General features: G+C 47.8%; 5 protein-coding genes across 5 annotated transcripts in view; all 5 read right to left on the minus strand.

Annotated features, from left to right (window-relative positions):
• LOC118695650 (rho guanine nucleotide exchange factor 12) overlaps nucleotides 1-26,601 on the minus strand; it is an 82,760-nt gene extending 56,159 nt beyond the window's left edge. Inside the window, 1 exon segment of the mRNA XM_054517067.1 lies at nucleotides 25,814-26,601. Within this exon segment, the coding sequence (XP_054373042.1) occupies nucleotides 25,814-25,845 (32 nt within the window). The 5' untranslated portion in view covers nucleotides 25,846-26,601.
• A 5,489-nt stretch (nucleotides 26,602-32,090) lies between these two features.
• On the minus strand, nucleotides 32,091-38,997 carry LOC118695820 (TLC domain-containing protein 5-like). The gene is made up of 3 exons (XM_036397615.2): nucleotides 38,911-38,997; nucleotides 36,645-36,849; nucleotides 32,091-36,032 (listed from the first exon to the last, which is right to left on the minus strand). Exons 2-3 carry the CDS (start codon nucleotides 36,841-36,843, stop codon nucleotides 35,494-35,496), a joined length of 738 nt encoding a protein of 245 aa, XP_036253508.1. The 5' UTR covers nucleotides 36,844-36,849; nucleotides 38,911-38,997; the 3' UTR covers nucleotides 32,091-35,493.
• Nucleotides 38,998-42,472: 3,475 nt separating this feature from the next.
• LOC118695738 (TLC domain-containing protein 5-like) lies at nucleotides 42,473-45,088 on the minus strand. The gene is made up of 2 exons (XM_036397493.1): nucleotides 44,893-45,088; nucleotides 42,473-44,038 (listed from the first exon to the last, which is right to left on the minus strand). The coding sequence occupies exons 1-2, from the start codon at nucleotides 45,086-45,088 to the stop codon at nucleotides 43,536-43,538; spliced, it is 699 nt and encodes a 232-aa protein (XP_036253386.1). The 3' UTR covers nucleotides 42,473-43,535.
• Nucleotides 45,089-49,666: 4,578 nt separating this feature from the next.
• POU2F3 (POU class 2 homeobox 3) lies at nucleotides 49,667-97,702 on the minus strand. The gene is given in 15 exon segments (XM_036397525.2): nucleotides 49,667-49,706; nucleotides 50,800-50,932; nucleotides 52,063-52,129; nucleotides 53,072-53,233; nucleotides 54,817-54,953; nucleotides 56,187-56,328; nucleotides 57,396-57,578; nucleotides 57,727-57,809; nucleotides 61,118-61,220; nucleotides 62,410-62,514; nucleotides 77,183-77,217; nucleotides 92,103-92,171; nucleotides 92,776-92,829; nucleotides 97,419-97,630; nucleotides 97,632-97,702. Coding segments are annotated over 15 exon segments (1,596 nt in total).
• Nucleotides 97,703-102,051: 4,349 nt separating this feature from the next.
• Nucleotides 102,052-114,805, minus strand: OAF (out at first homolog). The gene is made up of 4 exons (XM_036397592.2): nucleotides 114,569-114,805; nucleotides 105,477-105,611; nucleotides 104,825-105,005; nucleotides 102,052-103,540 (listed from the first exon to the last, which is right to left on the minus strand). Exons 1-4 carry the CDS (start codon nucleotides 114,788-114,790, stop codon nucleotides 103,266-103,268), a joined length of 813 nt encoding a protein of 270 aa, XP_036253485.1. The 5' UTR covers nucleotides 114,791-114,805; the 3' UTR covers nucleotides 102,052-103,265.
• Between the last annotated feature and the right edge of the window lie 27,873 nt (nucleotides 114,806-142,678).

A 142,678-nucleotide genomic window follows, 5' to 3' on the forward strand; every position in this document is an offset into this window, starting at 1 on the left:
GCTGGCTTTGGGGTGACCTCGTTGTGGCCTTCCAGGAGTGAAGGAAAGATGGAGAGACTCTTTGCAAGGGCTGGGGTGACAGGGTGAGGGGCAATGGCTCCACACTGACAGAGAGCAGGGTGAGGTTGGATACTGGGCAGGAATTATTCCCTGGGAGGGCGCAAGGTGCCCAGAGCAGCTGTGGTGGATCCCTGGCAGTGTCCAAGGCCAGGCTGGAGCACCCTGGGACAGTGCAAGGTCTCCCTGCCCATAGGACTGGCTGACATTTAAGGTCCCTTCCAACCCAATCCACCCTGGGATTCTGTGATTTCCCCTGACAACATCAGCAGCACTTCCCCCATGGATTTACACATTCCAGAGGCATTATCAGCTTGTCTGCCCTACTGCACACCCCAAAAGTTTCATTAAGTTACTCCTTTGACAAACGAGGTCAGCAGGCACCTTGCCTTCATTTAAATTTCCCTTCAGCCCTCGTTAGGCTGTTTTAGAGGTTCACGTGCCTTTACTGCTCTGGAAATGTAAACCAAGACTCGCCTGCTCATCAGAAGCAGCAGTTTATGAGTTCAAAGCTAAGCAGACACTCAACCCAAAAGCATTTCCAGCCCTGCCTTCCCTTCTCCCACTCACTGATGAACCTTTGGCCAAATTACACCCATTCTGCATGGGATGTGCAGGCAACATCCACCCCTCTGACCTCTGCAGAGCTTCTAAATATTTCCCAGCTGCCATAAACTAATTTACAGTTAATATGTCTAAAACCACCCAAAGGCAAAGTGCTCCCAGTGGCTTAATTTACACCAAGGGAAAAATTGGATCCACAGCTTTACAAAGGAAAGCTGCAGCACGGAGAGAATCAAGAAATCATTACCACAGTGTTGCTTAACCTGTACAGTGTATTTTTAGCTCTTAGTCCTTCACAGCTAATTCTGCTCAAGTTTTACTCCTGTAGATACAAACACCAAGGGCAACCAAACTATTTGAGCCTAAATTCCAAGTATGCAACTAAATGAGCATTTCACCTTGCTGGCTTTCCACACCTCCCAGCAGGGTTTCTGTCCCAGCATTCCCTCAGATTTTAGAAGCATCCATGGAAAGTTTCTCCACCATACATTGCAGTTTTCCAAAAAAAGCAAATGTGATGTCAGCTCAGTTATAAAGAGATCAGCAGTGCTGTATAGTGGAGTTGAAGCTATCTCAGTTGTTTCAATGGCCCTAAGAAAAAGAAAGAGGCTTCTGGGATATGCAAACCTATTATTTCTGCCATAAATGCAGCTCTGGCCCATAAAACACGAGAGGAAAGATGCACATAGCACACATTGCATAAGGAGGGAAAAAATGTACACAGGCATTTGTGGCATGCTTTGCTCCTTCCCATTTCATCTCCCCACCATCTAAACTACAGCAAAAATCCAGAAATACTGACTGGGAAGGACTGGAGCAGAACACAGGATTAGGATTTCTCAGCAACACCAAGCCCTGTTTTTTCCACTGTAAAATGGAAGATAAAAATCCAGGAGTGAAGCTCTTTGTAAAATGGCTCAAGATCCTGAGCACAGCCTGTGAGTCAAACCCAGAGCTATTAATAGGTCTCTGGATGTGTTTGTATTAGTATTTGCCTCTTGGGACTTGTAAAATAAATTAAAATACAAGCAAAAAAAAAAGAAAAAAAAAATCCAAACAAATATTTAGTCAGGAAAGCTCCCAGCTGCTAAAAGGTGACTGCAGCAAAATTCTCCAAAATATGTGGAAGGGGTTTGGAGATAACCAAGGTAGCAGAAACAGCAATGCCAGATTGGAGCTGCTCCCCCACTGGGTTCAGTGACACCTTCAGCTCCCGGTGCCTCCCCCTCATCACGCAGCATGATGACAACTGCCAGCCCTACTGGCTGTATTTATATTTATATTTTAAAAAAACAACAAATCTCCTCACCATCTCAAAGCCTTTCTACATCACAATCTCATCTATTAGTACAAAACACTGCATTTTCTCTCAGTGCTGATGGCTGTCACTGGATCAACACTGCCTCAAATCTGTCCACACCATCACTGGGACTGATACAATTTGTTTAAATTTTAGAACACTTTACAATGAAATAATAAAAACCAAATAAAACAGTCAAAAATGTATTCAGAAAAATAAACCCCACCCAAAACACTCAAGAGATGGTTGCTTGAACACCAGCAGCTAATTTAACATCAACATGCATAAAATATCAACTTATCAAAAATCACATTCCCTGTGGCTGGTGAGGAGGCTCTGGTATGGAATTACTGGGAAATGGAAAGAAGGGAGAGCTGCCAGCATCTACATCCAAAGCATCTTTCCAGGCTGTCAAAACCTTTGTTCTTCAGCTCAGCCACCAAGACACAGATTTCCACAGCAAACACATTAAACTGGCCATTTTCACAGCAAAACCACAAAGGAGTAACTCAGGTTTGCATAGTAGCTATTAAAAGATGAAAGACAAAAAAATAAATAAAAAGGAGACAAACCTCCCCTCCCAGTAGATACTAAAGGGAAAATCCTTTTTCTCTGCTCTGCACCCAAGGCAGGTAGTCCTGGCTGCGGGAAGGGGAACAAAGGCTCAGTGTTACCTGTTCCACACGCCAGGGGCAGCTGAGCAGGGCCATCCCAAAGGGCCATGGCAGGCAGAGAGAGCTCGGATCCCAAATCCCCCCGTCCCTGGAGCCTCCGGGGCTCCCAGGCTCGGGGATCCTCGGGAGGAACCCGCGGATTGTTCAGTGACCACGGGGGGAGCGAGGAAACTCCACCTCTCCTGTCCCACCTCCTCCTCCTCCTCCTCCTCCTCCTCCTCCCAGGCAGCAGCAGCAGCAGCAGCCGGGGCTGGAAAATATTTATCTGTATTTCCTATAGTTGTGGATGTGTTTGGTTTTTGTGAGCATCTATGGGTGTGCATGTAATTATATGCATATATATATATATATATATATATATATATATACACACACACATATAATTATATATATATACATATATACATATACACACATAATATCTAAATATATATATAATATAGAAACATTATTATATATAATATAGATATTATATCATATATCATACATAATATATAATATATAAATATATTGTATAAATATATAATATATAAATATATATTACCTATTTAATATATTTTATATATTTATTGTATATACATTTATTTACATATATATATGTATTTATATATATATATGTATATATATGTATTTTTATATACATAAAGATCTGTTTTATATATTTTATATCATGTTATTTAATATTTCTATTTTATATTTAACCTAAACCTCTCCTGTCCCACCTCCTCCCAGGCAGCAGCAGCCCACAGGCAGCAGAGACAGAGCTGGGATAGCAAAATTCAGCTTTTCCAGCTGTCCTGGGGGCTGAAAAATATTTATCTATATTTCTATATTTATGGATATGCTTGGTTTGTGTGCATCTCTATGCGTGCATAGAAATGCATGCACATATATATGCATATATATATTAAATATATCTGTAAATATATACTATACAAAATACATATAAATACATATATAGAGAGTATATAGTAGTCTATTATATATAGACTATAAATAGATATTATATATATGTATATAAAATTTTATATATGAAATTATAAATATGAAATTGTAAATACAAATAATATATAATATTATAGATATTCATATCTATAACATGAATATATCTGTTATATATTATTGTATCCTATACATTTATGTTTATATTATATATTGTTATGTTTATATTATGTACTATTATATTTATGTTATGCAATATATATTATATAGTAGTTATAATATGAATGTGCTATATATTATTATATATTATGAATATGAATAATATAAAATTAGAAATCATATATTTATATAGAAGTATATAAATTTAGGTATTATGTATAAAATATTGATTATATATATATATATATATTAATTTGTGTGAATTCCCGCCAGGAATTTTTCATTTTACTGTTCAAGTAGATAGAAAAAGCAGCTAAAAATAAACGAATAATTGACTACTGTAACAATAAATCACCTGTCAAACTTTGTTCCTTTGTGTCATTTGCTTATCCTAAAAGCAAAATACACAAACCATCAAGAGAAAGGAGGCTGTGACAGAGATGGTTATAGAGTATATTAGAGTATTACTCTAATATAGAGTAATACAGAGTAATAACCACCTCTCTAATACAGAGTTGGTTATAGAGTATACAGAGTATTACTCTATATTAGTGATAGAGTAAATTGGTTTTACTTATTAGCAAAATGCACACACCATTAAGAGAAAGAGGCTGTGACAGAGATGGTTATACAGTGTATTAGAGTATATTACTCTATATTAGTTATAAATTGTTTTTATTTATTAGCAAAATACACATACCACTAAGAGAAAGGAGGCTGTGACAGAGATGGTTATAGAGTATTTTAGAGTATTCCTCTAATATAGAGTAATACAGAGTAATAACCATCTCTAATACAGAGATTATAGATTATAGAGTTTACAGATTACAGATATATCTATAGATTATAGAGTATATAGAGTATTACTCTATATTAGTTATAGAGTAAATTGTTTTGACTTATTAGCAAAATACACATACCATTAAGAGAAAGGAGGCTGTGACAGAGATGGTTATAGAGTATTTTAGAGTATTCCTCTAATACAGAGTAATAACCATCTCTCTAACACAGAGATTATAGATTATATTTAGAGATTAGAGATTGATCTATAGGTTACAGAGTATTACTCTATATTAGTTACAGAGTAAATTGTTTTTGCTTATTAGCAAAATACACATACCATTAAGAGAAAGGGGGCTGTGACAGAGATGGTCATGGAGTATATTAGAGTATATTACTCTATATTATATTAGAGTATATTACTCTATATTAGTTGGAAATTGTTTTGATTTATGAGCCTATCACAACCAAGCTGTGTCGAGGCTCTAGAAAGTCACAAGTTTTTCTTTCATATCTTTCAGCCTTCTGCCTGTATCCTCTCAGGATTCTTTGTATAGTCTAGTATAGTATTCCTTAATATATTATAGGTCATAAAATAATAAAATTAAAGAAAATTAGGTGTCTCTAAAACATCACACAAGTTCCAAAAATAATAAATTAGCCTTCTAAGAACATGGGGTCAGGTTCATCACTCTTCCCTGTGTGCAAATACCAGACTGCCCCTCTCTGCCAGGCACAGAGGCAAACTCGGAGCTCAGACCAGGGGGGCTCTGAGGTTTTTGGAGTGGTGAAGCCCCAGGGAAGGGCTGCAGGGTGAAGGGGCTGTTTGCTTTTTCTGCCCCAATAAGCTAATGAAGTTTGGGAGCAGTGCTGGACAGAAATTTCTTCACGCTACGCTGTCTGTTTGTGTTTGATTAATGTAAATCTTGCCAGGGCTGAGCACGCCCCGGGCTCCAGCTCTCCATTAACCAGCCAGAGTGCCACGTACAGACTGAGCAGGCAAAACCAAGATCTCTATTTTAGTCCTTGCCATAAAACCCAGAGAACTCCACCAAACTCATTTCTGGTGAGCTGATTTGAATTACACTCCTCCTCATTCAATTCTGCTTTTTTTTCCCCCCTTCCCCAAATTAAAAAACGAAACTGCAGCAAACCACTTTAATATATTAATGAGTTATTTTCTGTTTAGATTATTTTCTTTTCAGATTATTTTCTTTTCAGATTATTTTTTCTTTAGATTTCCTCAGTTCTCATGATCAAATTTTTCAGCCTGTCCAAGGGATGCTGGTACCAAACATCATCTCCAAGCCACAACTGCAGCAAGGCTGCAATTACCCAAAAGACAGGAAGCCAAAGAAATCAACTCCTACCCCTCCATCTCCCTGCTCCATGCAATCATTTCCCAGCCAGAACTTGTATTTTCCATGCTTCTCCCTTTCCCAGTGGCATGCATTATCATTTTTGAAATAGCAGAGGCCTCTGTCTCATTGGTTCCTATTTTGAAACGTTTGCCCAGCTCCTCAATTTTCTAGGAATTTCACAAATCAGAAAATGTCAGCTGTCCAGAAGAAAATGGTAACCAGAGGGAAGGAGAAAGCCAGGCCAGGATCAGCTCAGATCCTCAGAGGAACATTCCTGTCACAATCCTTGGGAAGGGAAAAAATCATCAATATTGGGATTTTAACCACTGTGGAATCACAGAGTTAATGAAACCAGGGAAAAGGGGCTGAAAATCCCAGTTCATTATTCATGCCTGAGTGAGAATCACATGCACCAAACAGCCTCTGCTGAGGGTGTCAAAACAGAGGTATTTTTAAACTTGGGTTACAGTCTAAAATCAAACATTTCCACATTTTTCTCCCTAATGCTTCTCATTATCAAGTGAAACACAGATGGGACAATCTGAAAGACCAACAAACCTTAACTTACTAAAGGATATTTTGGTTAAAACATTGATATTTCCTATTTCCTTCGCTGTACAGAGCAAATTCACATTTCCCAGCTGCCTGCCTCAGTTTACCCCTACCACCAATTTAAGGTTGCAGGTTGCTTTACAATCATAAAAATACATAAATTATCTTATGCATTATCTTATATATTTTATCTACTTATTTATGCCTTTTACATATTTATCTCTTTTATAGATGTTTTATATATATATACATATATATATATATATATATATATAAAAATACTTGCAAAAAGACCCTCAAATTCATCCATTTTAAATTTTCATGCAAAATATTTAACTTGAAGTCATTAAAGTCAGTGAGGAGGAACCAGGAATCCAAAAGGAATATGCTTCAAGGCTTTTAACTCAGAAGGGACATTTTCAATTCCCTCAAACATAACAATTCTGTTGCTGGCGTGAGCACTTGGGAAAATAAATGCATTTGTACCTTAAAACAAGCTTAAAAGGGTCAGAAATGGATATTGCAGTTCCTCTTTCTTACAAAGGAGTCAAACAGACTTTGAAGAACCCAAATGAAATTTCAGTCCATCAGGAAAAACATTTAATATTTTAAAAAAGGACTTTAGGGCACAGTCATGTAAGGCTTAACTGTCGTCTGCAATTTTTTTTTTTTTTTTTGCTTATGGAAATAATTAACTTTAAAAAATGAGAGGATTAATTTTTACTTCTATTTTATCGACAGTTTTAGGGAGAAAGCAACACAATACATCCCTTTCAAGTGCAAACCAACACAGCTGCCAGGAAACAGTGGAAAAACAAGAAAGATTCAGGAATGGAAGCTTCTGTCTTGCTTCCTACTCTGATTTCCCAGATTTCCTTCCCTCAGCACGCTCAGTCACAGGACATAATAAGAAAACAATTTGGAGGAGGGGGAAAAAAATGACCATAAAAAGCAAGAAAGTCTGATGCAATCAGGTTTTTAGGAGAAATTAAGAGATAGCCAAGAAATGGTGAGGACTGGAAAGGGAATATCACTGGTTTAAATCCACGGGGATTTCTACAGTCCTGGACAACAGCAGGGGAGGAAGATAAGGAAAAAGTATGGAAAAAATACATAATTATAGAAGAAATCTCTCCTAAGAACATGGGAAAGATGGAGTAGGAATAAGTAGTGATTTAGAGAGTTTTCCTGGCCTATTTAAAGAATAATAAAAGTAACGAAAATTAAGTGTTTCTAAAGCATCACACAAGTTCCAAGCCTGAATATCCCAACATTTTCCAATCTCTGTGCTCCATCCTTCATTACAATGAACGGCAATTTTGGTCTCCAATATTTTGTATTGCTTAAGGAATTCTCTCCTCCTTGCAAAGCTCCTCCACTCATTCAACCCCAGCTCTGTGCTGCTCAGGCTGGGCTATGGTCACAACCCTCTTTAGAGAGCTGTCTTTGCCTGTTTAGAGTAAAAAAATAATAAAATTAATGAAAATTAAGTGCTTCTAAAACATCACACAAGTTCCAGGCCTGAACATCCCAGAATTCTTCAATCTCCGTGCAAGGAACAGCAATTCTGGCCCCCGATATTTTGCATTGATTAAGGAATTCCCTCCTCCTTGCAAAGCTCCTCCCCTGGTTCAATCCCAGCTCTGTGCTGGCCAGGCTGGCCTTTGGTAAATATTTACACAGAATTTCCAGACCTTTCCCCCAGCAAGGAGCAGGCCTGGGAAAAGCAGAACTTCCCAGAACTTCCCAGAGCTGCCCAGGGCGGGAGGCGAGCGCTCCCCAAGGAATGGAGTCCCCACCCCTGTGGAAAGGATCCAGGAGGATCCAGCATCCCTGGATGTGTGGCACATCCCATCCTGCAGGGCTGGGGGAGCCCTGCCAGGAAATCCTCGGCCTTCAGCTCCCCAGATTCCCAGGATCCTGTTTGGGATGTGGGAACTGCCCCTGGAAGTGTCCAAGACCAGCCTGGCATAGTGCAAGGTGCCCCTGCCCATGGGATAAAATCACCTCTAAGGTCCCTCCAAACCCAGCCCAGGCTGGGATTCCATCACGTGGCATTGGCAGCTTAGAGAGGCCAAACCTCACTCAGAATTTCTGGGAAATTCAATCAGGTATGGATGAAAAAAATCTGTTATTGGTAAAGAATTCCATGCAGACCAGGATATGGATAGATGGACACAGGCATTTTCAAGCAGTGAATCCCTAATATTATAAAACATCACATCAATAAATAAAAAGCTTGCCAACACTTTTTATTAGCCCCAAAAATCACCAGTGAGAGAATGGCTGCCCAATTCCCCCATCAGAAGATCCAAATACTCCACAGAGCTTTGCATTAGCACTGACCCTCATTCTCTCCCTTTTCTTTAGGCTCAGAACGTTCATTCCTCCTATTTTATATCAAGGAACAAAGTCCATCCCACACATCCTAAATAAACAGGAACTAGCAGAGGACTGCTATGGGTTGGGGTTTTTTTGAGAGAATATGTAAATATTCAAGTACAGACAAGAAGAAATGTAAGAAATCTGACACATTTCAGCAAGGACTCAGAGTCCACCCAATGGCCTGCACCTTTCAGACACATCTGAGAAACACCTGAGTCTTTTCAAGCACGAAAATCCTGCCCTGCTCTCTCAGTACATCCCAAAAAAGCCATAAAGCTGTTAGAGGCACAGAACTGCACTTTAATCAAGCGTGGGGAATTTAAAATTTTCTTTTCTCCATCAAAAAAAAAAAGAATCTGTGTGTTGTCTCAAAACCTCTCATTGCTCTACAAGCAGCAAAGGACTAAGAAATTTTTTCTCTGGGTTATGTTTTCTGGAGAGCAGGAGACAACCTGATGAAGAAATGAGTTAATATTTGATGTGAGTATCCCAGCTATGCTGGGTTACATAAGAGGCAGTGGAAGATAAAGACCCAGCAGCTCCCTCTGAGGAATTTCTGCAAGTCAGAGGAGACAGCTGAAGGACAGCTTAGAGCAGATCAAATAATCATTTTCCAAAGCCACTGCTTCACACAGACCAACCCTTCGTTACCTCAGCTCCTTCAATTACTGGAACTTAGCTGGGAAAACAAAAAAACTGAGGTTCAGAAACAGGAAATTGTTTTTGCAGTAAAATGGAGATGGACAATTGAGGTGGGAATGCTGCTCAGATCAGCCATTCTGCCTTACATCAGCACCAGAATTCCTCTTTTAACGAAGAAGTGACACCTTGGGATGCACAGAAAATATCACAGATATTTGGCACATTCAACTTATTTAGGAAGGCAATGCACAAGCCAGAATTCCTGCAAACTTTCAGTGTTGTTCAACTATTTTGCTATATACTATTCAACTATGCTGCTGTATTTTTCAGCTATTTTGCTATATTTTTTCAACTATTTTGCTATATACTTTTATATTATATAATATATACTTTTATATAAAATATAAATTGTAAATATAAATCATGCATAATATTATAGATATGAATATATATAATGTGAATATAATATATTCTAGATTATATATTTTCTATGGTATATATTATTATACTTACATATTATTATACTACATATTATTATACTCATAGATTATTATACTCATAGATTATTATACTCATAGATTATTATACTCATAGATTATATATTATATAAGAGGTAAGCAAATGTTTTTAGGATGCAGATGAGAATGCCTTAAGAAAAGCCCTCCATTTTTCAAGTACAATCATGGGCTGTAACAGTCCCTGAATGAAACCTGAGGACAGCACCTGCACCATGCCAGGGAAAATTCAAATTCAAGCAGGCACAGAAGATAGAAAAGATTAAATGCCATGCAGAAGTACTACCCACAAGGGAAAAAGCAAAAAGTGATCAAGTGAGTGGGTGGGAAAATCAACTTTCTTGCTGGAGCTACAACTCAATTTATTATTTAGGATGATTCAGCACCTAAATCCTGTGCTCTGGACAAAAGCACCTCCTGGGCTGCAGGCAGCTGAGCAAAAAACCCAGCTCAGCAAAAGTTAGGCTTAGACTGGCAACCCAGCTTAGAGTCAATCATTACAAGGCTGAGCACAGCTGTCTGCTTTTAATGCACGGCTGCATTAACCCTCAGCAAAGTGCTTTAAAATCAGCCCTAAAAAAAAATTAAAAAAAAAAAAAAAAGAGAGAACACTGAATCATTAAAACTTTCAGCACAGAATTTTAACTCCGAGCATTTGCTGCTAATAGATATTACTGGAGTGATCTAAGCCAAGAAAAGAATTACAGAAAATTATCATTTTCGACTGTGTCACCCAACAAGCAGCCGAATGGTTTCTACAGACAGTAATTAAAATAAGAAAGTTCTGGTACAAATATGGAAACTGATTAAAAGACAGCTGTGAAGCCTGCTAAATCTGTGATAAAAAAAAATAAATCTGCACAAGCAAAACATGAAAGATCCTCTATGAAAGAAAACCCTCTTTCAGTTTCATTGTCTGGGCTGACTTCTGGCATAGGAAAATGAGTTCTATGGAGCTGCATTGAAAAGGTCACCGAGTTTCCTTCCTTGATCTTTTACCATGAACCATTTTAGAAGGCATTAAACATTTCAGAACAGCCTATCTAAACAAATTTTTGCTTATCCTGTCATTGAATTAAGTTCAACCAATTCCAGTAAGTTTGACCAAGAAAAAAAAAAGCCCCCCCTAAGTAGCTCTAAAATATAATATTTATGCCAGCCACTAAATGCAAACTTGAGTCCATGCCAAAACAGCATAAATTAGAAAAAAGTCATTATTCTATAGCTGACAATTTGAAAAGAGAGCAGTGAGAGCTGGGAAACTCCATTTGCTAAGGCAAAATCCATTTCATTCACAGCAAACTGACCCCAGTTGTTAAATCTGTGTCATAATTCAGAGAGGGAGAAAAAACACAGCACCAATTCCATGGATTTAGCACTCAATACCTTGTTGTGCTTCACTCCAGGGCAGGGAATTGTCAGCAGTAAATACTTCCAGGCCTGTAAAACTCCATGAACTGCTCACTATTTGTCAAGAAGCAGGGAGGGAGGGGCAGACCTTCATTTATTCTTTCCAAAGAATTTTTGCAGGTCCTTTTTAATTCACCGTAAATTTCATCCCAGCCCAGGTTTACAGTACAAAACATAAACAGACTCAAGGACAGGATCAAACATCAAAATGTTGACCCCAGAACGAGTCAGGACTGGTTTTATCATTATTCCATTCCCACACCTGCAGCCTTATAGACCCAAATTCAAAAAGCAGGGAAGAAAAACCCAAGTAAAAATGCAATTTAGCAATACCTGTACTCACAGCCCCAGCCTCTGAAAAGGCATAAATCTATTTTTTAATGCATTAAAACACAGTTTTATTTTACCACTGGCTTCAGTACAACAAAAACCACACAAATTTAGATTTGCCAGTGTTTCCAGGTACTGTTAATGAGCAAAACACCAGCTTATGTCCCCCAAAATTCACTTTATTTTTGACTCTGTTCTCCAGCCAACATTGGGATAACCCACAGCCTTTTCCAGGGCTCTGCATCTCCCCTTCCCCTAAAGGCCAGCACCAAAGGCACACACAGAGAGGAAAGGGAGGTTTCAAACCTTGCCAGGAAGTTTCATTGTTTAACTCCAATTTTATTGTTTAACTCCGATTTTATTGTTTAACTCCTGCATCTGCCCTGGTTTGAGACTCCACAGCAGGAGGGTTCACACAGCTCACTGCCCCTCCTCTGAGGGGCCTGGCAGCTGATTCACCTGAAATTTTTATTCTTTACTCACCATATATTTGTACTGTGCTGGACATGAGGTGCTTCCTGCTCCTCAGCAGGGCAGAAATCAGGGAAATGTTAACCCAGTGCCTGCTTTGCAGGGAACATTTGACCATCAAACTGACAAGAATTAGTGTTATAATTTGCTTTAGCAGAGCAGGCACACAGCTCACCCACAGAAAGCTGAATTATCCATCAAATAGATAACACAAAGTGTTATAATTTCTGTTTTAGCAGAGCATACACACAGATCAGCTACAAAAATTGAATTATCCATCGAATAGACAACATGAAGTGTTATAATTTCTGTTTTAGCACAACATACAGCTCACCTACAGAAAGTTGAATTATCCATCAAACAGAAATCAGGGAAATTTTAACCCAGTGCCTGCTGTGCAGGTAACATTTGACCATCAAATAGATAAAATGAAGTGTTATAATTTCTGTTTTAGCAGAGCAGGCACACAGCTCACCCACAGAAAGCTGAATTATCCATCAAATAGACAACATGAAGTGTTATAATTTCTGTTTTAGCAGAGCAGGCACACAGCTCACCTACAGAAAGTTGAATTATCCATCGAATAGACAACATGAAGTGTTATAATTTCTGTTTTAGCAGAGCATGCACACAGCTCACCTACAGAAAGCTGAATTATGCTGGCTGTTAGCAGCTGGATCAGAGTCACCCATGCCTAAAAAAAACCCACAACTCTCTCCCTGTTTGCTGTCCTGGCAAACTCTAAATGCCCAAACAACCTTTCATTTCCAATTTCCTCTGTATCAACCAGGCACATTCATCACCCATCAGCTGCCCACATCTCACAGGATGAACAAAATGTTGTGTTAGCACCAGAACCAGCAGCTGAGCTTGAGGAACTGAGATGGTCCAAAAACCTTTTTGTCCAGGATTTTCTCCTGGGAAGCTGAGAAGCTTCAGAGAAAAATGAAAATAACAATTATCTGATTTTCTTCTATGTTTGGCTGCTTTAGAATGTGGTTTGGGCATTGTTTACTAACAGGTGATTGTTTCATTGCTTTCTGCTGTGAATTGTTTTTATTTAATGGCCAGTTGGGGCCAAGCTGTGTCAGACTCTGGAAGGAGTCACAAGTTTTCATTATTATCTTTTTAGCCTTCTGTCCGTATCCTTTAGTACAGTTTAGTATAGTGTTCTTTAATATAATATAGCATCATAAAATAATAAATTAGCCTTCTGAGAACATGGAGTCAGATTCATCATTCTTCCTCCCTTCATTGGGGGTCTCTGAAAATCCCACAAAGCTGTAAATGTAAAAATTAAGTCCTGGTCAGCAGCAGAATGTCAGTGCTGAGTGCATTAAATTATTAAATATTTAAGGTCTTTAACACCCATGTGCTGTGCCATTCACAGCTGGACAAGATTATAAGAAGTCACTGCAACAAGTTTTTCCATTTTGTCGAGCACCTCCAGCCAATGCAACTTGGATTTAATTTTTTGAAGCGAGTTATGCTGCTCTTTTTGGATATAGCATAAAAAGGCATCCATGTGTTCACCAGAAGCATTAAGGAACTGAGACGGTCCAAGACAGCCCATTTACAGAAAAGAAACCTGTAAATGTAAAAACGAAGGCCTGGTCAGCAGCAGAATGTCAGTGCTATCAAAGCACAGGGAAATGCAGTTTTCTCCCAGCTCAGTAAGGTAACTCCTCCCAAGGTATTTGCAGCAGCAGGGAAACCTCCAGGATGCCAGAGCAGGGTTTTAATCTAAAGCAAACATCTCCACGTGATGGAACAGAGGGAGAGGGGCAGAGCCCAGGCAGCTCCCGGGCCTACAGACAAAATTCATTTCTGCTGGGCATTTCCTCCTGCACATCTTCATGGAACTGGGGAACAGACCCAGGGATGCTGCCACCAGTGTCAGCACAACTGAGAGAGAATTCCCTAAAATCCCAGGTATTTGAGAGGGCTCCTCACTGCCACACAGCTCCTCACAGCTGTATTTTACATTTATTCTAATTTACTGCCACAGCAAGGTGATCCAAATGCAACTCGGAGGAGAAGATGAAGAGATTTTCACATTGAAATTTACAATTTAAATAAACAAATCATAGTCCTTGTTTGAAGTGTCCAGAGTCCCTTTGTGCTCATCCCCAAAACCAATTACAAACTACCTTTTTTATTTAACAAAAAGAAAAAAAGAACAACAAACCCCACCTCATTATTTGCATGTTCTTTGTTATTTTTCTCCTTCTTTGAAATGCTCTTTTGGGGCAAGCTTTTTGATCTAAAAGGCATTTAATTAAACAAAAAGAATCAAAGAAAGGAAAACTCTAAATCCCTATATACACTCTACAGCAGCATTTATTTGGGGGGAATATATTCCACAAAATTAAATTTATAATATATATTCCCAGGGATTGTGCCTGGATTACCAGGGCCAGAACACAGCCAGATTCCCCCATAAAAAAAACAGGGAAACCAATTTATTTCAAGTGTAAACTTTAAGTTTCTTGAGACCTTTGCTGATCAAATCCCATCAGTATCCTAAGAATCAATCTGGAGATGTGAAGGAGCCATTTTCTGTGGATATGGAGAGCGACAGATGGAGCAAAAATTTTCAGCAGATTCTGGGTTGCTGTGATGTTCCTGTGAGGAAGCTCAGCTGAGCCACCTCCCAGGAGCTGGGATGATGATAAAAACAGATATAGATTTTAAAAATTAAATATAAAAATATTAAAAAAATAAAAAATAAACCATAAAAAGATTAAAAAATTTAAAAATACAAAATAAGACATAATAAATAACATTTAAAAATAAATAAAATATAAAAATTAAACATAATAAATAAGAATATAAAGATAAATAAAATATAAAAATATAAGAATATAAAAATAAGAATATAAAATATAAAGAATATAAAAATAAAAATATAAAAATATAAAATATATAAAAATATAAAGATAAAAATATAAAGATAGAAATATAAAGATAAAAATATAGAAATAAATAAAGAAATAAATGTAGAAAATAAAAATATAGAAAATAAAAATATAGAAAATAAAAATATAGAAAATAAAAATAAATATAAAAAATAAAAATATAAAAAATATAAAAAATAAAAATGTAAAAAATAAAAATATAAAAATAGGTTTAAAAATACAAAAATAAAAAAAATTTAAAAGGGAGTTGGAAGGGACAGGTTCTTTTCATCTGGCTGAATTCCAGGGAGAGGATTTAGAGTTTTCCAGGCAGCCCAAAACTGCTGCAAAGCTGTTTCCTCTCCCCCTCCCAGCCAAGCTGAATTCTCTGCTTCTGGGGGAGGAAGAGCAGCACCCGGGGCCTGTCCCCTCCTGCTGACCCCCAGGCAGGCAATGCCATCCACCCTGCCAGCAAAAAAGGGTTTTCCTGCCCTAAACCTGGGCTTGCGCCTGCATGGGCAGGGCCAGGAGCCCCAGGGACAGGAGGGAGGGAGGCCAAGGTGAGGGGTGAGCAGGTGCAGACACCAAAAAGCAACGGCTGGATGTCCCTGGGAGTGTGAGAGCTGATAATGAGCTGCTGCAAGGGAAGGGAGAGGAGGTCAGGCCGTGCTGTGCCATACATTCAGCTGAAGCTGCACTGCTTAACGTCCAAAGTAAACACCACTGCAGCATTTACAGCCAGCACCAACATTCCTGCAGCTTTCCAGACTGCAAGAAACATGTGCTTGCCTTTTTTCTCCCCCTTTTTTCCCCTCACTATTTAATTCTCACAGCAGTTTCCATAACGTGAGGGACCAACTTGGGGCTTTCAGTTGTACTCAAAGGGGCAAATAATATTTACCCATTCCCAATATTATCAAACTCTTACAATGAAGTACCTGAAGAGATCAGATATCTAGATGCCATATCTCAGAAAGATGCAGTGCTTGCCTTTTTTTCCCCTTTTTCCCTCACTATTTCATTCTCACAGCAGTTTCCATAATGTGAGGGACCATCTTGGGGCTTTTAGTTGTCCTCAAAGGAGCAAATCTTATTTACCAATTCCCAGTATTACCAAACTGTTACACCAAATCACCCAGCAATGAAGTATCCAAAGAGATCAGAAATCCAGATATCAGACAGATATACTGCAAGAAACATGTGCTTGCCTTTTTCTCCTTCATTATTTCATACCCACAGCAGTTTCCATAACCTGAGTGACCTGAGTGTAAAACTTGGGGATTCCAGTTGTACTCAAAGGGGCAAATAATATTTACCAATTCCCAGTATTATCAAACTCTTACACCAATGAAGTATCTAAAGCAGATGAGATATCTAGATATCAGATGTCAGAAAGATATACTGCAAGAAACACGTGCCTGCCTTTTTTTCCCCTCAGTATTTCATTCCCACAGCAGTTTCCATAACCTGAGTGACCTGAGTGTAAAACTTGGGGCTTTCAGTTGTCCTCAAAGGGGCTGCTGTGCTTGGCAAACAATATTTACCAATTCCCAGTATCAAATCAAATCACCCAGCACTGAAGTACCTAAACCTAGAGATCAGATATCTAAAGAGATAATCCAGATATTTCTAGGGAGTAATGACCTAGAGAGCTCTGCTCTCTTAGATCATTATTTCTGAATTATTGCAAGGTGTTTGCCTTTACATTATTTCTGAATTATTACAAGGTATTTTCCTTTCCTGCTGATGGTTCAGGGCAGAGCAGCACCTGCACAGGTGCTCCTCTGGGCACCCTCCAGCCTTCAACACATCCTCCCAGCAAAGCAAACCCCACAAGAAGTGCAGAGGGCTCTGTGCAGGATCCCTGAGCACCTTCCCCAGCACAGCCACCGAGGCTGCTGGTTTGTTCAGATCACATCTGTGCCCACAGGAACCACTTCCACTCCCCAGACCACAGGGCAAACCACAGCCTCCGAACAGGAACAAACTGCAAAGCTGCACCTCAGCACCAGGACATCTCTTTTAGCCTTGGCACACCAGGAGTGCCCCCATCCTCACATTTAGGAAGCCCACATGATATGAATGATATAAATTCACTTTCCTCTACTGCAGCTCCCCCTGGATATTTGCCAGAGCTGATGCTGCTGCCTCAGTCAGGACAGAGTCTGCAGCAGCAGGGAAAATCCCTCTTTTAAATCCCCAGAACAGCAGCTTGCTTTTGGCTGAGGTCACTGCCTCATTTAGGACACCATAATAATTATGATTAAACAACAACAACAACGAAAAAATCCTATTGACACAGAGCAGAAAACAACGCTGTGCTCGTGCTTGTGAGCAGCAGCTTTGAAAGAAGAACAGGAATTGTTGTTCCCAGAAGAACAGGAATTATCAGGACACTGCCACATGGGAGCTGTTGCCCCCCAGGGCAGCCAGAGGGGCACTCCCAGGCTCTGAAGGGGCTCCTGCAGCCCTGCCTTGTCAGGGCTCTCTGCCCTCCAGGAGCAGCTCCTGGCCCCGGGGCAGGCAGGAAACCTCTCTCCTATCTGGCAGCTGCCACCATTTCTCTCCCTCTCACTCACTTCCTATTGATTTCTCCTGTCTTGCACTGCAGCTTTTTCCTATTTCCTCTCTCTGCTGGCTCGTTATGGCTTCCCTCCTTGAATTCTCTCCCTTTCCACGTTTTCCATCCCTTTTCTGGCAGCAGAACCCTCTTTTTGCATCTGGGCACAGCAGAAAGGCAGCGGTGCCACACTCAGAGGAGACGCCTTGTCTGAAGTGCTGCCAAGGAGCTGCACCAACAGCCACTATCATAACAGGCTAAAAAAGACTTTCAAGCAGCCATCAGATGCTTCAGGTGAGCCTGCAGGTTGAAGCTTGTATGTTTATGGGAGTGGTGGACTCCCAGTCCTCTGCCTGTCTCACATCGGTCTGGTGCTTCATTAAACACATGGGGCTTTTCCTCCACGCTGGGAAATGCTTGCTCAGGTCAATCCAGGTCCCACCTAAGTCTTCCAGGCCCTCTCCAGCACTGCAGCTCACTGTAGAAAAGAGTGTTGAACTCTTCTTAGGTTACTGATTCCACCTGGGAACTCACCCAGGACTGCAGGTGATGGCACAAACCAGGACTCACTGCCTGCAAGTAAATTCAGGAGCAGCTTCTCACACAGACAAGAGTCCATTGTGCTGCTACTCACAGGTTCAATAAGGAACAGCACCTGAACAAAATTCAGATTCCCACCAATATCCCTGAAAATTTACAAAACACATTGCAAGAGCTCAGGAGTAAAACCAGTTTGAGTCCTGCCCTTGCAGCCACAGCCCTTGTGCCAACTGAGAGCAACCAAGAGCTGCCAGAACATGGAGATTCCCTCTTAGGTTTTGAACATTTCAGCCTCTTTGTAGCACCAAGAGAGGCCTTGCTGCTTAATTCACACAGTTCAACTTTTACCCAAGCCTGCTCCCTGCCCATTAAAGGTTTATTTTTTGGAAGAGCTGAGCCCCAGTGCCACTTGTGACCGTGTCCCTCCTGCCAGGACAGCTGACAGCATCGCAGGGATGGACAGGACAATGACCCACACCACACCAGAATTATTCCAAGTACAGAAACCTGTGCTGTGATCTTTGCCAGTGCCACAGCAATTCCATGAAACGCTTTTGCCACCGAACATCCCAGCCCAGACCTTTCAGCCTTGTCAAAACAGAGCTTAAAATAGCCCCAAAGGATCACATTGAAGTGTTTGCCAACAAATGTAAACAGCAATGTTTCTTATTTACCATCAGGCTGCAAGAAAGGGTTCCTGCCCATGGGCCTCAGAAGTCAAACAGACACAACACTGAAAATCCTCAAGGAAAGGATGCAGGGTGATAACAAAACATCCAGACGATTTGTGAGTGTCACAGGCTGAACACTGTTTGTTTGGCTTTTACTATTTATACTTTGCTTACATTTGAAACATAAGGACGCTGTTTTTTCCTGTCATTTTAATGTATTTATTTTTACATGTTTTCTTTTCAAAGAAAAAAGAGTAAACGTCGCTTCTTCCTGTCTTTTTCTAAGTGTGCTGTTACTATTTTGTATGTATCCTGTCTTGTATTTTATCCCTTTTGCATTCTTAATCAAACACTGCACGTTTTACATCCCTTTTCATTTTACTGATTCCCTTCCTGCTGCTTCTCCTGTCCTTATTTTAAGCCCTCTCTTCTGATGTTGAGATATTACCAACATCCAGGCTCCTGACCCTTCGTTTAATCAAGCTGAGACATGAACTAAGACTTTTATTCTTTAAACCTAATAATTATCCAGAGCAGGGCCACAGAACACAGCATCACCTACCTGAAAATATGCATTTAATCTTCTTAGTGCTATTGACATCTCTTACACAGGAAAATCTGCTTATCTCAAAGCAGATAAAATATCAGAGGGAGTGCTTAGGCAGAGGACTATCTGGAATGCTACAAGAAGCATTTTTAAGCAATATATCACTAGAAACACGAGGATAATACAAATGGGATTCGTTAATAAATCTCCAAGTGCTAATTTTCAGAGGGAAGGAAGAGGTTTTCAGGGAGAAACCTGGAGGATAAAGGCTCAAGGAAAGAGGCTGAGCTTATCTTCCAAGCAGCACAGCCAACATTTCTCCCTGGTGACCCCGAGGACCACCCCGAGGAGGAGTGGAGAATTCAGTCCCAAAGCAAACACTGAGACACTGCAGAACTACACACAGGGCTGCCCAGGTGGGGCTGAGGATTCTAACCATGAAGGTAAAGGGTACTGCTCAAAGTACTGCAGGAAAAATGGGAAAGCAACAGTTCATTTCAAGATTCCTGTTGGTTGTACTCCAAAGCTTCTTGGGAAAACAGGAGCTGTCACTGAAGCTACTCAAAATCTTTAGGCACAAATTCACTGCGAGACCCCACTGCAGGAAAGAACCAAATAATCCTGGTGTCTAGCCATGAAATATGGAAAATAACAGGAATCCTGGTGCCTAGCCATGAAATATGGAAAATAACAGGAATCCTGGTGTCTAGCCATGAAATATGGAAAATAACAGGTACAGGTGTGTGTGCCACCTTCCCCAGGCAAATTCACCAATGCGCTCAACAGCCTCAGGATGCACTGCAGAAATCTCCAGGCCCTAAATCACTACTTCTACAACAAAACACCACTTTGCACTAATCACTGCTTCTACAAAACCATCACTTGTACAGCAAGGTCCAGAGCAGTTGTGAGAGGGAACAGAGGGCTCTTTGATTTCCAGCAGGACGACTGCACTCGCTGCTGTCACCCTCCAGGACCAAGGAGCTCTCCTCCCACACAGGTCATGGAAGCCAAAGGACTCCAGTGAACACCCACAAATCCCACCAGTGAACCTCAGCAAGCTCCGAGGGCAAGCTGCACCTTCCTTCTCAAGCTAGGACAGCACCGAGTCTTTTTTTTTTTTTTTTTTTTTTTTTTTTTTTTTTTTTTTTTTTTTTTTTTTTTGCTGCTAAATTCCTGCAGATTTGGAATTTTGAAAATCTAAAATCGAAAGAGCCAATATCTCGGTCTCTTTCTCAAGCCATCCGTTTGAAATGTTAAAGTGCATTTTTTTTTTCTTGCTGCTAAATTCCTGCAGATGTGGAATTTTGAAAATCTGAAATGGAAGGAGCCAACATCCTGGTCCCTTTCCTAACTCATCCATTTGAAATGTTAAAGTGCCATTAACAGGAGTTCTGTGCACAGGGAGAATTATACAATTGGGCTCGCAGATGAAATATCATTCCTGCCTCCACCCAAATAATCACAACGCCCACAGCTCTACTCAAAACTAGAAAATCAAGCTCACCTCAGCTCCTGTCTCCAGTAAAAGCCCTAATAAACTATGCAACATCAAGTGGTAGCATTTGTGTCCCAGCCAGCAGTAAACACCCCAGACAGTCCTCTCTCCTCTGCCAGCCTCAAGGACAGCAGAATAAAACAGGAATTTATGCACAGACTCTGTCAACTGCTAATTTCCAAACATAGCCAAGGCACAATGATGAAAAGCCCCACTCAAAGACTATTATTCTTTTTAATCCTTAGATGCCATGCTGCAGCCCATTTTCCATAAATACTGGATTTTACTAACTCTACTAATTTAAAAAATGCATGACAATGACATCTAACTAAGATGTGACTTTCTGTGCAGTTCTTACCCTGCTGGAAGAAATAAAATCCTTTTTTCCCCACCATACAGTCCAAGAATTCCCATTTACTACAGGGACTTCCAAAGAGCCAGAGACAGGGAAAGTGCATCTAAGGCAGATAAGAAACAATTAGAGTCTATTTTAATACCAAGTCAGGAGCAAATCACCAATTAAAACTTCTCAAGGGTAATTATGTGTAAATTCTACCTCTGCTGTTTTCCAATCATAGCAACAGAAACTACAGCAGGGTTATAAATAAAACTCATTTGCAAGCAACTGCAGAGAAGAGTCACCAGTTCCTCAGCGAGGTCCTGCAAAAAGCAAGAGCCTCCTTTCTTTTATTGGCCTTTAATAAACAGAATGAAACATAAAGCAAGTCCTGCAGCCGTGCAATTGCTCAACCCTGAAGTGTGTTTGGAACGGCGACAGGAAGAAAAATACAGTTAACTCCGAGAGTGAAAAAAAATTAATGGCACACAAATGTTTCTTCAGTGTCATAACAGGATACAGCCGAGCTCGGGCCGGCCTTTGGTGGCCAAGCAGAGGCTGGAAATGGCTGAATTTCAGAATTCCAGCCTGGCCCCAGCGTGGCCTTGGGAAGAATAAAGGCCTTATCTCACTCGGCCATGCACAGCACACAGCAACGCCCAGAGCTGGCCAGGAGAGCTCCAGAGGCAGGGAACGTGGGCACACTGCAGCAGAAACGGGAAAACTCCTCCAACAAACCCTGCCCAGCTGCCTGCCACCCCTCAGCCGGTCACGGATGGACTCAAATCCGCAATCCCCCCACCAAAAACAGCACCCAGCAACAAAAATCCAACCCTGCGCCAGCGAGCGGCCAAAAATAGATTATATTTTTTTCGGGTTAAAAGATATGGGAAGTCTCACCTAAATGCAGAGCTGGATGAAGCTCAGTCACCTGACTGATGTCAGACACCTTTAGGATAATAAAAGGTGCCCTGGATGTGAAGATTTCCTTCCACTAACGATCAAGTCGAGCCAGATGAGCAGCTCAGGGGTGTCTGCCTCAGAGAGGTCCTAAGCTCAGCAAGATAAACGCCACCTTAGGAGGCCTCTGAACAAATACAGCACAGCTAAGGGAGGATTAACTGAAGAGGGTGTAAATGTTTACAAACATAAAGGAGCAGAGCAATAAGGCTGCAGATGAAGAGTTTGATATGCTCCAATGGGCACCAGGACTATGAAGGAAAAAAAAAAAAAAGAAAAAAAAGCAGCTGACAAAGTCAAAGAACATCCTGAGGGAAAGAAGGGGAAGTTAAATCAGTGTTTAACTCCCTCAAACCACCCAGCAGCCGTGCAAGGCACCATGGCTCTCCTGGAGAACGCTCTGCTGATGTGTTTTTAAGCCTCAAGTGCTCTTAGGAGATAATTTTCTGTCTGCCTGCACCCTTTAGGTGCTCCCCCAAAAGCTGACAGGGAGCAGTGTGTGTCAGGAGCTCCTCCACCGACTCAGAACAGCCGTTTCACCCCCAGGAGCCTTTAACATCTGCTCTGCCTTTTTTGTTTAATGCCTGATATCCCCCCACTCCCCCAGGCACTCCCTTCCCTCCAGACTGAAGGCACTTGAAGGAAAAGACACCAGAAATCGATGCTGCTTTGGGAGTTCTGATAACAGCATCTGAGCATAACCACTACCAAAACTAGCTGGGTTAAGATTTAGTCCACAGAGAGAATGAGCCCAGACACACTCAGATATGAACTGGCCTGAGTGTGTTTCAGCAGTGCCAGACACTAAAATCCATTCAACTTTCCTGGGAAAGAGAACAAAAATAAAATTAAAAAAAAAAAAAAAGGAGGGGACTTAATAAAATCATCATTTATCATCCTGGCTGCAAAACAGCATTAGAAATGGCCATCCATATACTCCTAATTTACATATCTATATATAAATTTTAATATATATAATTTATAAATTTATATATTATAAATAAATATAAATAAATATTATATATTTTATATAATATATATTATATTTATATATAAATTTTATGTAAAATTTATATAAAATTATATATAAATTTATATTTTTAACGGTAATCATGACATCATCAAGAGATAGAAAATATGTCAAGGATGAGAAGTGCAGCCTGCATGAGGGAAATGTGACAGCTGTCATATCACTGGCACCTTAAACTGCAGGGATACCAAAGGAAATATCTGCTGTCTGTAATGTGGATTTAAGCAGCTCTATATATGCAAAATGCAAATATGTAAAGCTAATATGGAGAAAAATCCAGGCCCAAGCTGCCCTATTATATTCCTAATACCATCTGGCATGGATGCAAGCTGGGTTTCCCTGGTTTAAGGCAATTCCCATCTCAATCTCACCAATGAAGATGACTGACAAACACAAAGAGAATTGAACATGTCAGATGATTTATACCATGGAGATCTAATGACAGTGGAAGCATCAATATTATTTCTATGGCACCTGCTTTGCATTCTGAGCTTTAGAGGCAGATTGAAAGAGGCAACACAGACTCTCCCCAGGCCTGAAGGGAAGGGGAATATTCTGCAGGGACAAGAGTGATGAAACCCATCCTCTCCAAACCCTGCACAGTGCTGGGGGTGAAGAGGAACGGCAGAGATGGGAACAAACACCAGCACCAGGTCTGGGCTTCTGCTGAAAGGTTCAGCCAGGGAATAAACCAGAGAATCACCAGAGAATGCCAGGATGGTTTGGGCTGGGAGGGACCTTAAATCCCATCTCATTCCCATCCCCCTGCCATGGGGAGGGACCCCTCCACTACCCCAGGGTGCTCCAGCCCTGGACACTTCCAGGGATCCAGGGGCAGCCACAGCTGCTCTGGGCTCCCTGTCACCATCCCCACAGGGAACAATGTTGCCCTCATGACCAACCTAACCCTGCTCTGAGCTGGAAACCATTCCCCCTTGTCCTGTCACTCTAGGTCTATTAAAATAGTCTCTCTCCATCTCCCTTGTAGGCTCCTTCAGGTCCTGGCAGGCCACAATGAGGTCACCCCAAAGCTTCTCCTCTCCTGGCAGAGCCACGACCATGACTTTGCACCCCAGGGCTTCAGGCCAGAGGTGAAAAACAGTGACAAGAAAAGATCCAGTTCCTCCACATTCCCCCAGAAATCCCAGGATTGTGGAGACAGCTCCTCACCTGACACTAAAAGCCTTTTGATCCAAAACCTTAATGGAACACCAAACAGAAACATCCTCCTGACATGACTGAGAGCAAAAGGAAATGAGACATTTTTTTATTTGGCTGCTCCAATTCAATAATGGAAAGTATTTTGTTTTACTAACAAGTAAATTAAATTCCCTGTTCTCGTGTTTTTCCTTTCCATGCATCACTCAGCTGCTCCCTGGGATGAAAATTCTGTCGTTCTTTTTGATATCATGCAACTGCCACAAGACATATGGCCTGAAGTACGTAACAAAATCCTCACAAATCCACTGAAATGCCTTTTTACTGTCATTGCCTCGCCTGCTACAGAGAAAAAACACCCTGCAACTCAAGAATCATTCACGCACTGCAAAAGAGAGAATCCTGCTAGGACAAACTACAAAATTAATTGCCAAGATTTAACACTGTGTGAAAAGTTGTAAGCACAGATTGTACACAAGTCTGAGCTGTCCCAGAGCACTTTGGACTGTGCTGTGAGGACCCGTGGAGTCACAAAAAGGCCTGGATTTAAGCGAGATCCACACTCAGTCTCTCTCCTGCCCTAAAATTGGTGAACTCAAGCACCCAAAGCATCATTGCCCCATCCCAGCCCCAGCTTCGCTGCTGTGCCACAACTGCTTGGTCGTGAAAGGCCTTGGCCACACACATTCACACCTTAACCACCACACAGACACCATAAAGATACAATAAAATACATACAATGGTTTTCACAGCATACAGTGTCAAAAAAAGGTATCTTTTCTTCTCATCAAAAAAAAAACCAAATCTGGAGACACTCATTCCACTCATTCGCATGTTAAAATGTTTCCTACTTGACTTTTTTTTTTTGTGTCACATTTTTTTTTTCCTTCCTCTGAACCACCCAAGCACAAACAAGAGAACTCCAGAGGTAATGAAAGGCACCTGCAGAGCAGCCCAGAGGCCTGAGCAGGTATCTAAAGGCAGGTTCCTGCTAAGGTAGACACCAGCAGACATTCCTGCTTGTCAACTATCCCTCCTGCCCTCACCTGGAGTGACCTCTCGGCAGTACTTGACCCAAGGAGACCCAAGTGCATCCTCAACGCTCTCTCTGAGCTCAGGTTTGAGCTGGATACTGAATTCTGGTGGCTTCTGCTGCTCCATCCCCTTGCAGGAACCCTTGCTTTCGGTGCTCCCCGCAGCACCAGCCCATCCTGGGAGCTGAATTACCACCCTGGCTCCTGCAAAGTCAGCCTGGCAGGCCTGAAAGCTGTTGGACTTGAAATACGTCAGTTTCAAAGTTAACCCAGTTGCTTTGACAGTCAGGACACCCTTGGTTCCCAGAACCTCTGATTTAATCCTGCTTTTCTGCTCCTGTCTGTCACTGAAGCCAGAACACAAAGTACGTGAGCTCTGCGAATATTCACACTTCAAAAAAAGGTTTAAAAAAAAAAAGAAATCTCATTTTATACTGACCTGTCCGTGATTGTGGACTGTGTGCCACTCATTGGAGCCTTTGGCAAGAAGTCGTATTATCCAATTTACATTTTACTCTTATTGCAGGAATATGAACGAGGCTTTGCCCCTTACATGCACCGAGGTTCAGGATCCAGCCTTGCTCCAGAAGAGGCATGCACAGAGGACAAACTCAGTTCAAGGGCAGGAGAAAGGAACAAAAAAACAAAAAACAAAAAAAAAAAAAACCAAAAAAAAACCGAAAAACCAAACCCAATCCAAAACAACTCCAAAACTCTTCTTTGCAGTCACCCAGAATATCCAAACCACGGAAGTGGGGCGTGGGGGATAAAGGAAAAACTCCAGCAAGAAAAAAACTCCAACAAAACAAAACAATCTCGGTGGACTCGGGGGGGTAAAAAAAAAAACCTTTGCAGAAGCGGCCGATGGTGCCCGTGCCCGTCCGGCCGGGGCTCAGGGGCTGCGCTCGGGGGGCGGGCGGCGCTCCCCGCCCGCGGCCGGGCCCATCCCCGCTGCCCGCCCGCCCCGACCCCCGCCCGTGCTGCGCCCGCAGGGGTCGGGCAGGGCGGCCGCCTCTAGGCCCGGGGCTCCATCCCCCGCCGCTCCGCCTCTCGCTCCGGCCCGGGACCCAGCGGGGCGCTGCGGGCTGGCTCCGCTCTCCGCTCCCTGCTCTCCGCTCCGGGCCGAGTCCCACCGCGCTGCGCTGCTCTCCCGGCCCGGTGCTGGCCCCGCTGCGCTGCTGGGAGAGGCGGGAGCGGCGCGTCCGGGGGAGCCTGAGCTGAGCTGAGCCGGGCTGGGCCGAGCTCGCTCCTCCCCGGCGCCTCCGGGGGGCTCTCGTACCTCCGGCCGCTCCGCCCCGCCGCCGGATCCCTCCGCCGGCCGCCCTCCTCTTCCTCCTCTTCCTCCTCCCTCTCTTTCCCTTCTCCTCCCTCTCTTTCCCTTCTCCTCTTTCCCCTCCTTCTCCTCCTCCCCCGTCTCTTCCCCCGCTCCTCCTCCTCCTCCCCCCGGTCCCTGCCGAGGCCTTTCTCCTTCGGGAAGCGTTTTCCAGACCCGCGGGGTGTTTCCTTCTCTTCCCGTCTCCGCTCGGTCGCAGCCGCTCCTCCCTCACCCTGTGTCCCTGCCGAGCAGCTTTCCATCCCCCTGCTTCCCTAACCCGAGGAGATTTCCCTTTTTCCCTCTACCCCTTTTTTCCCTTTTCCCCTTCTCCATTCCCCAGCCATCCGACACTTCGCCGTGTCACCAGCGCTCAGAGCGCCCGCGCCTCCATCTCCATGGAAAATATGACACAGGCGAAACTTGGAGCAGAAAGAAAATAAATAAGCAGCGAATGAAAAGAGTAGAAGTGCCAGGAGCTGTGCAGAGCGGCTGTGCTGTTTGCTCCCAGGCCTTTCGTGGCTCTGTTGTCCAGTCCCGCGTTTCCCACACACCGAAATTTCATCGGGAATTTTTCTCACAGGTTAAGGTCAGCATAAATCCAAGAAACTGATCCCTCCCTGCATGCACATTCAAGGAACGCTGCGGCCGAGGGCCTGTTCCTGCTCCCCTTCAAAAGTAGTAAAAGATGATCCACACGAGGTGTTTGGGCATTTAAATTTCGGCTGGTGAATTTCAGTGGATTTCCCTCTCCCCAGCCCAGCCTGAACACAAACACGGCCTTGCTGTAAATCCCTGCAGCCCGTACCGTGTACAACACAGTCTGAGAGAGAAATTCCTGCCTGGAATCTGCACAGAATCCCAGAATGGTTTGGGCTGGAAGGGACCTTAAAGATGATTTTGTTCCAACCTTCCACTGTCCCATCTTGCTCCGACCTGCCCTTGGACACTTCCAGGGACCCACCACAGCTTCTCTGGGCAACCTCATCAGCCTCACAAAGAATTATTTTTTTTTCCTAATATCCCACCTAAACTACCCTCTGTCAGTGTGAAGCCATTCCCCCTTGTCCTGGCACTACAAGCCACCTGGAAATAACATCTATACCTGAGAACTTCATGAAACTTCCATGCTGCTCCTCCAGAAATTACAGCAATCTCTGGGCAACCTCATCAGCCTCATAAAGAATTTTTTCTTTCCTAATATCCCATCCAAACCTACTCTCTATCAGTGTGAAGCCACTTGTCCTGGCACTACAAGCCACTTGGAAATAACATCTGTACCTGAGAACTTCAGGAAACTTCCATGCTGCTCCTCCAGAAATTACAGCTCGTGAGCAGCACAGATGTGCGATGGAAAGCAGGATGTCTCCACTGCCAGCAATTCCTGCCCCCTCTGCACAAAGGAACTTGTGGAACATCACTCTCCCCCAACAGCAAATGCCAGCAGACTAAAATAACCTTATTAGCTAATCCCAATCATCTGGGACACCACGCTTCTGCCCTTTAATTAATCTTGCCGGGTTATACTTCAAAGCCGGGACACTGGGCCTGGGGAGAGGCGGAGAACAGGCTCAGGGGAGTGGGAGCAGCTCCCTGGCTGGGCACGCAGGACCATACCTTGCCCGAGGCTACATCCAGGCTGCTCTGCACCACCGAGCTGTGTCCTGCTCACCAGGAAGCCAGCAGACTGTCTGAGCACCCGAAGAATTTCTTGTTTTGTTGGAGTTCAGAGCAAAGAGGGGAAGCGTGGGATGATATCATTTTTTTTTACATGATGCTTCGCATGTATGCACAGGACATTTATACTTCCTTTTTTGGTTTCCTTTTGGGGGAAAATAGAGGCTTGGGAAAAAAAAATAATAAATGAAGTGTGGGAGTGCAAGACAAGCAGCCACATCTGCCTGTCCTTCTGCAGCTGTGTGCAATACAGTCATCAGTGCTGATGAAGTGACCGAGTGCCTCCATATATCTATATTTATTTATTATATATCTCTTTATTGCATCTTCTCTGCAATAAATCCCTCCCTGCTTTTAACTTTGGGAACATCGAGTACTGTGCCTGGAGAGGGGAAAGCTCCTGGGAGATCTGATTCCTGGCAGGCCCAGCATTTGCATATTAGGCCTCGATGCTTTTTTATTACTTTAATTATATTTTATTGTGCATGACAACATAACGAGAACAATTAGCTGGAGGAAATCCTAAGACAGATTCTGAAACCGTAACTGCTTCTCTTTTCTGCAAATGCTGATTTTATTTTATTTTATTTTTTAGTGGGAGCTGGTTGCATACTTAGATTAAGATAGATGTCTATTCATGATAATTCTGTTTCACAACCTGAAATATGGGGTGGGGAAATCAATAAGCAATTACAGTGTGCCCATTTTTTTATTTTTTTCTTTGAGCTCTGAAGTTGTGACTTTACACACAGAACCATCCCATTGCAGGAGGGTTCGAGCAAGATGATCTTTGAGGTCTCTTCCAACACAAAACCATTTTGTGATTCTCTAATTTACCTCCTCAATCTGTTTTTTAGTCCGGAGCAGAGCTAAGCAGGAGCCTGAAGTGGAGGAGATTAATTCCTATAGATTAATTCTTATTTTGCCTTAAAATAACAGTCAGATCCTTGGAGCTGCTTTAGAGGGGCTCCTGTAAAATCCAATTTATAAAGTGTGGAGCGAGGATCCTTTGGCCAAATCCCCTTTTCCAGGCTCGGACCGAGGAGCTGTTGCCATCTGCTGGGAAAGCCTCGAATGGCTCCTCTAACCTGAGACCCGGCCAGGTAAAAGGTAAAACTTGGAAAAAAGGAGCATTCCCAAAAGCTCTGGGATCCTGGAGCTCTGGAATGCTCCCACGGGGTTTGCACCGCTGTCAGCTCAGCATAAACAGAGATAAAAATCAGCAAAAAGTGATGCTTTAAGGCTTTAAGTGTGGATAAACAGCGCCTTGGGAGCATTTCTCTTTCAGAAAAAAAAAAATCAGTTTGTGTTTCAGATGGGATGATCAGGTGAGTTTCACTGAGCTCCACCACAAAAATCAAGTGCATAAGGATGCTTTTGCTCCTTACAGGTAATCAATTTCAAGACAATGAGAGAATGCTCAGGTATTTTGAGCTGTTATTTACACTCAGTACAAATTGCTTTAAGGCTTTAAGTGTGGATAAACAGCGCCCCGGGAGCATTTCCCTTTCAGAAAAAAATTCAGTTTGTGTTTCAGATGGGATGATCAGGTGAGTTTCACTGAGCTCCACCACAAAAATCAAGTGCATAAGGATGCTTTTGCTCCTTACAATTTCAAGCCAATGAGAGAAATGTTCAGATATTTTGAACTGTTATTTACACTCAGTACAAATTGCTTTAAGGCTTTAAGTGTGGATAAACAGCGCCCCGGGAGCATTTCCCTTTCAGAAAAATTTCAGCTTGTGTTTTAGATGATCAGGTGAGTTTCACTGAGCTCCACCACAAAAATCAAGTGCATGAAGATGCTTTTGCTCCTTACAGGTAATCAATTTCAAGCCAGTGAGAGAATGCTCAGGTTATTTTGAGCTGTTATTTATGCTCACTACAAATTACTCAGCCAGCTCCTGTTTTTCTGCTGCTTTTGGGAGCCAACTGCCAAACCTTTACACCTTGGAGGGGAAAAACACAGGGGAAACAATTCCCAAACTCATTTCCCAAATGTGCCTAGAAATTTGTGACTCCTAAGGAACACAGGACCTGATCCCAGAAAACACAAATAAATTGGTGCTGTGCTCCACATTTCTGTGCAATTTCCAAGCCTTTTTTCATCTCCTACCTTAAAATGGGCACCAGATTTTTCTCCCTGCAATCCTGAACTCTGGAAATGCTGGAAATGCACCCAGGGTTGGTCGTGGGACACAAGGCTTTGCTGATTTTGAGACACAGAGAGCCTAATCTAGCAAAGCTTCTGGAGTGACAGCTTATTACAGTTCCTAAACCTGGATAATCCACGGGGCCGTCAGCATTTTTATAGCACTGAGCTTTCATTCCATATCAGCATAAGGAAAGCAGCAAGGACAGAGGAATCTGAGTCTCCTTCTCTTTATCCATCTCTGGCTGGAGGGGGGGGTGGAAAAGAAAGAGGTAAAATCTAAAGAAATAGAGAATATAATTTCTCTTCACCTTTGAGGACTGTGGCACAGGACAGATCTCATTCTAACACAAGACACAGTTCAAACAGCACAACACAAGCACTGCTGAAAATCTGTGTTCTGTAGCACTTGAGAAGCTGCAGAAGCTGAAACTTCCTTCTTCCCATGCAGAATTATCTACCTGCAAACCTTTATTACTTTACAGAAGCTTTTCCATGTACTTTGATCTGTTATATTCCTTCTTTTAGTAATTTTCTAAGGATCTTTTCCATTGTTGACTTACCAGCTGCCAAGCTGCCCCTGGAATTTGAGGCAAACAGGGCATTGACTTCTCTGGACATGGCAAACCCCGTGGCATTAATGTCATAACAGATTTCAAAGACTTAAAATGCTGCTTTTACATCAGTGCCTGGACTACTGCTGCAAGGGAATAAAGCTGTGAGTATCAAAAAAATTCAATTTTTTCAAGTCCAAATAGGGAGTTCAGCTACAAAGAGAGGGCAGAGGGCTGACAGGGGAGGTTAATTTTACAAAGCTCAACTGCAGGGCCAGCAGGAGAAGCAAAAGGCAGGCAGCAGAGTTGCCTGTAAAGAAATAATGGGATGATAAAAAATGAAATTAATTGGGTGTAGAGGGGCAGATTTCACTTTCCACAGACAAAGCACATCTGGCCACTGACAATGCCAGATCTTGTCACTTCTGAAGACACCAGACCTGTGAGACACTTGCAGCTCTGAAGCAAAGCCCCAGAACTCTGCTGTACTTTCTCCTCTGCTTCTGGAGCTTTCTCAGAGGTTCAACCAAGTCCCAGCACAAATTCTTGCAGGCTCTGAGACGCCCCAGGCTGGGCTCTGTAAACAGAAAACATCTCCAGAGGGCTCTGTGCTGCTCAGCAGCTGCTCCCCAGTGCTGGAGGGTTTTAAGCTGGACTTAAGGGTTACATGCAAACAACTAAATTGGCTTAACTATTTATAGAAGCCAAGACTTTTGGTGTGTTGGATCTCTGACCATCAGCAAGCAGAGAGGCTGTTTACCAACACACCAGCACAGGGCTGTCCTAGGCAATAACATTAATTTATGGCTGGGAAGAGCTCACGGTGTGGAAACACAGGAGAATCCTCTCCTGTGCCATCCAGGACATGGAAAACAAAGGGAATGTTTTTGTTTCATCCTACTGAACCACCGAAGCTTTGAGGTTGAAAAAGATTCAAGTTGAAAAGATTTTCTGAAAAGCCCTCCAGAACCATCAAGTGCAACCTGTGACTTAAGAGCAGCGCCCAAACAGAGAAACCCAATTCCTCATATAATGAAATAATCTTTATTTTTATAAAACATAATACAAAGCATCTACACCATTCACTGGTGGAACATTAGTTGCTATTACACAGTAATTCAGACACAAGTTATTATTTCACACTAGTTCTGCAGTTTCCTCTCACAGTTTGCTCTAGCCACTATGGACTAGCCTGAGGACAGGTCCCACCCTGTGCTCCACAGCTTGGAATTTGTACTTTTGGGTCTGTAAATCTATGCTGGAGCCCACTAAATGGGCTGTGAGGCCTTGCTGTGCCTCATAAAGCCATTTCTAAGTGCCCTTTTGTTTTCTTGTTTACCTTCTAAAGCCTCAGAGCTGAGCAGTGCTCTCCTTCTTCCAACCAAGTTTCCCCCCTGTTCAGAAAAGGGGGAGGAAACCTCTTCTGGTTTCCCTAACTCAAACCATTATATTTCAAAATCTCTTCAAACAAACGATTCACAGACACTGCAGTCACTGCCATCCTCATCCACCTGGGCAGGTAAGGGCTGGAACCCCATAAAGCTGCAAACCCCATAAAGCTGCACCCCAACCCTCAGCAAAGCTCAGAGCCCAAACCCCCAGGGTGGTGGAAACTCTTCATGGTGGGCAGCTCAGCAGCATGGACCAGCCTGATTTCACCTCCAGCACCTGTTCTCACCTCCAGCACCTGTTCTCACCTGCATTTCTGCAGGAGATGCTGCTGCAAGCCCTCATTCCCTGCTCAGGCCAGTGGCTGAGACTCTTCTGGCTCCAGATTCCTGCAATCCTGACCAGGGAAAAGCCAGCAAACCCCTTTTCCTCAGCTTGGGGCTCCCTGTGAGGATGCAGCAGCACCAAGCTGACCTTTATGAGCACGTCCAGCTCACTGCCTGTGACTCCTGCCCTGGAGCACCTTTGCCAAACACCTCACTCCTGCTTTTGGGATGTTGGGAAGTGCCCAGCTCAGGTGACAAAGCGCTGCTGGTGGCTCACAGCAGGAAGTTGCAGCACTCAAAGCAACTTTTATACAGCACAGCCCGGACACAAAGCACCCAGAAGCCATCAAAGGTGGCTTGGTGCTAAATGGAAACACCCTATGAGGTAGTAAGACTGCACCCACTTCCCAAAGTGGGTTAAGTTGAGGCAAAAAGGCTCCTGGATGTGCTCAACAGAGCAGCAGAGCTGGGAAAAAGAACCAGCAAGCCCCAACCAGCCCTTCTGGTCTCCCTTCAAGGCTTGAGAGTGCTGGATGGGTCAAGTTTCCTCTCCAGGACCAGCTCATCAGCTGGCTCTGCTCATCTGAAGGGCTTTTTTGGGGCTTCTTCAGGTCTTTGGCTGCAGCAAGCAAGGCTCAAGCAAAAGGGGGCACCTGAGCTGCACTGGAGGCTCAAAGGAAATGCTCAAAATTGCAGCAAAAACAAAGGAACAGCTTAAGGACATGCAATGAAATAAACTCCAGAAGCTGCCAGCTGGGCATGGCTTTTCCCTACAAATGGGACTGGATAAGTATTGCTTATTTTTCTCCCAGTCAGGTTTATTTTTGCTTAAAAAAGACCAGATTCTGGGCCTCTCACGTCTTTAATTACTAAGCTGCAAAATAAGTCTCTCTGACCCTCTAAATGTTCACTTTTATAAAGTGACTCAGACCCAGTCAGAGGGAAATCAAAGCCCAGGGTCAAGGCATCAATTCAGATGAAGGAGAGCCCAGGTCAGTCTGTGGCTTCCACAGGGCAGATTCTGGGCAACCAGAAATCCCAGTTTGGATTTGGGGCACGGCAGAGAGAATTTTGGTGTTCTGGAGACAAAACCAGGGCTTGGCTCATCAGCAAGAAAACCCCTGACTGGCAAATCCTGATGGGGCTTCTCGAAGTGGAGTGTGCTGGTTACCCAAGGAGCTAAAAGCAGTGTTTGTAGGGGAGTTTTAACAGTCAGGGAAGAGGGAAAAATTAGGAAAAATTTTCCCGTCTGTGTCTTTGGGCGTATTCACAGAGCACCTAGTCCTGTAATTAGGCAGTGCTGATTAGAGCTAGGTTTTGGACACTACAGAAAATAAGTTATCAATATGTTAATGAATAAGTAATTAAAAGGAGTTAGAAAGGGTAGGAAACAACAACCTACCTAAAATACTGATTTTCCTAGAGTCTCGCTCTAGCTCGACCACCAAAGCCGTTTCTCCCAAGGGAAACACGGGAATGATGAACCAAGTGCAGATAACAACCATCACTTTTTCATATAGCACCTCTCAAGTAAAAATCTGAAAGTGCATAACAGATGGAGCAGCTCCATCTCCCCCAGGTCACAGAGGGGGAATGAGGCACAGAGTTCCAGCTGTGAGACTTGCCCAAGGTCACACAACGAGGCGGTGCAAGAGCCAGGAATCCCAGCTTGGATGCAACACTGGAACACTTCTTCCACCAGCATGGAGAGCCACTCTAGGACATGGAGACCTAGCATTACCTCCTCCTCCCTTCCAAGATCCTGAAGGAGCTGGCTACACATCACTATTTACACCTGCACTGCTGGACTAGCCATGGTTAGTCTGTAAATTAGCCCTTCTTTCCCTCCTCATCACGATTTACACCTGCACTGCTGGACCAGCCATGGTTATTCTATAAATTAGCCCTTCTTTCCCTCCTCATCACTATTTACACTTGCACTGCTGGACTAGCCATGGTTAGTCTGTAAATTAGCCCTTCTTTCCCTCCTCATCACTATTTACACCTGCACTGCTGGACTAGCCATGGTTAGTCTGTAAATTAGCCCTTCTTTCCCTCCTCATCACTATTTACACCTGCACTGCTGGACCAGCCATGGTTAGTCTGTAAATTAGCCCTTCTTTCCCTCCTCATTCAGGCTGTGCACACCAACGAGGCGGTGGAAGAGCCAGGAATCCCAGCTTGGATGCAACACTAGAACACTTCTTCCACCAGCATGGAGAGTCACTCCAGCTGCCTAGACTGCACAGGACATGGAGACCTCGTGTTACCTCATCTTCTCTTCCAAGATCTTGAAGGAGCTGGCCACACACCTGCACTGCTGGACTAGGCATGTTTAGTCTATTAAATTAGCCCTTCTTTCCCTCCACATCACTATTTACACCTGTGCTGCTGGACTAGCCATGGTTAGTCTGTAAATTAGCCCTTCTTTCCCTCCACATCACTATTTACACCTGTGCTGCTGGACTAGCCATGGTTAGTCTATAAATTAGCCCTTCTTTCCCTCCTCATTCAGGCTGTGCACACCGTGCCAGCCTCTGCCCAGTGAATCCATGGCATAGCTCCATGGATTTCAGTGGAGTTAGGCCAGGGATAAATTTGGCTCCAGAGCTGCTAACGTGCGTTGGCTCCTCTCCCTCCAGCAGCATTTCAGGCACGATCCCCTCCTTGCCAGCCCGTGAACTCGAGGAATTCTCTGCTCAGCCTCCATCAGCGGCCTTTGAGGTGCCCGTTGCTTTTCCAGCCCAGCTCGCGGCTCCTGCGGCTCCTCCAGGCCTGGTACTTGCTGATGCTCTTCCTCCTGGCGAAGCGGCAGATGCTGACCATGAACACCCAGGACACCACGTACATGACGACCCCTCCCAGCTTGATGTACCAGCGGGGCCGGGGCGAGGCCAGCTCGCAGTACATCAGCCAGGCCCCAAAGCCGATGCGCACGCCCGTGAAGAGCACCACGAAGAGGAAATCCACCAGGTCGCCCGTCAAGGTGTGGTAGCGACCCAGCTCCTTGAGGAACCAGCGGGCCTGCAGCAGGGGGTTGGTGATCTCGCTGCCGAAGATGACGGCGTTGACGTCGCCGGCTGACTCGCCCAGGGCCAAGGAGGCGGCGATGCCCACGATGCTGACCAGGTGGTGGGCCAGCATCAGGGCACCCTCTGTCTGGAAGTACACGCACCAGCACAGGTCGAAAATGAAGTAGCCCAAGCTAAGGCACAGCCCGTGCACCTGAAGGGTTGTGTTGGGTGACCCTGAAAGGTAAAAATCGAGATTTAAAGCGTGGAGGCGTGTCGCAGACATCTTTTATAGAAAATCCTTTCCTTAGGATTTTTCCTCCTGAGAAGCTGAGAGGCCTCAGGAACAAAATGTAAACAATGATTATCTGCTGCTGTGGAATGCAACAGGTGCATCTGGGATTGGGCTCATGTGGTTGTTTCTAATTAATGGCCAATCACAGTCCGGCTGTCTCGGACTCTCTGGTCAGTCACAAGATTTTATTATCATTCCATTCCTGTCCTTGCCAGCCTTCTGATGTCTCCTTTCTCTTTTCTTTTAGTATATTCTTAGTATATAATTTTCTTTTAATATAATATATACCATAAAATAATAAATCAGCCTTCTGAAACATGGACTCAAGATTCTCATCTCTTCCCTTGTCGGGGTTGCCTCCAAATTCCACATTCGGTGACCCCGAGTGAGGAACATTAGCACAGCAAAATACAGTACCAGGCTCTCCATTCCTCTCCATTCCTCTCCATTCCACCACAAAGCAGCTGAGATATCAGGGCAAGCACCATCCCTCAAGCAGGCTGGGGACTGAGGAGAAGCCCAGGGGAGGTGGGATCGTGGATTTCCTCACTCACCTGGGTGGCTCAGGGGCCAGGGGCCGTCGATGAAGCCGATGTAGGCAGACAGGCAGGTGGCCAGGATGCCGTGGGTCAGGGTGACCAGCCTGCAGCTCCACTCGAGGTTGCGGTGCCGGTAGCGGTGGCAGAACCACTTGTAGAGGCAGAACCAGGCCAGCAGGCTGCAGGCTGCACGCAGGGGCAGCGGGAACAGCATCCTGGCCTGGGAAGAGCAGGACACGAGGGATCAGAAGGACAAAGTGAGCAGGAGGTCGAGCCTGTGCCAGTGTCAGCTTTGCTCCGTAACCATCCCAGCCCCAAGCGTGCAGAGCTGCTCCTGATGGGGCTGCTTGCTCCTGGCAGATTTTCTCTGTGTGAAAAGCACTTTATTCTCCTCACTACAGGCTTCATTTCATCCTTACTGGCACCAAAACCTCCAAATCTTTTGGATGCAAAAGAATAAGAATCTATGCCTATAAATATTTCTTTTTTCAGCTGTATTTCTTTTATACATCTTCCCTCACACACACTGCAATAATCTCTCAAACAAACAAAAGAGAAATTGCCAGAACAAAACTACAGCACATAAACACTTGTGGATGTTGCTGAAACTCTCCAAATACACATTACTCTATTCTACACCTCGTTCATACAGTGCCTTCCCATGAAATGTGTTCATATAAAGCCTTCCCAAGAACTGAGCATTCAGGGCAGTGCAGCTGAGTCAGCCTTTGGGATACAGGAGGTTCCAGTTGTTTCCAGGAGTTTCCAAACACACATTACTTTATTCTACACCTCTTTCATACCATGCCCTCCCATGAAATGTGTTCATATAATGCCTTCCCATGAAATGAGCAGTCGGGGCAGTGCAGCTGAGTCAGCCTTTGGGATACAGGAGTTTCCAGTTGTGCCAAAGCTGCCCTGGTACTGCTGCCCAGCTCTGGGGAGCACCAGAGGGACTGCACGGGACGAGGAGTCAGAGGTGCAGAGCCCAACCTTCCTGTTTGGCCTGTTGGAGCATTCCCAGGCATGACTGCAGGCTGGGTAAACAAAACCATCATGTTTTAATGGGCCTTGGGAACATGGGGAGATGAAACAGGGATGGGATTAACTGCTCTGAGCAGGCATTTCCATTCACATCCCTGCTGCTCCAGGTCCAGACTCAGAGCAGATAAGGAAGGGAGAATTCTGATGTGACAAAAGGGATTGACACTAGAAAGGCCAATATAATTTACAAAGCAGCAATAATTACGGAACAATAAATAACAAATAATCCTATATAATAAATAAAAATAACCCTATATAATAAATAACAAATAGCTCTATATAATATACATATAAGCAATAAATTAACAATAAATAACATGCAATCACATATAAAAATATGTATTTCCCTATATATTATTTTGTATTATCTCACATATTATTATGTATCTATACATAATAATATATGTGATACTATCTATAATATCTATTATGTTATAATAGATATATCTGTTATATAATATCTTTATTATCTATGTATCTATCTATATTATAATTTATATATATACATATATAATTATACATATATACATATATAATTATATATAACATATAATTATAATTATACTATATCTATTATATATCTATATCACCTATGTATCTAATATCTATTATCTATGTATCTATCTATATTATAATTTAAAATATAGATAGAAAGATATAATTTATATATATAATTATAATTTTGCTATATCAATTATATAATAACTATATTATCTATATATCTATGTATCTAATTTCTAATATCTATCTACATTATAATTTATAATATAGATATATATAATTATATATATAATATATAATTATACTATATCTATTCTATAATATCTATATTATCTATGTATCTAATATCTATTATCTATAGATCTATCTATATTATATTATCTATCTATATTATAATTTGTATCACCGGTAGCAATGAGGCCCTGAATGCAAGCAGCCTCTACAATAAACACACACGCCTAAAAACTCGGTGTGCAGAACACCCCGCAAACGATTAAAACCCGTACGGGCACCTCCAGCACAGCACCGTTATCCCGTTATCCACATTTTCTCTTAGTCCAGGCGGGAAGATGGAGGAGCTCACGGACCGTACCCAGAGCAGCAGCGCAGCCCCGGGGCACCGCCTGCGCACTCCCGGCCCATCCTCCGCACCCCGCGGGATGCAGCGGCCCCGGCCCCTCGCACAGGGACAGGGACGGGGACGGGAACAGGGACGGGACCCTTCCCCAGCACCCACCTGCCGGGCCGCGCTGCCGGAGCCGCCCCGGATCACGGAGCGAGCGGCGGCGGCCGAGGGGCACCTGGCGGCCGGGAGGAGGGACCGCAGGGATGGGGATGGGGAGGAGGAGGAGGAGGAGGAGGAGGGACGGCAGGGATGGGGATGGGGAGGAGGAGGAGGAGGAGGAGGAGGAGGAGGAGGAGGGACCGCAGGGATGGGGATGGGGAGGAGGAGGAGGAGGAACCGCAGGGATGGGGATGGGGAGGAGGAGGAGGAGGAGGAGGGACCGCAGGGATGGGGATGGGGAGGAGGAGGAGGAGGGACCGCAGGGATGGGGATGGGGAGGAGGAGGAGAAGGGACGGCAGGAGGGAATAGGGGCGGCAGGATGGCAGGAAAGGCGACCCGCGGCACCGCAGAGCATCCTTGGGAAGGGGCACATCCCTGGGGATCCCTGCATCCCTGGGAAGGGGCACATCCCTGGGGATCCCCACATCCCTGGGAAGGGGCGCATCCCTGGGAATCCCCACGTCCCTGGGAAGGGGCATATCCAGGGGAAGGTGCAAATCCCTGGGAATCCCTACATCCCTGCCATCCCTGCTGCGTCCTGGGATGCCCTGAGCTGGAAGGGATCTGCCAGGATCATGAGCCCAGCTCCTGCTCCCCCACAATCCCACCCTGTGCCTCGGAGCAGCGTCCCAAAGCTCCTGGAGCTCTTGGGGCCGTGCCCATTCCCTGGGGAGCCTGGGCAGTGCCCAGCACCCTCTTTTCCCGATTTCCACCCTAAATCTCCGTGGCACAGCTCCAGCCTGTCCCTGATCAGAGAGATCAGCGCTCTGTGAGGAAGCTGCAGACCCCAAAGGTGAAACCAGCCAGGTGCCCTCAGCCTCTCCCTCCTGTGGCCCCTCCAGACCCTTCCCCGGTTCATCCCAGCTTCCACACCAGGTCGTGTCCCCACGGGGCAGCCCGGGGACACAGAAAGCAGTGCCACACCCGCCCTGCCTGCTGCAATCACCTGTGTGTGCCACGGAGATACAGCGCAGAGCACACCCAGCCTTTGCTCTCCTCGCTTCTGATGGGAGCAGAATTTCTGCAGAGCTCCCTGTCAGGGCAGGCATCTCCATTCACATCCTGGTGCTTCTTCTCACTGCAGGCATTCAGCACTGCCCATTCTCTCTGCTGCCTTCCACATTCCAAATTCCCAAATTCCGGGTTTAAGCACGGCACTAAAGCAGCTACGAAAGTCCCTCCACCTTTTATGAGTTACAGTCAAAACAACCTCTCACACCCAAAGACGTGGGGTTGGTTTTTTCCTTCATCCTGTCAAGTTTTACCTTTTGAAATGCACGGGGTGGGAGTGGCTTGACCTGCCTTTTACAGCACTCATAATTAGTGCTTTCAGCTGGGAATTCACCAAGATACAGATCTTACTTTTCCAGTTCAGGCCAGGTGCAGGTTCCTACTGCTCCAAAACGCTCATCCTCCTGCTATTTCAGCACATCCTGGTGAGCATTAATAGTGCATTTGCCTCTCTGACAAATCTGAGGTCTCATCTTGCTTCCCTCCACCTTTGCTGGCCCCTCCAGTAGCATCAGTAACACCTGAGCTAGAGCTGCTTGAATATTTAGCTTAGGACAAAGAAAAGCGTGGACAGGCAGGAGATTATAGGGCATTTTCACATTAGGAGCATGGTTAGGTGGAATATTAAGACAAAAAAAATTCTTGGCTGTGAGGGTGGTGAGGAGCTGGGAGGGAATTCCCAGGGAAGCTGTGCCTGCCCTGGAAGTGTCCAAGGCCATGGATTGGAGCAGCCTGGGATAGGAGCAGGGGATTTTTGGCATGAAATGAGATGATCTTTAAGGTCCCTTCCAACCCAAACCACTGTGGGATTCTGTGAGCAGCCAGGAAGAAAACCAGAGATGTTCACAGAGGAGCCCTCAGAGTCCTGACCAGGCACAGATCATTTCATGCAGGAGTTGGGACACAAAAAGGTTGTGGAGGTTTTTTTTTTTTTTCTGTAAACTTTGCACAGTGAGGTGCAAGGTAGCAAGTGAAACCATCTCCCTGTGGATTGTACCAGAAGTGAGGTGCAGCTTTATACACCAATTTTCCTGCTTGCTTTGTGCAGACTCAGCCATTTCAATGGGCTGCAGTGGCTCGTTTGGCCTGCAGATGAACAGAGTTCAGCAAAACAGCTCAGGGCAGGAGCCTCTGCAGACAGTTGTTTGCTGCCTCATTTGGTGCAGCCACAGCCTCCCTCTGCTCTCCTGGAGCTGTTCTAACCCGAGCTCACAGCGCTGAAAAGCAGCACAGGATGTGTTTATTATCATACCCACACTGGGAAACTCTTTGTCCACACTTAAACTGGGAATAAACAAGAGCTGGAAACCTGGGAGTTCAACAGAATGTTACTAAAACTCAGCTTTTGTGGCTGTAAAAGCCCTCAGGGATATTTGACAGATTGAAAGCATGAAAAATCACATTATTTGAAATAAGAAATACAGTGGGCTAGTGCAGCTGGGTGATTTTCTAGCATCACATCAGAGGGTTCAGCACTAAACTCATCCTTAGGTGAGAACTGGCAGATGAGAACCTGAGGGCACTTGTTTTACATCAAACCTCCCCAGGTAACTCTGGTTGCACACAAGCAGTCTGGGGGCCCTGGGACACTCTCCAGTACTGTTCTTCAGCTGAAGGAAGACGGTTTTTTCTCATTGAAAACCAAACCAGGCTCTCCTCCACTCCACACAGCAGAGCCCTGGCCCAGCAGGAGCAGAAAAAACCAGAACCAGCCCCTCAGTAGCGGCTTAGGGCATCTTATAACCCCCAAGATGTTCTCATGCTTTTGATTGCTTCTCCAAAAAAAACCACAGGCAAGTTACCCTGCAATTCTTATGAGCTGGGCATTGCCCCAGTGAAACCAGAGAGGCAGAGAAAAAACAGAAGCACCCTGGGATGGAGGAGCCCACGGCCAGAATTTAAATCATTCTTGTGCCCAGCAAGAGCAAACCCCTCACAGTTTGGGGGCTCCTCATCTCTCTGCAGCACTGACTCCTTGGCAAAGCAGGCTGTGGGTGCATTGCTCACGAACCTGAGCTCCAGGCTCAACCTGGGCTCGTTTCCTCAGCCCCTCTCTGTCCCTGAGCTGCACAAAGGGAATGCTCCAGTGACTTTGGCATCCTCAGCTGCCTCCTCAAGACCAGCACGAAAGAACATCACAGCCATCGGTTCTTTTTCAAAAGAGAACATGACTTTATTAGAAGTTCCATGACTCAGAGGAGTTTTTGGAAGGAACACAGAGAGCCTGGCAGGTGCCCACACCTCAGGAGGCCACTCTGGCTCCTGCTGTCCCAAAAAAATATTGGCCCAGGAACTCGCCTGGGTTCACAGCTGCAATGCCTTCAGTTGACGTGCCCAAAGTGAGGTTATTTCAGGTTGTTTTTTAATCTCTCCAGACACCTTGAGGAGCCCCAGCCAAAGGCTGGTATCTGCCCTGAACAGAGCCAAATTCAGCGAGATAAAGCAGTGGAGGAGCTGCATCCCCACTGCCCCCCTCCCTCACCTCTGCATTTGCTTCTCAGCTCTCAGTGAGGCTTTTGGAGGAGACTAAATCTGAACTGTGGCCTTGAACAGAGGGAAATTCACATTAAAACCCCAGGGAAAGGGTCAGAACACGATTCTGAGAGGTAAAGAAAACAAGAGAACTGTTCCATGTTCTGAGACCTGCTGGTGGGGAGCAGCTGTCACACCCAGATCTGCCTAAACATTCCTGTCACCCCTGGAATAATCACATTTTTGACTCATTAGCCGTGAATTCAGCTTGCAAACGAGCCAACCCCAGAACAGAAATCCAGGGGGACTCTTCACCATCCTCCCTCTCCCACAAAAAGCCTGATGATTCTTCTGAAGCAATCCCAGCCTAGGCCAACACCTGCTCATGGAGTTTATTGGCACAAGTCTAATTCCTGACTCCTGTTTGTGAGGGCCTGAGTCAGTCCCAGAGAAATCACTCTGCTCTGAGATCAGCGCCCAATGGAAGTGTTAAAAAAGGAGTAAAGGAAATGCGTCATTAAAAACAAGGAGGTAAAACACTGCCTCACCTTGAGTACCATCACTTCACACTCAAAAGGACAATTCCACTACACCCCTGCAAGCACTTCAGTCTTGTTCAGAGTCTTTCACTCGAGTATTTAAGCCAAGCACATTGTCCAGATCCAGGATTATTAAGGAGGGTGAGGCTCAGGAAATCTTTGCCAGGTCACGCCCCTTACCCAGTCCCACTGGCAGGAAATTTTTTTTTTTTTTTCATATTTTTCTCTATACTGTTAAATAATTCTGCATTGGAAATGAGGACAGAACATATAAACTGTGCAATTTTTGGTTGCAGACTGATCATCTCTGGCATTGCTGGAGAACTCAGGGAACCAGTGCCAGGCTCCTCAGTTCCCACTCAAATCCCTCTTCTCTCAGCTTTTCCATGTTCCTAGCACTGATCCATCTCCTCCAGGGGCAGCAGAAAATCAATTCCGTGTCATTTTAGGAGTTCTTTTCACAGGAACAAGCTCCAGCAGCCAGGCCCCAAACCCAGGGGATCATCCTCTACAACCCATTAACGAGCAGCCAAGAAGCTTCCACAGGTGCACTCCTACTCCTGAAGGGATCGTGGCTCCACTGAAGGGGCTTTTTTCCACAATTTCCTCCTCACAAAGCGACAGATTTCAACCATGAACCCCAAGGACACCACGTACATGGCCAAGCCCCCAGCCTTGAGGAGCCAGTTGGGTTCTGGGGACGTCACCATGCCGTACATGATCCACGCTCCCGCCCCGATGCGCAGCACCAGGAAGAGCAGCACGAAGAGGAAATCCACCAGTTTCCCCAGGGGAGTGTGGTAGGAGCCCATTTCCCTGAGGAACCAGCGGGTCTGGAGCAGGGGGTTGGTGATTTCACTGACAAACACCACGGCGTTCACCTCCGTGGCGGATTTGCCCAGCCCCAGCACCAGGATCATGCCGCAGATGCTCAGGGTGTGGTGCAGCAGCATCAGGTCCCCCTCGGTCTGGAAGTACAGGCACCAGCCCAGGTCAAAGATGAAGTAGCCCAAGGTCAGGGACAGCACGTGGATCTGGAGAGGGGTGTTTGGTGAACCTGGAATGGAAGGTGTGCATAAGCTTGGGGTTTTATTTAGGATTTTTCTATTTTAAGATTTTCTATTTTTCCTGCTTTATAGATCAGTACAGATCGATTGTGCTTCTCTCCTCCTGATTTTCCAGCCTTATCCAGGTGCCAGGAATTAGGTGGCACTATTAGGTGGCAATATTTGGTTCTGCTTCCCCTTCACACCCCAGCCTGCCCAGCACGTGGATCTGGAGAGGGGTGTTTGGTGAACCTGGAATGGAGGGTGTGCATAAGCTTGGGGTTTTATTTAGGATTTTTCTATTTTAAGATTTTCTAATTTTCTTGCTTTATAGACTAATACAGAACAATTGTGCTTCTCTCCTCCTGAATTTCCAGCCTTATCCAAGTGCCAGCAATTATGGATATTTGGTTCTGCTTCTCCTTCACACCCCAGCCTGCCCAGCACACCCATCCCATCCTGCCCCACTGCTGCTTCCCCTTTCCTTCCAGCCTTTTAGGAAAGCCAGACCTCTGTCAGCAGCACTGTCTGAGATTTAACGACAGGAACCAGCCAGCAAAACCCTGCAGCTGAATTTCAGGAGTTGTTTGACCCTTCAAGATGTGAAAGCACTTTGTTCTTCATGCCTTGTTACACCTGATGCTGTAATAAAGTCAAGCTGCCAACCTGGAAACTTCCAATTTGTACGTGGACGGGCCAAAAATAATAATTAAAAAAAAAATAACAAAAGGATGAAAAGTGAGGAGCGGTGGAAAAAGAAGCAGCGGAATTGAACAAAATTAAACAGCTGTGAGAGGAGAGGAAATCAGCCCCTACCTCCACCTGTGCCAGGTGAGCACAGGTGAGGGTGAGATTCCAAACATACCTGCGTGGGTCAGGGGCCAGGGGCCATCCAGGAACATGACATAGCCAGAGAGGCAGGTGACAATGAGCCCGTGCACGAGGGTCACCAGGCGACAGCTCCACTTGCAGGAGCGCTGCCTGTTCCAGCGGCAGAGGCAGCTGTAGAGACACAGCCAGGTGACAAAGCTGCAGCTCACCTCCAGGACGATGGGAACCATCCTGCTGGACACGGAGGGACAGCGTCAGGAGGGCAGAAAGCCGTGCTCATCCCGACCACCCAGCACATCCACGGGAATCCCGGACAGGGTGGGGGGAAAACCCTCGAAAAACCGAAACGAGCAGAACAAACCCCGTCCCCCTGCCGTGAGCGCCGTTTCCAAATTTCCCCAACGGGAAAACAAACCACAGCCCCAACTCTACCGGTGCTGAGGGCAGAGGTGCTTTGGCAGCGGGGGGGACCAGACCCCATCCCCATCCCGGCGCGGGGGTGCCCGAGAACCCCAAATCCTCACCCCGCTCCGGCTCTGCGCTCCTGGCACCTGCGCCCGGCTGGGGCTGCCCGGGCGGGGAGGCGGTGCTGGCGCTCCCGGAGCTTTTTATCGTCCCAGGCCAGCCCAGCCCAGCCCAGCCCGGCCCGGCCCGGCCCGGCCCGGCCCCCTCCGCATCCCCCGAGGATGCTCCGCCGCATCCCCGCTGTGCCTGCCCCGGGGGCGGACAGGGATGCTCGGAGCGGAGCCGCGAGCCCCGGGGCAGGAGCGGGGCCGGGCAGGGCGGGCAGGGAAGGGGAACGGGGCGGGGGAAGCGGGAGCAGACGCTCGGTACCTCCGCCCAGCCTCGGCTCGCCCGGCTGGAGCCGTCCCGGAGAGCGCCCAGACTTTATTTTGGTTGGGCGTTTTCCTCTCTGGTGATGGAGAATAAAGCTGGGTCAGGCTGGATGGGAGGTGCTGGTGCTCTTTATCTTATTTTCTTCCTTTTCTTTTTTTTTTTCTATTGTTTTGCCGAGTGTCCTGGAGTCTTCTTCCAATCTTTCTGTCAGATGGGAGTGCAGGGAGCACCTTTGTGCGGATTGCAGGGAGGGGAGGATGAGGAGGGACTCAGAGGTGACGGAGAATAAAATCTGGATCAGGCTGGATGGGAGGTGCTGGTGCTCTTTGTCTTCTTTTCTTCCTTTTATTTCTTTTTTCTATCGTTTTGCCGAGCGTCCTGGAGTCTTCTTCCAGTCTCTCTCTCCCAGAGAGCACCTTTGTGCAGATCGCAGGGAGGGGAGGATGAGGAGGGACTCAGAGGGTTCGGGGCGGGCTGGGAGTGGTGCCGGACACTCGGTGCTCAGGGAGATGTGACACAGAACGTGCAGAACAGGATGAGTGAGCCAGGAGCTGAGCTGGGGCCAAGTTCATGGCTGGCAGTGAGTAACCAGGACAGGGCTGTGCTTCTCCCAAGCCCTGCCAGCCAGCTCGGTGTCAGCACTGTGTCATCCCTGACTCAGTTTGCTTTAGAATCTCATACTGTGTATTCCCCAAAACAACCCAAATTTCCCCTGCAGCCAGAGCTCTGCACTGGGAGTGAAACCACTGAGAGCACAAGCGCCCTTCCCAGCGAGATCTGCATCCCATGTGTGCTGCACTCCACAGGACGCTCCTGTGAGTTACACACTCAAATATCCTTTTAATTATATTGTAGATTATAGGTTGTTCTTATATTTGAGCTAAACTTGCTGATTTTTATCTCCTTTTCTAGCATTTTGAAGCATTTCTCCCCCTTCCCAGTGAGATCTGCCATGTGTGCTGCACAGGATGCTCCTGTGAGTTACACACTCAAATATCCTTTTAAATGGATGAAAGATTATAGGTTGTTCTTATATTTGAGCTAAACTTGCTGATTTTTGTCTCCTTTTCTAGCATTTTGAAGCAGGATCCCCAGCACAGAGAAAGGGGATTCCACTGCAGTTTGAGCATCTGTAAATCTGAGCCTGAATTTAAGCTCAAATGTTTTATTGGGCTGTTAGGATCCATTCCAATTCTACCAGAGCTGGAAATCCCGAGGCTGTGAGCATCAGGAACGATGAGGGAACTTGGTGGCATCATTTGAGTGCTGAGAAATGCTCAAAATCTCCCTTCAGGCCACAAGGAGACCTGGGAATGACAAGGAATCTCCCCATAGCTTGCACTCCCTCTCCTCACAGGTGGAAATCGGAGGAGGAAATAAATAAATGAGCAATAAAAAAAAAATTTAAATACCAACAAAAATTTGTTAATTTTCCAGTTCTCCCCAGCCTTGCTTGAAATTGGGAAGCGCTAAATGTTAATTTATGAGGTAGCCCAGGCACAGCTGCTCTCCTTGGAGAGGGGCAGGCACAGGGAGCACGGGGATGCTCCAGGCACATTCCCTGGGGAATATTCCCCAGCTTGCACTCCCCCCCTCTCCTCACAGGTGGAAATCAGAGGAGGAAAGAAAGAAATAAACAATAATAAAAAAAAATTAAATACCAACAAAAAATTTGTTAATTTTCCAGTTCTCCCCAGCCTTGCTTGAAGTTGGGAAGTGCTAAATGTTAATTTATGAGGCAGCCCAGGCACAGCAGCTCTCCTTGGATAGGGGCAGATGCTCCAGGCCCAGCTCAGGAGGTCACCGAGTTCCCCCAGGGAGCAATTGCTCCCTGCATTGTTCCCTGTGGCCGTGGGAGGTGACTCCTGCTCCTGGAAAGCTGGAATTTCCTGCTCTGCTGATCTGGAATCCCTCAGATGCTCCCCTGCGAGGCTGGAAGCGTTCCTGGGTGCCAGGGGAACGAGGCTCCTTCCCTTCCAGCTGGAGCTTTCTGTGGAGCAAACAAACTGCTGCTGTTTGTTTTCCCACTCGGGGCCAGTTTATCAATAAAGCCCAGGGATTTGTCGTTGTGTTTGTAAACTTTGGGGAGGAGATGAACCCTCAGGATGTTTTTGCTCAACGCCTGGCACAGCTTGGCCTTGATCTCAGCGGAAATATTCACGTGCAGGTGCTGTTATTCAGCTTTTAACACATTGGTGGTTTTCCTCCCAGTTTTTTGTTGTTTTTTTTTGGAACATTATTCCAAAATTCATGCAGGTGGGAGCAAACGACTTGGAGGAATTCCTGAGAACTAAATGCAATGGTTTGGAACAGAAGCCAAATTTGGATTTGAATGTATCTTCTCAAGGCTCTAAGAGCATGTGGATGTCCAGTAAATTGTAAATAGATTATTGGAAATTGCTGATTTAACTTTATTTTTAATCTCTTTTGGTCAAGGGGCTCACAAACCTCTGCAAGCCTGGACCAGGTCACTTGACTCTGAAGGCAAAATACAAATTACAGCTCAGCTGCCAGGAGTTAACTCAGGAATTCCTGGGTAAAACATGCAGGCTGAGGTTGTGAAGACAATCAGTGCTCAATGCTGAAAGAATTGCTGATAATCTATGAAATAATTTGAGATTTTCACAGTAGAAACAAGCTGGAAACTACAGCTGTGCTGAGGTCTGGGTTAATAAATGTCCTCGGTGATGGGTGGCAGGAGAATCAGCTGTGATGCTCATCATGCCCCAAATTCTGCTGTTTGGCACAAATTGAGCACTAGGAAAAGGAAATTGGATTTTCATCACCATTGCCTATCAGGGATCAAGTCCCTTCTCCAAGGTCATGCAGGAAATAAAATAAGACAGAGTGGCCCAAAGGTTCAGAGCAGTGTTTAAATTTGTCCTTATCTGCTAATCTTAAATATCCATATCAGCCAAAATGAAGTAAAAATACAGGAAAAATAAGAGTGGGATTGTAACCATAATTTTCCTGGTGATGGGCTGTGAAAATTGACTTTTCCTTTGGAATCTTATGGAATTCCCAAGCACTTGCACACACCAAACTCAAGCAATACTAAGTGAACATAAAAACAGAGAACAGAAAATAAATTCCTTCCAGCTTAAAGACCAGAGGGCACCTCACTAATAGCTTGTTATTATTTAGTATCAGATAAAACCCCAAAAAAGAGGAAAATAAATAAAAAAGAGAAGGTCAAGACTCATTTTCATCCCATTCATTTGTGTAAATCAAATCACAATTTCCCCCAAGGTTTCCAGCAATAACAAGGCCTGGACACAAGTTTTGCAAAAGACAATTTTTTTTTTGGTTGTTTGTTTTTTTTTTTTTTTTAAAGGAAAAAATAAGAAGGCTCTAAAATACTTAATTAAAAAAAAAAAAGGAAGAAATAAAACAAAAAAAGCACCTTTAGAAAGGGAGCAGGAGCAAAGCAAGTGGATGGGGAGCCTGGGGCAAACCAAGGCTCCCACCCAGCCACGGGGCTGCGGTGAAATGAACTCAAACCTCGGCTCAGTTTGGGGGCTGTGCGTGACAGGAACAGCAGGAGGGACCCTCCTTCCTTTTTGGGGACCTCTGGGACGGGCTGGGGACAGAGAAAAGACAGAGACCGAGAGAGAGAGAGAGAGAGGAGAGTCCTGCACAGGAGCCCTGCCCGGGAGGATGCGGAGCTGCAAGCGGAGGAGCCATGCGGGGACAGCTGCAGGGACAGCGCCACCGTGGGGGCTTGGCCAAGGGGACGGCGCCGCTGTGGGGGCTGTGGGCAGGGGGACAGTGTCACCGTGGGGGCTGTGGGCAGGGGGACAGTGTCACCGTGGGAGGGCTGGGCTGCAGTTTGAGTCCCTGCACGGCCCCGCTGCTGCTGGGCGTGCCTGGCGCAGCCGGCCGGGGAAGGCACGGGAAGGCCCCGAGCATCGCCGTGGGTGCTGCTGCACGGCCTGGAGGCAGAGCTGCTCTCGCCCTCGCTGCACGAGGCCTCAGTGGAGGTAGGTGGGCTGGTTCCATCGGTACCAGGAGCTGTTGGCAGCACGGAACAACAAAAAGTTTCACCTCGGAGCAAAAATCATCCGGATTTCCCTCTCAACCTCGTCACAGACGTATTTTATGAAAAATCCTTTTGCCAGGATCTTTTCTCCTGAGAAGCTGAGAAGCTTCAGCTTCTCCGTGTTTTGCTGCTTTGGAATGTGATTTGGAGAATTGTTTACCCAGCATGTGAAATTGTTTTTACTTGATGACCAATGACAGCCACCTGTGTCGAGGCTGTGAGCAGCCACAAGATTTTGTTGTCATTCCTTTCTATTCCTTGCTGGCCTTCTGATGAAATCCCTCCTTCTATTCTTTTAGTAAGTTCTAATAGATCAGTTTCTTTTAATATAATATATATCATAAAATAATCAATCAGCCTTCTGAAACATGGAGTCAAGATTCTCATCTCTTCCCTCATCCTGGGACCCTCAAACACCACCACACAACCTGACCTTGGTCAGCACCTCCTGCAGAAATCACATCCTGAGAATCCCAGGATATCCTCAGCTGGAAGGGACCCACCCTTTTTTCTTTTTTTTTTTAAACAAAAACCTTTCAAACCTTTGGTACATTATTTAAACCTGGCATTGCATTTTGCACAGAACCTATTTTTCTAACATGTTGGATCAAATTCTGAAGCCTGACGGCTTGGGTCAGACTCTGATAGCTTTCACAAGAAGCAGTTTTGGTTTTTTTACCTCTAAGAGCCACAAATTAATAGATTTTGAATGAAGACAGGAATGGGACACTTGCTGGCGTTTAAAATCTGGATTCAAATCCATATTTTACAGGTTGGGTCTAGCCCACAGTCCAACTCATTTGGCAACGCTTTCTCTTCTAATTGAGATATCTAGTTCAAATTCAAATACCTTGTTCAGATATCACCAGATCCAACTTCTGTCCCCCAACAATCCCACCCTGTCCCTGGGAGGTCACACGTGGAACTTCCCACGGGAACACTCCACACTGCTGGAATCCCTAAGGGTTTTCCTGTTCTTCCTGGAGATCCCAGGGTTTTCCCCGATGCCCTGGGTTGGTTTGGGTTTTTTTGGGGTTTTTTTTTTTGTGGGTTTTTCTGCCTTACCCTGAAGAGTTGAAGCCAGAGGAGTTCATGGCAGCTTTGGAGTTGCTCTGGGCTGTGCCGGGGCTGCTGGCATGGAGGGCACTGCCAGGGGACGAGGGCCTGCTGGAGTTCCCTGGGGAGCACGAGGATGTCACTGCGTGGGACAGAGCACGGTGAGCCTGGCATCCCCTCCTGCCCCAACATTCCCACCCCATCCCTGTGCCCACCCCGTGGCTCCTTCATTCCTGCCCTGGGGAAGGTTGGGGACCCCAGGAATGTCCTCGGTTCCTGTATCTGGGAATCTCAGGTCTCCAAGGAGAACTGACTGTGACCCACCCTTGATCTGGCTCCTCTGATTCCTTGCCTTGGGCAAGGTGAGGAACCCCAGAAATGTCCTCTTTTCCTATATCTGGGAATTTCTGCTTTCCAAGGAGATCTGACTCTAACCCACCCTTTTATCTGGCTCTAATTCCCTGCACTGGGGAACCCCAGGAATGTCCCCTGTTCCTATATCTGGGAATCTCAGCTCTCCAAGCAGATCTGACACAGACCCATCCTTTATCTGGCTCCTCTGATTCCCTGCTCTGCCCTGGGGAACATGGGGGGACCACAGGAATGTCCCCTGCTCCTGTATCTGGGAATTTCTGGTTTCCACAGAGATCTGATTCCAACCCATCCTTTATTCGGCTCTTCTGATTCCCTGCCCTGGGCGAGGTGGGGCACCCCAGGAATGTCCCCTGTTCCCTATCTGGGAATTTCAGCTCTCCAAGCAGATCTGACACTGACCCATCCTTTATCTGGCTCTGATTCCCTGCCCTGGAGAACATGGGGGATCCCCAGGAATGTCCCCTGCTCCCGTATCTGGGAATCTCAGCTCTCCAAGGACATCTCACTCTAACCCACCTTTTATCTGGTTCTTCTGATTCCCTGCCCTGGTGAATTCCCTGCCCAGGAATGTCCCCTGCTCCTCCTACCTGGGAATCTCAGCTCTCCAAGGATATCTGACTCTAACCCACCCTTTATTTGGCTCCAGTTGTGCCTGGCTCCCAAACCTGACCACCCCAGCCCAGGATTCTGTGGGAATGTTCTTCTGCCCAGTGTTTCCCATGTTTTTACCCCACCCCACAGCACAGCTGGGCTGTTCTCTCCCAGCTGTGTGGGGACCCTTTCCCTGGCCACAGCCAAGGCTCTGATGGAGATGACCCTGCAAAGGTGACCCAGAAATGCGGGAGTCAGGGATTAAAGGGCAAAGGAATGATGGAAGGGAGGTTCCCCAAGGCTCACCAGTCCCAGGCATGGTGCTGTGCACTGGATTGACGGAGAGGGGCCCCAAGGAGCCTGAGGTAGAGACCTGGGCAGGAACAGAGGCACTGAGAGGGGAGAAATCACATCCTGCACTCCTCTCACAGCCCCCTGGAGGGTGCTGGCCCCCAGGGACACACCACCCACAGCCGGGGCTCTCCTGGGCATTCCCAGTCCAAGATGCAATCACATCCCCCATTAATTTGGGAAAGATTTTTCTTCATCAATCTCAAGGGGAAAAGCTTTGGGATGGTATTAGGATGGTATTAGGATAATTTGACTAAATTATCCTAATCAATTCCTCCTAGGAAACTTTTCTTTCTAGTGTTTTCAATAAACAGAATTATCACTTAATTAATTGTTCTAACTTAGCTGATTGTTTTCAATGCATGGAATAATAAGAAATTATATATATATAATAAATTATATTATATATATATATATTTATATATATTTATTTTTATATATATATATAGGGATAGCATCATGATTTGACTAAATTAATTATCCTAGCGTTAAACTAATCAATTCCTCCTAGTAAACTTTTCTTTCCAGTGTTTTCAATAAACAGAATTATCACTTAATGAATATATTAATTTTTAAAAAATATTATAATATATATTACATTTAAATTATATTATATTTATATTTTAAATATAAATATTTTATATATTTATATATTATATATTTTATTATATATATTTATATAGATATGTACATATATAATGAAATATATATGTTAATAATAATAAGCACATATATAAATATATATAAATATATAAATATATATAAATAAATATATATAAAATATATATATAAATATATATACACATATACATACACACATATATATACACACATATATATACATATATATATACACATATATATACATATATATATGTATATATATATACACACATATATATAAATAAAAATAATAAATTCTGGGTGGGATTCCAGCCAGGTGGCTGCATCCCAGGCCCCTCACCAGTCTGGAGTTGTAGATGGGTGATTTGATGGGGGATGGCATGGGGCAGCTGATCCGCTTCTCCTTCTGGCGCCGGTTGCAGAACCAGACCCGAACCACTTCCTTCTCCATGGAGAGCTGCTCTGCTATCAAGGAGATCTCCTCTGAGCTGGGCTTGGGGTTCTGCTGAGAGAGGCAGCAGGTTAAAAAGCCCAAAAAACCCCAATAAATTTGCTCTGAACTGGGTTTGGGGGTCTGTTGAGAGAGGTAGCTGGTTAAAAAAGCCCCAAACAGCAGAAGGAGACCTCTGGGCTTGGGGTTCTGCTTAGAGAGGCAAAAGGTTTAAAAGCCCCAAAGAACACAAGGAAATCTCTGAACTGGGCTTGGGGTTCTGCTGAGAGAGACAGCAGGTTAAAAAAGCCCCAAAGAACACAATGAAATCTCCTCTGAACTGAGACCACTGGACTTGGGGTTCTGCTGAGAGAAGCAGGAGGTTAAAAAGCCCCAAAAAGCACAAGGAAATCTCTGAATTGGGATCTCTGGGCTTGGGCTTTGCTGAGACAGGCAGGAGGGTAAAAAGCCCCAAAGAGCATCAGAGGCTGCTGGGAGGACAAGGGTGGGGTTGGCTGTGAGCTGGGAGGGGACAAAAGCTCCGTCTGAGTCCGAGGGTAAATATTTGGGTGAGAGATTATGTTCTGTGAAGCACAAAGTGCCTCTGGTTCCACATCAGCCCTCCCAGAGTCAGGGGGGAGATGAGTCACAGCTCCTGCCCCTGGTACAAATCTCTTCCCTCTTTGACCTTAACAGCACCAAAAATCAGAGCTGGACTCACCTAAACCTGGTGGCCCTGCCACCATGCAGGGGACAGGAGCTCAGAAAAGTCACTGCCTCCCTCTCCCTTTTCTCATTAAGAAAGGGAAATAACAGAGCCCACCCTGCCCTCTGAGTAATTTACTGTCATTCCTTTTGTCTCTGTGGGGTTTGCTCAGAGCTGAAGCTCAGAAATGTCAAAGCTACCTGGCACAGAGGTAGATAATATAATCTGCCAAGGTAATATTCCCATTGCAGAAATTGCCTTCTACCACCTAGAAATGAGCTGCTAAAATGATCTGATGCTGACTGAGCAAGTTTTGACATGAGGGAGAAACCAAGGAAAAACAAGCTCAGGAACAGTTTTGATTTGAGAAATTTCCAAGTTTAGTCCTGTTGATTAAAGTTCTCTGATGCCTGTAGTGATTTTTCTTGAAATTCTTGGAGCTTAAAAAGTAGAAGGGTTCAACTTTTGAATGGGTTCAGGAAAAATATTTGGAGCAACAAGTTCTGGGGTCTCAGAAGAGCGGCTCAATGGGGCACTGTGGCCACAGAGCTCCTGTGACACTTCTGCAACTCACAAAGAAAAGAGTTGGGTGCAGAGATATAAATATATATATATATATATATATATATATATATCAGCTTTGGCCCAGTGGGTGATAATGGGGAAATGTGGTGCTAAAATTATAATTCCCTTAGAATGACATTCAACAAGGAAATAATTGGGAATTTCTTTGGGTTTAACACTTTACCTGTTAACTCCTTCAAGAATTTTTAACCTACTCTCAAATAATAGGGAATTCCTTTGGGTTTAACACTTTTCCTGTTGCTTCTTCAAGCATTTTCTAACCTGCTATCAAAAAATACTCCCCAAAAAACCTCTTTTCTTGAGAGGACTCAGGGCCACAGGCTTGCAAGTGCCAGGCTGAGGGAGAGAAGGATTTTCCCCTCACATCTTGGAATCTCTTCTCCAGCGTGGAGCGGATGTTGGTCTCAATGCTGGTCCTCTTCTTCCTTTTCCGTCCAAACATCTCATTCACTGAGGGGTAGGAATTGGGGGTGCTCATGGAGGAATCCAAAGGAGCAGATTCTGGGGCAAGAGGGAGGGGAAAATGAGATCTCCAAGAAGATGATGAGTTATTTTCATTCCCAGATACTTCCTGTGAAAGTATCTGGTGCCTTCTAAAACAGATTAATTAAATTAATTTAAAGGTGCCTTCTAAAACAGATTAATTAAATTAATTTAAAGGTGCCTTCTAAAATAGATTAATTGTTCCTGCATTGTGGATCCTCCCTCTGATGATGATTAAAATTGCTCCAAATCCATCAACGAGCTTGCCCAAATCAAAGAAGAAAAATGTTTTAACTCACACACCATTTTTCCTTTGTGAACCTGATCCCCAGCCTGCTCTGACAGGGACCAGGACTGTTCCAATAATTTCATTTCCCACAGAAAAGGATGTGACCAAAGCATTTGGCTCGGGGTGGCTGAGATGTGACCAATGGCTCAGACATCCTGGAGGGTTGGGTGAAGCACGAGGCTGACGTGAGGTCAGCACAGGACACCACCCCAAACCCTGGGAATTCCCCTCTCAGTGAAATCCTTCCTTTCCAGCTGCTCCTCCTGGGCTGATCCCTCAGCAGCTGCTCCCCTTCTTCTCCAGCTCCCACAGCGAGGGGCTGAAGGGGTTTGGGGTTCCTGGATGGATCCTCTCCTGCTGCTGGTGATGCCTAAGGTTTCAGATTTTATATTTTTCAGATTTTCAGGTTTTGGCTTTTCTATTTTTCAGGTTCTGTGCTGCTTTAGTGTGTGGGTCTGGGTTCACATCAGGGGATGCTGAGCTCTGGGCACAGAGCAGGGAGACAAAATTCCTGCTCCAGCTGGGCACCAAGGACAAATGATCCAAATCTCAGCCCAAGAGCACAAACCCCGTGGGCTGGAGAGAGAAAAACAAGGATGGGACTGCATGGGCTGGAGCTGGAATGGGACAATGAACTGCAAGATGCAAATGGAGCAGAACTGATCCAAGGGAGAGACCCCGGGAGCGCTCGTGCATTTTGGGACCATTTTGGCTCATCTTGGGTTCATTTGGGACCATTTTGGGTTCATTTTGGGTTCATTTGGGACCATTTTGGGTTCATTTTGTGACCATTTTGGTTCATCTTGGGTGCAGCCCTGGCTGGGCTCTTGTGCTGCCCAAGGTGGATCCATTGAGGAGATCCTTTTAATAAATCCCTGCTTTATTCTTTAGCTCTGCCCAGCCTCTCTTCTAGCTCAGCCTTCCCAAGGCATGAGTGGCATTTCTGCCTCACTGTCACCCACCTGCATCACTGAGCCACTTCTCCAGCAGAGGTTTGAGCTTGCACATGTTCTTGAAGCTCAGGTTGAGAGCCTCGAAGCGGGAGATCGTGGTCTGGCTGAAGTCATTCCCGTAGAGCTTCCCCATGGCCAGGCCAACGTCCCCCTGCCAGGGACACCCAAACCCCACAGTGAGCACAGGGAAACCCCTCCCAGCTGCCCCAGCCCCAGCAGAATCACAGAGGCACAGAATTAACCAGCCTGGAGAGGACCTCTCAAGCTGCACCAAGGGAAATACAGGCTGGATATCAGGAAAAAGTTTTTTACAGCAGGGGTGATAAAGTTCTGGAATGTTCTGACCAGGGAGGTGGTGGAGTCCCCATCCCTGGGTGTGTTTAACAAAGCCTGGATGTGGCACTGGGTGCCAGGGTTTAATTGAGGTGCCGAGGCTGGGTTGGACTCGATGGTCTCATCCATCCTGGTCATTCTGTGACTCTGTGACCTTTGAGATCACCCAGTCCAACCTATGACCTAACACCTCCTCATCAAATAAACCATGGCACTGATGCCACATCCAGTGACTCCACCACCTCCTTGGGCGGATGAGTCCAGAGCCCAATCGTTCTTTCAGTGAAGGGTTTGTTCCTCTTGTAGCCCAAACTTCCCCTCAGGCTGCTCCCAGGATAGCTTCAGCCTTGTTTCCATGTCCTGCCCGCCAGGGAAAGGGGATTTATTCCCCCCAGGAATCTGCCCCCACCCCTGAATGTTGGAAAAGGTGCAGACATCAAGGTTATGGTGGTGAGGTGCTAGGAAAGGTTTTTCTCTTCGTGAATTTGGAAGGGAATGCTGCAAAACAACCCAAATTTACCTAACCCAGCCTTTCCTTCAGCCACAGATGTCACCCTGGTTTTTTAAGATTTTCTAAGCCTTCTGATGTTGACATTCTTGTAGTGAACTTTCTCACACACTTTCTGTGAATAACCCATTGCTTTGCATTCTTTTATGGAGGAGGAGAAATTTGATGGGCTGTTGGTTTGTGCAGTGTCATTGGAGAGGTGGCACTGTCACCCTCCAATCCACTGTCACTTTTAGAAGACTATAAATGTTAAAACCAGAAAATGAACTTCCCTTTGCCCTCACCTTGAGAGCAGCGGTGTGTGCTTGTGTTTTTTCCTGCCCGATAGTGACACCCAGCTCTGCCCCAAATTCCCCCCATCCCCTCCCCTCTCTCACCTGTGTGAACCCCAGCTTGATCCTCCTTTGTTTGAAAGTCTTTGCAAACTTTTCCAGCTCCTCCAGGTCGCTGGGCTCCTCGGAAGCCCCTGCTGGGGTCAGGTGCTTCGCCACTTGCAGGTGCTGGGGGACGTCCAGGTGGGGCTCAACCGAGGAGCCAGGCAGGCCAGAGCGACCCACAGCCTGTCCAAAACACCCCAAAAAAGATGCTCAGAGGCACAAAAAATAGAAAACCAAACCATTTCCTGGGCTATCTGCCCTCCCTGAGGCAGCAGGGGGAGTTTGGCACGCCCTCAGGTGTGTTCTTACACACGCTCAGGTGCGTTCTTACCTGCGAGGCCAGGCTGGGTCCGGGCTGGGAGAGGAGGAGGCTGCCCTGCTGCTGAGGGAAGGAGAGGAGGTTTGGCTGCAAAGCTGAGGAGATAAAAAAGAGACACTTCTGGTCAGTGAACACCCCCAGGAAAGCTCAGAGGGGGAAGACCCATTTGTTATTTCTTGCCCAAAATGTAAGAATTTCAGGCCCTTAGGAACGTGTCTGGCTCTGAGTGGATTATGAGAAATAAAAGGTTCTTCCCGTGGCTTTTTAGCCTGCAAGGGATCATTACACTAATGGTAGAAGTGAAATATCTCATTTGCTGATCCCTGCGTGTCACTCATCACACTCAGGCATTTTAGAGACCTCTAATCTCGATTTTAGGTGCCAAGCAGCAGAGAATTTTCTACATCCTTCCTGGGGATTTCTCTCAGTTCTTAATTATTGTAGCTCTTAGAAAAATGGACGTCTTATTTCCAATATAAGCCCTTATGACTCCAACTTTCAACCACTTGATCTTGCTAAAAAAACCCTGATCCTGCAGCTAATCTCATGAGCCCTCCCACTCTGCTCTCAATTCTACATTTCATTTTCAAATGTCATTTGGAAGCCTTCTGACCCCTTCTTTCCTACCCTACTGTATTTCAAATAAATTGAATTTCTTTCAGAACGTCGGAGCTGACACGAAATGATGAAAGGAAGAAAGAAGGGAAATCCATAAACCCAACAAAAACTGGGATTTATGGAGAGGGTGTAATTGTTTCGTTGACAAACTGCCAAGTACAAGCCTATATCTCTTAGAGGGAATGTCCTACAGGATTAGGTTGTGTAGTTCCCTAGAAATTTAGTTGGTTTCAAGTCCATTGTGAGTGAAACCTATAGAATTTAGTGAGGATTTATAACCTTGCTCAGAGCAGTCAATATATTTAATTGATTATAACTGACAATTACAGGGAGATCCGTAGAAATTTATGGACTTCTGCTAATAAAAAGGCAAACAGATAATCTCCAAAATCAATCACTGCCCCCTCTCTCTGCCTTTTCTTATTTAACTTAGATCTGATGTGCAAAATCCCCTTTATTTACTTAGGCTGGGGTTGGAATAAGCTTTCCCTAACGCTGGAACAACTTCAAATTTCAAATCCAGGCTGGTAATGAGGTGCACATTTTTAGCAGAGCAGGTAATTAATCACTGCAATGGCTTTGCCTTGGGACATGGCAGATGCTCTGTCATTTGGAGTCTTTAAAATCATGATTGAACACCTCAGCTCCAGCTCTGAGGGAAATGAAGGGCTGGATTCAGGAATCACCGGTCTGACAGCTGAGATGAAGATTTCAGCAGCAATATTCAGGCTGACAGGATTCCCAAAATCTCTGTGGCTGCTCATCCCCACCTTTACAGGCTCTCCCACCCCTGACTCGGGTGTTTGGGTTTTACTGGGAGTGAGGAATAAGAGCTGGGAATTTATCTGACAGCTTCAAAACACAAACAAACTAAAATCCACATCCCTGTTGGAAAGGTTCATCCCCCTGCCAAGCCCTTTTGGCAGCAAAATCCATTTATGGACCCACAGTCCAAAATCAGGAGACAGAGCATTCCCTGAAGGCCCCAGGGAAAATTCTGGAATATTTTCTGCCTTTCTTCAGGAGGAAGAAAACTCCACTTGAACCAAATTTCCTCTCCATTTTCACTCCCCACTGGCTGTGCATGCATGTGGCAAAAGGATCATTAAACCCTGGCAATCAGCCATGCAAATGGAAATGTCCTGCACAAAAATCCAGCTCCTGGCCAGAATATCCAGCCCTGGTCAAGCCTGGAACTAGAAGGGGGTGACAAGCAAACATAGCTGCCAAAAAAAGTCACTGAACAGATAAATTCCAGTCTCTCAAAGGCAGCAAGTTCTGCTTTGTGCTAAAAGATGTTTATTATTCATGAATAAAAGCAAGGCAGCAAGGAATAGATCGTCCTGACCGTATTTCAAACTAACAAATTCAAAATTATTTGTAAATATACATCAAGTATCTTTATCCATCACTCAGTGTCATTTGGCAGAGAGGAGAATTTATATCTTGTCAGGAAGAAATAAATTCCCCACTTGCTTTTGGAGTGTGTGAGCCAGAGGGTTCAAGCTGCAGAGATTTATTGTTATAATCCTGAATTTTAGTTCATGTGGAGGGAGCTCCATGCTGGGATAAATCAAAGCACAAGCCAAGGATCCAAATCCCCTTGGATCTGCCAGGTTATGAATTAAAGCCTAAAACATCCCCGGGGTGGGAGAAATGCTGTAAGAACATTGGGGGAAAAACCAGAATTACAGGGAGTTCATCAAGCATGGGGCGAGTCCTCAGCACTTTCCTGGAGCTGATTTTGGGAGCAGGGAGACCTTTCCAAACATCCAAACCTCTCCCTCTCATCCCAGAGCTGCTCCTGGCTCTGCTGGACCTGTTCTGCTCCTTCCCTGCAATTCCCCTCCCTCCAAACCATCGGCCCGAGCCCTGATGAGCTTTCTGCGATTAATGAGGAGCGGGAGGGAGCAGCTCCTTCTCTGTGCTGCGGGAATTCCAGGCTGGGATCGCTGCCTGGCCCCAAGGTGGCACTCGAGGAGCGCACAAGGCGCCAGCAGCATCTCCGGCATGGATTTGGGATCATCCCCGGCAGCATCACCCGGGGAAAACCCGGCATCCCCCAGAAAGGGAGGTTTTCAAGTATTTATCCATCTCTGTCGCCTTGTATTTTATATTTGGCGATTCATATTTTCATATCTATTTGTAACCTGCAGTTCTTTAGTGTGGAACTCTAAACTCCATGTACAGTGGGAGCTGCTGCTTCCCTGTTCTGGGCAGACACAACAATTCCTCTCCAGGATTTCAGCTTCTCTATTTTCCATCTACTTGAAAGAGATATTATATTTAATACTAATGCTGCTACTACTACTACCAATAACAATAAATTATATTTAATAATAGTATATCATTATGTTTTCCATCCATTTGTAACCTGCAGTTCTTTAGTGTAGAACTCTGAACTCCACACACAGTGGGAGCTGCTGCTTCCCCATTTGGGGCAGACACAACAATTCCTCTCCAGGCCTGGCAATCAAGGACACCTCACTGCCTCAGGGCCCAGAGATGGGAACAAAAGGGACTTGGGGGCAGCAAACTTGGGGTCAACGACTTCATCAGCTGAAGCTGGAATTGGAAAATTCACCCCCAAAATGCAAATGGACCAAACTCATAAAAGTGTGAAACCTGTGACCCATTGTCCATTTTTGGGTGGGTTTTGTCTGCCCTAAATGTACCTGAAGGCCCTTCAATAAACAGAACTGCTTTTTATTATTTTAATTCTGCCTGGCCTCTGTTTTTAGGTAAGCCCAAAAAAGAAATCATTTCAACTTTTTTTTTGTCTTACCTTGTTGTCCTGCCTGAGACTGGGACAGGAGGAACTGGGGGACTGACTGCATGTGCCCAGGAAGCAACACCAGCTGCTGCAGGGTGTGGAGAGAGCTCATGTCCTGCAGAAAAAAAAAAGCAATGGGAACAATAAAACTCAAGGATTTGTGCTCCTCATGCAGCACCTCCTCACAAATCCACGCTGAATTTCTGTATTTTGAGGGGCTGGAAGGGTGTAGGACCAAAAGTCTCAAGTGTAAGAGAAGATTCTGTGTGTACAGAGACCTCCATGTGGAGAATTGTCTGTTTTTCCCTGGAAAAGTTAACTCTTGGTGACATTTTTGAGCTGGAGATTCAAAGGTTTCAGGTGCAGGAGAAGAATTCTCGCTTAATTTGGGGAATTTGGGGGCTGGAGGGCTGTAGGTCCAAAAGTTTCAAGTATAGGAGAAGAATTTGGTGCAGACAGAGACATCCATGTGGAGAATTGTCTGCTTTTCCCTGGAAAAGTTAACTCTTGATAAAGACATTTTTGAGGCAATCAAACTCTGGTTGTTAGAACAATGAAACCTCTCAGATTGCAGTTTCTTCAGACAAAGCATTTCCAGAGCTTTCTCTTCAGATAAAGCATTTCCACTGCCTAAAAATCACTCAGCAAATTGCAGCAGGCTGTCCCAGCTCACCAACTCTGCATCCCACTGGACTGTTCTGAAGACTGGGGGGAATTGAAGAATCTCTAAATTGTACCATGGATCTGAACACCCCGTGAAAGGAGGAGGGAAAGGATTCCTGAGCACCCCTGTGGCCGCCTGGCCTCCAACTCCCACCAGAATTTAACAAGAATTAAGTGCTGAACTCCACATTTTTTACCTCAGGAAAAAAAAAATTCCCTGGAGGAATTAATTTCTCCCCTGGTGTGAATCAATTTGAGGCAACAACAGGCTGAGATTAGGAGTTAATCTGGTCTAGAACCCTATCTCCAACAATGGCATTAACCAGACACTCATGAATGAGGAAGAGCAGGGCAAACATTATCAGACACTTCCCCACGGTGCTGTCTCAGCCTCCAATTATTTCCCAGTCCAAGGGATTTCCTGACCATGGGGTGGTTTCAAACCCTCAGAGGAAATCTCACCCCAGCACGTGTCCAGCCCAACTTTGAACCCACAAGGAAAAGCCAAGGAGGAGGAAGATGAAGATGAGGATTCACTTTTCCAGCTCAGTGCTCCTCACCCCTTCTGGCCACATTAATTTGGGGAGAGGGGTCAGGAGCAGCCCCTTTCCCTGGGATTTCAGGGCAGCCAGGTCACTCACCCCTGCAATTTGGCTCCCTGGCATCATGGATGATCCCTGCACGAGGTGCCCCGACCGAGGGGGGATGGCAGACTGCAAGGAGTCACTGAGGTCCTCGGTTTTAATCTGCAAAAAGAGCAAAGGAATCATGGAATTGGGGAGCAGGGATGAGCAGAGGGCAGCTGGGATCCACGAGGCTGGAGGAGGCTCCTCTCAGGGATTTTTGTGCTGTTTCCATCACTGAAAATCAGGGTTATTCCACGCTGCTTCTCCCCACTCTATCCCATGGATGGTTTTCCTGCTCTGCCAAGCACTTTGCTCAATTAAAACACTTCAGGAAAACAACCAATTTCAAGCAGCTTTTCAAAGTTTAAAGCCTTTTGTGGAGTTTTAGTGAAGACAAGAAGCAATTCTCCTTTCCAGATCACAACTCAAGCCCCGATAGGAGAGCTAGACATGGAAAACCTCTCGTTTTTCTCAGCATGAAACAGAGAATGGTACAAGGGGATGGGAAGGGATGGGTCATGGAGGAAAAGACCTCAAAAATAATCTCCTAGAATTGATAATGCAGCACTACAGGCACCAAATTAATTTGTTCAATTTCTACCAAAAAGCAAAAAGAAATTGCAAGGAAAATCTCCTTCCTCAGTTACAAGCTGTGGAAAAATAACTGGAAAACTTTACAAGTGTCCAGTGGTCTTTTTGAGCTACTTTATGTTCTTGCAAAGTTCTTGTCCACAAGAAAATAATGATTTTTAAATCAACATTCTTAGAAAAAAATGCACCCAAGGACCAGAACTGAATCCTTGTTTCTGGTTTATTCAACAACCTCCACGCTCATTTCTAACTTTGCTAATACATTTAAAAAAAAATAATTTATTAAGAAATAATAATAATAAAAATGTGTTCCAATTGTAGTAACAAAAGTCTTTTGGTAGTGCTGACTGGGACAGGAGGGAGGGGAGGATTTCGGAAGTTTTCAGGTAAATTCCTGAAAGGTGAGTGAGGAGTGTCCATGCACAGGGGACAGGTAAACGATACAGAACTCCCCTGCAGGAAAAGATTGACCCAAACCTTTTCTCAACACTGAACAAGGATTAGTCCTCATCACAGCAAGAAGAGCCTCTAATTCCCAAAAACTGGAAAAACCAGGAGGACTCTACCGAGGACACAGCTTGAAACTCCTGAAGAGTCACCCTGACTCCAAGGAGCGAACATCCCCAAGTGTTCCCACCAGATCCCTTCCAAACCATCCCCCAAAGGTGAATGGGGTCTTTGCCCCACTGGTGGGGCCTTGAGGCCCTACAACCTCCTGCCAGCAGAGGGGGACAAGAAATCCAGCTCCACAAACCCCATCCTGAGTGAATATTTTGGGGTTTGAAGGAGCTTTTCGGCCCGTTTGAGCAAAGCAAAGAAACACACGGAATAATTCCGGTTGGAAGAGACCTCTACAACCATCGAGTGCAAGCTTTGATGGACCTCCACGAGAGGGGAAAAGGAGGAAAACGGGATCACAAGAAGCTCAACAGCTCCAGAAAAGGGAGCTGCAATGTTCCCCCCTCTGCATTTTGGAAGGTGCTGCTCGGAGGGAAGGTGATTACAACACCCCCTTTCATTACAGCTCGAGCTCTGGACACCGCCGAAACTCGTTTTGCAATACTCCCGGCTCCTTGCAGCAAGAGGTAGACATGCTATGAATTCCAGCTCTTTCCTACCTTTCAGGTTGGCATGATCATCCCTCTAAGCCTGGCAGGGCAAAAAACAAACAAAAAAAAAAATCAGGTGTAAAGATCTTCTCGATCGCTATCGGCAGCGATAAGTCACTGAACGTCAGGCAAAAAGGCTCAGGAGGACACCCCGTTACCCCTGAGCCATCCAGTCACTGCAGGCACGTGGTTCTTTGCATTAAAAAGAATCCATTGGAGGCAAATAAGAAAAAAAAAAAAAATTTGTAAAAAAAGTTGTTAAAAAAAAAATTTAAAAATTAACGTTTGTCTGCTTCATCCAAGGCTGAGCAGTCCCAAGGAATCGAAGTTTTTGGCGTCTCAGAGAGCCGGGCTGCGGATCCTGCCTGAGCTGTGATCCCGCTGGCAGTGGGGTGTTGAGGAGGCACGAGCCATTTCCAAACTGAAATCAATTTTTGCAGCTGCCAAGCGGGACGAGCTGGCGGCGCTCCAGGCACAAAGGGGTGTGTAGCCGCATCCCGGCATGGCTGGATGTGAGAACGGGAGGTGGGTTTGGCAGAGCACCGGCTCCCGACTCAAAAACAACAACAACATCTCCCACTGCTCCTTCCCCCGGCCCTGGAATTCTCCCTCCTGCGCAGTGGGCGGGAACCTGGCCTTCGTTCTTGACAAATCCTTCTCCCCCTTGCACCTATTTCCATTGGGTTTAGGCTCGAATTTACCTCACCCTCCTCTTCCTCTTCCCTCTCTGCAGCTGGCTAATTGTTCATTAGGAGGTCGGGATCTATCCAAAACTTTGGGGATGGTTTATGCAAATCCCACTCTTTTGGTTTCTTCCCCTGGCTAAACCGGCAATATTGCCAAGTGTACATTAAAAAAAAAAAAAACCCCAACCCCAAAAAAACCCCAAAAAACCACACACATTGTGGGCGAGGCCACTCAATATCATGAGACTCCCTTAAAATAATGTAAATTTCGAATTAATAAAACAAGGGGAGGAATTGCCTCCTCCTTTCCCAGTGCATCTGCCTCCTCAGATTTGCAGAAAATGCCTGCAAATATGGGAAGAGTTTTCCTTGAGGGACCAAAAAAAAAAAAAAAAAAACCACCAAGGTTGAAAGGATGAAATCCTCAGAGAATCACCTCGTGGGGGTATTTGATGGGAGCTCTGCAAGCAAGACACAGTGGTTTGGGTAAAAGCAGGAGCAGATCCCCCTGGGATTGCTCAGGATCTTGGTTTTATAGGATGATCATGGATGGGGAAAGGTGAACGAGAAGTCATGGGGAGACTTTGTTCCCACTGAATTTTACTCAGAAAAAATAACAGTATTTAAGGAAAGCAACCTGGTCTAGGGGAAGCTTCGTTGCCCATGCCAATGAATCTTCCAACCTGAACCATCCCATGGAAAAAACGAGCAGGGCAAAGAGCAGGACCTGCAAATGCCCACGGCTGGGGTGAGGCGTGGGGGCTCTTGGCTGTGAATCTCCAGCACCTTCCTCCCTTTGTGGCCCGAGGCGAGGCCCAGGGCAGGGCTGGGAGCAGGTAACGGCAGCTGGAGGCACGAGAGCTCCTCTGGGCCAGGGCAGGAATCACACTTGCAAATCTCAAGTGGATGTTTGGATGTTTTCACAGCCTCGAAACAGGGTCAGCCCCCGAGCAAGCCGAGCGAAAAACACAGGAAGGGTGACTGGCTGCAAAAGAGAGAGTCCCTTCCGAAGTTGGCTTGAACAGCTGCAAGGATGGATGGTTTCTTACCTATCTCCGGCCTAAACACAAAAACAAAAAGCAAAACAAACTAAGAAACACATTGAGGGTGATGGAAAATGATCAAAGCTCCGGAGCCCGCTTGCGTAATTGATTTGTGGAAGGTGTTTCATAAACATTTCATAAGAAGGAGAATTATGAAGAAAACATCTCCCAACCTGCCTGCAATTACTGCACAAACTCTTCCTTACCAGTAGGAAGAAGGGGAGAGGAAAAAAAAAAAAAAGAGAAAGGTACATCTGTTTTGTAACTGATCTGTGAACTTCTGGCAAACGCTCGGCTCGTGAAAACATCCTGCAGACATCTTGGAGAGCTCTGGAAAACTGGGAAATTGGGAAGATTCTGCTGAGCACCTCTGCTTGAATTCCCCTCAGATTCCATGGGCAGGTGGTTGGATCCCACTGGCTGGGCTGGAGCCCTCCATGGGGAATCCCAGTTTAGGGATAACTTCAATGTCTTCCCCACCTATCAGAGCCCAAAATCCTCATTTGGATGAGCTCCCGGTGTGACACACACAGTGCTCCATCATCCTCCTCACTCAGCCACCAATTCAGAGCCTCCAATCCTCTCCCAAATCCAGGTCTGGATCTCTCCTATCCAAGCCCTGTCAGCCCTCTCCAGCCCCAGTTATCAGGCAGGAACCACGTTAGTGGGAGATGCAGACACCCCCATTTGTTGTGAAGCTCCTATTTAGCCAGTGACCTCTTTGCAACACATTTATCTGCCTCCACATCTGCCTTATCTCACAGTCAGAGCCGAGTTTAGGAGTTTGACTCACTCCCAGCCCTGCAGAGCAGAGGGGAGAGGAGGCTCAGGCGCACACAGAGGGTCTGGAGCACCCCGAGAAGGAACAGCTCTGAGTCACCCCAAAACGCTTTGAGTCACCCCAAAGTGCTCTTCAGCACAGCAGGGCTGCCTCGAGCTGCCCCAAAACCCTTTGCCTGAGGCTCAGGGAGGAGGATTTAAGCTGGAAACAGGAATTAAGTTGGATCTAAGGCTCCTGCAGCTCCCTGATCCTTCCCACCTTGGGATGGCGTAAGCGCTCCGCCTTGAATTACCTGCACACGTGGGCCCCATAAAATAAAAAACACACTAATAATAAATTATGGCAATAATAATAATAGTAATAATGGGGTTGCAATTACTATTTCCACATGTACTATCCTGCACATACAGCAGGGCTTAACAGCCACCTGGAAAGAAGGCAGAAAACCTTTATGTCAGTGCCACGATATTCACCCTGCAACGTTTATGTCCCACTGAAAGCTGGGGATTTTTGGAAGCCGTCAGCATGACAGAGAGAAATTCAGCGTGGGATCAACTCCCAAACAGGCTCTGTCCTAAAGCTCAGCCATGGCAAATTCAAATGCAATCCCAAACCTCAGCACACCTGCATCGCCCTCCACGGGGCCTTTGAGTTTATTAATTGAGGTGTGATCTGATAGGGTTTATCCTCAGCTTCAGCTTGGGATGGAAATGGTCGTGCTGGAGTCAAAGTAGGGGTGGGAAGGCAAAACTTTAGGGGCAACCAAGCTGCACACTCGACAGGAGAAAACAAACACAACCACACGCAGCTCTTGTGGGCTCTCTGAGACAGCTCTTCCCTGGAATTTTTGCTTCCAAACAAACAGGGAAGAGAGAGAAGTCCCCCCCTTGCTGTGCTGAACCTCAAATGATCACCTGTGGCACAGGGAGAGGAGAACCACAGCAGAGGTGGGAAGAGCACCTGCCCTGCCTGGCCACGCTCAGGGTGACACCTGCTCAGGTGGGAGGGAGGGTCCTGCCCCACAGCCTGGGGGACTCAGAGCCTCTGGATGCTCTCAGGGGCACACAACTGCTGGAAAGATACTGAAAAACCAACTTCCAGCACCTTCCCTCTCAGCAGGGATACCCAGGCACGTGGTACCTTCCCTGTGGGCACCCCAAACTGGGAGCATTTAACAGGAGATGCCGATTTCTTGGTCACAGTGGCCACAACCTCCACTCAAAGCATGGGAAATGGGATCTGCCCATGGATGCAGCCTGTCCAGATCCCTCTGCAGAGCCTTCCTGCCCTCCAGCAGATGAACACTCCCACCCAGCTTGGTGTCATCTCCCAGCTGACTGGGGGTGCACTTGATCATGTCCCCAGGTCACCGATAAAGACACTGACAAGAACTGTCCCCAGTGCTGAGCTCTGGGGGACTCCACTTGTGACTGGATGCCAGGAGGGCATAACTATTCACCATCACTCCATGGTCCACCCATAACTCCATTGCATGTGATGCAATAACACATTTAAAACTCGGCCTAAAATTTTGGGAATCCGTTTGTTTTGTGCCATTATTTAAAAATAACTTGTGTGATCCGATTTCCGAAAAAGCAAGTGTTCAATCGCTGTAAAATCGAAAAATGTTCGAGGCACCTTAATTTGAATATTTCATGATGAAGCATCCTTTCCCACCATCAAGGCTGGGATTTCTGCCCTGTCTCCCTGCCAGGACTCCCCCAGCCCTCCCGTGGGTTGCAGCACTGCTCCCTGCACCTCTCTCTCTCTCTCCACATTTCACTTGCCCAACTCCCAAACCTCTCCAGAACTCCACCTCTGCCTACACCTCCGTGCTTATCTGCTCTGCTCCCACCCTGGGCTGCATCCCTGCCCCTTTCCTTATCACCCTGATTTCACACACTCCACTCCATGGCTTCTCCCCTGCCCTCCTGCAAGCTCACACAGGTCCCCTGGAGCCCGAGCACGTTCCTGCTCCACTCCAAATTTGCCTGATTGGGATTTTCTGGGCTGAGAATTTGCCCTGCATGAAAAATATCCTTTTTTTTATTATTATTATTATTTTTCCCATCCATGGGGAGGAATCTCTGCCTTCTGGCAGTGACAAATGCAAACACCTGGCTATCCCTGAGTCAGTCACCCATGGGGACAGTGCCCACCCTGCCCTTGGGTGGGGACACACGGCCCAGCACATTTTAGGAGGAATTAGCTTAGAATCAGGCTGGGGCTGGCTCCATCCCAGCTCCACTGGCCTCTCCTGCTGGTCCCTGGCACTTTTGGCACTGGGAGCTGGGACAGGAGAAGAGCAGGAGAAGATTGCAATGACCACACCAAAAAGTGCAATTAAAAGAGAAAGGGAGAGCGAGGAAGATGGGAGAGCGAGGAAGATGGGAGAGCGAGGAAGATGGGAGAGCGAGGAAGATGGGAGAGCGAGGAAGATGGGAGAGCATCACACAGCGTTTCATTTTGGGTGGAGGGATGAAGTCCAAGGGTTGGGAGAGCTCAGAGCCAGCTCTCTGCTCCCAACCAATGGGAATTCCATGGGCTGGGGAAGCAGCCAGGAAGGTCCCTGCTGGATAAACCCACTGATCCCACAGGGAGAACCTCTGGGGAGGGAGAAAATGCTGGATAAACCCATTGATCCAACAGGAGCACCTCTGTGGAGGGAGAAAATGCTGGATAAACCCATTGATCCAACAAGAGCACTTATGGGGAGGGAGAAAAAGCTGGATAAACCCATTGATCTCACAGGAGCATCTCTGGGGAGGGAGAAAATGCCAGATAAGCCCTTCTTCTCCTTCTGGGGAGGAGAAAATATTGGATAAACCCATTGATCCCACAGGGAGCACCTGTGGGGAGGGAGAAAATGCCCTTGGATGTCCAAAATTAGAGACCTTGCTGGGAACACATCACCTTCCTCTTGCTGTGCTGGTGCAGGACGGGTACAGAGCCCCACCCTGGCTGGGTGGTGCAGGTCTGGGGGGAATTCTTGGAGCTCAGCAGATGAAAGGGCTCCAAGGACTCCGAGTCCTTCTCCTCATTAGCGGTGACTCCCTGGGAGTCACATCCAGCACAGCAGCTCGTGCCACCCAACCCTCAAAAAAGGTGCTGGGCCACCTGGGTTGTGGCAGCCCTGCCTTTGGGCTGAGTTTCTGCTGTGGAAAACGAGTTTTGTGACCCTTCAGAGAGATCCATGAGGCTGGGGCTTGTCCCTGGTGAGCACAGAAAGCGTTTGCTGAAGGGTGGGCAGGGGATTTGCACAAAGATCTCTGTCTCTCCCTCTCAAGCAGATCTGGAGCAGCTGACCCAGGTGTTTTGCCGAGCAAACAGGTGTAGGAATCATGCTGTAAATGAAGTTTGCCCTTCGAAATCAGGAGAGCAGGCGTTTGGGAAAGGACTGCAGCTGGATGTTAAGGAACAGATAAAATGCAGCCAGCTCTGGGATGTTGTCAACAAATTAATTCAGTGGTTTCAGTCCATCTCCTGAGAAAAACAATTTAAAAGGCCAAATTCTCACTCCTAATTGCACCCCCTTTCCCTCACAATTCCCCTGGCCTGTTTGGGAGTTCATTCCCAGCAAACTCAGAACAAACCCAGCCTGAAGAAGGGGTTCCTCTGCATATCTGTCCTAAGCAAAGCAGGGCCAGATTTAGGCACAGAGGACTTTCCCTGGAGCCAGGGCTTTCTCTGATGCTCTCCCAAAGGGCTGCATCTCAATGAGGAACCTGCACACAAACAAATTTATGCAATCAGCCTGTCCCTAGGACAGAGCAGGGAGACTTCAAAAGGGAAAGGCCAGGGCAGAGCTGAGCTTAGATCCAGTGTCAGGCCCTGATTTCCAGCCAGGGGAGGCTCAAGAGATGAAAAGCAGATGCAAGAACTCAGGCTGATGCCCTGGGGCAACGGGGAGAAGAGAGAGTGAAATCTGAATTGATCCCCAGAGGGGAGAAGGAAGCAGGATGTGAACCTCCCCTTGAGAGGAGGGCAAAGCAGGACTGGGATGGAAATGTGGAGGGCAGACTGAAACCTGAGCTACCCAAGCAGGAACAGCAATGACATCCAGGGAGCACATGAGAGCAGGGGGAGGTGGGAACAGGGAGCAGAATGAGAAACGATGAGAGAGATCCCCGGGGGGGAGGGAAGCCCTGGTGCAGTGAAATTAAATGTGCAGGGAGTTTTGCATCCCAGATATTAATAACAAACTACCCAGCGAGCTGGGCCCTTCTGTGCACCTTCAAAAGGATGGAGGGGAGGAAGAACTTGTCTGTGGTTGAGCACAAGACGATGAATCAGAGGATGGGAGTCCAGAACCCAGCTCTGAGCAAGGCCCTGGGTTTCAATCCAGCCCAACGTCCAGGGGCAAGTGGCCCACGAAGCATCCCCTGACCCCAGCTGCAGTCACAGAGCTCAGCAGCCCTGGGAAAAGCCAGGCTGTGTCTGCAGGACACCTCCCCACCGTGCAGAGGCACCGAGGGATGCTGAGCCCATTAGCAAAGAGCCCTCAGACGTGTGGGTGGAAGGTACCAAACGAGGTCAGGGCGCTCATTAATGGCACTGAAAAGGGATTTTCACATCTCAGGTGCAGCTTGCCCACTTTGAATCTCTCACATCTGTGTCTACAGGACAGCAGCTGTGGAGCTCGCCCTGCTGCCTCAAAGCAGCTGCTGGAAATCCCACACAAACCCCCAAAATTAAAGTTTCTTTGGGCAAGGACTGTCAGATGTGAAGAGAAGAGGGAGAGAAGTTAGACAAGGAGGTCTTGGGGGGGGGGAGCCCCTTCAGCCCCTCCTGAGAGAGCAGGGCAGTAACACACAGGATGCTTGACCTGGTTTTAGAAAGGAGGAATTTTCAACAGACCCAGCTGCAAAGGCTTTCTAGGAAGCCTGTTGGAAATCCATATCCTCACTCCATCCCCTGGCTGGAGTGAACCAAAGGCAGCAAAGAGCAGGAATAAAGAACCAGCAGTGAAACTGAAGCTGAGCCCTGCTCAGGCACCTCAGAGCCTGTCTGTCTGTCCTAAACTTTGTCAAATCTCCCAGCCAGATCAGCTTCAGATTGATGTGATTGATGATAATGACAGGTTTGATAAACAAATGACAGCCTGTCCTGCAAGGTCAGCCTTTTGCTGGCATGAAGAGTGCCTGGCACATTTGGGTAGGGAGCAGGGGCAGATCCTGCCCAGCTCTGCTCACACAAAAACCTGTGAGCTTCATTTCAAGGGGGACAAAAACCTGTGAGCTTCATTTCAAGGGGCACAAGAACCTGTCAGCATCATTTCAAGGGGGACAACAACCTGTCAGCATCATTTCAAGGGGGACAACAACCTGTGAGCTTCATTTCAAGGGGGACAACAACCTGTCAGCTTCATTTCAAGGGGGACATTTCCCCTCCCAGCTCTGGAGAGCAGGGAGTGTGCAAACCCAGGGCACTGGGAACATTTCTGTGTCTGTTCTGGGGTGCCCTGGCCCCCAGGGCAGCACTGACTTCGACCCTCACTCATGGAGAAAGTTTCCTAAAGACTTCAAGATAGACTGGAACCCACAAAAGTATGAAATTTAGAGATTGTAGAGAGAAATATAGATTATAGAGAGTAGTGTAGGTGTATAACTTGGTGAGAAATTGAGGTTTTGGGATTTTTAGGACGTTGTGGATGGAAGCAAGGTGGAGGGCACAGGGTTTGTCCTGGGTTTGTTCTTCATGGGTTTGGGTGGCATTTTGTAATTGGGCAGAAAAGTCTGCATTGCAGCTCTGTGGGATCAGTTATTGGGTTAAAATGGAAAATAATCCAGGTGTCAGTTCTTAATTGGATGTTTTAGTCTTAAAAGACCTTGGAACAAGAGATTGTTGGCCATTTTGTGCCTTGCTGCAGAACTCACAGTAGTGAGACTGTTTTGCTGATAAGAAATAATAAATAAACACCTGAGTCTGAACATGAACCACTGCCTCAAGTGCCTTCAATCCAGACCCAGAGAAACCCACAGCTGGAACCTCCACAAGGGAGGACTTGCAGAGGAGCTCTCATTCCCTCCCTGGAAGGAGGAGAGCTGATGCTGCCTTCCTCCCTGGACCAACAAGGTGCTGCCATCACCTCCCTGCTGGAAAGTGCATTGTCCTGCATTGTCCTCATTCCCTGCACAGAATGCAGCTGTGCATTGCCCCCTGCAGCTGTGCATTCTCCTCATTCCCTGCACCGAATGCAGCTGTGCATTCTCCTCCTGCAGCTGTGCATTCTCCTCATTCCCTGCACCGAATGCAGCTGTGCATTGCCCTCCTGCAGCTGCGCATTCTCCTCATTCCCTGCACAGAATGCAGCTGTGCATTGCCCTCCTGCAGCTGCGCATTCTCCTCATTCCCTGCACAGAATGCAGCTGTGCATTGCCCTCCTGCAGCTGCACATTCTCCTCATTCCCTGCACAGAATGCAGCTGTGCATTCCCCTCCTGCAGCTGTGCATTCTCCTCATTCCCTGCACAGAATGCAGCTGTGCATTGCCCTCCTGCAGCTGTGCATTCTCCTCATTCCCTGCACAGCATGCAGCTGTGCATTGCCCTCCTGCAGCTGCGCATTGGATGCACAGCTCCCTGGGCTGGGCTCAGCCCTCACACCACTCGCACAAGCCCTGGCACCTCCCAAAACCATCAGCCCTCCATCCCTGTGTGCTCTCCAGCGTTATCCCAGGGCTCTGCTCCAGACACCTGGCTCCGCAGAGCAGCTACAAAAACAAACAATCCTGAATTTCCTACAGGGGAATGAAACCCCAGCAGAGCTGGGAGACCGCAGCACCTGGGCAGGATCGGCTCCCATTGCAGCACTCCCAGCCCCGGTCCTGCTCCCATTTTGAGGCAAACTTTGCCATTTTCACTCAGATCTGTCCCTGGCCACCATCCCAGCCCATCAGGAGGCAGATGATGTCCCTGCGCAGGCTGCCAGCAGCGAAGGTGAAAGTTTATTGCTGTGCCTTTGCATTTCCCCGGCCATAAACAGGAAACAAGCAGCATTAGACTCACTAAATAAAAAAAAGCCAAACCAGATAGGCAAGGCTGAAGATGCTGCTTTTTCCATCCACACCCTTTTCCCTCTCATTCACATACAAATTACTGTTGCATCCAGGTGGGAGGAGAGTTTGAAGAGGGGAGGGAAAGGGAGGGCAGAGCAGAGATGTTTGCCAAATAGGCTGAGGGATCAGAGGCAGCTTTCTCATAAAGCGCAGGGCTGACCCACAAACTGCTCGAAAAACCTCAAAATCCACAAGAGTTTCCCTCCCTGCCCCGTTTGCAGGGTGAGAGCAGCCCCAGCAGGGAATTGGGAGGCAGGGAAGGGGTCTAACCAGGTCACTCCACCCTTCCCATCCCGCCTGGAGCACAGCTCGGGAGGGAGGGAGGGAAGCAGACCTGAAATGTAGGCCATCTACAAAGGCTGGGGGAGAGGCTTAAACGATGTGAGATTTATGATCTTCAAAGTGATTAGAGCCCAGCACTCCAAATAAAGGCAAAGAGAGCTCCTGCAGTCGGTTTGGAGTTGGGTTTCAAACCATCCTGCCCTGGCTTCGGTTTGAAAACTTGAATTGCAAGCTAACGAAAAAGAAAAACCATCCAAAACCAACCTCAAACCCCAAACCAAATTAAAAAACCCACCAACCTCCACCCCTAATGAAAGAGCACAGCACCTGATTCTACATGAAAACACTTTGATATTTCCAGCTCTCCTCTCTTCCTTTTTTCTCGTCATTTGAAATCTATTTGCTGAATTGAGGATGAATTCAGCAACAGCTGAGGTCAACCCTAAATGTGAGCGTGGAGCCCGTGTGCATTTGGGCTCCTGCTCGTTTAAGAGAATAATTTAAAATAATAATTATTATTTTAAATAACAATACTTTCAAATAGTCATTATTATTTTAAATAATAACGTTTTAAAATCACTCTACCCATGGCCTTGGGAGGGCCAAGAGAGGGAGACAAAGAGCCTTGCACAGCTCTGTGTCCACTCAGGGCCTGTCACATCCCATCCCTGGCATCACTGCAAACCCCCTTGCTGGGCTCTGGGCAATCAGAGCAGTTTAGGAATAAAATCAAACAATACAACGAGCTCATTCAGAGCCTTTTGCTTTTTAAACCCTGCTAAATCCCCAGCTAAGTCGGCTACTCAGTTGTAGAGACAAGCTGGAATAAATTAATTGGATTTTGCGGCGCCGTTTTGGTGGAAGGAGGAAAATAAAAGTGGAAATGCTGAAAAAAAAACCCCAAAAAAACCAAACAAAAAAACCCCAAAAATAAACCCCAAAAAACCAAACCTCCACAAAAACAAACAAAAAAAGTCCAAAAAACCCCAAAACTACTCAAAAAACCCCAAAACCCCCCAAAACCCCTAAAAACAAACAAAAAAAAAAAAGAAAAAAAACAAACAAAAAAAGAAAAAACAAACAAAAAACCCCAAAAAACCAAACCAAAACAAAACAAAAAAAAACAAAAAAAAAATCCCCAAAAAACCAAATGTAAACCCACAATTTCTTTTTAGGAAGGGGATATTTCTACTTCCTGCAAACCTGGCAGAAGGTCCCCAGCATCCCTGAGAGGAGCAGTGGGTGTAACTCAACCCTGCCCCACCACCTCTCCCCGATCAACCCCAGCCCAGCTCCAGCCCCTTTGTGGTGCTGCCATGGCAGAAGGACCTCATGCTCATCCCTGTCTGCAATAATTTCACTTTCCCAGCCCTGGTGAGCGGGGCAGGTCCTGGTTGGATCCCTCTCCGTGCTCTGGGCTGCACACACAGGGCTTTTTGTTTGCAGCTGGGCATTCCAAACTCCTGGAAGGTGGCTGAGCGTGTCAGGACACCTTTGGTAGGAAAAGGGAGACCCACCCAAAGCTGCAGCAGCCAAAGCAAACAAACAAACAGCGCCGTGGCTGACATTTGTCACTGCACAGCCACCAAGGCAAGCTGGAGGCACAAAAAGCCACGTGGGGAAGGTGCAGCTGCTCACAGGAGGCCTCTGGGAAGGGTTGGAGCCCTGGGATTCGGGGGATGCACATGGGCAGAGGATGGGAGGCTGTGCCAGCGTCAGCCCCGAGTCTGTGCGTGCAGCCACAGCCCCTGGTGCACCCCCAGCACCCCAGTCCTGCAGCAGGGCAGGTTTGGCTCTCCTGGATCCTCTTTGCCTTGCAGGCCTCACTCCAGTTCTGCTGGCCACGGGAGGAGTCAGCTCTGGGCTCAGAGAGCATTCTCCCGAAATCTCAGGATGCTTTGCAGAGAGCATTTCCTCAAATCTCAGAATGGTTTGGGCTGGAAGGAACCTTAAAGCTCCTTCCCTTCTTAAATCCCATCCCATCCCACCCCTGCCATGGCAGGGACACCTCCCACTGTCCCAGGCTGCTCCAAACCCAGTGTCCAGCCTGGCCTGGGCCCTGCCAGGGATGCAGGGGCTGCCCCAGCTGCTCTGGGCACCCTGTGCCTCTCACTAAGGGCTGATGTGACACCCAGGGATCCTCAGGGCCACTCAGGAAGGCCTGCAGGCACTCAGGGAGCCAGGGAAGGCTTTAAAAGCAGGGGGAGAGGAGCACCCACAGCAGGGACACAGCCCCTCAGCTGCTCTTTGTGCAGTTGGGGTTTGCTTGCCCCATATTTTATCTGCTGCCTTGCAGACAGGAATTTGACCTGTGCACTCCAAGACCTCAAGCATTTTCCTCAAATCTCAGAATGGTTTGAACTGGAAGGAACCTTAAAGCTCCTTCCCTTCTTAAATCCCATCCCATCCCACCTCTGCCGTGGCAGGGACACCTCCCACTGTCCCAGGCTGCTCCAAACCCAGTGTCCAGCCTGGCCTGGGCACTGCCAGGGATGCAGGGGCAGCCCCGGCTGCTCTGGGCACCTGTGCCTGCCACCGAGGGCTCCAGGGGGCTGTCACCTCCTGATGTGACACCCAGGAATCCTCAGGGCCACTCAGGAAGGCCTGCAGGCACTCAGGGAGCCAAGGAAGGCTTTAAAAGCAGGGGGAGAGGAGCACCCACAGCCCCTCAGCTGCTCTTTGTGCAGTTGGGGTTTGCTTGCCCCATATTTCATCTGCTGCCTTGCAGACAGGAATTTGAGTCCAAAACCTCAAACCAGCTCATTTTTGGTGCTGGCTGACACTCCTGAGGCAGCCCCTTGCCTTTGTCCCTGCCCAGCACCGTGCTGCCAGTGCCAATGTCACAGCACCGGGGCTTTGGGGAGGGTTTTGCACCCTTGCCGCCATCACTGAGGTGCTTTTTGTTTCTAAATAATGATCTAAAAAACTGTAAAAGCCAGAAAACCCCTTGAGCAAATGGTCATTTAAAGGAACTCTGTAATTAGCTGAACTTCTATGAATTAGGGAGAGGGAGAGCAGAGGTGCAATCTGTCATTGCATCCCACAAGGGGAACTGGGAAGAAATTCTGTGGTTTCTCTCTGACCCAACAGTTTTTATCTCTTTGCAGCATGATGAGCAAATAAAAAACAGCCATTCCAGAAAGGGGAAAAATAAAAATAAAACAAATAAAAAACAGCCATTCCAGAAAGGGGAAAAATAAAAAAATAAAAACCAGCCATTCCAGCCAGGGAGCATCTTACCTGCCTGTTAAAGTCCAGCCCATTCTGTTCATTGCCTACAAGGAAACAAAGAGAAAAACACCTCAATGTTAATGACAACACTGGTGGGAGCTTTCCAGAACTTGGGACACACACAACCAAAAAATTGGCCCTGGAAGAGCAAGGAGAGGAGGAGGAAGGCGCAGAAATGGGGGGATGAAGGCTTCTGCAGCATTTAAGTGGTGCCAGCCTTTTACTGAGGGATAATGAAAGTGTTCCTGCCTGGGAGATACCTGGCCAAGGGTGGGGGAAATCACGAGGGAGATTCCAGCAGAGGTGAGCTGGAGGACATCACAAACGTGCAGGGGAGCCCAGGGCTAAGTGTGGGAAAGGCCAGCAGGGAGGTGGCCAGGGCTGCTCACCCAGGACCTTCAGGAACTGGGTAATTGTGGGTACCTGGAGGAACACAGGGTGCCGTGGGGTTGTGCTCCAGAGGCGTCTCCTTGATTCCAAAAGAGATTGGCAGGCACAGGGGGAAAAAAAAATCAGACAGGTTCCAGCCTGAAGGTACCGCACAGGCCCTCACTCATTCCCCTTTGATGATAAACATCCCCCCCCCTCCCCATCACACCTGCCAAATTCATCAAGAACATCACAGAGCAAAGGTTGTGCTCCCCACAGATCCGAGTGCTGGAAGGGATTCCACGAAGCTCTGGAGCTGCAGAGGCAACCCCAAGACACCCCTTCATTCTCCAGGCCTTTCCCTGCCAGTCCGGCCCAGGCTGTGATAAAGAGCCTGGAACTGTTCACATCCCACTGGCACAAGCCCCCAGGCCTCCTGCTCCTGCTGTTTTTTCCAGGATAACCTTCCCCACAAAGCAGAGCCCTGGGATCTGATCAAGCTCCAACACATTTTCCAGCAGTTCAGGGCTCCTGCAAAGAGCTGGGGAAGAGGCTGTGCAGGCAGGAGGGCAAATCCAGCTCTGCCATGGACTTTCCTCAGCTGAACGAGCCTTTATCCTTTCCCAGCACACATTTTTCCATGCACAGAGCATTCCCAGGTGAACCAGGCTGGATCCTGAGGGGGAGTGTGCTTGGTACAATTATCCACGGATGGCAAAACATTGGAGAGTCGGGGATAACAGAGCTTGGTGGCTGCTCTCTGCTGTCTAGAAACAGCCCTGGAGATTTAATCTGGGACATTTAAAAAGCACTGACTGTGGAAACAGAGCTGTGGGACTGTGCTATGGAGCAGGGCCACGGCACAACGAGCTGCTGCCCCCTCAGCTTGACATCTGCTCACCCTCTGCACCTCAAGCAGCTCTGAGCTTCCCCCCAGTCTGAAATCTCCTCACCATCCACACCCCAAACAGCTCTGAGGTGCCTCCCCAATGCTAAAATCTCCCTCTCCTCACCCCCTGCACCCCAACCCTCAATTAGAAATCTCCATCTCTTCACCATCCACGCCCCATCCAGCTCTGAGCTTCCTCTCCAGTTTGAGATCTCCCTCTCCTCACGCCCTGCACCCCATCCCCTCTGAGCCCTCTCCCCCAGCCTGGCTGCATTTCTGCCCTGCTTTTCCTGCCTTCCTCCCATCCTGCTGTCTCCCAGCTTTTCCCCTCCCCAATCCCAGCCCTTTATCTCTTTTCCCCCACTTGTAATTCCCTCGCTCCAACCCCCTCTGCTCCCTGTCCAGCTCTCTCCAGCTGCTCCCTCCCCAGGAATGGGGCTCATTCATTGCGTTCCAGCTCCATTCCAGCCCCAAAAGCCAAGGAGGGCACATCCAGCGATGGGAATGCTGATAACGTTAATGGGTGATCACAATCAGCATCCACACACCTGAGCAGGACCGCGGGAGCATCTTCAAGGCCTGCAGTTTCTACCTTTGAAACCCCCACGGGGTGTGTGTGTGTGGGGGGGTGTTTGATTCCATCTGCAAGCAGCAGCTGAAGGGGAGCAAAGCCAGCAGGGAAGGAGGAAATAAAAGTTCCCAGCTGCTAAAATAGAACAGGAAGGAAAAGGTAATCTCCGGGTTTCTTGGAGACAGGAGTTTCACTCCCGTTCAGCCGCGATGAGGCAAGATTCAAAGAGCTGCAGGGGAATCCCTGGTCCCGGTGACGGCGGCTGAGTCACCAGCACTCACCCCAAAACCTGGAACCTGAGAGGAGCAGCTGGAACGGAGCTTCCCTGCTCAGCCCCACATCCTCCTGCACAGCCTTTCCCTGTCACACACATCTTTTATGGAAAATCCTTTCCTTAGGATTTTTTCCTCCTGAGAAGCTGAGAGGCCTCAGGAACAAAATGCAAACAATGGTTATCTGCTGCTGTGGGATGCAACAGGTGCATCTGGGATTGGCCTCATGTGGTTGTTTCTAATTAATGGCCAATCACAGCCCAGCTGTCCAGCCTGTCTCAGTCAGTCACAAGCCTTTGTTATCATTCTTTCTTTTCCTATTCTTAGCCAGCCTTCTGAGGAAATCCTTTCTTCTATTATTTTAGTATAGTTTTAATATAATATATATCATAAAATAATAAATCAGCCTTCTGAAACATGGACTCAGATCCTCCTCTCTTCCCTCATCCTCAGTCCCCTGTGAACCCTGTCACATTTCCCTACACAGAATTTCTTTCCTGCTCAGCCCCACATCCCCCAGCACAGCCTTTCCCCCTCTCCTGCTTTTCCCTCCCTGCACAGGCCCATGACACACTCAGACCTTTTCTTTCCCCTACAAAGTCACCCACAGCATCCTCCAATTCCCTGCAGATCAACGAGGGGGGGGGGATTTGGGAGCACCCCAGCCAGGAATTCTGTGCCAGATGGGCAAATATTCCAGAGCCTGGCACTCACTGGGGTGTCAGGGACAGACAGAAGGAGCAAGGGGCACCTCCAGAGGCCATTCCTGCCCCTGTCTGAGCCGCCCATCTCCCTGGCACCAATGCCCCTCTGGAGATGACAATTCCTCCTGGCTGACTCCAAAGGGACCCAGGGGCAACCAGTTCAGCCTTAGATGTCCAAGAGGGAGAGATTTAAATCTGGGAGGGGTGATTTGTGCTGCCAGTGGTTATGTAAATGGGAGCTGGATACACAAATCACCAGTGTTTGGGCACAGATTTATTTGCAAACAAATCTGGTCCTTTTTTTTTTTTTTTTTCCTGTTTCAGTAAATGTAAGAGTCAAGTGATTGCAGCTGTGAGCCAAGGCTTGGGTGTGATAGGGATAACAACTCTCCTCTTTCAGTTGAGCTGTAACTTTCCTACAAATGCTTTATAAAAATAGCCTCAGTTTCCTCCCAGTTTCTGTCAACATCAGGACTCACACTGCAGCACTCATTCCTCTCCTTAAAGGAACGAGCTGTTCAAACAATCTGCACTTAAGATTTAATCTTTTCTAGCTCCAGGAGATAAAAAGAAAGAAAAGTGTAAGTGGCAGCAGATTCTCTCTGCTGCTGCAAACTGCCAGAACTCCACTCATTTTAATGGAGCTTCAGCCCAGCCAACAACTTGATTTTTTTTTTCTTTTTTTTTGCTTCACGAGCCAGACACAATGGCATCCAGAACCTCCAGAAGCTGCTAGATCAGTCCTCCCCTTGCTGAAATTCCACAAGGCTGGGGAATGAATCCCTGTGTCACAGACATCTTTTATGAAAATTCCTTTCCTTAGGATTTTTTTCCTCCTGAGAAGCTGAGAGGCCTCAGCTCAAAATGCAAACAATGGTTATCTGCTGCTGTGGGATGCAACAGGTGCATCTGGGATTGGGCTCATGTGGTTGTTTCTGATTAATGGCCAATCACAGCCCAGCTGACTCAGAGAGCTGAGCCACAAACCTTTGTTATCATTCTTTGCTATTCTATTCTTAGCCAGCCTTCTGAGGGAATCCTTTCTTCTATTCTTTTAGTATAGTTTTAATGTAATATATATCATACAATAATAAATCAAGCCTTCTGAAACACGGAGTCAGATCCTCCTCTCTTCCTCACCCTCGGACCCCTGTGAACACGGTCACATCCCCGGGATTTCAATGGGGAAAGGCAGCAATTCCCAGCAGCTCTCCCATCCCCAAGGCTTCACCCTGCTGCTCTGGGTGCTTGGAAAAGCAGAGATAAGCTCAGCTGGCTCCCCAAGCCAGCAGCCCAGGGTTGTGCAGCTCTCCTTGGTTCACCTGGCAGCTGTTTTGCATAGCCCTGGCATCAGATCTGGTGCGAGTTTGCCTGGGGAGGTTTCTCTGGGGATGGGCAGTTCCCCTCACCCCGCTGCCATTCCCTGGAAAAGCCAGGCAGAGGGATGGATCCACGGGGAGCTGCAGAGCCAGTCCAGCCCTGCAGGATAAAAACAACCTCGTGGGGGAAAAGGGAAATCAGGGTGGCCTTCATCTTCACACGGGCGGGTGTCACCTGCAGGGAGTGACAGCAGCAGGGCTCATCCTGCACTCTGAGCTCACCCCGGGCTCTGCAGGGACGGGGGATGAGGAGGGGATCAATCCCTGGAGGGACAGGGGGATGAGGAGGGGATCAATCCCTGGAGGGACAGGGGGATGAGGAGGGGATCCCTGGAGATACAGGGGATGAGGAGGGGATCCTTACAGGGATATGGGATGAGGAGGGGATCCCTGGAAGGACAGAGAGGGATGAAGAGGTGATCAATCCCTGGAGGTTCAGAGGATGAAGAGGGGATCCCTGGAGGGACAGGGGGATGAGGATGTGAGTTCTGGAGGTTCAGAGGATGAGGAAGGGGTCCCTGCAGAGACAGGGGGATTAGGAGGGGATCCCAGCCTGCAGCAGGAGTTGGGAGTTCCTGCAGGGATATTTGGGAGGGAAATGGGAACAGCTCGGGGAGCAGGGCCAGGCAGGGGGCTCAGCCTGGGCTGACATTCTGAAACTCTCAGGTGCCTCACTGGGAGCCAATTGCTGCAGGCTCCCTTTGCAGCCCTTCCAGAGGGCAATCCTGGCCCTGAGAGAGGTGGCACAGGGATGAATCACCCTCTGCAGATCCCTGCTCCCTGCCTGGGGTGAGCAGCTCAGGCTGCAGCCTCAGAGCATCCAATATCTAAAATTGAGATTAATCTCACCTATCCTGGAGATTTTAGCACCCTGTCTGAGGAAGCAGAATGCCATGGGAGATTGGCAGAGCAGGCTGGGTGCAAGGGGGCATTTCAAGGGGCATTTCTGATAAATTCATTCATTCCAATCTTTCACCTCAAACCAGGTGTGAAGTTCAGAGATTGCCCAAGTGCTGGTAGAGAGAAGAGTGGCAATTACTGTAACTATAACCAGTACTCGTCCCACAAGCCCTAAACGAAGCCAAATGCTCACCTGCACTGAAGGAATGAGCAAAGCAAGACATTCAGCTTTCAATCCTCAGGATTTCCACTGATTTTGGAAATTCAGGCAAAACCCAAGGCGGTGCCTTCACGCTGCTGTTCCCAGCAGCCACACCAGTGATTTCCCTAGAGCCAGCAGGAAGCCCTGAGCTCTGGGACCTCCCTTAAATCACCCATGGATTGGCCACCCCTGATTCCCTCCAGCTGCTCCCACCAGCACTGGAGGGAGCAGGAGCTGCAGCTGAGCAGGCACCAGGCGATTCCCTGGATTCCCACGTGCCCTGCTGGGATGCTCGATGCTCCCAAGGCGCTTTAAAAAAGAGCTTTTTAAAGTGTGAGCAGGATGGGGAGTTTCTGAGGCAGCCAGGTAGAGCTGCAGTTTTAGTTTGCTCCAAAAACACAAAAAAACCTCCAAACCATCAGAGCATCTCCATGGGAAAGCCAGGGCTGGGTGAGCAAAAAGTGAATCTTGTGCTGACTCAGACAGCTCCAGACTCCAGGGGAAGCTTTCACTGAACACTCAAGGGCCTCGTTTGGCTGCAAAGCCCTGGGTTATAGAAATGCCTTCCCTTCATCAGCAGCGCCTCAGAGCAGTCCCTGTGCAGCCCCTTCGTGTGGGGCAGGGCGAGGGGAGAGCAGGACAGCCAGTGTGGGAGACTTGGGCACCTTCCAGAAGGAAACCCGAGGGCAGCAGTTGTTCCCACGGAAAACATTTCACCTGCAGGTGCTGGGAGAGGGCAAGTCTCTTCTCCTAGACCAGAGGCAAGAGGCAGATCAGACCAGCTCTTCCTTTGCCCCTCTAATTCAAGTCAAACCAGCCTTTTGTTCCCCTTTCCCCTCCCCATCCTTTTTTATCCTCTTCCATAATGGGATGTTTAAGAAAAAAAAAATAAAATAAAATAACCCAACCTCAAACCCTAATCACCTTCATTTGAATTTCAAATATCCCCCTCCTGGCCTCCCCCACGCCCCAACTGACTTGGAGCTGGGAATATGGAAATTTCTCCTGCTTGCCTTAAATGTGGCTGTGCTATGAAAATCACCAGCCCTATGCAAATCCCCAGCAGCCCCAATTGCCATGGCAACCAGCTGTTTCCAGCCCAACTGCTGCAGCTTTCATTTGCCAGGGACTTGTCCTGGGGCTGTGCGTGGCTGCAGGGGGAAGAGAGCAGAGGAATCCTGGAGGCTTTGAGGAAAGTTTCACGAGGGAGAGGGAGAGCCAGCCTTGGGGAGCAAAGGCGTAGCCCAGCCCTGAGCTCAGCGTGGGGCTGGGAGAGGCCAAGTTTCCTCAAAAGACTTTGGCCTGGCAAGCTGCTTCCAGCCCGGGCTGAGGAGGGAACTACAAAAGGCAGGAGGAATAAAAGCTCCCAGAAAAAAATAAAATAACAAAAAAAACCCAGCCAAGGTGGGAGACAGCACGGGCTGAGCAGCCCAACCTGCCATCCCTCACCTGAGCTAGGGCTGACACAGGGGCTGGGACCTCCAAACCTTATCCCAGCATGACCCATCCTTTGGAAGGAGCCATCCTTGGAAGGAGCCATCCTTTGGAAGGAGCAATCCTTGGAAGGATCTATCCTTTGGAAATATCCATCCTCTGGAAGGAGCCATGCTTTGGAAAGATCCATCCTTTGGGAGGATCCATCCTTTGGAAGGAGCCATCCTCTGGAAGGATCAATCGTTTGGAAGGATCCATCCTCTGGAGGCATCCATCCTTTGGAAAGATTCATCCTTTGGAAAGATTCGTCCTTAGAAGGATCCATCCTCTGGAAGAATCCATCCTCTGGAAGGATCCATCCTCTGGAACGATCAGTCCTCTGGAAGGATCCATCCTTTGGAAGGATCCATCCTTTGGAAAGACCCATCCTTAGAAGGATCCATCCTTAGAAGAATCCATCCTCTGGAAGAATCCATCCTTTGGAAGGCTTGATTTTCTGGAGGTTTAAAGGGGGCTGTCTCTCATATTCCCACGAGGATACCTGCATGGGGGCCGTCTGCAGGAGAGGCTGAGGGCAGAACTCACAGCTCTGCAGGGCAGCTCCAACCTCTGCTCCCTGTGACCCAGGGCACGGCTGGAGCTGTGCCAGGGGGATTTGGGATGGATCTCAGGGAAAGGTTCTTCCCCCAGAGGGTGCTGGCACTGCCCAGGCTCCCCAGGGAATGGGCACAGCCCTGAGGCTGCCAGAGCTCCAGGAGGGTTTGGACAGCGCTGCCAGGGGTTTTGGGGTGTCTGAGCAGGGCCAGGAGCTGCACTGGATGATCCTGGGCGTCCCTCCCAGCTCAGGACATTCTGTGATCCTAAAGCACTCAGAAAAGTTACCCAGGCTGCCACCAAGAGCCCAGAGCTCCACCAATCCACCCAGCACCTTTCTGTCCCCATGCCCTTCCCCTCCAGCTCCCAGGCTCAGCCACAGAATTCACAGAATTCACAGAAATTCACAGAAATTCACAGAATGACCAGGTTGGAAGAGACCTTCAAGACCATGGAGTCCAACCCAGCCCCAGCACCTCAACTCAACCCTGGCACCCAGAGCCACATCCAGGCTTTGTTAAACACACCCAGGGATGGGGACTCCACCACCTCCCTGGGCAGAACATTCCAGAACTTTATCACCCCTGCTGTAAAAAACTTTTTCCTGATATCCAACCTGTATTTCCTTTGACACAGCAACTCCCCTCATCCCAGGTGATGCCTCAGGTTTCAGCTTTTCTATTTCTCAGATTCTGCTTTAGTGTGTGGGTCTGGGTTCACATCAGGGGATGCTGAGCTCTGGGCACAGAGCAGGGAGACAAAACAATTCCTGCTCCAGCTGGGCACCAAGGACAAATGATCCAAATCTCAGCCCAAGAGCACAAACACCGTGGGCTGGAGAGAGAAAAACAAGGATGGGACTGCATGGGCTAAAGCTGGAATGGGACAATGAACTGCAAGATGCAAATGGAGCAGAACTGATCCAAGGGAGAGACCCCGGGAGCGCTCGGGCATTTTGGGACCATTTGGGTTCATCTTGGGTTCATTTTGGGACCATTTTGGTTCATCTTGGGCTCATTTTGTCACCATTTTGGGTTCATTTTCTGACCATTTTGGGTCCACCTTGGGTTCATTTTGTGACCATTTTGGGTCCACCTTGGGTTCATTTGGGACCATTTTGGTTCATCTTGGGTGCAGCCCTGGCTGGGCTCTTGTGCTGCCCAAGGTGCATCCATTGATCCTTTTCACAAATCCCTGCTTTATTCCTTAACTCTGCCTTCCCAAGGCACCCCAGGAGCCACCCAGCCCCTCCCCATATGTGTCCCACAGGGCACCCCACATCCCCCCAGAGCTGGGGTGCCCAGCACAGCCAGCCCTGCTGGCAGAGCCCAGCTCCTGGGGTTACAGGGTGGGGAGGGAAGATGCTGGGGCTGCCTGCAGCTATTCCCTTCCCCGTGGTTGTGTTTGAAGCGCTTCCCTATCGCCCTTTTTGTAAAAGCTTTGGCTTCCCCCCCATAGCCTCAACAGATGAAATCAAAGGGAAGTAGCTCTGCTTGGTGTAACCTGTTTTGATGGAGGAGATAACCGGGGAACAAGTGTCTGACACAAACAAACAGACAGACAGGGGCAAGTCCCACCTCAGCGTTCTGTTGCATCAGATATCAGGGCTTAGATAAACCACAAGAAGGGGGAGATCTCTGCCCCGGGGCTGCAGGACCAGGGGCGACACTCGGCACTGCCAAGCCCCCACAGTTCCCATCAAAAAAATCAGCAGAGCTCGCTGGCATGGCTTTCATCAGTTGGAAACAAAAAAAAAAAAAAAAAAGAAAAAAAAAAAAGAAAAAAAAAAAAAGATGAAAAGAGCTCCCGGCCAAGCAGAAAACTCGCTGCTCTTCGTTACCCCCCATGGAGGCTCAGCCCCGGTGCCAAGGCTTGGAATGAGGCAGGGAAAGGGGAAAAGGAGCCTGAAAGCAGAGGGGTAATCCCTGCTCAGCCTGCCCCACATCCCTGGCGTGATGGGGACGGGAAACCAACCCTTGTTGGAGCAACTGGTTCCCCCTTTCACATATGATGAAAAAAATTCAGAGCTGAAGTTAAGGGAGGATTAATAATTGGGCAGTGAGAAGCCTTAGAAATTATATTTTTGAAAAGAATAGTTTCTAAAATGGCAAAATTTCACTGTAACTGGTAGATCTGGGATCCAAAAACCACAAATTTCTGGAAAATAAAATCTTTTCTTTTTTTAAAAGCCCTGAAACAGCCCCAGTGACAAGGCTTGGAATCAGGCAAAGGGAAAGGAGCCTGAAAGCAGAGGGGTAATCCCTGCTCAGCCTGCCCCACATCCCTGGCGTGATGGGGAAGGGGAACCAACCCTTGCTGGGGCAGCTGGTTCCCCCTTGCACGTGTGATTTAAAAAATTCAGAGCTGAAATAAATTAATATTCACAGGGCTGGGCAGTGAGAACCCTTAGAAATTGTATATTTTAAAATAATAGTTTGTAAAATGGCATAATTTCACTGTAACCGGTAGATTTGGGATCAAAACCCAACAAATTTCTGGAAAATAAAATCTTTTCTTTCTTTAAAAGCTCTGAAACAACTCCAGTGGCAAGGCTTGGAATCAGGCAGGGAAAGGGGAAAAGCACCCTAAAAGCAGAGGGATAATTCTCTGATTAAATGATTAAAAAATTATTAAAAATGATTAATGATTTAAAATTTCAGAGCTGAAGTTAAGGGGGGGGGTTAATATTCACAGGGCTGGGCAGTGAGAAGCCTTAGAAATTATATTTTTTAAATAATAGTTTGTAAAATGACAAAATTTCATTGTAAGCAGTAGATTTGGGATCAAAAAAACACAAGCTTCTGGAAGATATCATTTTTAAAAGCCCTGAAATATTTTCTGTGGAATTGGTGTGGATTAAAAGAATTAAAAAAAAAAAAAAAAAAAAAAGCACTGAGATCCCCAAACCTCCTATGAAAGGCGAACGATTTTAAGAATTTTCTCAAAAAAGAAAAGCCTCCACAATTATTTCAAACACTTTCAAAGTAGAACAATGCCCCAAATTACCCTTTTTTTTTTGTTTTTTTTCTCTCCTTCTAAGCCTGGAATTGGCAGGGATATGAAAGGATGAGATTATGCCTCTGCTCCTGCCACTTCCCATCAGATCTTTAGGCTTCAGTTTTAGATCAAGGGCTTGGTTTACAAAAGCATTTTGGTACTTAATTCCTTAATTTTTCTTTTTTTTTCTTATTCAAGTTCTTGGAGCCATCCTGCATCTTTTGGTGATGAAAAGCCTTTGGATATCTGCACCTAGGAGGATTTCTAGGTGTAATATTAATTTGGTAAGAGACCTCTCCTTTTTTTTGAGGGGGAATGAGCTGTGTGGATTGGCTCAATTTGGTAGGAAATGGGAAATTCAATTAATGAGTCATCAGCAACCACTCTGAGCCTTTTCCCACATGAAGCAGGGAACCCAAACACAACATTATTAGTAAATATTCCTCCAACAATGCCTGCAAAGGAGCGCAAAAACTTCCCGGGAAGCTCGGCACAAAGGGAGCTTTGTTGTTTATAAACAGAAAGGGCTGAGAAAACAGCGCGGGGAAGGGTTGGGGGAAATACCTGAGCTGCACCTTGCACAGGTGAGGGACGGGTGCTGCCACCCCCCGAGGGTCCTGCAAGGGGTCCCCAAGGGTGACAACCTCAGCAGGACCCAAAGGACAGCCCAGCACTCTGCAGGGTCTCATTCCCCAAAGGAACCGGAGCAGATCAAAAAAAAAATCACTGGGACGGCCTCAGAAAAAAATAAAAATATATTAAATAATCACCAGGACGGCCTCAGGAAAAAAGAAATCAAAATTATAAAAAAAAAAATCACTGAGAAAAAATAAAAAAAAATATTAAAAAATCACCAGGACAGCCTGAGAAAAAATAAAAAAATATTAAATAATCATCAGGACAGCCTGAGAAAAAATATTAAATAATCATCAGGACGGCCTCAGAAAAAATAAAAAAAATATTAAATAATCATCAGGACAGCCTGAGAAAAAATTAAAAAAATATTAAATAATCATCAGGACAGCCTGAGAAAAAATTTAAAAAATATTAAAAAATCATCAGGACAGTCTCAGAAAAAATTTAAAAAATATTAAAAAATCATCAGGACGGCCTCAGAAAAAATAAAAAAAATATTAAATAATCATCAGGACAGCCTGATAAAAAATTTAAAAAATATTAAAAAATCATCAGGACAGTCTCAGAAAAAATTTAAAAAATATTAAAAAATCATCAGGACGGCCGCAGAAAAAATAAAAAAATATTAAAAAATCATCAGGATGGCCTCAGAAAAAATTAAAAAAATATTAAAAAATCATCAGGACAGCCTCAGGAAAAAAAAAATCAAAATTATAAAACAAAAAATCATTGGGACAGCTTCAGGGGAAAAGAAAAAAATCATAACTGGGACAGCCTAAGAAAAAAGTAAAACAAATTAAAAAATCACTGTGACAGCATCAGAAAAAAAAAAATCAAAATTATAAAAAAAATCACTGGGACAGCCTCAGGGAAAAAAAAAATCAAAAAATATCAAAAAATATTTAAAAAATCATTGTGACAGCCTCAGGGAAAAAAAAAATCATCACTGGGACAGCCTAAGAAAAAAATATCAAAAAATAAAAAAAATCACCGGGACAGACTCAGAAAAAAAATTAAAAAATTAAAAAATCACTGGAACAGCCTCAGAAAAAAATTTAAAAATCAAAATATCACTGGGACATACTCAGAAAAAAATCAAAAAATCACGGGGACAGCCTTAGCAGAAAAAAGCGATTTAAACAGGTTCTTTGTGCCGCTCTTTGCAAATGAAGGAGATTTACTCGTCCTGATTTCCCTGCTTGATTTGAAGGCTCTGAGCCACCAACGCTGCTGCCGTGAATATTTTTTGTTATTTTCAAACAAATTGACTTCGCTGTTCTGCTTTCTTTTCTCAATTACCACTAGAAAGAGGCGCTGCAGCTCTCACTAATGGCTGTCTGGGATGCTTAAGCTGACAAAAAATCCAAATTTTATCCAACCAAATGTGCTGCCAGCTTCTGGTTTAACATTTCTGACTCCCACTACATTTAGTACCAGAATTAAATCCCCATTTTCCTTCATCTTGATTAATCCTGCCACCCCATCAATGAGCACCAAATATTTCAGGGGGTTCCAGTTCCTGATTTAAGGGCCTGTAACAGCTCTCAGGGGTTTTTGGAGGAGCTTGGGGAGTTTGGGATGTGTTTGATGCTGGTTTATCCCAAACCCAAATTTGGGGTGATTCGAGAGCCCTGAGCAGGAGCTGAGCTGGCCAAAGTCCGTCAGAGTTCATGGATGTGAACAGAACCAGGTTTGGTCTCTAGTTTAGATTTTGTCAAATAACTCAGTTATTGGGATTTCTAAATCAAGGAGTGAGGTTGGTCCCTTTAATCCCTTTAAAATCTGGAGTTCTCTTGCTTACCCAAAATCTCTTTTTTTTTCCCTCAAATTTTATAAGAGGAAAATCATTCCATGCAAAGTTTTCACCTGCTCTTCCACATGCCCCTGGCCCAAGCTTAGGGCTCTTCATTACTCAGAGAATATTTGGTTCCTCTACATTTTCTCCAGCAGTTTTTGCTTTGAAAGGTGTTGATTTCTAATCCTACAGCACAGCTTTTAATAACCTTAATTTGCTGCACCTAGTGGGTGCTAAGATGATTTCTTAGTGTTGCTCATTTGCCTACAAAGGGATGTGACCATGGCCCTTTGGGAAATTACAGGGCCTTGTAAATGGGATTCAAATCTCAGCGATCCAAATCTCACTCCAGGCAGCCCCAAAGCACAAACCTGATTTTTCGGGTGCCTGTTACACCTGGTGGTGGGCAAACCTGGCAGAAATCAGTGCTCACAGCATCACTGGCACCTTCAAAGGATCCCCCTGAGCCTCAGCTTTCCAGATCCGAGGGATTTGGGGGCTCCGTGAGGAGCTGGAGCCTGCTCAGCATCAGGTGTGAGGTGAGAACCCAACCACACCTCTGCACCCGCTGCTGCTGCAGCTCCCAGACTGGATTTGGTTATTCCCAAAGTCCCTCCCATTTTTCTCCACACACACACAGAGCCCAGAAAATGCTGCTTTCCCTAAGGAAAAGCTCCTGGCACAACCCTGTGGATACAGAGCTGAGCTGAGTGCACCGGGGCTGTTCCAAAGCCATCACTGCTGAGGCACAGGCGGCAGCGAATTTCCGAATTTCTGAATTCCACATCAGACCCACTGGGGAGGCACCCTGTGAGTGAATTTCCACCTCAAACCCACTGAGGACATTGGGGCAGGCACTCTGTGAGTGAATTTCAAACTCAAACCTGATGGGGACATTAGAGAGGCACTCTATGAGTGAATTTCCACCTCAAACCCACTGAGGACATTGGAGAGGCACTCTGAGCAAATTTCCACGTCAGACCTGCTGGGGACATGGGGCAGGCACTTTCTGAGCAAATTTCAAACTCAAACCTGATGGGGACGTTGGGGAGGCACTCTGTGAGCAAATTTCCACATCAGACCTGCTGGGGACATGGGGGAGGCACTCTCTGAGCAAATTTCCCTGTCAGACCCACAGAGGACATGGGGCAGGCATTCTGTGAGCAAATTTCAAACTCAAAACCCACTGGGGACATTGGGGAGGCACTCTCTGAGCTGGGGAACATGGGGGAAGCACCCTGCGAGTGAATTTCCCTGTCAGGCCTGCTGAGGACACTGGGCAGGCACTCTGTGAGTGAATTTCCACCTCAGACCCACAGAGGACATTGGGCAGGCACTCTCTAAGCAAAATTCCATGTCAGACATGCTGGGGACATTGGGGAGGCACTCTGTGAGCAAATTTCAAACTCCAACCTGCTGGAGATATTGGGGAGGCACCCTGTGAGTGAATTTCCACCTGAAACCCACTGGGGACATTGGGGAGTCACTCTGTGAACAACTTTCAAACTCAAACCTGCTGGGGACATTGGGGAGGAACTCTGTGAGCTGAGGGCACTGGGGAGGCGCTCTGTGAGCAAATTTCAACCTCAAACCCACAGAGGACATTGGGGAGGCACTCTGTGACCTGGGGACACTGGGGAGTCACTCTGTGAACAAATTTCAAACTCAAACCTGCTGGAGACATTGGGGAAGAACTCTGTGAGTGAATTCCCACATCAGACCCACTGCGGACATGGGGGAGGCACCCTGTGAGCTGGGGACATTGGGGCAGGCCCTCTGTGAGCAAATTTCAACCTCAAACCCACAGAGGACATTGGAGAGGCACTCTGTGACCTGGGGACACTGGGGCAGGCCCTCTGTGAGCAAATTTCAGCCTCAAACCCACAGAGGACACTGAGGAGGCACCCTGTGAGTGAATTTCCATGTCAGACCCGCTGGGCACATGGGGGAGGCACTCTGGGATTCGCTGCTGTCACACAGGAGGGATCTTGCATGGCTGATCAAGATACCAACGCAATCCTAGCCCTGAGCACATTCCTGATCAACTGCCAGGCTGCAAGAGCAGCAACAGGAGCCCAGAAAAAGCACGGGGGAAGAAACTTCCAGCACACACATTCCCCTTTTTTTGTTATTTTTTCTTTTGTTTCTCCTTGCTCTCCTGCCCCTGCCGCCCCAGACCCTCCTTACCTGGCTCCACCTGGTCAGGCTCGTGCCGGGTGTCTGTGGAATCTGCAGCATCCCCGCTCATCTTGATCTCTGGAAAAGGAGGCACAACTGATTTTAATAACAGGTCACAGTCCCAGGCAACAGGCACATGTGGCTTCCACTAAACAGCACAAATGAATGTGTGTAATTATAATAAACCATCAGACTTTCAAATTTCTGATTCCTCAACATCCAGGCGCTGGAATATTCATCAGCTCTGAGGATGCACTTTCCCTCCTGTTGCTCTTTGCAGCCCCCCTCACTCCTGTCCCCCCTCCCCGGTTTGCTGGGGGGGTTTTCACCCTTTTCATCCCTCCTCACCCACGGGATAAAGGGGTGGATTCAGCACTGGGAGCTCCCCAGCCCTGGTCAGGCTTCCCAAACCTGCTGTGGTGCTCTGGCTGGGACAGCACCTCCCACACCTGCAGAGATGGGGATCCCTCCAGCTTTCTCCCAAATCCTTCCCTTGCCCTTCAAGATGGCTCAAACCCAACTTGTTTTTCCCACTGCCTCTATCTGCACTTTATTTCTCCTCTTTTTGTCACTTACAAGTGTTCACAACCCTCAAAAGCCACCCAAGATCTGCCTTGTCCCAAAGTGTTGTGCCCTGCATTTCCCCCCCATCCTCACCCAGGCCAAGAAATTTGTCATTTACCCTTGAAGTGATGACTGCCACCACACCCGGGGCCACTTTCTCCTTCGGGGACAGCTGCAAGAAAAGGTGGGAATGGTCAACATCACATTAAAAGAGGCCAAGGACACAGAGGTGGGAGAAGAGGGGATCTCTATTCAAATTCACATGGACACCCCTCAGCTTTTCCCTTTGCACTGGAATTTTAACTGTTTCCAGACTCGTTGCGGGGGATAAAAAAAAAAAAAAAAACAGGTAAAAAAAGGAGATAATTTTTTATTACTTGAGTGATTTGCATGTGCTTCCTGCAGCCAATCCCGGCCACAGACTCTCCCCATTTGCATGGGGGAATAACAACAGCGGGGAAGCTGGGCCAGTGTTTGCTGTGGTTTTGCTGGGATAGGGAAGGCAGGTGGAAGCCACCTAAAAGCACCATGCAAACCCTTTTCCTCTTCCCCAGATCCACCTTTTGTTATTCCCAAACAGATGAGAGCGGCCCCGTTGGATTTTTATCCCCATTTCCCTCTTTTGCTCCCACCAAAACAGGCAGGGCTTTGTGTGTGTGTGTGTGTGTGTGTGTGTGTGCAGGTTTTCTTCTCCCATATTCAAAGTTGCCCTCGTGTGCAAACAGCAGATAATCTGCTTTTCTGGCCAAGATTTCCTAGCTTTGATCAAGTTGAAAGTCTGTAACTTTCTCCAGCAAATGAATAAAGGTAGGAAAAAAAAAATCAGGATTTTATACCAGAGCACAGAAACTTTCACATACTTCAGAAACTTCCTTTCCTCAAATTATATTAAGGAGTGAAGGGGGGGAAAAGGAGGGAGAAAAGAGTTGTGGGATTTTTCTTTTTTTTCCCCTTCAAATAAACCCTCTGCAATTAAGACATGAACATTTAGTGGGGCTTCTAAGCATTTCTACTGCAGGAAGAGTAATTACCATCAGCTATAAACATCTTCTTGTCTTGTACCACTGCCAAGGGACCCTAACTTAGGCAATCTACAAAGCACAAAGTTTTGCTGGCTGCCAAAAAGTATTTAAAAAAAAAAAAAAAGGCAAGTTCTCATAAAATAGAGGAAGAAAAAAAAAATCAAAAAGCCTGCAGAAATTTGGGTGCTTCCTTTGGTGAGAAAGCTTGAAAGCTTGTTAAAAAATATATATATAAAATTAGGGAAAGCAAATATTTAATTCCCAAGAGAGAGAGAGCTGGAGCAGCTGAGACAGAGCTGAGGAAGGACAGGCAGAAAAACAGAGCATGAAAATCTCTGTCCCTCCTGCAGGAGTGACCCCCACACCCCTCTGCCATTAAAAACTGGGATGGGTGGGGAGGGAAGGAGGAATTGCTGCTGCACCTTGATTGCATATCACATGTTATCCACCAGGTAAATCCCCTCCTCCTGCAGCTGCGAGATAAGAGATGCCCTGGGATTCCCATGCACAGGAATTTTATTTTCAGCGAGGTTCAAACACCCCCCCTATAAATGTGCACAAGTTATTACAGTTTGAATCTCTTGAATTTTATTTTCAGTGAGATTCAAATCACCCCTATAAATGTGCACAAATTATTACAGTTAGAATATATTGAATTTTATTTTCAGAGAAATTCAAATCCCCTCTATAAATGTGCACAAGTTATTACAGTTTGAATATATTGAATTTTATTTTCAGAGAAATTCAAATCCCCCCTGTAAATGTGCACAAGTTATTACAGTTTGAATCTCTTGAATTTTATTTTCAGTGAGATTCAAAAAAAACCCTATAAATGTGCACAAATTATTAGTTTGAATAAGTTGAATTTTATTTTCAGTGAGATTCAAAAAATCCCCTATAAATGTGCACAAATTATTACAGTTTGAATATCTTGAATTTTATTTTCAGTGAGATTCAAATCCCCTACAAATGTGCACAAGTTATTACAGTATGAATATCTTGTTGGGAAAAAGAAAATAAAAAGGGAAAAATAAGCAGAAAGAAAAGGAAAGCTCTGCCTGCTGATCTGAGAGGTTTAAGGTTAAGGGTAGATTTTGTATTCTGTATCTGTATTTAGGATTTTTGTAATCTGTAGCCACAGGGGTACAGATTTCGTGTCCCTATGGATGACAGGGCAGCAGCAGCACCCTCCAAGAGATCCTTGGGAACCAGGAGCAGACACACAGAGCAATTGTTTTCTAATCTAATTGCAACCTTTTTATGGACACCCAAAGCCCTTCCAGTACCACCAGAGCGATGCAAACCCAGCTTTGACCCCTGCTCCATCCTAAAAACCACCTTCAGACAGGGCAGCTCCTTCCACACAGCTTTGCCAGCTTAGCAATACACACAGGATAATCAGGCTTGGAGAAAAAAAAAATAAAAATAAATAAATAAAAAAGAAATAAAACCTCTCTGGGAAAAATAACCCAGCTTAGGACAGCCTAACTGTAAACCACAGGCCTATTAGGAGCCGCCAGTGTGGCCTGGGCCATATTAAAAATGTGCTGCTCTTCCCCAGCTCCCAAAGAGAGCAGGGGCAGGGGCAGGCTGGGTGGTTCAGCCAGACCAAAGGAGCTCTGCCCGTGCAGACACTTCTCCAGGACATATCTGCATCTCTATTTGTGCTGAAACAAACGCTGTCAGCAAATAAAGCCTTTCCCAAGCTGCCCGTGGCCGCTGGGTGAGCCAGCCTGATGGCTGGAAAAGGGGAATCTGCTCCTGGAGCAGGGGGAGCTGGGCTTGCCTGGGAGCATCACCCCGAGGCTTTGGGTGCCTGAGTCCCTCTGGAGGCTGCAGGGAGCTGGAATAGCCAAAATTTCCAAATATCCAGGGAGGTGAAATATCCAAAATGCCCCGGGAGGGGGTGGTGGCAGCCAGCAGGGAAGTGTCTCAGCAGAGAGGAGGCTGTGAGGGGCATGGGAGTCCTCCAGGGGGCTGTGTCTTCTCTTAAAATCATTGAAGTTGGGAAAAAAACCCCTCCAAGACAAAAACTGGGGTTTAAGCTGAGCTCAGCTCTGCATAAAGGTTACAGAGGGGCCTCAAAGCTGCTCAGGGACCCCAGAACTGAACTGCTTTTGTGGAGGGGTGAAAAAAACCACACACCCACTGTGCTGGGCTCCAAAGGACTCCTGGAAGCTGCAGCCTTTGTGCCAGATCAGGGGCAGTGGGAGCACAGCCCCAGCTCCAAACCCAGCCTGGGGACGATGCCACCAGCCCTGACAGAGGGCACAGGACCCAGCTGGGGAATGTCCCTGTGAGGAAAGGGTCACCCACGAGCCCGGGGGACGGCTGGAGGGCTGCATTGGGTGGCTGGATGGGTGGGTGGGTCGCTTTTTACCTTTTCTTTTTGTCCCCTCCAACGAGTTTGGAAAGAGTTAAAATTCCCATGGAAAGGGAAGAGCTGAGGGGGCGTCCACCTGAATTGGATGGATGGATGGATGGATGGATGGATGGATGGATGGATGGATGGATGGATGGATGGATGGATGATGGATGGATGCATGTGTGGGTTGGAGCCTGCAGGGGACACATCCCCCAGAGGCACCGACCCAAGCACACCCAGAGCAGGTGCTCTGACCAGTCAGGCTCACACCCCGAGCCAAGACCCTCCTTGGCAGCCTCTCCCCATGGCCAGGGCTCCCCAGCCCACTCAGGCTGCCCACAGAGCCATCCCAGAGCCCTGCAGGGGCCGTGGAGCCAAGGCTTTGGCCACCTCTGTCACAGCGCTGAGCCTGGCCGAGGTGGTGGCATCGCTGCCCTGCCCTGCAGGCCTGTCTGGGAGCCCAGGGGCAGGCAGGGCTCCCGGGTGGGCTACAAAGCCCCAGGTGTGCCCTGAGGAGCAGGAGCCCCACAGGGGTACCCAGGGAATGGGGCAGAGTGATGGATGCATCCTCCCCTCCAGCAGAGCGTTTTGTGCCGCACAAAGCCCAGGACAAAAGTCTCCAAAGTGGCTCCTGTACCCCAAAATGCCTGTACCCCAGGCAGGACGGGGCTCTCGGGGTCTGCAGCTCCAGCATCACCCGCAGCTCTGTGCCCAGCGATGGAGCTCGGGCAGGGTGAGCCGGGGCTCAGCACAGCTCCGGGGCATCAGGCAGAGATTGCTGCTGTTCCCAGCTCGCTGCAGGGCAGGGGCTGCTCGGGGGGGATGTGAGAAGCGCAGCCCCCTGGAAGCAGCGCCTGAGTATCGCTGCTCATTCATTCCTGACTCAACCCAGCCTCCCTCAGCTCCCTCCTCATTCATTTCTCCCTCCTTCTCCCTCTTTGTCACGAACTTTTCTCCTTTCATCGCGTGTCCCATCTCTCTCTCACACCTCCCTCCGCCTTTGCCGCATCCCTCCGCGGGTTTATCCCTTCTCCCTCCTCCCAGCTCTGTCCCGATGACAGGACGCACAGGTCAGGCACTAAATTCTCATTTTCCAGGCACCCCAAAAGTTTCATTTTCCAGCACTCTGCGCTGCTCCCTGGCAGCACCGGGGCTGCTCCCACGTTGTGGGCATGGCTTGGCAGCCCCCTAAACAGATCCGGGCAGCATCCATCCATCCATCCCCCGGCAGGAATGTGGGCACCTCACCAGGCGCCCCGGCGGGAGAGAAGAGGAGGGAAAAGAGCGAGGAAAGGTCACGGGAATGGGATCAAGCCCATTTCCTGCCCGAGCCCACGGCCCCGGCTGCTCCGCGCTGCGCTCCGTGCCCTTTACCTGCGTGCACGGACTCCAGGTTCACCATCCTGCCGGCGGGGGGAAATCCGCGGTGTGCCCAGCCTCCTGCCGTCAGCCCCAGGTTGCCAGGGGCTGCCAGTTTGCCCTCCCTCCTCTGCCACCCGCTGCCTCTGGAAGCGGCCGTGGGTCCGCAGCCCAAGGCACCTAGAGCTCCATTGCCTGTTGCCATGCAGGGCCAGGTGAGCATGCGGCGCTGCCACGCCTCGCCCCACCTCCGGCTCCCTCGGGTGCCCTGACACCCAGCAGCCTGGCGTCAGGCCCATGCAAACGCTGCCATTTGCATATTAGTAACTGGGGGATGGATGAGTCCCTGCAGCGCTGCCAGGCTGCGGGGTGGGGTGGGAAGGAGGGCAGGAAGGAAAGAGCAGCGCTCCGCCCTCGGCAGAGCTCGGGAAGCACCCGCAGCACCTGCCCCAAAGCCCTGCCCGAGCCCCCCTTTGGGCACTGAGCTCCTCCGGGTGGGCATTGCCCCCAGGGAAGGTGGGCAAGTGAAGGAGCAGAGGTTTGGGGTCATTCTGTGGTGTTGTGATCGGCCCTGAGCTCCTCCAGGTGGGCATTGCCCCCAGGGAAGGTGGGCAAGTGAAGGAGCAGAGGTTTGGGGTCATTCTGTGGTGTTGTGTCTTCTCAAGCTGGGCTGGATTGGCCCTGAGCTCCTCCGGGTGGGCAGTGCCCCCAGGGCAGGTGGGTGAGAGAAGGAACAGAAGTTCCTCCAAGATCCTCGAGTCCAACCTGTGCCCTCACACCTCACCCAGACCACAGCACCCAGTGCCATGTCCAGTCTGTTTTTAAACACATCCAGAGATGGTGATTCCAGCACCTCCCTGGGAAGAGCATTCCAGTGCTTTATTGTTCTTTCAGCGATTTTTTTTTCACAATATCCAACCTATCCCTTCCCTGCCGTAGCTTGAGCTTGTGTCCTCTGGTTCTGTCAGAGACCAACCCCACCTGTCTGCAGCCTCCCTTCAGGAAGGTGCAGAGAGCAATAAGGGCACCTCTGAGCCTCCTCTTCTCCAGGCTGAACAGCCCCAGTTCCGAGGGTCACTCTGGCAATCCTGGGGTGTTGTGTCCTCCCAGGCTGGGCTGGACCCTCCCTAAGCACCTCTGGGTTGGCATTGCCCCCATGGAAGGTGTGTGAGTGAAGGAACACAGGTTTGGGGTCACTCTGGTAGTCCTGGGGTGTTGCGTCCTCTCAGGCTGGGCTGGACCTCGACGCTGAGTGAAGCAGCATGAAAAAGGAAAGTGAAAAACATCAAAGAAACCTGTGTTGGCTGGAGATAAAGAGCAGGGTTAAATAATAAATAATAAATAATAAAGATAAAGGCTGGCACACGGAGACGCTGCTCTCCTGACATGTGCTCCATCTCTGTCCCCTAAGGAGAGGAGAGAAGTGGCAGCCAGCCTCTCCCTCCTCACCCCTGCTGCTCCAAGCTGCAGGATTGACCAACTTCCAGGGAAGCCAGGCAAGAAAAAATCCCTGACGCTGGCTTCTTCTGCAGAAAGAGCCAGAGGCCAGAGCCTGAGCTGTGACAGGGACCGAGCTGCTCCCTGTCCCTGCCATGTGCCACCCTGGTGACCCCGGCAGCCCTGGGGACACCGGTGTGACAGTTCCGAGCTGCTGAAAGCGTTAACGCTCGATTAGTAGCTGCCAGGTACGAGCTATCGCACATTCATCTCTCTCCGGCTGGGTAATTCACGTTCCAGGGCTCTCGGCGTTCCCACATGCCGCTCTCCCTCCCTGGACAGACAGGTTTCTCCCAGGGGATGGGTGGGCGGGCAGGATCTCCAGCCTCACCTGCAGCCCGGCCCCGCGGCATGGGCAGCGAGGACATCCCCGGGACAGGGCGGAGGAGCTCCATGAAACCCTAACGAGGAAAAACCGGAGGGGAGCTGGGGCTTCCCGGCTCGCCCCGACATTTCTTTCCAGGGCAGGGATGAGATTTCAGCCTCCAGGAAGCAGCGAGGTGGCACCAGCTTGGCACGGGCAGCTCCCCGCAGCTCCTGGACTGCAGCCACCCCTGCAGCCACCGAGCCCTGCGGCGTTCCTGGGCAGCTGCCGCCCTCTTCTCGTGTGTTTTTCTCTGGGTTTTCCCCATCCCGAAGCCTGACGTGATCGGGTCTCTTCACTGCGTCAAACAGGAATTTATTTGCTGGTGGCTCCCAGCCAGCTCGAGAGGCTGGCGACCACGGGAGCTCTCCTTCCCCCACATCAGAGCAGCTTTTGTTCACCAAGCAGGAGTTTCTCCTCTCTCGCTGCTCTTCCTGGCGCTTTTCCCGTTCTCCGGAGCCCACCAGGAGGGCTCTGCCGGTGGCATCTCCAGCCGGGCGGGAATCCTGGGCATCCTCTGGGCAGGGATGCTGTCCTGGCCACGGGCAGGGCACCAGTGCCCTCTCCTGGCCCCACACACGGCTGGGAATGGCTTTTTCTGGCTGTTACTTTGTGCTCAATGAAACAGCGGGAAAAAGTTGAATATTTAGGTGGTTTTCTCCCCAAGCCCATCTCCTTGAGTGCCCTGAGCTTTGAGAGAACACATCATCCTTATGAAAGTCAGAGCATGGATCACAGCATCACCACTTCTTTCTGCTGTGGAAATGAGATGATCAGGCAAGGCAGGATTGGTTTTACTCTGATCACTGCTAAAACCACTCCCAGACACCATCAAACACTCTGCTCTTTTTTTTTCTTTGTGGTCACCAATGACCTATCCACTCCCCTCCTCACTGCAGGCACCGTGGTCTTCCTCTCCTGCTGTTCCAGGCATCTCTTGGAGGGAGATGAGCTCTGCAGGCAGCACCTGATTTATGGGACACAGCCTTGGGACGGGCCCTGGAAGCACGAACTGCAGCGAGACGCCACAAAAATCTCCAATTTATTTTTTTTGAGGGGGAGGGCTGGGGATATCCTGCGATCCTGCAGGGACCGGCTGGACCACGAGCATCCCTGTCCCGACATCCCGACATCCCTGTCCCGACATCCTGACATCCCGGTCCCGACATCCCAACATCCCGACATCCTGACATCCCAACATCCCGACATCCCGACATCCCGACATCCCGACATCCCGACATCCTGACATCCCTGTCCCGACATCCCTGTCCTGACATCCCGACATCCCGACATCCCGACATCCCGACATCCTGACATCCCAACATCCCTACATCCTGACATCCCGACATCCCAACATCCCTGTCCCGACATCCCTGTCCCGACATCCCTGTCCCGACATCCCGACATCCCTGTCCCGACATCCCGAAGCGCAGCCGCGCTCCGCCAGCACCCACTGCTGGAGGCCGGGGAACTGCACCGGCAACGGCCGCTCCAGAGCCCCGGAATTCCAAACTAAAACCCTCCTGGAGAGGGGTCCCGATGCTCCCAGAGCGAGCCCGTGTCCGTCCCGACATCCCCGACACGCGGGAAGGGACAGCAGTGCCTGGGATCCATCCCCACTCTGCTCCCAGCCTGCCCCAGAGCTGGGTTTAACCCCGATATCAGAGACAAAGAGAACAATCCCCCGCTCCCCCGCCCTGGAAAAGGGTGAATTGTTGGTGGGTGAAGCAGAGGAAAGCTGGAAGCGCTGGTGCCATCCCTGCATTCCCCACACTAGAGGGAATCAGAGCTCCACTTTTCAATTCTCCCTCCAGCAGCCACCGGCAGCTCCGGGCTGGCCCCAAAAAGTGCCGCCCTCTTCAGCTGGAGATATTTTAAATTTAAATTTTACCTATTTTAAATTTACATTTTCCTGGAAGAATTCACCCGGAATATTTTCTCTATTCACCAGGAATATCTTCTCTATTCACCAGGAATATTTTCTGTATTCACCAGGAATATCTTCTCTATTCACCAGGAATATCTTCTCTATTCACCAGGAATATTTTCTGTATTCACCCAGAATATTTTCTCTATTCACCAGGAATATTTTCTTTGTTCACCAGGAATATTTTCTCTATTCACCAGGAATATTTTCTTTATTTACCAGGAATATTTTCTCTATTCACCAGGAATATTTTCTTTGTTCACCAGGAATATTTTCTCTATTCACCAGGAATATTTTCTCTATTCACCAGGAATATGTTCTCTATTCACCCAGAATATTTTCTCTATTCACCAGGAATATTTTCTCTATTCACCTGGAATATTTTCTCTATTCACCAGGAATATCTTCTCTATTCACCAGGAATATTTTCTCTATTCACCAGGAATATTTTCTGTATTCACCAGGAATATTTTCTCTATTCACCAGGAATATTTTCTTTATTCACCAGGAATATCTTCTCTGTTCACCAGGAATATTTTCCACACCCAGAGAAGCCTCGTGGCACCACTGGGCAGGAGGAGCAGCCCCCAGGACCTGCTCCTAGGGATGGGTTTATCCAGCAGGGCTCGAGCTCAAAGCCCCCACAACTGCTTGGGATGAGCCAAACCTCTCCCTACGGAGGTGCAGCATCCCCTCAGACCCAAAACTAAGCCCAAAATTTCTCCTGAGCCCAAAATTCCTGCATGTTCTCCCCCAGTCCATGGCTCTTCACCAGGTGCAGGCCTTAGATTTACCCATAAAGGAACAAATCTGAATTCACACACAGAGTATTATGCACAGATAAACTTTTAGGCCAAGGATGCTTTAAAAATCAGTTTATTTTACCTTACAAATGATAAATAATTTGTCTTTTAAAAAAAAATAATTTCAAGTGTGTTTTACTTCATGTTCCAATATTAAAATACCTTTCCCTTCTCCCCCCGCCCCCTTAAGTGATCGATACAAAAATAATTGTCACCAAATTCTTTTCTTCCTTTGCAAAAATTCCTGTATTTTAGGCAAAAAGGCACATTGTGAAGGCTTTTCACCAGGAGGCACAGGGGCTCCTCAAGACCCCAAGAGCTTCTCTCCCCCCTGTGCTTGTCCTAATTTGAGTGGAAGAGGACACAGACCCAAGCAGCACTTCCAGTGCTTTTTGTCTGGTCCCTCCAGGAATATTCCAGGGCCAAGGACAACTTCAGTGTCACCCTTGTTTAACATATGGGGGAAAACAAGGCACAGCAAAGCAGTACAGTTATTTAAGAGCTTCTTGTGAATAGCTGGCAGAGCAGGACATAAAACTGGACGTGGATGTAGAATCCTGTCTTCTTCAAAACCCACCTGGGATCCTCCTCTCCCCTTTCCAACCACAGGGTTATGGTGGTAGTCACGAGTCTCTAGATGCTTCTTTCTTAGTGGAACAGTCACAAGGCCAACACAAAAAGTTGGGCCTTCACTAGTCTAGAGAGGGATTAATTAAAGCCCTAATTACCAGCCTTTTAGGGGCACAGGATGCTGGGTTATTGCCCCTGGTGTATCTTCCATCCACAGGGGGATATAACAGCCAGTCAGGCACTAGGAAAAGCTACAGGCAGGCTCTTGCTTTGGGTGGGCTTCAAAGCCTCCTTGTTCAGGAGCTGTGGTCCCAAAAATCAGCTGTTTCCCCGTGGATGTGTCACCAGGAGGTGGTGAAGGCAGCAAAGGGGGTTCTTCAGCAGCAGAGATGTCAGGTCAGCAAGATCCTCGCCCTGCCCGCTCAGCTCAAGGCTGGGAAGTGCCCCTGGGAGCTGCAGAGCAGGGCAGCACACCCCCTTCCCTGTGCTTCACCCCAAAACCTGCATCCCCTGCTCCAGGGAGCCAGAGCATCACCAGCCAGCGAGCTGAGCCCGGGCAGGGCCCCATGGGGAGGGAGGCCAGGAAAGGCCACGAGGAAAGGCACAGAGCACAAGGCACCACTGTGAACATCATCCCTTCTTCAGAGCAGCCAGCTCCTCGCCGGGGCCGACGAGCCACCCCTGGCAAGCCCGGCCTGGCTCTAAGTCTCCTCATCCCAGAGGCAGAGCTGCTTTTGAGGCACGTAGTAGTGGAAGGTGTAGCCCTTCTGGCAGCTGCGGATGCCGCACTTGTAGGAGCTGAGCCTGCCCGCAGCGTCGCGGCTCTTGCAGTACTTGAGCATGCAGGGGTACCACTCGATGCTCAGCGAGTAACTGCACAGGCACGGCCGCCAGCGCTCGGGGCACAGCCTGCAGCGCTGCAGCTCCGGCAGGTCCGAGCCCCGGGGGAGAACCTCGAACATGGAGCCGTCCACTCCTGCGGGGGGCAAGCACACACAGGATCAGGGTGGAGAGAACGGGCACCAAAGCCATCCCAACACAGCCTGAGGAGGAGGTTGGACAATGTTTCCAGGGGCTGTTGGGATTTAAATCTGAATGAGAGCCACGGGAGTGCAAAAGACCCCAAGGAAAGCAAGGTCTGGCAGGTCCAAGCTCTGCAGCACCTCAAACATGGAGCCGTCCACTCCTGTAAGAGCAAGGACAGACAGTGCTCAGGGTGGAGGGAACAGGCACCAAAGCCATCCCAACACAGCCTGAGGAGGAGGTTGGACAATGTTTCCAAGGGCTGTTGAGACTAAAATCTGCATGGGAGCCATGGGAGAGTGAAAGACCCCAAGGAAAGCAAGGTCCAAGCCCTGCGGCAACACCTCGAACATGGAGCTGTCCACTCCTGTAAGAGCAAGGACAGACAGAGCTCAGGGTGGAGGGAAGGGCCACCAAATCCATCCCCACACAGCCCCCAGGCTAAGGAGGAGGTTGGACAATGTTTCCGGGGGCTGTTGGGATTTAAATCTGCATGGGAGCCACGGGAGTGCAAAAGACCCCAAGGAAAGCAGAGTCGGGCAGGTCTGAGCTCTACAGCAGCACCTCGAACATGGAGCTGTCCACTCCTGTGGGAGCAAGGACACACAGGCTCAGGGTGGAGGGACACCAAAGGACAGAGCCACCAAAGCCATCCCAACACAGCTCCCAGGGTGAGGAGGAGCTTGGACAGAGCGTTCTCAGAAGCTGTTGGGACTAAAATCCAAATGGGAGCCACGGGAGAAATAAAAAACCCCCAGGAAAGCAAGGTCTGACAGCACCTCAAACAGACATCCCTCAGGGTGAACAGACATCCCTCAGGGTGAACACACATCCCTCAGGGTGCTGCCATGAGGCAAAGCCAAAGGAGACAGCCACTAAAGCCAGCTCTGGTATCTCTGCACAGTCTCCAGGTCAAGGAGGAAGTTGGACAGAGCATCTCCAGGGACTTAAATCTGAATAGGAACCACAGGAGAACAAAAGACCCTGGGGACAGGAAGCCAAAAGACACAAAACTCTCTCCTCTGGGTTTCTGGAGGCGGTGAAAAGGTTACTTTTAAAATCCCAGATTAGGTTCACCCAGGGAACGCCAGCAGGAGGAGTGCGATCTGCTCACACGCAGGCAGGGTGACACATGTGCCTCAGAGCCAAAACAATCAGTGCTGATCCCCAGAAACCTGGCAGGAGCCACCACGGCACCGTGCCAGCCCACTGACAGCAGCAGCTCCAGGGAAATCACCTTTCTCCAGCCAGAACTTGACATCTTCCTCCCGGGTGTAAATGGCCTCCCTGGCCTCTGCGCAGACGTTGTGGATGTGGGAGCTCAGCTGGGCTGCCTTGCTGAAGTTCACAGCCACGTCCATGCTGAGGTGCTCCAGGCCTCGCACCTCCTCTGCCTGCCTCACTGTCCGGGGGTTTTTCTGCAGAGGAAATCATCACAACTTCAATCCTGGGTGCACCTCATCCCTTAGAGCACAATGGGATGTGGTAACACCACCAGACGTGAGAACAGATGTGCACCTGCGTCCTACCTGGGTGAGATGCACTTTAAAATAGCCTGTTGGTACTGAAACCACAATGTTTTACCCTTGCCTGTGGTGGTGTCTCCATGTTTTGTCCTGATAAAGGTCCCAGATCAGTCCTGGCTTCAGTGGAGCAGGGATTTTCACACCCCGACACAAATTAGGCTCAACTGAACCACGACACAAACGAGGCTCAACTAAATCTGGATCAATACCGCTGATAAACTCAGTTTAATACCAAACCCCTCAAGCAGGAGGGGTGGTCAGAGGTGGCTTGAAGAGCTGAGCAGCCAGGCAGCAGCCTGGGCAGGGCATCCAGGCAGGAAAACTCTGAGGATTCCTGGCTGGAGGGGAGGAGGGAGCCTGTACCTGGCGCAGCTTGGCCATGGACTCGCTGGGGATGATCTCGTTGCAGTGCAGCCGGGTCACAAAGCACAGGGCCTGGAACTGGCTCTGGCCCCTCTCCAGCTCCCCCAGGATTAAGGCACGGAAAATCTTCACCTCCTGACACAGAGAGAGAAATAACAACAGTGAGAGCTGCAAATCTTGGGCATCGGTGAGGTGAACGGAGAGGTTGGGGTCAAAGAGAAAGGCTCCAGCCCTAAAGCAAAGCCAAAGGTCTCCAACTTGTGCTGCCTGAGCATGGGGATCTCTCGCTGCTCACAGTGACCCCAAGAAGAGTTCAAAAGTCTCTTTTCCCAGCCCGGCGCTTGAAGAAGGAGTCAGGGCTCTTCAGTTCTCATTCTCAAGGTTGTTTATTGCTTCTTATCTATAAAATTCTTTCTCCTGCCCTGCCCAGGTCTGTTCAGCAGGTCAGACAGAGGCACACTGACACCCTCAGGGCAGTGTTATCTTTTTATACTAAAAACTACGTGTACAGTGTTTACAATTACTTCCCAATACCCATCACCTGTGTTAGACAGCGAGCTTCTACTCTAAACCAATCCCAAAGTGCCACCATCACAGCAGAAGATGGAGGCCAAGGAGAAGAAGGAGAAAGGCTGGACATGCCCAGATCCCTCCATCTTGCTCCCTGAACCCCCATTCTAAAAACCCCAAAATCTGCTTTTTCACCCTGTGATAACTTCACTATCATTCTACTTAAACTGTTGTGGCTTGCTGATCTTCATATAAGGTTGGTAATTTGCTCCAGGGGTCATAATCAAACCCACAGGGGCATTTTGGGCTCTGTGCCAGGGTCTCTGAGCCCCCGGGCAGGGTCTGGGCTGCTCAGGACAGCCAGAGGGGTGTCCTGGGTCCTGACACCTGAGCACAGGGGTGTGTTCCCAGCTCCAATCCCACCCCAAAGCCTGCAGCACAATCCCTGGTGTCTGTAAAGAATGAAGGGTTTTCACAATCCCACTGTGGCAAGGACAAATTGCTGCCAGGTCACATCCCACACCCAAGAGCTGAGGGTTTCTGTGCTTTCCCAAGAAGGGAAGCAAGGCCCCGAGGAGCCTCGTTTGGTTTTGTTGAGCAAATATCACACAGCCATCATCCTCATGCCTTACTGAGTAAGCAGCCCCAGATTTCCTCTGCTGCCTTCCCTCAGTGGCTTCTTGACAAGCGGAGAAAAAGTTACTCATCCCTGAGCGTGTGGAACAGAAGTGAAAATGGAATTGTTAAAGGCAGAAGGAGCCATTATGATCAGCTGCAGCTGATTCCTTTTCTGTCCAGGTCACTAATTCTATCATTTTATATAATAGGGATTGCAGTCCTTTCCAGAACCAGCTTGGAAATCACTCACAGTTACTCCATGCAGAGCCACAGAATCCCTTGGCCAACAGCAGGACCCTGTGTCCTGCTCTGGCACCAAACCCTGATTTCTGTGCAGGGATCAATCCCTGCCTCTGGCTTCAGGGGCATCGGTGTGGGAATCTGCCATCCCTTGGTGCCAGCCCATCCCACCCCAAGGGATGGGACAGGGAAATCAACCCCTGCCTTTGGCACCTCCTGCAGCCAAACCCCTGCACAGAGAGCTGGGCAGGGCTGGAGAGCAGAACCAGAGCTGTGCCAGCTGCTCAGATCCCTCTGCTCCTGAGCTGTTCCTGCTGGATTCCTCCCTGCCCTGGCCTCTGCCAGCCTCCCTCTGCCCCAGGAGGGAGCATTTCCCTTTTCCAGCCTCCCTCTGCCCCAAAAGGGAGCATTTCCCTTTTCCAGCCTCCCTCTGCCCCAAAAGGGAGCATTTCCCTTTTCCAGCCTCCCTCTGCCCCAGGAGGGAGCATTTCCCTTTTCCAGCCTCCCTCTGCCCCAAAAGGGAGCATTTCCCTTTTCCAGCCTCTCTCTGCCCCAAAAGGGAGCATTTCTCTGTTCCAGTTGAGCTTTCCTGCTCACTGAGCCCCCTGTTTATGTCCTGCCTTCTCTCCCATGCCCAGAGGAGCAATGGGGATGCCATTCAGTGCACATCTGGACAGCTGCAAGAACAACATTTCCAACCCCCAGGATGGGAGGAATCATCTTGCTGCTGCTGCAATTATTGACTGCACAACAGAAGAGCAGGGCACTGAGAAGAAAGAGATTCCAAAAATTCTTGTGAAATTGCTATGGAATTTTTTACTTTTTTTTTTTTTTTCCGAGAGATTTAATGGGGAGGTGTCCCACTGAGTCACTGGAACAAACCACATTCCCCATCCACATTTGGTCCAGCTGGGAGCTCCCCCAGGCATGCAGGGCCCATGGATGAGTGGACTAAAACCAGCAGCTGACTCTGGCATATTCCTCAGCTGTGGATTTAATTCCAATTCCCTTTGAACAGGCTGGGAAAAGCAAGCAGGGAGAGAGCCACGTTTTGCATTCAGGCCGAAAACCTCCACAGGCAGGAGATTAAAAACAGTGCAGCACTTCCCAGGTTGGAGGCAATTTTTGTAAAATGAGAACGTGCTGAGCAGCTGATTAATCCTCCTGATCCATCTATTTAAGAATTAGCCTTCAGCCAGGCAGCTCTTTCCTCCGCAGGGCTGATGCAGATGAAGAATTCACAACTCCCTCTGCCCAAACTCCAGGTGCCAGGGATTTCCAGAGCTGACCCAAGGGAGATGCACTGGGACAAGCTGGGTTGCCAGCATTGAAACAGCTTAGAAAAAGCTGTATTTTCAAGGATATATACCCTTGAAATATCCTGTATTTTCAAGGATATATTTTCAAGGCTATATTTTCAAGGATATATTTTCAAGGATCTATTTTCTGGCTCCTGTAGCATTCTGAGGGGGGAAATCCCACCTTTAGCTGGACCTTGCAGTGACCACTCTGTCCTAAACAAAACCAATTTCTTCTCTTCCCTGCCCTGTCCCAGATCCTTGCCTGGCTTTGGTCCCTCTCTCCCTGCGGCCCCAGGTGGAGCAAGAACCAAACCAGGCTGCTTCAAAAAGATTTCAGAGGGAAAAAAGCGTTAATAAGCAGACAGGACTCAGCTTCTTCACGCACAAAAGCCCCTTCTTTAGTCACAAAGCTCATATTTATGGGAAATATCAGAAGGAATGTGTAAGACTTAATTGGCCAACAATACACTTATTTATTTGTGTATGTTGGTCAGTAAATGGCCAGGCTGTATGTCTGTCAAATCTCTATATTTGGATATAGAGAGTCAGTTTATGTATTTTAAATTGATAAAATTTATATATTATATATTTAAGTTATTTATATATTAGTAGTTTAATTTTATATAAATATTGTTTAAATTAGAATTATAATTATTTATAACAATATATTTATATTATATATAAATATACAATTTATAATATATAAATATTTATACTTTGTATTATTGTATTTGTTTACATTGATATTGTTATTTTATTTATAAAGTTTATATATTTAAAAGTTTATCTATTATATATTTTAAAGAGTTAGTTTGGTTAGTTTATATATTTTGGTTAGTTTATATATTTTCTCCACTGATTCTCATGGGACAGATTTATTCTTTAGGCAGGTGCAAACTTATTTTTCTTACTAGAATAGGTTGTTAACTGCCTTTATCCTTATGATTTTTCTTTATGGGATCTTATAAGGAAATTACAAGCTAAAGCTAGCTTAGCTAGAATAGCAGGGCCTAAACCATATTTTATAAAATATTTATAAAATAAATAAATCTACCTATAAAATACATATAAAATAAATATGTTTATAAAATATAATAAATTATAAATGCAAATATATAAATATGTAAGTACATAAATATATTTATATTAATAAATATATTTATATCAATAATATAAATATATAAAATATATATTAATATATAAAATATAAAATATGAAAAATTTAAATATAAAATATAATTTCTACTTGTATGTAACAAAGAGCCACCAAAGCTTTCCCCAAAGCTTGGAGAGCACCTTCCCCTCCCCAGCCTCCTTTTCCCAGCAGGAAAAGCAGTGAATCAGTGCCAAGGTGGGTCCCCAGCCAAGGCAGCAAACAGAACCTTCAACCCCAGGCTCCTGCAGAATTTCCCAGCACGGAACAAGTCCCAGCAGAGCAGGGACTCTCCAGATAACTCAGGGTGGGGAATCCTCAGCCCTGACTGGGGCAGTGGCAGCTGGGCTTGGGTGACAAAAATGGGGTTTGGGGACAGCCAGCCCTGCAGCAAGGCCGCAGCAGCTCCTCAAGGCAGCAGGGAAATCAGTGCTCCAAAAACCCCATTGTTACAGCAGGGAAATCAGTGAGAGATATCCCAGGGAAATCAGTGCTCCAAAATCCTGTTGTTTCAGCAGAGAAATCAGTGAGAGATATCCCAGGGAAATCAGTGCTCCAAAACCCCATTGTTACAGCAGGGAAATCAGTGAGAGATATCCCAGGAAAATCAGTGCTCCAAAATCCCATTGTTACAGCAGGGAAATCAGTGAGAGATATCCCAGGGAAATCAGTGCTCCCACTGCCAAAATCCTGCTGTTAGAGCAGGGAAATCAGTGCTCCCAAAATCCCGATGTTACAGCAAGGATATCTGCTCCTACTCCCAAAATCCCATTGTTTCAGCACAGAAATCAGTGCTCCCAAAATCCCACTGTTACAGCAGGGATATCAGTGCTCCTACTCCCAAAATCCCACTGTTACACCATGGAAATCAGTGCTCCCACTCCCAAAATCCCACTGTTACACCATGGAAATCAGTGCTCCCAAAATCCCACTTTTACAGCAGGGATATCAGTGCTCCTACTCCCAAAATCCCACTGTTACACCATGGAAATCAGTGCTCCCAAAATCCCATTGTTTCAGCACAGAAATCAGTGCTCCCATTCCAAAATCCCACTGTTACAGCAGGGATATCAGTGCTCCCAAAATCCCACTGTTACAGCAAGGATATCTGCTCCTACTCCCAAAATCCCATTGTTTCAGCACAGGAATCAGTGCTCCCAAAATCCCACTGTTACAGCAGGGATATCAGTGCTCCCCAAATCCCATTGTTTCAGCACAGAAATCAGTGCTCCCATTCCAAAATCCCATTGTTCCAGCCCAGAAATCCCACTGCTGCCTGTCCCTACCCACGGCAGTCCCAAGGAGGAGCAGGGAAATCCTCCAGCTCCTTCCCTCTCAGCCATCTGTGGGGTGGGAGCAGCTCAGCCCCCCCTGCCTGGGGTTTTTTTTTTCCAGCAGGGATTTACAATCCTGTGTGGTCCAGCTCCCAGCCCAGCAACGAATCCACGTCGAGCGGAGCAAAGCAGTTCCCAGGGAAATAAATCACTTCAGTGCCTTCCTCCCCGCTGCCTTCCTGCCAAATTTCTCTCCCCTAAGGACATCGGGGCTGCTGTGGGGACCCAGTTTTGTCTTTGCAGTGGCACAGGAAAAAAAGGAGAATGTGCTGCTGGGGACAGGGGGTGACACCAGCACTGCCGGGGCCAATTCTGCACTGCTGTCAGCAGCCTTTGCCCCAGGGATCCAGCACTGCTGGCCAGAGTTCCAGGAGTCTGCACAGCACAGGGAGCTCGGTGCTGCATCCACACCCGGGGTCCAGCCAGCTGAGCTGCCCTGAATGAGTGGGGATTATGGTTTTTAACCCCTCTGCATCTGGAATGGAGAATTTGGGTGCGCTGCCTCTTCAATTCAGGTATCTGAAAAGGCAAATCAAGGATGTGCTGGGACGAGGGGGGGGGAATAAAAAGCAAATTTTCTGAGCAATAAATACAATTCTACAGAGTAACAAACAGCGGGGTGTTTTAATGACCCCTCCCAAAGACTGCTGAATGTCCCTCATTTCCTACTTCTGGTACCTGTTCAGAGGAGAAGCTGCTTTCCAAACCACACAGATCAAATCTGTGGTCAGATGCTTTCCGTGCCACCTGGTGGATTTGTCACCCAACACGTGGCCCCCTGGCATGAGGAAATTCTGACACCACCACCACCCCAAAAACACCACACAGCAGCTTTGTCAGCATGGGAAGGACTGGCAGTGCAAGGGTTAAAGCACTACCCAGGCTTCCCCGCTTGTGTTTCCAAGCCCAACTTTTCCAGCCATGGAAAGGGAAGAGAAACTTCTCCCTATCTTTGTGCTGACCTTGAAATAAACCCGCCCACTCTGTTCTCAGGCCGTGTTTAACAACTGGAAACCTCGCTCCAATCAGACACAACAGTCAAGGCTGCTGAGCCCCCTCATTATTTTTTTTTGCAATACAAAATTTAATTTTTTGCAATACATTTTATGCCTGACCACAAAAAAAAAAAAAAAAAAAAAGAAGCGTTTTCATTCCCTTCTTTCAAACTGCAAGAAAAGAAAGGGTCACCCCTGCTCTGCCCAGAAAATGAGTCCCAGTTTGAACTCTCACTGCCCAGTTTGTGCTGCACCAAGGAGAAAATAACCTGGTGTGCTCTGAGAACACAGCTCCAGCTCTGCAGGCAGGCAGGGATGGAAGAGAAAAGAAAATCCCAGCCCTGTGGAAGCCCCAGGCACTGCTCAAGTCCCACCAGTGTCAGAGCAAAGTAATGAACAATGATCTCATTTAGCTCCTTTCTTCTCCAGCCCCTGGTCTGGCAACCACAAATTGCCAGCAGAGAGAAAAAAAAATAATAAAAAAAATAGCAAATAAACCCCTGACTTTGGACAAACCCCCTGCAGTTTAAGCCAGAGGAATGGAAAACTCATTTGTGGAAAAACCCCAGCATCCTGGCCACATCATCAGGCTCAAGGGCAGCAGACAACAACCCCAGCTGCTGCTGGGAACACTCAGAGCCCCACAACCTCCAGAGCAGGCAGAAATTGTGTAATTTGTGTAATTTGGGCGAGAGGAGCAGCAGGGCAGAACTGGGAACTGTCTGGGTGCAGCTGCAGCAGGTCAGGGGGGGAAGCCCAGCCAGGCTCCTGCCTGCTCACACATTACTCACCTCACCACAAAGCAGCTCCCTGCTCCTTTATGTTCCTCTGGCTTTTCTCAGCTATTTTCCAGCAAATCCACAGAGCAGACAGAGTCAGGCCCCAGCTGCCCTAAAACTGAGGATCAGGAATGCATTTCTGCAAGCTGGATGCTTGCAAAGCCCTCCGGGGACCGTCGCTTCCAGCAGGGGCTGTGGAGCTCAGGATTTAACCCATGGACCCAAAACACCTCCAGAGAGCCCCAACCCAGAATAAACTCAGCTCTAATAAGGATGGGAGGGAGAGAAGATGTAACACACACTCGGTCGGGTTTGTGGGTGAGCTCGGAGCTCTCAGGAGGAGCTGAAGAAAGTGAAAAATGCTGAAAAAATCACCAGGTCACATCCCAGGTTCCCAAAGGACCTGCCTAGAGGAGCTGTAGCGAGTTTGGATTTCCCTGGCCTGGGAATGTGCAAGTTTGCAATCCACAGCTTCAGAGCCCTTCCTAACCTGCCTGCTGTGCCAGGGCTTGCAATTATTTAATATTTTCTTTAATAGGAGTCACAGGGCTGCTTCCCTGCACATCTGCTGGAGTATTTGAAACATGCCACATTTGAAACATGCCACATTTGAAACAGGCCACCACTTCCAAAATCATCATGGCTTCTGCTGGCACCTCAGGGAGGAAAAGGGACATCGGAGGGGCTTTCAGGGAGACTGAGAATGAACAGGGAAGAGGCACCAGAACAATCCCTGGCAAAAAGGCTCCAAGGTTCACAGCACCTTCCTATCTCATGGCTCTGGGCTTCCTCCTGCTGCAAAGCAAAGTCCACCTGAGCAAAGAGGGATGGGGGGTTGGAATGAAGATAACACAGCCATGCCAGCCTGGGCAAACTGTGCTTCCCTGGGCAGTGGGAGCTCCCTGCATCCATGTGGGATTTGGGGCTTCAGCTCAGAACTGACAGCTGCCAGTCACAGACGTCCCACACCACACGCGAGCCCCGCAAAGGCAGCAGGAGCCCACCTGAGGAATCACCTGCACCCCATGGCATCGTGGAGAGAGATATCCCAGAGCTACAGCAGGGCATGGACACCCCCACATCGGAGCCAGGAACCTGAGATCTCCCCAGCCCAGCCTCTCCTGCCCTGACCCTGCTCCCTGCCTGGCTGAGCTGAGCCTGCCACGCAAAACTCTGAGGAGTTGTGCAAAACTCTGAGGAATTGTGCAAAACTCTGAGGAATTGTGCAAAACTCTGAGGAATTGTGCAAACTGTGCTGCTCACAACTCAGGCAGGAGCACCGGAGCTGCTGCCCGTCCCCACCGGGACCTTTCAGCTGTTTCCAGCGTGGAGGCAGCCCCGGGCACAGGTGTGACACCGGTGGGGACAGCGAGCCTGGCTCACCGTCCTGGAGCTGCGCCGGAGAGCTCAGACAAAGCCCCGGACGGTGCGAGAGGATGGACGGGCTTTTCCCTGCGCATCCCCAGGGTCCTTTTGGCTCCCGGACCCCCAGTCAAGATTCTCCAGCTTCCGAGTTGGGATGGACTCGGGTCTGGAAGGAGGACGGGAAGGATCGGCGTCCCCAGCGCTCATCCCACAAAAAGCACTCATGGAGTGCACGAAAAGCCCCGACCAGACCCTCCCGCGGGGCGCCAGGGGCCAGCGCTCCCATCCCGCAGCCGTCACCCTGCTCCAGCCCCGCCGGGACCCCGCGGCACCCGGGGATGCTCTCCCAGCTCCGCTCTTATCCGAAACCCCTGGGGATGCTCTCCCCGCTCTGTCCCTGTCCCAAACCCCCGGGGATGCTCTCCCAGCTCCGCTCTTATCCAAAACCCCCGGGGATGCTCTCCCAGCTCTGCTCTTATCCGAAACCCTCCGGGAATGCTCTTCCCGGCTCGCTCCCAGCCCGAACCCCCCGGGAATGCTCTCCCTGGATCCCTCCCTACCCGAACCCCCCCGGGAATGTTCTCTCGGCTCTGCTCTTATCCGAAACCCCCCGGGGATGCTCTCCCCATCTCGCTCCCCACCCGAACCCCTCGGGGATGCTCTCCTCAGCTCCATACCAGTCTGAACCCCCCGGGGATGCTCTCCCCATCTCGCTCCCTACCCGAACCCCTCGGGGATGTTCTCCCCAGCTCCATACCGGTCTGAATCCCCCGGGGATGCTCTCCCCCGCCCCGTACCTGTCTGAAATCCGCCGTGAGCGTGACGAGGGCGCCGTCGGCCGCCCTTAGCTCCAGGCTGACGCAGTCGGCGCCGCTGTCGGCCTGCAGGCTCTCCTCCGTCACCTGCCCGCCGGGCAGCCGCACCCGCACCCGCAGCTCTGCCCGCGCCGCGGGGCCGGGCAGCGGGGCCAGCGCCAGCCAGAGCAGCGCGGGCAGCGCCGGCAGCCGCGGGCCGCGCATCCCCCCGGGCCGGGCTCAGCGCATCGGGCGGGGGGCGCGGCCGCAGCGCGGAAGGCGGCGGGGAAAGGCGGCCCCGCCGCGCCCCCGGCCCCGCGGCGCTGCCTCGCTCGCCCCGCTCATTCAGCGTCCCTCGGTCCGCCCGTCCCTCCCTCCCTCCCTCCCCGAGCGGGCGCTGCCCTCGCCCCCCGCCCCCCGTCACTTCCCCCCCGGACCCGGGACGGCCCCGCCGAGCAGCGCCCGCCCCGTCGTTAAAGGAACAGCGCCGGGCAGGGAGGGAGGGGGAGCGGCGAGAGGCGGCAGGGCCCTGGATGAGCACATGGATCCATTAAACAGAGCCGTGGATGTGCACATGGATCCGTCAAACAGACCTGGATGTGCACATGGATCCATCAAACACAGCCCTGGATGAGCACATGGATCCATGAAACAGCCCTGGATGTGCACATGGATCCGTCAAACAGACCTGGATGAGCACATGGATCCATCAAACACAGCCCTGGATGAGCACATGGATCCATGAAACAGATCTGGATGTGCACGTGGATCCATGAAACAGACCTGGATGTGCACATGGATCCATGAAACAGACCTGGATGTGCACATGGATCCATCAAACACAGCCCTGGATGTGCACATGGATCCGTCAAACAGACCTGGATGTGCACATGGATCCATCACCCAGAGCCCAGGCTGTGCACATGGATCCATGAAACAGACCTGGATGTGCACATGGATCCGTCAAACAGACCTGGATGTGCACATGGATCCATCAAACACAGCCCTGGATGAGCACATGGATCCATGAAACAGCCCTGGATGTGCACATGGATCCGTCAAACAGACCTGGATGAGCACATGGATCCATCAAACACAGCCCTGGATGAGCACATGGATCCATGAAACAGATCTGGATGTGCACATGGATCCATCAAACACAGCCCTGGATGAGCACATGGATCCATGAAACACAGCCCTGGATGTGCACATGGATCCATGAAACAGCCCAGGCTGTGCACATGGATCCATCAAACAGATCTGGATGTGCACATGGATCCATCAAACACAGCCCTGGATGTGCACATGGATCCGTCAAACAGACCTGGATGTGCACATGGATCCGTCAAACACAGCCCTCCCTGGATGTGCACATGGATCCATCAAACACAGCCCTGGATGAGCACATGGATCCATGAAACAGCCCTGGATGTGCACATGGATCCGTCAAACAGACCTGGATGAGCACATGGATCCATCAAACACAGCCCTGGATGAGCACATGGATCCATGAAACAGATCTGGATGTGCACATGGATCCATCAAACACAGCCCTGGATGAGCACATGGATCCATGAAACACAGCCCTGGATGTGCACATGGATCCATGAAACAGCCCTGGATGTGCACATGGATCCATCACCCAGAGCCCAGGCTGTGCACATGGATCCATGAAACAGACCTGGATGTGCACATGGATCCATCAAACAGCCCAGGCTGTGCACATGGATCCATCAAACAGATCTGGATGTGCACATGGATCCATCAAACACAGCCCTGGATGTGCACATGGATCCGTCAAACAGACCTGGATGTGCACATGGATCCGTCAAACACAGCCCTGGATGTGCACATGGATCCATCAAACACAGCCCTGGATGTGCACATGGATCCGTCAAACAGACCTTGATGTGCACATGGATCCATCAAACAGCCCAGGCTGTGCACATGGATCCATCAAACACAGCCCTGACCCCACGGATCCATCACCCAGACTCCATCCAAGACAGCCTTGAACACCTCCAGGGATGGGGCATCCACAGTGAAATACACTCAGAGTGTTCTGAGTTTTGAAATGAGTTTTCTGAACGTGTTCTTGCTGCAAGTCAATCGATATTGATGTGATTCCTCAGGCTCCCAGTGCCACAGGTCTGGTGTGAGCCACACTGGAGGCGTCCCTGTCCCTGAAGATGTAACTGGGACACCTTCAGAGCCCCTCTCCCAGAAATGAAGGACCTGTGTTCCTTCAGAGCCTGCACTCGCTCTCCAAACACCCCCAATCTGCCCTTCACCTTCCCGGTTCTGTGATCATTTCCAGATGGGCACATGCTGCTGAAGGGCCCCTTTGATTTCAAAAGTTCTCTCTGCAAACACAAAGGTCACTGTGGCAGCAGGATCAGGGCCTCAGAGAAAGAGCTTGGTGAGGAGGGGCACAGAAATAAATGGAAACATCCATTTAAAGCCACGCTTCCAGGCAGGGAGATCACTCTTGTCCAAATAGTGCTTTTTGTGTGACCTCACGCAAGCTTTAACCCTGAATTTTCACAGCTCCCCTCAAACGAAATTGGCTCCTTGAAACGTTTTTCAGGACAATAGCTGTGCTGAAAATAAGAGAAGGAAAAGTTAAGAGGTGGAAAGGAGGGAGGAAAGCAATGGGTACAAAAAGAGAGGGAGGGCCCACAAGGTAGGAAAGGCACAGAAAGATCCTCATGACAAAAGCTGCAAAAGGAGAAGGCCCCACTCACACAGTGAATTTATTCAGAGGAGATTATGCAAAAAACCAGGAGGATCCCAGCAGGGGCTGGAGGGAAGAGCCACGAGGTCAGTGGGCACAAACAACCCTTAGAGAACATTCCCTCATCCCAGATCTGGAATCCACACCCCTGTGGCACTGGGAGTAATTCAGATTTATCTGAGCCCTGGATCCCGGGGTGTGAGAGGTGATTTGGGACCATCCCTCTCTGTGCTGCTGCAGCCTGGCTGCCTGGGAGTACGGGGTGTTCTTTTCCTCCTGGTAGCTCCCAGAGCAGAGGAAATCATCATTTTGGCTCAGCAGCTTGCCAGGAATGCTGGAGCGCTCCTGCAGATTGCAGTTCTGACCTGGGAACGGTGGGTGTGAGCCCAGTCCCAGAAATGAACGGACACACAGATAAGAAATGCAGACAGGGGATTAAAAATGCTGGCAGGAAACAGAACTAAAGAGCAAGGAGCTGTTTGGGAGGTAGCAGGGAGCAGAAAAACAATCAGGGAGCACAGGAGGGGTAGCTTTGCTGGGGTTTGGAAGGGACTGGAAGGGACAGAGTGGTCAGCAGGTGACAGTGAAGAGAATTCCTGAAGAGCAAGTGCAGCTGCACGACTCTGGGACAGCTCTGAGTGGCCAAACCAAGGTTTTACTGCCTTTTTACCTTTGCTGTTTGCTGCTGTGCGGATGGAACCTCCTCTGCAGCCCAGGGAAGGTGAAACATTCCCCGCAGCTCAGTGTGGATCAGCCTGACTGAGTGTTAATGACCTGCGCCAACATTTTCTGGTATGTGAGCACACTGCAGCTTTTTACCGGGAGAAAACTTCCATTAAAATGCCTCAGCCACGAGGCTGAGGGAGAAAAATGTGCTGCTGAAAATCCCAGCTGAGCTCTGCTGGGAAGTTGCAGTGCGTGGGAGCAGGGAGGTGCAATCTGACCCAGGGCTTGCCTTGGTGCCTCTGTCATCCCTGGGGAAAACCACGGGGATTTGGCCAAGCTCCAAATCCTCGCTGCCTCTTCCTCAGCTCAGAGCTGGGCTTGCAGAAGCTCCTTCCAGCCCTGGTAACTGCTTGCACAGATGGAGTTCAGGGCAGGAATGGGAAGCCAAGGGGGAGGGAAGCCAGACTTTTGGTTGTGCTCTGCAAACCCCACTCAGATCTGAACTCTTCCCAATGAAAATCCACCAAGAACAAGCTTTTACTGCCTGCTCGGTGCCTGAATTTCTCATTTTGTTTACTCTGCTGTTAATCCCAACTCCAGTTGCTGTAACTGAGGTCAGGGGTCAGGGCCAAACATTCTGCCTTGAGCTCTTTAATCTCCCACCCTTCATTTTTCATGCCAAACCACTTTTAATGCTACACGAAAAACCCATCAGTGCTTTTTGAAGGATTCAATCAGGGCAAGTATTTTGGGGAGCTGAACACACAAACCCCAGCTATTTGCCATTGTTCCCAGCACTACAGAACTGAAAGAGCTCAGGGAGAGTTAATTGGATTTTTTTTTTCACTCTCCTGGATCCCCAACTTGTAGATTAAATCCCGGCTATTATCAGGAATATTACTACCAAGGACCTGTGGCTTGATCTGAAGCCCTGGGAAAGGATTTGTGTTGTGGTGCTCAGTAGAGACCTTACTGTTGCAGAAAGGAATCAGCCTTCGAGTCATTCCTCATTAATTAAAAGCAATTCCACCTCCCTTCTGAGAGTTCCCTGCTGCCCCTCCTGAATGCCCTCCTTTCCTTGGCAATTACATAAACCAAGCTCCTGAAAGGGGGTGAAAAAACAGCTTTAGTGGCCTAGAACAATGCCCAGTATCTCCTGGCTCTGACCTGGCTGCCACCCCATTCTCTGTCCTGGGCAATTAAGGGGTTGAGCACTGCAGCAGCCTGGGTGTAATTAAATGAGCAGAGCACTGGGAAGTTGATGGAGTGCTTTAAAGCTGCTGCAGATGCTGGTGCAGAGATGTTGTCCTGATTAGAATCACGTTAATTGGGATCCAACTCTCTTTGATGCAGCTGCAGGGAGGGTGGGAAGGGCAGCATTGGGGGAGGTTCTGCCCCTTTTCTCCTGGATCAGTTCCTGAGAAGGGACTCAGCAGCACAAACCTGGTGTTACCTGGTTCAGGTGGAAGAGGGGAATTATAATATATAATATTATATAATATATATAATTATATTGTATTTGTGGGGGAATTATTGTGTTTCCTTCCCATGGCAGGAAGGAAAGATGAATCTGACTCCATGTTCTCAGAAGGCTGATTTATTATTTTATGATATTTATTATATTAAAGAATACTAAGCTAAACTATATTAAAGAATAGAGAAAGGACACTTACAGAAGGCTAAAAAAATAATAATGAATACTCCTGACTCTCTCCAGAGTCCCTACACAGCTTGGCCCTGATTGGCCAATAAATCAAAACAATTCACATCAGAAACCCAATGAAACAATCACCTGTGGGTAAACAATCTCCAAACACATTCCAAAGCAGCAAAACACATGAGAAACAAATCAGATAATTATTGTTTTCCCTTTTCTCTGAGGCTTCTCAGCTTCCCAGGAGAAAAATCCTGGGCGAAGGGATTTTTCAGAAAATGTGACTGTGACAGGGAAGTGCCACAAAATAATAATTCTGAAGCCCCACCACACAATGCAGGTGAGGATCCCTCACAGGGCTCCCAAAGCCCTGAGAGAGAAAAAACCCTGAATTGTGGGAGCTGGTGGAGCTCACCCAGCCAAAACTGGGCTGCCCTCTCTTGGGAAGGCCAAGAGAGCTGGGAGGGTCTGGTCCTCCAGGAGACACTTCAGAGTTCCCACTGATGGAGCGGATTTGGGAAGAACAAGGAGATTATTGGAAAAATCTCCCTCATGGTCAGCACTCCTCCTTAGAGGAATAAAAGCTCCTCTGTGGATGCCTCCTGTGGCACTGGAGATTTGGGCAGGGGCCCCATTTGCTCCCGAAGTTGTGCCTGGAGGGTGGAATTCCCATTCTCTTTGTGTTTAAGTCAGGCTTGGTGCTCCTGATTTCCCTGCTCCAGCCCTTTTCTGTCCTGCTCCCCCAGCCCTCCTCCTTCCCTGAACATCTGGATCCAACTAGACAGCAGCAGGATCTCTGCAGCACATTCCTCCCCTCCCTCCTGCCTCTGTGCTGCTCACAAACACAAAGAGGGGGAGGTCAGAGAGAGGAAAAGGAGAGCAGGGCATGATGAAGAGGTTGGGAGATGAAAGAATTTTTTCTTTTCCTTTCCTGGACTCAGCTCTTGGCCTGTGTGGCTCTCAAATGTTGCAGGAATTCAGGAATCCCTTAAAACCCCACTGGAAAAAAGTCTTCTGAAGCTGCCCCCATGCCTGGAAGTGTTCAAAGCCAGGGTTTGGAGCAGCCTGGTTTGGTGGAAATGGGACAAAATGAGTTTTAATGTCCCTTGTGACCCAAACTGTCCTGGGATCCTCTGGAAGCTGCCCTCAATGGGCACAGGGAAAACCTGCCAGGCATTTGCAGGGCTGGGAAGGTTTGGGAAGGTTTTGGGAAGGTTTTGGGAAGGTGGAAAGCTCTGCAGGGATCTCCCATAGCCCAGTGCCCCACTGGGGGAGTGCAAAGCCCTGGGCACACACACAGAAAGCTCCGTGCTGGTTTTGGGAATGAAGCAATCCAGGAATTCAAAGTTCATTAAAGTCCAGGAGCTCGTGCCCTCGGTGTTTTTGGAGATAAAAACGGGCAAGGTCTGGGAGCAGGAGCTGCTCAGAGCCCTGGACCACACGTTCCCACGCAAACAGCCACATCTCCTGCTGGGAACATCTGAACCAGCAGCCCCAGGGACAGCCTGCGTGGGGGGAAGGAGCTTTCCTGTCTCCTCCAACCCAAACCATCCCAGCACGAAAGCGCTGCCTCTCCAAGTGTCCCTGCACTCCTGAGGAGCCCAGGCAGGACACTGTCACTGACTTATTTTATGGAAAATCATTTCGTTAGGATCTTTTCTCCTGAGAGGCTGAGAAGCTTCAGCTTCTCCGTGTTTTGCTGCTTTGGAATGTGATTTGGAGAATTGTTCAGCCAGCATGTGAAATTGTTTTTACTTGATGCCCAATGACAGCCACCTGTGTCGAGGCTGTGAGCAGCCACAAGATTTTATTATCATTCCTTTCTATTCCTTGCTGGCCTTCTGATGAAATCCTTTCTTATATTCCTTTAGTATAGTTTTAATATATAATTTTATTGTAATATATATAATAAATATATAATATATATTTATATAATATATAATAAAATAATATATGAAATATAATATAAATTACATACAATATATAATATAATATAATGTAATATAATATAATATAATATAATATATATAATAAAGTAATATATAATATATAATAAGATAATATATAATAATAGATAAATACAATATAATAATATATATTAAAATATAATATATATTATATATAATAGAATATATAATATATATTTTATATAATATATATAATATTTATAATATATAATAAAATATATAAGGTACAATAAAATAATAAATCAGCCTTCTGAAACATGGAGTCAAGATTCTCATCTGTTCCCTCATCCTGGGACCCCTGGGAACACCACCACAGGAGATGCTCCCAACCACATCCCTGCAGCTGCTGGCATGGGAGGGGTTAATTTAAACCAGCACAGTTTAGGCTGGAATGATTCCTGTGGAAATTAAAGGGGAAACAAACAAAAAAAAACCCTCAAAGTGGTGAATTTTGAATTGGGAGGCTGACCAAGGAGCAGATAAAGCCAGTGTGGAGTTAAAATCCTTTAAAATAAAAAGGATGTGAATTTTCTGTGCCTGGTGTGAGAGATATTATAAATCTCAGTGAAGCCCTCAAATTCTAAAAGGATATAAATCTAATTAAAGTGATATAAATCTAACAGGGGAAATACACTGTAAATCCAGCCAAAGTGATATCCATCTAAGGAAAGCAATGCAAATGCACCAGAAACACCATAAATAAAATCAAAGCAATATAGGAGATGTAACGGGAGCAATCTGAACCCTAAATCAAGTGCTACAAATACAGCAGGATGATCTAAAACTAATTAAAGTGATTTATAAAATGGACATTTGGAGAAGAATCACGACCCACAGAAGAGGAGAGGAGCAGGAGAGGTTTATGAGCAATAAAAACACAAAGAATCAGCCAAGGTTAATGAGGTGCTGTGCTCCAGCTGCAAAAAGGGTCAGGGAAGCTCCTCTGCCCACAACTCTGAATCCCATTTTGAGCCACATATTATTTTTCCAATAATATATTGGAAATTATATTTATTATGTTATTTTTCCAACAAAATCCCATATTCTGAGCCACATTTCACAGGTCAAGGCAGCGAAATGGGGGAGGTTTAGTGGGGTAAATGGTGAAAATAATGCCATTTTTCCATTTTTTGCCTTTTTTTTTTTTTTGCATGCAGGAGAAGCCAGAATCAGAATCCTCCAGCCCAAGGTCCTGGGAGCTTTTGGGGATCCTCAGCCAAGCAGGGATTTGTGGCAGCTCAGGAGAACTCAGCCAGCACAGCCCTGACATTTCCCCCCTGCTCATTCCCAACCCACATTTTCCTGTGTACAGTGAAACAACAAAAAGAAAATGAAGGATTTGGGGATTTTCTCCACCCCCTTCCCCTCCTGTGTTTAAAGGCAGAATTGTCCCAAATCTGCTGTCGGAGACAAGCAGACACAGTGGGGACTGTTTTTGCCTTAAACTGGAAAAATCTCATTTGTAGTTTCCATTTTCCTCCACTTGCACATAATATAAGTTCCTAAAGGTCCTAAGGTCCTTTTTTTTTTATTTTCTTTCACTGAAGTGATGCAATAATTGACCTAATCCAGCCACAATCCAAAGAATCACAATCAATAATGCTGTTTGTCTTTGGGGGAAAAAAAATCAATTCCAGAAAATAACCAGGTCTGCTTAAAATTCTGGCTGCCTTTAGCAAAAAAGAAAGTATTTTCATTCTGAATAATAAAACACCCTCAGTTCAGCTTTACAATTGTGCTTTTCCCTTCCAGTCTTCCTCCAAAGTGCCATATGTTTTATTCTTGCAATTCCAGCATTTTTTTCGTGCTTGAAAGTCATTTGGCATTTGAGCATCTGCAGTGGCCTGAATTTTTTTCTTTTTTTTTTCCAGAGCTAAAGAAAATATCTATTTTGTGGAAACTCACTGGGAAGCAGCAATCCCCTCCCCAAACCCCCAACCCCAACAATTAATGTTCAAAAATCAGCCTGGAGGCTCCCAAACCCTGCTGTAATCCCAAACCCGTTCCCAGCTCCCAAATCCTTTCCCAGCTCCTAAACCCTGCTGTAATCCTAAACCTTTTTCCAGCTCCCAAATTCTTCCTCAACTCCCAAACCCTTTTCTAGTTCCCAAACCCTGCTCCAGCTCCCAAACCCTGCTGTAATCCCAAACCCTTTCCCAGCTCCCAAACCCTTTTAAAGTTCCCAAACCTTTTCACAGCTCCCAAACACTGCTGTAATTCCAAACCCTTTTAAAACTCCCACTTTCCCAGCTCCCAAACCCTGCTGTAATCCCAAACCCTTTCCCAGCTCCCAACCCCTTTTCCAGATCCCAAACCCTGCTGTAATCCCAAACCCTGCTCCAGCTCCCAAACCTTTTCCCAGCTCCCAAACACTGCTGTAATCCTAAACCCTTTGCCAGCTCCCAGCCCCTTTCCCAGCTCCCAGCCCCTTTCCCAGCTCCCAAACCCTTTCCCAGCTCCCAAACCCTTTATTTCCCAGCTCCCAGCCCCTTTCCCAGCTCCCTGCTGACGTTATCCCAGGTCACGGCTCCTGTCCCCAGCCCAGCCTCGCCCATGTCCCTGTCCCCAGCCCAGGGCTGATGTCCCCACGGGCAGGAGATGGAGGCAGGCCAGGGCACAATCTGTTCCTCATTGAGCTCATCCTGCACTTTGCTGCTGATGTGGCGTTTGGGGGATGGAGCAAAGCAGAACCAAATAAATAAATCATCCCTTCCTCAGATAAAGCAGGGGAAGCACGAGGCCAGCCAAGGGAACCAAAACTCTTCCAGGTGACCCTTTAGCCTGCTCCCACAGCACGGGGGGAAAACCACAGCAGCTCCAGATGGCCACTGGAACTGACTTTACAGGAATATTTTTCATATCTCCAGTCAGTCTTTGCAGAGGGTTCTTTTTTGCTTTTTCTTTTTAAATTTTTTTTTTGTTTTGATTTTTTGGTGGATTTTTTTTGGTTTTTTTTTTTTTTTTTTGGTTTTTTTTTTTTGCGTTGTTTTTGGTTTTTTTTTTTAGTTTTGTTTTTGTTTTTTGTTGTTTTTGTTAGTTTGTTTTTGGGAGTTTTGTTTGGTTTTTTTCCTTTGTGGTTTTTTTTTTTTTTGGTTTGGCTTTGGGGTTTTGGGTTTTTTTGCTTTCTTTGTTTTCCTTTTTTTTTTTGTTTGTTTGTTTTTGTTTTTGTTTTTTTTGTTTTACTTTGATTTTGTTTTTTTTTTTTTTAATTTTTTGTCTCTCTCCCAGTCCTCTCAGGCTTCCCCCAGCCCTGCTCTCCAGGCTCTCCCTGCTCCCCTGCAGCCCAGCCCAGCTGCTGCTGTGTCATTTTCACCACCCACCTCAAAGAGCAGCGCCGAGCTCAGCCATTCTGTCGGGTTCTGGTGAAAAATCCCAGCTGCCTGAGAGTTTCCTGTTCCCCTCCCTCACCTCCCCCTTGAAGGAGCTGGGGGAAGCAGGAATGCAAATTCCAGAGCTGGGAATATTTTTCTTCCCTTTCTGAGGCAGGTGAGAGAAATCAGTGGCAGCTTTTGAAAAACCACCCCAAAAAGTGGAGACTCAGATCCCAGAGCTCCCAAACCTCCCTCAGGAAAGGCCCAAACTCTGAATTTCAGATACTCCAGAGGCTGGAGGGGTTTGGCTGTGACTCAGGAGTTTGGGATGTGTTTTTCTGCAGAGTAAAACCAGTGGGGTTCCACAATCAGCTGGTGACCCAGGGAAGCAGAAAAAGCAAGAAAGGAGAAAACAAGGGGGCCCAAGAGCTGGAATCAGACCAAGCTGGCAGTGGGAATCTGTGATGGTGTTCACAGGGGTCTGAGGATGAGGGAAGAGACGAGAATGTTGACTCCATGTTTCAAAAGGCTGATTTATTATTTTATGATATAGATTATATTAAAACTATACTAAAAGAATAGAAGAAAGGATTTCATCAGAAGGCTGGCTAAGAATAGAAAAAGAAGGAATGATAACAAAGGCTTGTGGCTGGGACAGAGAGTCTGAGCCAGCTGGGCTGTGATTGGCCATTAATTAGAAACAACCACATGAGCCCAATCCCAGATGCACCTGTTGCATTCCACAGCAGCAGATAACCATTGTTTGCATTTTGTTCCTGAGGCCTCTCAGCTTCTCAGGAGGAAAAATCCTAAGGAAAGGATTTTTCATAAAAGATGTCTGTGACAGGAATCCTCCTTTGTTTGCCCAAAGCACCGTGGCAGGAGTTCAGGGATGGATTAAGGACAAGGCAGGATGCTCCTGCTTGTGGAGATGCCACTGCCAGGCTGGAGAGAATCCCCCTGCTGCTGGTGGGTGAGGAATTTCCTCCTGGCTCTGAGGAATTCTGCAGCCCGGGATTAGCTGAGAGGAGAAATCACATCAAATTCCCTTCACAGCTCAGGGCCAGAAGTGCCAGAGAACAGGAATTCCTGGCTGGGATGGAGGCAGAAGGGTCAGGGCACTCCTGTCAAGGAAAGAGAGACTTTCTGCTGGAGATAAGAGGCATCAAACACTGCAGGAGGGAGGCAGAGCCTGGGGCACTGGGCTTTGCTCAGAGCAGAGGCAGGAGGGAAAACGCTCCTGAGGCTCATGGAAGAGAAATCTGCCCTTCCCTGCTTCCCACCACACTCCTGAATCTGCTTTTGGGACCACCTGGGATTCTCTGGCCCTGCCCAAAAGCTGCTCCAGCCCTCCCAGGAGGTGAGGAAGGAATGACCCCATTGTCCAGCTCTAGGAGCTCCTGGAGAAGGAATGACCCCATTGTGCAGCTCCAGGACCCCACCCCAACACCCCCTGAGGATGGAGTGACCCCATTGTGCAGCTCCAGGACACCACCCCAACACCCCCTGAGGATGGAACGACCCCATTGTGCAGCTCCAGGACACCACCCCAGCCCAGCAGCCCCTGAGTCAGGATTTTGGCAGTGTGGGGGCTGCCCCATGCCTGCTGTGCTCATCCCAGCCAGGATGGGGCTGGGGGAGGTGGGGAGGGGATGGATTCCCATTCCTGGCTCCAGGCAGGCTCTGATTGCCCCAGCTCAGCCCTGGAACCACGTGCAGGACAGGAGCCAGAGCCCTTCCCCAGCAGCACGTGGGGAACGTGGCTCCGTTTCAAGGGACAAAGTGCAGGAGTTTCTCATTAACAGGGAATGAAAAGTTCCTGCTGGGATCCAGCTGGGCCAGCTCCCGAGGAGAAGGAGGGAAAGAGGGGGAAGAAAGAGGTGGAAAAGGAAATTAGAGCAGCACAACTGCACTCAGAGCTCTGAGCCTCACTGTGCTGTCCCTGCTGGACCCACACTGGGCCCAGCCTGTCCTGCTCCCCAAACCTTCTGGGGGATTGTCAACCTGATTTTTAAAGTTTTTCTAATCCTTCTGATGTTTACATTACACTTTTATGTGAATAACTGATTGTTTTGCATTCTTTTCTGGAGGAGAAGAAATCTGATGGATTGTTGGTTTGTCCAGTGTCATTGAAAAGGTGGCACTGTCACTTTTGAAAATCTATAAATTTTATCTATAAATCTGTAAATCTATAAATGTTGGAGTCAGAAATTAAACTTCTCTCTTTTTTTACCTTGAGAGAGCTGCGTGTCCACATCATGTAAATAACTTATGGTTTTGCATTCTTTTCTGGAGGAGGAGAAATCTGATGGGCTGTTGGTTTGTCCAGTGTCATTGGAGAGGTGGCACTGTCACCCTCCAATCCACTGTCACTCTTGGAAATCTATAAATGTTATCTATAAATCTATAAACGTTGGAGTCAGAAATTAAAAATTCTCTTTTTACCTTGTGAGAGCTGCGTGTCCATGTTGTGCTGGTTTGTGTCCTGCAGGCTCAGGGGATCACAGCTGGAACAGCCCTGACCTCGGTGTCACCCCCAGGAAAACCTCTCTGCACAGGAAACATCCAGCAGGCACCCAGAGCCTGCCCAGGGTGTTTAGGAGCAGAGGAAAGGATGAAGAGGAGCAGCCCTGCACTGTTTCACTGTTTACATCATCTCCAAAAAGAAGAAGCTGAACTGTGATTCCCCTGAGGCAGCTCCCAAGGAATTTACCCAACATTCCAAGAAAAAAAACCTCTTTTTTTTTTTCTTTTTTTTTTTTTTTCTCTCCACCTACAGAGTTGGCTGCAAAAGCTCATTCTCACTGCACAGGAGGAAAAAAATCAACATTTTGTTGGAGAGAGCCCAGTCCTGCCAGAGAGCCCGGCCCACGTGGGCCAGGCTGGGAACAGGAGTGGGACAGGAGGGAATAAAGTGGCTCTTGATGTGGTGGGGCTGGGGGTGATGCACAGGCAGCAGAAATGGAAAGGTCAAGTTTCCCAACAGCCCCAAGAGAGGGCTCTTCCTTCTGGGGGAGCTAGAGGAGGAATAAGGAGGAGAATCTGAGCAGCAAACAGGGAGATGGTCCCTGGGAGCACGGGAGAACCTCCTTGGGCAGCAGCACATTCCCAAGCCATGGAGGAGGCCACATTCCCTTCTTGGAGGTGAAGGAGCAGAGATGGGGAAGGCTGTGGGAGAGATGAGGGAAAAAGCTGAGTTTAGATACAGCAGGAGCATTCCCCTTTCCTTTTCCCCTTTCCCTTTCCCTTCCCCTTCCCCTTCCCTTTCCTTTCCTCCCTCATTTTTTCTCCACCAGAGAACCCCAGTCCCAGCAAAGCTCAGTTTTGTTCATGGTGGAGGAAGATCTGCTTTGCTTTCACCCCACCAACACCCACTCCTTCAGCCCTGCAGGATCCTGCCTGCCCTGGGGAAGCTCCAGGAGCAGAACCAGCCCTTCCTGCCCTTGGTTCTGCCCATCAGGGGCTGGTGCTGCTGCCCAGGGTGCCCTGCCCACCCCTGCCCATCCGTCTCATCCCTGTCCATCCCTGCCCATCCATCCCATCCCTGTCCACCCCTGCCCACCTCCCCGTGCTCAGGGTGCAGGGCAGGGTGCAGGGACACAAAGCCCCGATCCCATTGCCATGGAGATGCTCACTCAAGCCGAGTTCAAAGGAAATTGTTCCAGCTAAAGTGACGAGGCTGGCAGGAGAGGCTGGCTGGCAGCTGAAAGGGGCCAGCTCCTGGTGAAAGGAGGTGGGGTCAGAAAGGGGCCCTGCGCCAAAGAGCAGCTCCAGAGAGCCCTGGAGAGCTCCCTTGGAACAGAGCCTCCCCCAGCAGCACAGGAGGCCAGGCAGCATCCCCAGAACACCCCTGCAAGGCTGCAGAGAGGGCAGGACAGAGAGAAGGACAGAGAGAGGGCCTGGACAGAGAGAGGGGCTGGACAGAATGCAGGACAGAGAATGCAGGACAGGGAAAAGGGCAGGACAGAGGAGGGCTGGACAGAGAGAAAGGCAGGACAGACAGAAGGTCAGAACAGAGAGAAGGACAGGACAGAGCAGGGCAGGACAGAATGCAAGACAGAGAATGCAGGACAGAGAGAAGCACAGGACAGAGCAGGGCAGGACAGAGAGAAGGACAGAGAAGAGATGGACAGGGAGAAGGGCAGGACAGAGAATGAAGGACAAAAAAGTGATTTGATAGGGTTTTTTTAGGGTCCTTTCCAGCATGACAGGCTGGGGGTAGCTCGAGGGGCACTGTGGGGGCTTGAGGGTGGCAGAGGCTGGGAGCTGAGGGAGGAGCAGGGAGAGGGCACAGTGGGTGACACACAGAGATGCTGAGGGCGGCAGGGGCAGCTGGAGGGTGACACCGAGAAGCTGGGGGCTGAGGAGCAAAGGAGAGGGAGTAAGGGTGACAGACAGGAGCTGAGGGGCAGCTGAGAGGGGGTTTGAGGGGCATAGAGGGGGCTTGAGGGCGACAGACAGAGCCTGAGGGCTGGGGGGCAAAAGGAAAAGGGCTGGCGTAGGTGTTTGGGGGTCTGTGGCCCGCAGTGGCCAGCTGCCATCACCTGGCACTGACGTGTTTGATGAAAATCCTTTCGCTGGGATTTTTCACCTGAGAAGCCTCAGAACAGAAATGGAACCAATAACGATCTGCTGGCTGAGGAGTGTGGGCTGGAGATGGTTTAGCAACAGGGGCATCTTGGATTGGTCTCCTGTGCAGTTTCTACTCGATGACCAATCATAGTCCAGCTGTGTCGGGGCTGTGCTCAGTCCCAGGTTTTTATTATTCATTCCTTTCCAGCTTTCTGATGTCTCCTTGCTCTTTTAGTATAGTTCTAATATCCCAATTTCTATTATTATAATAGAGATCATAAAATAATAAATCAGCCTGCTGAAAGAGGGGGTCAAGATTCTCATCTCTTCCCTTGTCCTGTGGACCCTCAAACACCACCACAATCACCGGCTTGAGCTGGTCTGGGCAGCATCAAATACAATTATTTTTCTATTTTAAAGTTTTTTATTTTTAAGGTATTTTTATTTAATTTTTATTTTAAATTTAAAAAATTAATTAAAAATAAATGAAAAACAAAATAAAACCAGTAAAGTGCTGTAAAGTGAAGTGCTGTAAAGTGCCATAAAGCACAACTGTTGCAAAGTGCCGTAAAGCGCGACTGTCGCAAAACTGCCGTAAAGCACGACTGTCGTAAAAGGTGCAGTAAAAAAAAATTAAAAAATAAAAAGCTTTAATAATAGAAAAATTTAAAATAAAATAAAATTAAAAAACAAAATAAAAAGCTTAAAAAATAGGAAAAATTAGAAATTAAAATTAAATAAAAAATAAAATTAAAAAAAATTTAATTAAAAATAAATGAAAACCAAAAAAAAAGCCATAAAATGCTGTAAAGTACCGTAAAAGTTCCATAAAGGGTAGTGCTGTAAAGCGCGACTGTCGTAAAAGGTGCAGTAAAAAAAAAAAAAATTAAAAAATAAAAAGCTTTAAAAATAGAAAAATTTAAAATAAAATAAAATAAAAAAAAAGCTTTAAAATAGGAAAAATTAAAAATAAAAATTAAATAAAAAATAAAATTAAAAAAATAAAATTAATTAAAAAAAAATGAAAACCAAAATAAAAGCCCTAAAATGCTGTAAAGTACCGTAAAAGTTCCATAAAGGGTAGTGCTGTAAAGCACGACTGTCATAAAAGGTGCAGTAAAAAAAAAAAAAAAATTAAAAAAATAAAAAGCTTTAAAAATAAAAAAATTAAAATAAAATAAAATAAAAAGCTTTAAAATAGGAAAAATTAAAAATAAAAATTAAATAAAAAAATAAAATTAAAAAAATAAAATTAATTAAAAAAAAAATGAAAACCAAAAAAAAAGCCGTAAAATGCTGTAAAGTACCGTAAAAGTTCCATAAAGGGTAGTACTGTAAAGCACGACTGTCGTAAAAGGTGCAGTAAAAAAAAAAAAATTAAAAAAATAAAAAGCTTTAAAAATAAAAAAATTAAAATAAAATAAAATAAAAAAAATAAAAGAAAAAGCTTTAAAATAGGAAAAATTAAAAATAAAAATTAAATAAAAAAATAAAATTAAAAAATAAAATTAATTAAAAATAAATGAAAAACAAAATAAAAGCCCTAAAATGCTGTAAAGTACCGTAAAATTTCCATAAAGGGTAATGCTGTAAAGCGCGACTGTCGTAAAAGGTGCCATACAAAAAAAAAATTAAAAAATAAAAAAAGTTTTAAAAATAGAAAAATTTAAAAAAAAGCTTTAAAAATAGGAAAAATGAGAAATAAAAATTAAATAAAAAAAAATAAAATAAAAAAATAAAATTAATTAAAAATAAATGAAAACCAAACTAAAAGCCGTAAAATGCTGTAAAGTACCGTAAAAGTTCCATAAAGGGTAGTGCTGTAAAGCGCGACTGTCGTAAAAGGTGCCGTACAAAAAAATAATTAAAAAATAAAAAAAGTTTTAAAAATAGAAAAATTTAAAAAAAAACTTTAAAAATAGGAAAAATGAGAAATAAAAATTAAATTAAAAAAATAAAATTTAAAAAATAAAATTAATTAAAAAAAATGAAAACAAAAAAAAAAGCTGTAAAATGCTGTAAAATACTGTAAAAGTTCCATAAAGGGTAGTGCCGTAAAGCGCGCATGTCGTAATACGGCCGTAAAGCGCGACTGTCGCAAAAGGTGCCGTAAAGCAGAACTGTCGTGAAAGGTGCCATAAAGCGCGACTGTCGCAAAAGGTGCCGTAAAGCGCGACTGTCGCGAAAGGTGCCGTAAAGCGCGGATGTCGTAAAATGTGCCGTAAAGCGCGACTGTCGTAAAATGTGCCGTAAAGCGCGACTGTCGCAAAACGGCCGTAAAGCGCGACTGTCGTAAAACGGCCGTAAAGCGCGACTGTCGTAAAAGGTGCCGTAAAGCGCGACTGTCGTAAAATGTGCCGTAAAGCGCGACTGTCGCAAAACGGCCGTAAAGCGCGACTGTCGCAAAAGGTGCCGTAAAGCGCGACTGTCGCAAAACGGCCGTAAAGCGCGACTGTCGCAAAAGGTGCCGTAAAGCGCGACTGTCGCGAAAGGTGCCGTAAAGCGCGACTGTCGCAAAACGGCCGTAAAGCGCGGATGTCGTAAAAGGTGCCGTAAAGCGCGACTGTCGTAAAATGTGCCGTAAAGCGCGACTGTCCCAAAACGGCCGTAAAGCGCGACTGTCGCAAAAGGTGCCGTAAAGCAGAACTGTCGCAAAACGGCCGTAAAGCGCGACTGTCGCAAAAGGTGCCGTAAAGCGCGACTGTCGTAAAAGGTGCCGTAAAGCGCGACTGTCGCAAAACGGCCGTAAAGCGCGGATGTCGTAAAAGGTGCCGTAAAGCGCGACTGTCGTAAAAGGTGCCGTAAAGCGCGGATGTCGTAAAAGGTGCAGTAAAGCGCGACTGTCGTGAAAGGGGCCGTAAAGCAGAACTGTCGCAAAACGGCCGTAAAGCGCGACTGTCGCAAAAGGTGCCGTAAAGCGCGACTGTCGTAAAAGGTGCCGTAAAGCGCGGATGTCGTAAAAGGTGCAGTAAAGCGCGACTGTCGTGAAAGGGGCCGTAAAGCAGAACTGTCGCAAAACGGCCGTAAAGCGCGACTGTCGCAAAAGGTGCCGTATAGCGCGACTGTCGTAAAAGGTGCCGTAAAGCGCGACTGTCGCAAAACGGCCGTAAAGCGCGACTGTCGTAAAAGGTGCCGTAAAGCGCGACTGTCGCGAAAGGTGCCGTAAAGTGCGACTGTCGTAATACGGCCGTAAAGCGCGACTGTCGTGAAAGGTGCCGTAAAGCGCGACTGTCGTAAAAGGTGCCGTAAAGCGCGGATGTCGTAAAAGGTGCCGTAAAGCGCGACTGTCGCAAAACGGCCGTAAAGCGCGGATGTCGTAAAAGGTGCCGTAAAGCGCGACTGTCGTAAAAGGTGCCGTAAAGCGCGGATGTCGTAAAAGGTGCAGTAAAGCGCGACTGTCGTGAAAGGGGCCGTAAAGCAGAACTGTCGCAAAACGGCCGTAAAGCGCGACTGTCGCAAAAGGTGCTGTAAAGCGCGACTGTCGTAAAAGGTGCCGTAAAGCGCGACTGTCGCAAAACGGCCGTAAAGCGCGGATGTCGTAAAAGGTGCCGTAAAGCGCGACTGTCGTAAAAGGTGCCGTAAAGCGCGGATGTCGTAAAAGGTACCGTAAAGCGCGACTGTCGTAATACGGCCGTAAAGCGCGACTGTCGTGAAAGGTGCCGTAAAGCAGAACTGTCGCAAAACGGCCGTAAAGCGCGACTGTCGCAAAAGGTGCCGTAAAGCGCGACTGTCGTAAAAGGTGCCGTAAAGCGCGGATGTCGTAAAAGGTGCCGTAAATCAACACTGTCGCAAAAGGTGCCGTAAAGCGCGACTGTCGTACAAGGTGTCGTATAGCGCGACTGTCCCAAAACGGCCGTAAAGCGCGACTGTCGCAAAAGGTGCCGTAAAGCGCGACTGTCGTGAAAGGGGCCGTAAAGCAAAACAGTCGTAATGCGGCCGTAAAGCGCGACTGTCGTGAATTGTGCCGTAAAGTGCGACTGCCGCAGTGCCGTAAATAATGACTGTCGTGAAAGGGAGTGCCGTTCAGCTGTCTTTGTCAGAGATATTTAGGACACAGGTGTTTAAAGCACTTTAATGGGATCTCCTGCCGGGCTGTGGCTGCCCCGGAGTTGCTCTCAGCTTGCCGGGCGCTGCTTGAGGCGTTTGCTGCACGGGGGGTGCCCGCAGCAGCCGCCCCGCCCAGCTCTGCTCGTGCCGCGAATCTCCAATGGGACACGCCCCCCACAGCTCCGGTGTCCGCCGCCCTGCTCGCCCCTGCCGCCCCGCCCCCCCTCTCGGCCCCGCCCCCCGCCCCTCCCACCATCCCCGCCTTTGCCATCCCTTTTTTCCCCGCTGTCCCGGCTGTCCCCGCCCCCCGCGGTTTCGCCATCCTCGCGGCCCCGCCCCTCAATTCCGCCTCTCCGAGCCCGCCCACCGGCACCACCGCGGCCCCCCCCCCCCCCCGATCCCGCCGCTTTCCCCCCGCTACCCGCGAGTGCGGCCGCTCCTGCCGCCCCCCCCGCCCCCTTTGCCGACCCAGCGGGGCCGGTGCTGGCCCAAGTCCCGTCGCTGCTGCTGCGTCTTTGCCGTTCCCCGCGGCTCCGGGATCTGCGGTGCCGAGCTCGCCTGGCGCGGCCGTGCTGCGTCCCCAGCGCCCCCTGTGCGCGCTGCCGCGGGCAGCCCTGTTCCCCCCCCCCCCCGCCGCCGCCGTTCAAGCACACGCAGCGCACCCCGAGCTGCCCACGGGCCCCGCGGCAGCGCACACGCCCGTGTTTAATCCCGTCCCTGCCGGCGTTCCGGCGCAATCCCCCGGTCCCGGCACGGCACCGCCGGCGCTGGGACCGGGGCGCCCCGGCCCGCCCGGCCGCCCCGTGCCGGCGCCGCTCCTGCCCGCCGGGCCGGCAGCCAGCCCGGCTCCCAGCGGCCGCACGCCGCGCTCCAGCCGCCCGCCCAGCGCACCGCCCGGCACGGGGCCCCCGCGGCAGCCTCCCGCCGCCTCCCGCCACCCCGGGATCATCTCCCGCTGACGAGGCCGCCCCGCCGCCGCCTGTGGCCGCCTTCCCGCTCCTGCTGCCGCCGCTCGGCACCGCGGCGCCGGCCCGAGCCGTGCCGTGCCCCGCCGCAGCCTCCCGCTTCCGAGCTGCTGGATGGCGCGGCTCCGCCGCCTCCTGCAGCCACCGACGTCTCGTGGTTCCCGGCTGCGGCCGCAGCCCCGTGTCCCGTTCCCGCAGCTCCGCCGCCTCCCGCACCCCCCGCCCGCCCGCCACGCCTCCCCACGTTGCCCTAGCAACGCCACCCACCCATGCGCAATTGCTACAACCCCCGCCCCAGCGATATCACTCCGCGCCCTCATCCAAGCACAGCGCTGTTTTCGGGATCAGCCGCGCGCATGCGCAGTTCCATCTCCACGGCTCCGCCGCCGCCCCTCCTCCTTCCCCCGCCGCTGCTTTTGGTGCAGCCCGGTCCCGGTTCCGAGCCGCTGCGTGCCGCTGTCCGGCCACAGCCGCCATCCCTGTCACCCCGCTTCCGCCGCCACCGGGTCTGTACACGGCACCACAGCAGGCGAAAACTGCAGCGCCTGGCATGTATCCTTCCGCGTCTCTCCCTCTGCCGGACCTTGAGGAGCCGGGCACGGCCGCATGACCGAGAGATCCCTCCGCAGCGCGTCACGCTGCGCAACCCATACCTGGTGTGCCTCCGCGTTTTCGCCTTCCGCAATCCTAGCACCGAGTGGGACTACTTTGTGTCACGATTCGTCCGCGCAGCCACATCCATGCACACAAACCGTGCAACGAGGGGGGGGGGGGGGGGGGGGCTGGAATACGACAGCTGCTTTAATAAATACAGGACAGACAGAGAATTATTTCGCCCCTTCAAATGCCAACCCTTTGATCCCCACACAAAAGAATTTCGAAAAAGAACTGTTCCCAAATAGCTCCAGAGTCCCCCCCAGTGTTTGGGACAGATTTCTCGACCCAAAAAGAGACACTGAACCCTGAAAATTCGCCAGCATTAATCCCAAAATTAGAAAACTCACAAAAATCTTTTGATAATTTTCAACTAAGAGACTGGCATGAAGTCAGACATCAGATTTGCAAAGAAGAAAGTCTAAATCCTTTAGCTATGCCTGTGCTATTCAGCCAGCAGGCCGGTGGTCCTAGAACATGGGTGGCTATCCCACCTCATGAGATAAAAAAATTGCAAAAAGCAATAAGGGACAGTGGCATCTGCTCCCCATATTTTAAGCAACTGCTGAAAAGTACCCTGGAAGGACACACACTCACACCAAATGACTGTAAAAATCTTGCTAGTATAATTCTCACAGCCTCACAATATATGCTGTGGGAGCTCAAATGGAAAAGACTGCTCACAGGGGTACAAGCCACTTATAGACAAAGTACCAATGCAGACCTTCGTACCCTTGTCATGTCTAAGCTGACTGGTGACCCTCCTGATGATCAGAATGATAATCGAGGGAATTTACCCAAACCAGCGTTAGATGACATTAAAAAGATGGCTCACAGAGCCTTTTTGCAAATTCAGCCTGCAGGAAGTTTTGAAAAAGCCTAAAATCAGATTAGCCAGGACTTGTCTGAACCATTTACCACATTTGTGGACTGGGTAATCCAAGCAGCAGAAAGACAATGTGGCGATGATATAGCTCACCCAATAATGATACAGGACATTATTGAAAATAATGCCAATGCAGAATGCAAAAGAGTTATCAAAGCCCTAGGAAAAGAAAAACCCACAGTGCCTGAAATGATTGAAGCCTGTAACAAAATTGGGAGTCCACAGCAAGTGGCAACTATGCAGGCAAATGAACTTGGAAAAACTCTAGGAGAAAAAATTGAAAGGGCTCTTACAGCTCAAACAGCTCAAGCAGCTGCACAGGCAGCACAAGCAGAAGCTTTACCTGTAAATCAACCAAAGACAAATGTCTGGGCTGCTTTAGCCAGGTCTGCAGGCTCCAATACCATCTGTCTGTCTGACACGAGCCCTGACAAACCTTTTCCAACCTGTCTAGTTGGAGTACCTCTCCCAAAAGGTTTTGATAATGTTACTCCTGATAAATATTGGCCATATCATGTCGGTAACTTGCTCTATGGGTCATAATTAAAACCACAGGGGCATTTTGGTCTCTGTGCCAGGGTCCCTGAGACCTCTGGCAGGGTTCTTGGCTGCCCAGGACAGCCAGAGGGATGTGCTGGCTCCTGACATCCCTCAGCTGTGCTGCCAGGGCAGTGCTGGGAGCAGCAGAAGGCGCTGACAGCCCGGGCACTGCTGCAGCTCCCCCATTCCTCATCCCTCTGCCTGAGCCCTCTCCCACCCCTTCCTTTGCTTTTCACCCTCCCCAGCTTCCAGGCTGCAGCTGCTGCAGAAAAAAAGGAGATTTTTGCTACTGCACAACGGGGAGATTTTTCACCAGTTGGAAGAAAAATGTTTTCCATGCCCTTTTTCCCCCCTTTTCCTCCCAGAGCCACTCCCTTGCCAGCTGGCTCCTCTCCCCCTGTGCCACTCCAGGGGCTCCCTCCCGGAGCAGCTCTGGCTTTTGGCCTCCTCAGGGATGTGCCCGAGCAGGAGCAGAGGAAAGTGAGGAAAAGGGGAAGGGCAGGCTCGGGTTTCTGCTCCCTGCTGTGTGCAGGGGAGCAGGGCAGACCTGGGTTTGCAGCTTTTGGGAAGAGCAGCAGGACACTGGAGCCTCTCTGGCCCTGTAACCTCAGAGCTGGGGTCACAGCTCACTCGAGGCCACGTGGAAGGAGGACACAGCTCCAGGGCTTGGATCTGCTGCGGTAATCTCAGGATAAATGATATCACAGCTGCCTTCCTCAAAACAGAGAGGCTTTTCCTTCCCTCCCCAAGGCTCTATCTACAAGTTAAATTCTTTTAGAAAACAAAAACAACCGGTCAGGAAAACAACCTAGGCGGCCACAGTTACATTTGTTTTCCATTTATCTGTAATCTCAGCTCTTTATTGTGTTTGCAGGGCTCCCAGATGAAGGGAGGAATGATGAATCTGACCCCATGTTCTCAGAAGGCTCATTTATTATTTTATGATATTATGTTATATAAAAGAATACTAAACTAAGCTATACTAAAGAATACAGGAAGGAGACAGACAGAAGGCTAAAAAGATAATAATGAAAACTCCTGACTCTCTCCAGAGTCCCAACACAGCTTGGCCCTGGAGGAGTGAAAACAATTCACGTAAGACCAACGAAACCTGTTGGATAAACAATCTCCAAACCCATTCCAAAGCAGCAAAACACAGGAGAAGCAAATCAGATAATTATTTTATTATTTTTTTCTTTTTTCTCTGAGGCTTCTCAGCTTCCCAGGAGAAGAATCCTGGGCAAGGGATTTGCCAGAAAATATGAATGTGACAGATTCCCTGCTGTTATCAATGCCATTGATTTCCAGGATAAGTAAGAGCCCCTCTTCCTAACAACACATTTTCTGTTTCAGGTGAATAATTTTGCAGAATTCTCTTTCCATGTCCCAGTTTGACCCTGGGAATGCACAGAATTGCCCTGACAGTGCCAGGACCAGCCCAGCTTTCTTTCCTCACCAATCTTAAGCCTTATAGATTCATTTTACAGCGTGCCAGGACTTGGAGGATTCTCACTCTAAAGCTCTGCATTGCCCCTTTTACTGCACATCCCTTAGGGAAATTGTGATTATTTCAGATCTGGTCTGAGTGCTCCTGCACTTCATCACAGAGGTGGACTGCCTCTGGGGCAGTGTTATTTTTTTTATAATAATAACTATGTATACTTTATTTACATAAAGAAAAAAAATAAATACAGAAATTAAAAAATAAATTTACATTTATTTATATTCCAATACCTATCACCTATGTTAGACAGTTTGTCTCTACTCTAAACTAATTTAGAAGTGTCACCATCACAGCAGAAGATGGAGGATAAGAAGAAGAAGAAGAAGAAGAAGAAGAAGAAGAAGAAGAAGAAGAAGAAGAAGAAGAAGAAGAAGAAGAAGAAGAAGAAGGACAGGACATGCCCAGATTCCTCTGTCTTGCTTCCTTTACCCCCATTCTAAAACCCCAAAATTCTACTTTTTCACCCTGTGATAAATTCACTATCACTCTACTCAAACTCTTGTGGCTTGTAACTCCTCACACAAAGCTGGGAATTGTTCCCATGGGTTACAATCAAAGGCACAGGTGGTTTTGACTCCATGCCAAGGTCTCTGAGCCCCCTGCCAGGGTCTGGAGCCCTCCAGGGCAGCCAGAGGAATTTCCACCCAAATCCCTCCATCCTGCCCCCTGAACCCCCATTCGAAAACCCCAAAATTCTACATTTTCACCCTGTGATAAATTCACTAACATTCTACTCAGACTCTTGCGCTCACACAAAGTTGGGAATTGTTTCCATGGGTTAAAATCAAAGGGACAGGTGGTTTTTACTCTGTACCAAGGTCTCTGAGCCCCTTGCCAGGGTCTGGAGCCCTCCAGGGCAGCCAGAGCAATGTCCTGGGTTCTGACAGAGCAGGGCTTGGAAAGGCTCCTGGAACTGCTGCCACCAGCTGGGAGACTAATTTAGTTTCTGTTCTCTGCTCCTTTCTGCCCATCCTTGCTCTTTCTCTGTCCCAGTGAGGGAGGAAGGCAGCCAAGGGCTCTGCTCCAGCCAGGCTGGGGCGTTCAGAGGAGGAGAAAACTCCAGGGAAAGCTGGAGGGGCTTCCCAGGCTGAGCTGAGGATGAGGAACACTTGGAGAATCCCTGCCAGGCCCTGGCTGGGTCCTGCATTACCTGGGGTGGGGTGGAGCAGCCCAGGGACTGCCCCAAATCCCAGAGCATGGGCAGGGGATGGATGGGAGAAGAAAGAAGCAGGGCTGAGGATGTTGAGTGCTCTGTCACCTACCCCTTAAATCCCACAGCAGGGGCAGGGGATGAATGGGAGAAGAAAGAAGCAGGGGCTGAGGATGTTGAGTGCTCCGTCACACCTCTGCATCCTCATCTCCTCTCTCCATGTCCTCTTCTGCTCTCTGCCTTGCCCAGCAGCAGCTCTGCCACCGTCGAGCCAGAAGTGACACAGACTCTCCAGCAGGCTGGTTCCACAGCAGCAGCCTTGATAGGAAATTCCCTTCTCTTATAACTGGGTTTGGCGCATTCTACTTGATTGGCTCATTAACAAAACGTTTTTCTCACGAACGGTCCTTGGGAAGAACAGAAAAACAGAGTAGGAAAACACCACCTGCAGGTCGTTCATAGCAGTGTCCTGGGCTGACTGTATGATGCTTTTATCCTTGTTCTGTTTATGCTGAATAATAAGTTTTGCACCTCCCAAATTTACCCTAAACCAACACAAATCCATTTAGCAAGTTATCATCGTTTCTCTAAAACTCCCTAAAAAGTCTTCTCACAGGTCCATTGTGAGAAAACAAATCCCGTTTTCTCTCTCTCTGCCCAGGCTGTCACACCTGCACAGCTCCACGATTTTGTGACCCCCAGTGTTAAAAACGAGAGCAGGCTCCTGGTACTAAAGTGATTTCAGCATTTATTGTAAGAAAATGAAATGCCTGAAGCAAGGGGGCCGAGCAGGAGCGTTCCCTCGAGGATGCTGCAGTGATGTCCCCGGTGTTCCAGGTGGAGCAGCACAAGATTCAGTGGGTCAGAAGCCTCTTTTTGTCCTGTTTTTTGTCCCTTTGGATTGTTTTTCTTCATTTGCATGAAGGTTTAATGGGCTTGATTGGCCCATTTCAGTTCTGTGCGGGCTGGCTCGTGTGGTGCACTTTACTGAGGTGTGTTTCCTATTTCCTTCCATATTTCCTATAACTGCCCATTTAACCCCTTTAACAATATAATAACCATACTAACAGTACATGCTTAACCATCTATCAACTATTTTAGAACAGTTTTTAACCTATTTTTAACACCAGCACAAGGAAATCATCCCTGGCACTCCTGGTGGGGGCTGCTGTGCCACTGGAGGTGCCATCCTCTGGAACAAGACATCAGCCTGGAGTGTAAAAATCCCTCCCTTGGAGGTTTTTTGGTCCCTTTGGATTGTTTTTTTTTTTGTTTGTTTTTTGTCCCTTTGGATTGGTTTCTGTTTTTTGTCCTTTTGGATTGGTTTCTTTTTGGATCCTTCATTTGCATGAAGCTTTAATGAGCTTGATTGGCCCATGACAGTTCTGTCCAGGCTGGCTCGTTTTCCTGGGGGTGTGATGCACTTTATTTCCTATAACTGCTCATTTAACCCCTTTTACAATATAATGACCAATCTAACAGCACATGCCTAAAGATCCATCAACAATTTTAGAACAACTTTTCAAAAAAAAAAAAAAAACCTATTTTTAACACCAAAAAAACCTATTTTTCAAAAAAACCTATTTTTAACACCAGCACAAGGAACCCCTTCCCCACTCATCCCTGGCATCCCTGCTGTGCCACTGGAGGTGCCATCCTCTGGAACAAGACATCAGCCTGGAGTGTAAAAATCCCTCCCTTGGAGGTTTTTTTGGTCCCTTTGGATTGGTTTCTTTGTTTGTTTTTTGTCCCTTTGGATTGGTTTCTTTTTGGATCCTTCATTTGCATGAAGGTTTAATGAGCTTGATTGGCCCATGACAGTTCTGTCCAGGCTGGCTCCTTTCCCTGGGGGTGTGATGCACTTTACTGAGGTGTGTTTCCTATTTCCTATAACTGCTCATTTAACCCCTTTTACAATATAATGACCAATCTAGCAGCACATGCTTAACGATCCATCAACAATTTTAGAACAGCTTTCCAACCTATTTTTAACACCAGCACAAGGAACCCCTTCCCCACTCATCCCTGGCATCCCTGCTGTGCCACTGGAGGTGCCATCCTCTGGAACAAGACATCAGCCTGGAGCGTAAAAATCCCTCCCTTGGCAGCTCCTGCCCACCTTATCTCCCTCCCTCAGCCAAATTCCAGCTCTAAGCAGAGCTGACGAGCTGCCAGGATTTTAATGAGCAGTTCCCACAGGCACCTCCAGTGATGAAACTCCGAGCAGGTGCAGAGGAAGGAGCTCTGTTTGCTCCCGGCTTGTTCAAACAGCAGCAGGTACAGGAATCGTCCCTCTCGAGCATCACTCGAGCCGGGAAGTGGCTTTTGTTTGGCGAGGAAATCGTCGTGGAGAGCGGTTTGCTGCCGGGATGTTTACACGGTGCTTCGGAGGGGATAATGGGCGTGCTGATAAGATAAGGGAGCAGCCGGGGATTTCAGCGGGGAGGGAACACGGGGATGGAACTGCCGGGTTGTGGCCGTAACTCGCTTTGATTTATTAAAAATATGGATGTTGATCTGGTACCGATATCCAACTGTGACGGACAAAAACTCTCGAACAGTTTAGAGTTAGGAAGTGTTTGTTTATTGTGGGATAGCTCCCAAATACACAGCACAATTTACAGGTGATTACAGAGCTCTTTTATCTATACAGGTATTGAATACCCAAAATACAAATGCATATTCATAACTTTGGAACATCCCATTCCCTGCCTACGGTAATTAGTTCAAAAGCCATTAAGCATGGTAATTAGTTCAAAAGCCATTAAGCATGTGCATTTTGTTCCTTGAAATGGGTCACTGGTCCCTTTCATGGGGAGGGGTCCCAAAATGAGGAAGTAAATGAAGTCTTCCTCGTTCTGACCTTTCTACCTTTTCAATGCAAATCTGACAAATGAACCCTTGGTAGAACTCCCATTCCCCATCTTCAATTGGTTTCAGAACAGAAGAGGCCACAATTGTCTTATGCTCCTAAAAGCCATTTATCAGTTTCTGTATTCTTCATTATAAACCCAGCTAACCCAGCATTGTGTTGCCAAGCAATCAATTATTAGTTAACTGCTAACTCTTAACTTCATCAGGGCCTACCCATTGATTTCAATTAACTCCAATAAAGCTTATCTCTAACTAAAACCTCAGCTCCTCTAAAATCCCTAAATTCCTTAAAGTTTATGTCTCATCTTCACAGAGAGCAGCAGGCACAAGGTTCCCAGGATTTCTCCTGGGGAAGGCAGTGAGAAAGCTCAGTGGAGTGCTACAGAAATTATTACAGAAAAATTGTTTTTCTCTGAGCTCTCTTTCTCCGAATCCCTCTCCTCCCTGGAGAGGGACTGACCTGCCGGTTCTGGAGGGATTTCCCAACACACCCAGATGTTTTTGGGGCCCCTGACACCCGTGCGTGGGCCAGGGAGGACACCTAGTGGCTGGTGCCTGTGCGGGGTGCCAGCCCCACAGCACCTCCTGT

Source organism: Molothrus ater, chromosome 22, assembly GCF_012460135.2.
Source record: "Molothrus ater isolate BHLD 08-10-18 breed brown headed cowbird chromosome 22, BPBGC_Mater_1.1, whole genome shotgun sequence".
Lineage (NCBI taxonomy): Eukaryota > Metazoa > Chordata > Aves > Passeriformes > Icteridae > Molothrus > Molothrus ater.

Coding starts and splice junctions, on each gene's coding strand:
- OAF (XM_036397592.2), bottom strand. CDS start 114,790: ATGCGCGGCCCGCGGCTGCCGGCGCTGCCCGCGCTGCTCTGGCTGGCG. Junction 105,612..114,568: donor TCACGGCGGATTTCAGACAG/GTACGGGGCGGG, acceptor TCTCTGTGTCAG/GAGGTGAAGATTTTCCGTGC. Junction 105,006..105,476: donor CCATGGCCAAGCTGCGCCAG/GTACAGGCTCCC, acceptor TTTCCTCTGCAG/AAAAACCCCCGGACAGTGAG.
- LOC118695738 (XM_036397493.1), bottom strand. CDS start 45,088: ATGGTTCCCATCGTCCTGGAGGTGAGCTGCAGCTTTGTCACCTGGCTG. Junction 44,039..44,892: donor CTGGCCCCTGACCCACGCAG/GTATGTTTGGAA, acceptor CTTCCATTCCAG/GTTCACCAAACACCCCTCTC.
- LOC118695820 (XM_036397615.2), bottom strand. CDS start 36,843: ATGCTGTTCCCGCTGCCCCTGCGTGCAGCCTGCAGCCTGCTGGCCTGG. Junction 36,033..36,644: donor CTGGCCCCTGAGCCACCCAG/GTGAGTGAGGAA, acceptor TTTACCTTTCAG/GGTCACCCAACACAACCCTT.